Source organism: Cydia pomonella, chromosome 13 (genome assembly GCF_033807575.1).
Source record: "Cydia pomonella isolate Wapato2018A chromosome 13, ilCydPomo1, whole genome shotgun sequence".
NCBI classification, from domain to species: domain Eukaryota; kingdom Metazoa; phylum Arthropoda; class Insecta; order Lepidoptera; family Tortricidae; genus Cydia; species Cydia pomonella.
Window position 1 is genome coordinate 6099165 of NC_084715.1, and position 144179 is coordinate 6243343.

Below are 144179 nucleotides of genomic sequence, written 5' to 3' on the forward strand. Positions count from 1 at the left end.
CGTTAACACAGGCTTAACTTGTACTGCTAACTCTGGGTTTAACCGGTTAACCTCGAGTTAGTGGCTAACCCTATATGGCACAAGTGGCCCTAAGTAAGGTAAATTATCCCAATGCTAGACTGTGTCTAGGTAGTTGACATCTTTATACACACTTACATATTATACGGCAAAAATGACCATAACGTCATCTTTTTGTTTTTTCATATGCAGAATTTTTAGAACTTTAAAGAAACAACGCGGCTTAAATTGTATATTTTTTAAATCTGGTTTGGTTTAACCAGTTCAACCTGGAGTTACCATGGACACCATCAGTGTCATATTGTACTGGTAACCATGGTAACTGCAGGCTTAATCGGTTAACCCTGGGTTGGTGGAATGGTGCAAGTGGGCTTTAGAGGGTTAAACTGTATTCATTGGGATAGAATTGACAAACAGAGTGTCTTTTATTTGCATTTGAGTATCAATTATTAAGATGTTTTACCTTACCGCCAAAAATATTCAGTTACATTAAAAAAAGGTATACATTTCTTTTCTTATAGTAGCACCACACGACTAATGATTTGCGTCCAACGCACTAAGAGATCTTACACACGAGCACAGATATGAAGAGAAAGAGATAAGACACTACTCTACTGGAAACGTTGAAAGAGGATAGCTTATATAGTTTTAAGTTTAATTGGTACTTTGATCATACAGATAATATATAATTATGTTACTTAGAGGGTTATATTAGAATAACCAAAATAAGTATACGTATTGCACATAACGTTACGTTACGAATAATTAAATTTAAATTTACAAAATATTTCAAACATAATTACAAAGAAATATTCACGTAATTAAATTATCATTATTTGATTTATTATTCTTTACATAAATAAAACAATATGGATCTATTCTGTATTTTAATTTCATCAATTTTGAGTTCATATTTATATAACCAATGTCTGATTTTGACACTTTGGAATTAAGTACATATATTATAAAATCACATTGAGCAATTTTTTATACAATATGAGGCTACACCCTATTATTGAGTCATATATGTACGCCAGCGGCTCACGGCAATGCGAGCGGCAAATCAAGGTCGTTCATATCATACATATGGCCAAACGCAACGTATTGAATGGCCTTGAGTTGCCGCTCGCCGCGCCGCGCACCGCTTGTGTCCAGTCCGCGGCTTTGGGGTTTATTAACTAAGTGTAGAAATATCAATAAATATATATAAATAACTATGATCTGAAAAAACACTATTCTGTTCGACGTTATTAAGTTTTACTTCGTATATTATCAGAATTTCTACTCATATTTCCATAATGGACCTGCTCATAACACAAATTTTAAACGAGTCGATCTTTGATCTGGATTTACTTTCATCAACATTTTGAATTATATCAGATGAAACGTCTCATCGAATAGCGAACGAATGCACGCTGGCAGAAAACAGACTTAAATTATTTTAAAGGTAGTGCACTATCACGCAATCGTAAGTTTATACAACAGTATATTTAAATGCAAGACCATCTTCAGCGGCATTTACATGAAATTTAAAACCATTGGTTTTCAGGGTTCGACTAGAACAAGTAAATTAATGAAAGGAATATACAAACAAAACTAAAAAGTTACTTAGTATATTTCTGGACCTAAAATATTTCCATCAAATATCATGGACATGGAGTTTGCGCGACTTCTACTTTGAAGCACGACTTCAAATATGGAGTCGCATGTGAAAACGCAAGTAGGTAATGTTAGTTTGGGACGAGCAATGTAGTGTCACGATAAAGAAGCTCAGAAAATAGCAGATGACATGGAGAAATATCCTTCAGGATCACTGTCTGTGGAATGAGTTCTTTCTCGGAGTAGTCTCGAGTTATGGTCGAGTTATTCTCCAAAAATAATTCAACATAAGAAAACAATTTCTTCCCAAGAGGAAGTTTAAACTCTTGTTTGCTACCGACGTGGTAGGATAAAAACATGAGCCAGTCGAAGTGAAATATATATAATTTATAAATTTTCTTGGTAGACGACGGCTCTACAATCCGAGAGGTGGAAAAATGAAGGCATTTTGCAACATAATTATACCTTTTTTGATTGATTTCAGGAAATATATAAAATTCGTAACGACTAGTTGAATTCTATTTTATGTTTGAGGTTATTTAAAAAGAGTAGCTTCCATGGCAGTGACACCAATTATAGGCACACTGCGAAACCAGTCAAAAGAAACAAACTTCACTTCATGAACTAGTCAAACTGATATAGATTCCCTCTTAAATCAGTCCGGCCAGCTTAATACCTCTCAGACTGTAGAACAGGCGGATCTCACACATTAGTTATAGTCAACCTTCTTGGACTTCTCGGCTTATTCAGATTACCCCCAGACCCTCGAATATGTACTTGGACGGACCCCGGCATGTCTACTGAGGAATGTAGGCTCGCTGCCCTAGATGCCCGTGGGGAAGGTACGCAGATCCGGAGGTCTACGGCGCTGTGCAGACTGGCGGCACGTGAGGAGCGGGGGGTGGCGTGCGGGGGGTCAGAGGGCGGAACGAGGACGGGGAGGTCGGCGACGGAGCGCGAGCGCCGCGGAGGGCTTTCGGGGATTAGCGCCATGCCACCCATGCTGCCGACGAAGACGGAGTTCTGGAAAAGATGTTATCTAATGATCACCTTAGACAAAGATGAAAAATTTGAGTAGTAAAAATACTTATACACCGTGGGCTGGTAAAATCCGGCAGATTTTAACCACGCATTCCAGAGGTCATAGGGAGCAAAAAATTTTATATGAGTTTTGGTCAATACGGCAAAAAAAAATCTGTCCAAAACATTTTTTCTTGCGTTTTCTGCTCACGCCACGTTATTTTTTTTCATCTTGACAAAAAAAAACAACATTACAAGGAATAAGTCTTAAAGTTTTTTTTTGCGAGTTTGCTTTCAGACTTTAATGTCTGTCAGTAGGTATGTCTAAACCAAGTCACATAGGGGCAGCGTCGCAGCAAAAAAGGCGTTTTTCATTAAGTTATTTGAGCAACAAATTTTCTCAAGAATTGACATTATCTCTAAAACAAGACCGATTTTAGACAACTTTGCAAATATGACATTTTCGTTTCTAAATGCAGTCAAGAATAGTTTAAATTCTGTCGAGAATTAGCAGCCCACGGTGTATAATTGTAGTCGGGGCATGTTTATGTTAAACAAACGTAACCGTAAATATGCGTGTGTCCTAAGGGTCCACGGCTCTCGAAAAGTGCAATATTTGCTCTTTTGAATGAGTCTCTGGACGCTCCCCACTAAGGTTGTAACTTGTAAGCTACACAAGTCATCCTACCAACTGCGCCACCCAGTTAGGCCCACCTGCACCATTCCACTAGCCCGGGGTTAACCGGTTAAACCTAAAGTTACTAAAATTACCAGTACAATTTGACATTAGGTTAAAGGTTTAACCACTTAACCCTGGGTTAATGGGATGGTGCAAGTGGGCCTTAACATGCTAACCAAACCTGCAGTAAGTGACTGTTTTAGAATTATTCGAATCATTTTGAAACCTCTCCGTTTTTACTAATTTACGAGCGCCATTTCAATTTTTATTAAAGTACATTAAAGCTGATGAAAGTTGTTCTCCGATAAAAAGCTTTTAAAGTTACATTTATTAATTGTGTCTGAACTTTCTGGGATCAGTCTTCCAAATCTTTTCCTTAAAAATGTTCGTCCCATTTTTCTTCGAGACCTTTGTGAAATAAGTTGTAGATTACTTCTCGATTGATTTGTTTCTTGCTTTTATGTGAATGTTTTGTGTGTTACTAAAGTATACACAAGTTTTTTCATTACTTTTGCTGTTACGAAGTACTCACGTAGTACCTTAATGCATATGAACAAAAAACATACCTGCAACGTAAAATACTCCAAACGTTTTAAAATAAATTATGTATTTCGACTGTTACTCCTATATTTAATTCACTTATACTTTTGATCGACTTATTTTATAAGTTTCATATGTTATTTTTTGGCTAGTGAGTGCAAGTTACTTTAATTTGCATACATCTCAAAGTTATATTTATTAAAGGATTCATATATTTTTTTTTAATTAGTATTACCAACATAATGGCGGTGTAAAGTATTTAATAAGTTTAATAAGGCTTAAGTATGCACAAATATAAATTACTGTGCCGTTAAAGGGTTTGTGTTACTTTTATTAATATAAAGATTTAATTACGAGTTATATTCCACAGCGTTAATGCAAGTTAAAAAAATCTATTGGTATTACGATATATTATCGCGTAATATTTACCTGTCTAAGACGATGAGGAAGGTATCCACATGGCTGGTAGGCTGGGAAGCCCACACCGCAGTCGTAGGACACGCAACCACGCGATAGAGATGCGCGGTGCTGCAAAAATGGCTTCATTTTAGACTCACCAATCCTCCGTAGAAAAGAATCTTCCATAAAATCGAAGTTACGGGCGTCATTTTAAAACGACAAGCTGTAATAACATGAAACTTGGCATGAACATTTAAGTTGTACATATACAGGTTGGGCAAATAAGAGTGTTACACTTTGTTATTAAATTTTTATTGTGTGCATTGTGTTTAAGTGCAAATTTATTAAATATTTTCTCATAACTATATTATTCAGGGTTGGCAATTGTATACGGAAGATAATTTTTGCCAAATGTCGACCTCTAGCAGCAAGCATTTTTTTCTCATATGTTTGTGTTGTTTAAAATACGTTGTTTGCTCGATTAATTTCCAGAAAAAGTGACGGTGATTGGCACCCAAATTCCCCAAATATTGCTGCTCCTGTGTTATTTCTTTACGCGTTTATGCTAACAAGCTGATGAAATTTAAACAATTAAAACCTAAAATTAATAACGCCGAAAATGTGCATTATATATGCTGAAAATTGCAATGGTAAGGGTTTTTGCCTGCTGTTAGAGGTGGAAATATGTCACACATTATGTTCCGTATGTATTTGCCAACCCTGAATAATATATTATTAAAACCATGCTTAAAAATCTTTTTTAACTTAATATAGTTAAAATATATAAAACAAAATATGTATACTTCTTATTTGCCCACTCTGAATCTATATCTGATTCTAGTTTTTGTTGCTAGGAAACGTGTAGAGTTGTATGTATGTATTAAAACGTTTACTCGCACTATTTTCTTTTTATTACAATTCCTAGTAACTAAAACTACCATACCACAACAAAGTATAGATATATATCATTTAAATGTCCATGCCAAGTTTCATGTCATTCCAGCTTATCGTAATGAGAGCGTAACTTCGATTTTATGGAGGCGGCTAAGGTTTCTGTGACTCTTAAGGGCTAATCACATTATATAATAAAAAACCGGCCAAGACCATGTCGGGCCACGCTCAGTGTAGGGTTCCGTAGTTACTCTTCCGTCACAATAAGCTAAACTGGAGCTTAAAGTATAGTAAATTGTTAACCAAGGGATGACTTTCACCCAAGTTAAACAAAATAGGCAAATTTGCATAATCAGTACCTAATTAAAGTAAGTAAGTCTTTTTACTATGAAGGGGAAACTTTTTGCGATAACTCAAAAACAGCTAAACTGATCATGTCCGCTATAGTTTTCATTTAATGTATTTCTTAAGCTCTACTTCCACGATTTTCTTCCTATTTTTTGGACCTATGGTTCAAAAGTTAGAGGGGGAGGGACACATTTATTTTTTCTTTCGGATCGATTATCTCCGAATATATTCACTTTATCACAAAATGTTTGTTGAAGATCCCTATTAGTTTTAAAAGACCTTTCCAACGATACTCCACAGTGTAGGGTTAAAGCAAAAAAAAATTTCACCCCCAATTTACGTGTAGGGGAGGTACCCTAAAAAAAAAAAAATTTTTAGATTTTATTGTACGACTTTGTCGGCTTTATTGATTTATATATCCATGCCAAATTTCAGCTTTCTAGCACTGACGACCACGGAGCAAAGCCACGGACAGACAGACAGACAGACAGACAGACGTTCCTAATTGACTACGGAACCCTAAAAATGGTTATAGCAAAGCTCCGGGTCCTTTCATATCAATTCATATGAAAAAATGTCGTGTCTTATCAAATGACCTATCATTTTGCCTCGTCTATTTTCAATTGTCCTCAGTACATTCTTCTTCTCTCCAACAATTCGGAATACTTTCTCGTTCTTCTTTCTCTCCGTCCAACTTATTCTCGCCGTTCTTCTCCGCATATCAAAAGCCTCCAATCACTTCCCATCTTTCTGGCTCATTTCCCAGCAGTGTTATTGGATTGTCTTTGTGATAAGGTTTACGAATGGTAAGTTAACAGTATAATGATACTTACATGTGGGGGCACGGACACTGAGCTTTCCGCCAGCGCGCAGCTCTGCCGATGCTGTTGTTGGAACTTGGGCTGATACGGCTCCAGCATCCTGTGGAATGTCATTCCGTATCATTGAACTTGAAGTTATGGTTTCATTTTTGCATGTAAACAATAGTAGAATGTCCAAGTACGCTGATGTACCTTCGGCGCACGACCGAGGATGCTACGGACTATGATACGGACGTTCAGACAGTGTAAGCTAAGTATATCAACAAATATTTAAAACCGTTTCTAAAATAAGTATACGGACGTATTTATGGCGAAAGTGGCAACGTAATCTATCTGGATTACGCGTATTATCTGCGTTGAGGCAAATCTTGCCTCTCTGGATATTAACTTTGTAGCAAATGCGTTTTACACAATATAAATTAACCACAGCTATGCCCTTAAGTTTGGTATAAGTATAGGTATAGTAATAATTATTATGTCTTTCCCATCACGAAACAATGGTGTTCCGGACCTTTGAAAGGCGTGCGTGGAGCCGAAACCAACACGTAGAGGCCTTTTTGACACTGTAATGAAATATGCGCTTGTCCTACCCTTGCCTGTGTCATGGGACGCACGCAGAGGCAGCACCTGCCAAGGTGTAAGGACTATTTGAGAGTTGATGGAATCTAAAATGAAATTATAAGTGCCTAATTAATAATTTGTATGGGAAATGTTTCCCTAGTAATTCTTATAGTAATCATAACGTGACAAAAAGTCAAAAGAAGGGTCATAGGTCAATTTTATATATGAAATTGTGTAAAATTATTTTCTATAATGTTAATATCCAGATAAAATAATCTAAACTACGCTACATTTGTACGGAGAGGCGGTTGTTTACTATCCTCTTAATTAAGAAAATATTGTTTTTGCCAGTTTCATTCAACAAGAATCGTAAAAAGAACGCTCCGTTCATAAATAGGCATTTCTTGGCAGATTTTGTAGTCTACGAATCTGAAGACTGTAATCAGTGCACTCCAAGATACACACTCGGTGGATTATGTGGTTTATATTTTTAAATAGTGTACAAAGTTATGAGGCTTATTACATTTCTTTATCACAGCGTAAATAACTAAAATATGAACTAGGATATCTTTCATATCGGAATACTTACATTTTAAAGCGACATTTGCCTGCTATAATTCATATTTCAAATCTCTTAAATTCACCGAGGCTATATAAATAGTGTACAAAAATTCTCTACGAAACACATAATGATAAGATTTGACAAAAGTAACTAAAATTGTTATCGTCAATGTAATTGACGTCTCTGTTTTGCCATATCATTATTATATGCATTTTTCCCGGTAGTTGTAGTACTGCAACCACAGACCACGGATCAAGACACCGCATCCACCGAGTGTGCTCAAATCTACAGGTGCTCATAAAAAGGAGGAAGTCCACGTACAGTTTATAGACGCACCTTATCTTGCCCCAACGGTTGAAGAAGAGCGCTATGGCCGCCACCCACAGCAAGAGGACGAAGGCTACTATGAGGGCTTCCTCTGCTCGGACGACTACACCGCTGCCATCTGTTGAGAGAAAATAACATTTCACTTTCAGTTTATGCAAAGAATAAGACATTTGCCCGAGGTGTAACTCAGGGAAGTTTAATAGTGAGGCAAGAACTAAATATACGGTTATTTCATTAATCAATAGAAAGGATTCTAGTGCTGGCTAATGACCTTTACTAAGGGGTAAGGGTAAGGGTGCTACACGTGGGTTGCGTCATTACCAACCTAAAATGGAGTTGGGCGGGACATGTTGCTAGGCAGAGTGATGGCAAGTGGACTAAAATGTTAACGGAATGGTGGCCGCTTTCGGATGAAAGAAGCCCCTGGCGTTCGTTGGCTCGTTGGGTAGACGACATTCGGAAGATTGCGGGTCACTTCTGGATGAGATTAGCTCAGGACCGGGACAAGTGGCGTACTGGAAGAGAGGCTTATCTCAGCAGTGGGCGATAAAGGCCTGATATGATGATGATGAAGAGTTAATGTCCAGTCTGACCGTATTTTACTCAAATTGTCATTGTAAACGCATTGAAGTTGAGTCAATAATCGGGCAGAATATCCCTCTTTCCATAAGACAGCATTTTTAGATTACAAATTGGACAGACTTACTGGTAGTGTCACTGGAGTTGGACATGGAGGAGATGTTGCTTGTGAGGGTGGTCTGTGGGGGGTGCAGTCGCAGAACCACCTCTGCCGGAGGCCCACCGGTCGCGCCACTCCACTCTGCAAACAACAGAAAACTTGAAAATCAAAAGATTATGATTTTGAAAATCATCAACATAATCGCAGTAAGGAGATGCCCTCCTTAACCGTCTATAAAGTATAAAACATTCGCACAAAATAATAAATATTTTAAATTTCATAAGGAACTTCTGTTTCCGCCAATAGAGTCTGTAAGTGACAAACAACTTTTATTACAAAAATGACGGAATCACTAAAAAACTTATAGTTATTTTCTTCTTTCGTGCGTCTATATTGTTTGTATCTGTTAATTTTTTGGCCTTAATTAAGATTAATTTTGCGTTTTTGCATTAAAAACAGTTGGTTTCCGTTTTTATAGTAGTTTTGTGTTCACCAGTTAGTTTTGTCAATCTGTACCCCTAGTGTAAATTTGATCGACATCATAACGTGACGAACGCGTTTGCGTTAAGTCTCATTTTGTATAGGATTTTGAGTTTCCAAAACGTCCCGCTTGGCGCGCTCTTTCTAAATCCAATACAAAATGAGACTAAACGCAAACGCGTACGTCACGTTTCGAAATCCAATTTATTTACACTAGGGGTACTGAAACCAATAAGTTATTCAGTATTTCCAATATTTTAACAATGATTTTAAATAATTAGGTAGGCAATACTAAAAATAAATTCGAGCCTCAAAATATTTCATGGCAAATTTTAACTGATTGTGTTTATTGTCTGATTCTGAGCATACAGAACAGAACAGTTAGATTTCAATCCGACTAAAGGATTATTACACAGTGGGTACCATATGCAGTACATTGCCTTGACCAAGTAATGAAAGCGCCGGCACCATTAGCATAGTTCAGTAGGTATGCAATATAAGATAATGCAGTCAACTCAAAGTTTTGGTTTCATTGCATCTAAATTTCATAATGTCATTATCAAATGGTTTATTTCTTAAAATGGTCATTAGTAGGCATAATGAGATTCAGGCATTTTGACAGTATTCCGTTTTGAGATCTAGGAATTTTGGTAAATAGGTAAAACGAAATTAAGATGCAATGAAGCTAAAGCATCTTAAAGGTAAAAGTGCGTCATGGAGGACCTTAGCGCTATTGAAAACAATATAACAACAGTTATAAAGAGCAGTCAGTGTATTTAATTTATTAGCAAGTGTAACGTTGATTTTTAATTGTTTGGTTACACAAGCAGCATACAAAAACGACAAAATACCTAAAAAACAAAGAAAAAAGCCAATACTAATTTTCGGTCCTGGTGGTCTAGCGATAACAGCGTGCGACGACAGCGGAGGTCGCGAGCTCAAACCCCGGCTCATATCACTTGACATTTACCAGTCGCTTTTCGGTGAAGGAAAACATCGCGAGGAAATCGGACTAATCCTAATAAGGCCTAGTTTACCCTTTGGGTTAGAGGTCAGCTGGCAGTCACTTTCGTAAAACCTAGTGACTACGCCAATTCTTGGGATTAGTTGCCAAGTAGACCCCAGGCTTCCATGAGCTGTGGCAAAATGCCGGGAAAACGCGAGGAAGATGATGAATAATTTCCCGCTTACTACTTATAATAAATAAATAAATAAAAAATAAAAATGTTATTTATTCAGGTATTAACCCATTAAATTACAATAACGCAACAATACAACAAAATAAAATATACAATTAAAATTAAGGCTAATTATATAGGTGCAGCGGGGAAACCTTGCTCATACAGTAGCAGGTTGTATACACTACTTTAACAATACTGTTCGCCGATTCGCTCACTCTCCCGACAAACGACCAGTGCCTTTTACGCATTATAGCGTAAAAGTCATCTACTCTGTTCTCGGCGAACATACTAGACGCACTACACCGCCACGGTAGCCGTAACATTGCACGAAACGCGTTGTTGTACTGTACTCGAAGTCTATTGAACGATCGTTTCGTGAAATGGTACCACAGCTGGCTAGTGTAGAACGCCTGACAGTACGCCTTGAACAAAGTTATTTTGGCTTGGTCGGAACAGTGAGCAAACCGACGTGCCAGCATGTTGCTTCTCATCGCTATGGCCCGCCGCTGTCTTTCGAGAATAATAGTTACAGTTACTTATATAACTGCTTATAATAGTAACACTGTGGGTTTATGTGAAACTAAAATGTAAATGCTAGCCGTTAGCAATGATGTATGTTACGTGCAGGCCTGTATTCAGGCAAACATTAGAGCACATGATGGAAAGCCTTCATACAGCTGAGCACAGCTGCTTGCTGTGCGGTGAGTTATGTTATGCATTATGTAGATATGATTGACTTATGAAGACGGTGGAACAGGTGTTTTTTTTTATAGCTCACTGCTGTCAGATGTTTTTAAATCGTTGTATAACTCCAATAAAAGAAGGATTATGTTCTTGTGTGTTTATTTGCTCCTTTGCGTTTTCGACAAGTATTTAATTATCCTAATAGCCAGTGTTAAGTAAGTATTGATTCCTATAATTCTGAAACCTATCTAGCAAACAATCAAGTTTTAAATTTAAACAAATTCATTAAAAAAGAACTCGTCATTCGGATTATGGAATTAGATCTACTCACAAAAGAAGGTAAAATCATTAAGCTTATAGAGTTAGACCAAGCTAAATTTGCAGCGATTTTGATAGCCTAGACTGTGCAAGTGTTATTTTAAACGTCAAACTTCTATGAAATGATGACGTGTAAATAACACTTGCACAGTCTGGGCTATAATCATAATCGTTTATTTATTTACGGTCAATAATGGTCCACAAAACACAATACACATCACTGCCAACCCAGCTTGATCTAACCTAAGTAGGATTACGAAGCAACTCAAGTGCCTGAGCAAATATGCTAGTGGCATATCAAAATCTGTACTATAAAGCGTGGCTGAAATAACGAAAAAAAACTAGATTGTTCCTTTACCAGACGTCAGAACGTCTGGTATTGGCAGTCCTTCAAAGGGCTTAAAGCTGCCAAAACACAGTTTAAAACTTTGACTGCAACCATTTTTTTAACTTTTTGTTCGACTTTTAATCCGACAAGTAAAATTTTGTGGCATAAACTATCGGGTTAGCACGCTAAAGTGGACGTAAGTTGCCCATATTAGGGAAGTACTGGTCGATAAGCATAACGGTGCACACAGCTGCAACAGTGCTTACTCACTTTATGAATAAAATTCATTCATAAAGTTGGTATGCACTTTAGCAGATCGCTGTACCTAAACGTATTCTCGAGCAAAAACTTCTTCATTGGCGATACCTACATATAGAGTGGTCGTGATTTTTAAGCCAAAATGGCATATCTTACAAGACAGTGGCGCTCAACTCAACTTCTCAAGGGGCCTAGCCAAGATGACACCTGTACGGGATGACAGATGCTACGAAAAGTCGTGACTGAAAACTGCCGGTAGATAACTTAATGAAACCAGGAACCCCAATATATAAAGTTATTTTATTTAACAATATATTAATTACAATTATGCTTTTTAAATCACGTGATACAATAGTAATTCCAGTATAGACGATGTTCTCGTGTCGAGTGCCAACCCCGCAAGAAGTCGCGCACCGCCGAGCAGGCCGGTTTTATTCGACGAAGTGGCGCCCTCTGTCGGCCGGAACCACCGCTTACGCGCCATAGCGCCACCGGAAGCTGCAGTCAGTGACGTTTCTTCATTGTTGCCAACACGGCCATGCTGCACGGTGTCAGCGCCTGACACCACACATGCCAAGAATATGATTCTGAAACATATTATGGCATGTTAAAAACGACATTAGTTATCTGAAATAAAGAGTGATGTATGGTTGTTACCTGTGTAATATTTTGTTTTGCGTATGAGCCAACTAGCGGTATATCGAACACCGAACCCTCGCACCCAAAGAGCAAATGCTTCACTTGAGAGACCGAGTTGATCCAGTAGCACGACCATAGCTGCTTAATCTCGAATATACATGTTTAGAGTGTCATACACACCTAAAGAGCGGACCGCTTCACTTAAGTGTTATCATGGACACTCCAAACTTAAATATAGCATAACTGTCTCATACGCAAAGCAAACATTCTCAAAATAATACCTATTAATGTAGAAAATAAAATAATTACATAGTTAACTTGAATTTTATATTCAATAATTATTTAGTAACAACAAATAATAAATGACATTAATATTGAATTTTTATTTTTATTTTTATTTTTATTGGACTTGTTAATTTAAATGTTTATGTAAGCGGATATAATTAATATCTATTATTTGCCAACACGAAATACTCACAAATCTCCAAATACTTATTCAGAAGCCCAATCATCGATTTTAATCCATGGCTTCATATTTTCGGCTGCTGCCGTGCCCTTATAGTTTTTATTAATTCGCTCAGACCCTCGCAGATCCGTCACCTCGTATCGATCATTGCCTAGTATGCTTTTTATTTGAAATGGCCCTTTAAAAATTGGCATCAATTTTGTACTTTGCCCGTCGTTATTCTTACTCTGAATCTTGATAAGTACAAGGTCACCAATTGAATATCTTCTTGCTTTTATTCGCGAATTGTCAAACCTCTTTTTCTGACTAATTGCACTGGCTTTTAGGTGTTCATCCACATTCTTACGCAAACTGGTCACATCCGTTAAGTCCGTGTTATCAAGCTCTGATCCTATAATACTATCTGCATTGGTTCTCAAGCGATACCCAAAGAACACTTCGCTTGGAACAGCTTTCGTAGTTTTATGAACTGTACTATTTAAGCCCTGTTGTAACGCCGTAACGTACTGATCCCAACAATCCTCGTCGTTATTGGCACCTAAGGTTCTCATGGCATCCAGAATAGTTTTATTGAATCTTTCAACCTGACCATTGGAACGAGGCATACCGGTTGCGACTGTATGCAGACGAATATTTTTTGACGTACAATATTGCGTAAAATCTTTAGAAGTGAAAGCCGTTCCAGCGTCACTTATAATTCGCCTAGGATTTCCAAAATGCTTATAAATTTGATCTAACTCCGTTATTACTTCAGCTGAATTCGTTGTTTTTACTGCAGATATAAAAACGAATTTGGTAAAAGAATCTACCATGACTAATAAATACTTGTTACCGCGTTTTGATTTTACAAAGGGGCCTAAATGGTCTACGTGGAGCGTATGGAATGGTTGAGCATATTTTGGTAAAGGATACAACTCTCCTTCTTTGGGACCGCCTTTTATTTTAAAATAAATGCAATTGATACAGTTTTTAATGTATTTTTTTACTGTATGTCGTACTCTTGGAAACCAGTATAAATATTCGATACGCTCCACCGTTTTATCCACCGAAAAATGGCCCAAATCGTCGTGGTTACTTTTTATAATCTGCCAGATACATTTTTTTGGTACCACCCAACGACGACCTCGGGTTGTTCTTCGGTAAACTTTATTACCTAGCAATTCATATTTACTAAAAATGTCCCTATTTTCCTCGGCTTCTCCTGATTCTAATATCGCTTTGATTCTAACTAACTCCGGATCCTGTAATTGCACAGACATTAACCAATCGGCCTCCGTAGTAGATAGCACTACTTCCGATTCGTCTCTCTCGCCGGATGGTACCGGATTTCGACTTAGCGCGTCAACATGCTGCATACGCGAGCCCTCCCTATGGTGTATTTCAAAAGCAAATTCTTGAGTTAACAATACCCATCGCGCGATACGAGGAATTATATCTTTTTTTGTTAGCGCATATCGAACAGCATTGCAGTCCGTTATAATTTTGAATGGAGAGTCCAGTAAGTAAAGCCTAAACTTCTGTAATGACGAAATAATTGCAAGCAGTTCAAGTTCAAAAGAATGATAACGTTTTTCATCCTCGGAAGTTTGCCTACTATAATAGTGGATGGGTTTTTCGCCTTCATCGGTCACTTGCATAAGAATGCCAGCTACGCCCTCTCGACTAGCATCCGTATACAAAATTTTCTCTTTTGACGGATCAAAAATGGACAAAACATTGCCAGAGATTAATTTCTCTTTTAAAGTGAGAAATGCTTGATCATGAATGTTTTCCCAATCCCAAACAGCATCTTTTTTCAGCAACTTCGTCAATGGTGACGATATCATTGCAAAATTCTTAATAAATTTTCGGAAATAACTTGTTAATCCCAAAAATGAACGAAGTTGGTGAATATTTTTGGGTGTTGGAAAGCATTTCACCGCTTCTAATTTGACATCACTAGGCATAACTACGTTTGGCTTAATTTTGTAACCCAGAAACTCAATTTGTGTTTTAAAAAAATGGCATTTTTTTAAATTAAGCGTTAATCCGTTTTTACGAAAAATCTCTAGAACTTCCTCAAGTAATTTAAGATTCTCTTCGACAGTTTTGGTAACTAAATATACATCGTCCAGGTAAACAATCACATTTCCAAATCTTAAATTTCCTAACACCTTATTCATCATTTCTTGAAAACAAGCCGGCCCATTGACCAAACCGAACGGGAGCCTTAAAAATTCGAAGTGGCCGTCTTCTGTAATAATAGCGCTTTTAGGTATAGATTCTGAACTCATTAGTATTTGGTAGTATCCACTTTTTAAATCGAGACTGGTAAAACACTCATTTCCTTGTAACCTATCTACTAAATCTTCAATCCGAGGCATAGGATACTTGTTTTTTACTGTAACCTTATTTAGAGCACGATAATCTATGCAAAGTCGCTTTTCTCCATTTTTCTTATTAACTAACAGTGCGGGACTTGCATATGGAGAATTACTATGTCGCACTATATCGTTAGCTAATAATTCATCGACCATATCGCGAATAATCTGCCTATCTGATGGGGACGATCTAAAAGGCCTACATTGAATTGGACGCGGATCTGTTACATTGATTACCATTTCGTGATTATTGGCTTTGCCTAATTCCTTCACATTCCTAGCGATACAATCACTATATTTTCGGAACAATGTCATTAATTCAGCATGGTTCGAATCGGCATCAAGTTCAGTCTCACCAATACTATTGCAAAATTCATTCAACGTTTTAACATAATCAAATTTTAAAACTTCACCTATCCGAGAATACATCAAGTCGGGCCGTTCCGTCACATTCCGTCCAATCAAAATGTCACAACCTACCAGATCATCCATTATGTAAAACTCTACATTGTTTACTTCGACTGAGTCAAGTTTTAAATTTGCCTTCAAAATGGTGGTAACAATTTTTGACGAATGTTTTTTATATCCATTTAAAGTCACTGGCGAGGGCAACTCGGCCGTCTGTAAACAATGTTTCGTTGCTAATGATTGTGAAATAATCGAACAGCTACTTCCCGGATCTATGAATGCATCGTGAACCAAAACATTGTTAAGAACTACCTTCTTGACAAACTTGTTTCGAGAATTTGAAGATGACACAAACTTCACCTCTGGTTTTTCCGACTTCTGTTCCGTTTTAACATTTTTCTTTCGATTACATGTCGATTCAATGTGTCCTCTTATCCCACAAAATTCACACTTTATGTTTTACAATGCATTCGCTTATGATTTCCGCCGCACAAGAAACATTTAATTGTTTTACGCGCCTGTGAATTAATGTCATTTGAACCGGAACCGGCAGAACCTGACGAAACAGCTCGCCCTGTCGTTACAGCTAAGCCTGCATTACTAGTCGTGTTAACGGCGGGTAACTGAACGTGATTTGCCTTTGGAAGAGAAACGCTTGTTTGTTTCTTTGCTTTGTATATCCGACTATGTAAATAACTTGCGAAGTGATCACACGAACTAAACGTATTAGATTCTATATTTCCATCGCCTATATTTCCGAGCACTATTGAAATGACGTCTTGGTCCGAAAAGTTTAAACGTAACCGGTCGATCTTACATTTCTGATCGAAATAGAATTCATACAGAGATTGATTTTCGGCTGGTTTTCGTTCTATTATTTCCTTCAAAAGTTCAAACATGTTCCTTTGAATCTGAAAGCTAACAGATAACCTAGTATGCCAATCAGACCATTTCCATGACGGCCATTGGTGATCAGTGCGTAACAACGAGTCATACCATAATTTAGCTGAGCCTTTAAGTTTATTCAGAGCTTGATAGCGAGTTATCTCGTCAGACCAAGAGAATGTGCTTGCGTAAGATTGAATCACTCTAAGCCATGCATTAATGTCATCTTTCAGAGGGTCAAATTCGGGTATAATGTTGTACAAAGTAATCGAATTGTTGTGACTTACAGTTTCGGGTCCATTTATGCGTAAAGTCTTACTTGACCGGTCTCGTTTCCTGCTCTTCTTGCGTTTCGGATGCAGAGGTGACGGGGTTCGGGCACTCTCACTGTCAGAACTTATGACGGTACTAGAACTACTGACTGATCGAGCGCGTTTATGTTTACGACTTTTCTTCTTATGCTTCCCCATGACGCGTGGATAAACACTTCTGATGAAAACTGCCGGTAGATAACTTAATGAAACCAGGAACCCCAATATATAAAGTTATTTTATTTAACAATATATTAATTACAATTATGCTTTTTAAATCACGTGATACAATAGTAATTCCAGTATAGACGATGTTCTCGTGTCGAGTGCCAACCCCGCAAGAAGTCGCGCACCGCCGAGCAGGCCGGTTTTATTCGACGAAGTGGCGCCCTCTGTCGGCCGGAACCACCGCTTACGCGCCATAGCGCCACCGGAAGCTGCAGTCAGTGACGTTTCTTCATTGTTGCCAACATGACTATTTCCATACATTATTAAAGTTCTGATTTTCGTTTTCTACTAACGATTGTCATGTTGGCTAGGCCTACTGGTGCATTGGTGTAAAGATACATCAAAGGCCTTCTTTATTTGACCCATCCACCTCATTGGTGTGGCGATTTGTACTGTGATTTGGTCCGTTCGACTTTGCACTATTACTGACTCCCGCTAGACCGGGCCGGGGCCGGGCCGGAACTTTCAGCGCTTCATTTTCTATGGGTAGCACGTGATCACCGATCAGCCGTCATACAAAATGACGTGTAGGAAGCTCCAGCCCGGCCCTGGTCTAGCGTGAGTCATCCTTTAGGCGCTGCAATTAATTTGTTTGCAAATACATTAGAATAAAAACCGGACCAGTGCGAATCGGACTTGCCCACCGAGTAACTTTTTAGTATTTGTTGTTATAGCGGCAACAGAAATACACCATCTGTGAAAGTTTCAACCGTCTAGCCGTCACGGTTCATGAGATACAGTTGTGACAGACGGACAGACAGACAGACGGATGGACAGCGGAGTCTTAGTAATAGGCTCCCGTTTTACCCTTTGGGTACGGAACCCTAAAAACGAATTTATCGTTACAAAAACGCAGTGTGTGATGGTTTTAATTCGTGCTAATCTAGAAAATTACAACATCGTGTATGTGAGCAGCTACCTAAAGTACCGCTCTCACCGGCGGAGATGCGCGACGGCTGCGCCAGTGCGGAGTCTGTGACGTCCGCGTCTGTGGCGGACGAGATGGGTTCTGTCAACAAAAAATGCAGGTTATTAGCTTATATTAAAGGCCAGAGCACACGGGCTGCGTGCGCGCTAATACCTGTAATTGACATTCGTGAAAATAAGCAAGCCTTTAATTTACATACGTACCAAATTTCAGGACTGTCCCAGAGATTTCGAGGTTTGTTCTATCTGCTACGAGCTCCGATTGTGCTACGATCCATCTAGGTTTTATTGTTGGTAAGATTCGCTTTGAATATTTTCAAATACCCAATCCCCATTGTGCTAACGTAGCTTGTGCTAACTTCTCACGAGGGCGCCTGATCCTCGTGGTCCCTAAAGCCCAAATTTTAAGGAACATTAACATTAACAGATTGTATGTGTCAAATTTGATTACTGCCACTATTGTTTGAACCCCATTTAAGACTTAAAATCTATTTTTGCAATCACAATATTTAGCCCTAAACATTTTTTCTCTTAGTAAATTTGTATTGCATAGCACTTGTGTACTAATTATGGATCTACTGATGTCTCTTTTATTCAAATCCGCTCAATAATTTAGGCGTTAGAAGAAAAATACGATTTAATATTCGGTGTCCTCTCAAGGCGGCTGTACTATTTTTCTTTAATAACACAAGTGTAAACAGGTTGTGAAAGGCAAGAGGAATCTACCAATATGTCATTTAAAAAAAACCGGGCATTATCCTAAGCTACAGAGTGTTCTGAATCATCAGTACTTAAGCCCATAACCCTACTTTCTGGTGAAGGTGCAGTCGAATAAAATGTTGATATCGGGGTAGATCATGATCAAATGTATATACATAAGTGGAATTCATATCCCTCCGAGTTTCCTATTAAGAGAATGTCCCCTGGAAGTGTATAAGCGCTAAACCTAGATTCAGCAAGTATTTTCTATAAAAAGATGTATTTTCCGCAAAAATATCTAGGACTTTATTTGTGTAGAATTTAATAAGCTTTAATGTTGTCTTACACCATTTTTCCTTGATAACGTAAATTTAGAGTAAAATGCGAATTTCGCCAGGATGGTACACATTCGCCAAGATGGCTGCGATTCGTCGAAGTCCCCAAATGTCAAATGGTGTGGACATGAAAAAGGGGCCTTTAATTTACATACCTGCCAAATTTCAGGACTGTTCCAGAAATTTCGAGGTTTGTTCTATTCCGATCGGAGTTTCGCCATTATTTTTAAAATGTACCTATCCTATGTTTCATACGTCTCTATATTGTAAATTTCATCGTAATCTTTACAGCCATTTTTGGGAAATTACCAAAAACATGAAAATGTATCTGAATAATTTTGACAGATTATTTGCCGCTACTGTATATTTTACGATATAAACACCCACCGTTTTATCTAAATGCAGCTTTTCGTATTTTCTAGTCCGCTAACTTTGCGTGTTGTACAGTCAGCATCAATATTAGCGCATGAAACGCGCCAAAAGTATCTGATATTCCGAATAACTTTTCCAAATATAGATAAATCTCTCAAATTTACGTTCAAAAGTATATCCTATACACTATACAGTGTTAATTGTTCTACATATATAACCATCACATTTTGTTAAGCTGTTACAGAATGGTACATACTTTTAAAACCTTGTTTGATCCGGTACTTTTGCTGCCGACTGTACATTCAAGCCGGCCGCTTATTAAGCTCGAAAGTGGTCATGTATTTTCATTAGTAGTCTGCCTCTTTCGCACTCACGAAATGTTCATATCCCTTCCTTCCCACCCTCCCTTCACACTTAAATTAACTTTAAGCGTAAGCATAATTCTAGACTTGTGTTCTTGAGATACGAGTATACCTGATATTGCAGTTTCTTACCTTGTTCCGAGACAGTGTTTGTAACTAACTGAAAGTCAAATTTCACCTCCGAGCTCAGAGGCTAATATTAATTAGATTAAGCTTGAGTACATAGATTACTCCTACGAGATAGAGCATGTGATGCAAGCTGCGCTTACCATTTATTGTCGCGCTTATGCTAATCGGCTGTGAGGATGAAAGTGACGCCCGTCAGGGGTCTACGGAAAGCATTAGTTAGGTATTTGACAGTGAGTATTTCTCGTATCACTAATGATAGCATGGGGTTTTATAACTAAAAAGAAGAGAGTCATATAAAAAAGGAAAATACGGCTGTTTTATCGCTTTTACGCCCCCTATTAGCAGCCTATGTAGACTAATTACGACTATTAAACCTGCGGATGCTACTCACGTCATTTACTTGATATACCTGCTTAAACTTTATTGGCTATAAAAACTGTATCTACAAATAGAAAAAGTTATGAGAAGTGGGGAAGGATTATATTCAATGATATTTATCTACAGACAATGTATCATAAACCCTCTATGAGTCGTTTAGAAAATAGAAATGACGCCCAGCATAAATATAAAAAAACTATAGACGCTAGAATTATATTAAAAAAAAAAATGGCTTATATTCCATTCAAACCAACTTATCGTACACAGTTTAGACCTCTGATGAGCAGTGGTTATCATTCTGATGAGCAGTGGTAACCAGATTTACAGTGGTTAGAGACTAAATATTACTAAAAGATTTTTCAACGTATTTTCTTTATCAGTTTTGGCATTTTTTTTAATATGTTTGGATTGCATTCTAGTAGTGCTATTTATCATATATTTGGACTTATCAACGTTTTTAAGTCCATGTTTTGTACATTAAATGTGCAAAGAAGTGTAAAATAGAAGAGTGAGGTAAGTTGAAACATCCTATTGCAACTCACCTTGTCTATTTTTTGTTTGAGTTTGTAAGAGTCTGTTCATACTAGACTGTTGAAATCATATTTTTCAATTTTATTTTAGCACTTTCATTATCATACCAATTTGAAGTTTATTGAAGAATATGTGTATTTCGTAATGCTTCAGGCACTAATGTGGGTTGGCCCAGATACCGCTGGAGCGACAGTGTACTAGGCAGATCTGTGCCAACTTAAAGCCGATAACTGGCAGGAAGTGGCACAGGTTCGGGACAGCATATTTTTAGGTTGCGCTGCCGCAATCTATATTTTAAAAATTATAATCAGCTAAATGATGAAATATTGTAAATTGAGCAGCGGTTACCGGTGAAAATGTTTCAATGACATTAGTTTGCTATTTATTGTTTAAATTAGTTAATTATAGATGTTTGTCAACTTACCTCAGTACCTGTTTCGAGTTGTCTCGGTATTAGGAGAGTTGCACAAAACAAATGTCTTTAAAGAGTTCTCAGTACATTATGGTGTTTCTGTTCTAAATGGTAAATGGTTATGAAATTTGCTATCAGATGATACAGATTTCTTAAATCTGGCTTCTAATACAACAGAGTTGTTACTGAAAAAGTATAATTTGTTTCAATCTCCTTGGTCTCCCCTAATTGATGATGGCTTCCCTTTTGCACACTCCAATCATCATTAAGCTTAAGCCACCTAAGTGCCATTGTAGGTTTGTGTTTTATGCTCTATCTTATATGCGGTAATCTACGCCAGAGTGTTAAACCATAGCAGGTTTGGAAACGGGTTGATTTTGTAACAATATAACCTCGTTAGTTATGCTCGGAAAGGTTTGGATTTTATATTAATTAGTAGCTGGATTTTGTGCTCTCGTTTTGGTAATCTAATATTTATTTATGAATTTCATATAATGTTGAAAATCCATACTAGTTCGCAGCACGCCTTTAGCAAATTAAGTTTTATTTATTTCTAATAAAATTACCCGGCCAGTGAAAATCACAGCGTATTATATCTCGGTATCGTATTCTGATCAGAAAGAAGAAGATTTTTTATACTTACCCCCTTATACATAAAACTTTACGGGCTTGATTTAGTTAAATTATGTTTTATCCCTTTCTTACAAATACATAAGTCAAAATGACAGATAAAGACAAACAATTCATAGTTAATTCATACCAGTAACGCGTTTAAAAATAACGTCATTAGGTAATAGTATTTTGCAGTGGCATAATTCCATATTATATATTTTATGTGCGAATATCAATTTTCAATCGATAATTACTTATTCCTCTTCTCCCGTATATTGTATATTTTGTTATTACGCTTTGCAGCAAATCTCGGTCTCCCAGATATTGGATTCATTAAATGCGAATATATAAATTACATGATGTGACTATCGACCATATAGAGCAAGATCCCAGAGCCGCCAGACCTTACTTATTTTCTCATGAATAAAATGTATGGGATAATGTAGTGTTAGTATGTACTTTTAATGTCTGCATACTTGCTATATTGGCCCGATGGCCATTTGTCCGGTACAAGGTGCTAAAGATTTTTATACATTATACACAGGGAACTAGTACAAAACAATTTGTAAGTAGCCAGACCAATAGGAGGTATAGAGAGTGTAAAACTGCTACTTGTATTTCTAATTACTGATTTTCCTTAACCTATATGTTAGGTTAGGTTAGAGAATGCGTTGCCTTTCGGCATTCAGTCCGCCATTTGTACGATAAGTTTTCTTTACGATAAGTTATTTAATCAATCAGGGTTAAAGAGAAATTATTTTTTGTCAGCTTCCTACTAGAAATCTACTTTACCTTTTACTAACAAATGCGCCTGGTTAGATAAAACATATATAATAAAAATACAAGTGCCTGATTATATAATTGTTGTACCTTATACTTTTTTCGTAGGCTGGGCTAAAGATTGTGAACTTTTACTTAGTACAAGTTTTAAACGACGCCGTTTAAGAAATTAAATCACTTAAGAGAGAGTTGCCAGATGTCTGTTGCGACGAAAATTAAAATAACGTTCATTTTTATAATAACTTCAAAGTAAAGTTGACTAGGTATGAAAATCTATTTTACGCGCTCTTAGTCCATAATTCAATTTACTAATGATGATCGGTGACATCATTTAACTTCTGCTAACTAGCGAAAAGTTATAATTAAAATAAAATATGTGTGAGTGTGTGTGTCAGCTTCGACGCACGACTGGAGTTTACTCCTTTCGAAAGATTATAAAATCAAAGAGGAATTTGAAATAGAGGTGAATTGTCTAAATAAACATTGTATATTATTTCTCGGTACTATTTCATTTATTTATTTAATTTAGAAACAATTATCACTTTTAAAATCTGATCATATTTAGTATTTTATTACCACTTCATCCACACTTTTACATCACACTCACCACGTGATCTGGGTTCCGACAGAATACCAGTGCTTTGCTCGAAAGAGTGAAGCGTATAGCTGAGTCGGCACCCTTTTGTTGTTGCTGCAATGCACACTTTGTAACTATTACTATTCCACTATTCCTGTTTGTTTATAATATTTATAAGATTCTGTATTTTGTTTTAATTGATTGTGTACTTTGTTAATTATGTATTTCTCTGTTTGCCTATGTGTTTTTAAATTGTGTGTATTTGCAGCAAACAAATAAACGCTTTATATATCTATCTATCTATCCACAGTAAATTTACTGCCATCTTTCGACACAAGATTAAAACGTTCAGATCGCCATTTGACTTTGATCCTCATTTTTTCACTGATACGTGTTACATTTATTAAATATCAAAAAGTAGTGCCATCTACTAGAGCATAGGCCAAAGGTTAGGCGGCATCTTTTCGAGCGATGGCGTCATAGAAAAGCGACTGGTAAATATCAAATGATATTTCGTACATAAGTTCCGAAAAACTCGAACCGGGGTTTGAATCCGCGACCTCCAAATTGAAAGTCGCATGCTCTTACTGCTAGGCCACTATCAGATTCCTTTACCTCACATATGGATGAAATGCAACTTTCTTATCCATTTATGAAATACAAAGACAGCCTGAGCCTTTCTGAGCTGGTGTGGTGAACATTTAGTTGAAATTTTCCTAATTCTTAACTATAGCCTCCTTTATTAAACTAAATAAACGTAGCAAATGCAAGCTCGTTATTTGCAAAGAGGCCCAAAAAGCCCCCAATACCGTGGAAAGCCCGAGGCAAAAACCGGTTTGGCACGAGCTATGGCATCGTTAAGATTAACCTTCTGCGAAAAGGGTACAGCGCTTAGCAACTTGTACTGAAATGGTGGCTCGGGCCAAAGGATGGTTGCGCCAATATTCTATTTAGACAAATACTAAGTATACACTTAAGCATTTAGGTGTTCGCTGGTACGTCGTTATTTGTTAAGTAGTGTTTTATTCTAATTTACAAATAATAGAAATATGGATGTGTTATGATTAAACTGCAGGGTGGGCAAAAAAGAAGTATACATTTTCTATTTCAATTTTAACTATATTAAGTTCAAAGAGCTGACGGCTTCCTCGCACAACGTATCAGTATTGCGATACAACGAGAAAATGCCGCCAGCTTCCTTGGTACAATGGCTCAAGGGCCTTTTTTAGATATAAGCTATTTATAGTAATCATCTGTATATATCCATTATGTATATTGTTATTGTAAATAAAGACTTTATAAAAAAAAAAAGTTCAAAGATTATTGAGTATTGTTTTTTAAATATATTATTGGGGTTGGCAAATATATGCGGAACATAATGTCTGCTGTTAGTGGTGGATATTATGTCCCACTGACTGTATGTAATTTCAGTTCAGTACAGCAGGGAAGCGCAAAGTGAATGAAAAGATAACAAACAGGAGGAAAAGTGAAAGGGTTACTTTTGCTTTTATAATATTAGAATGAAAGTACAGATTTAGGAACAATGACAGACAATTTGTTCGTTTTACATTCGAAAAAAGATACCTGTAAACAAAGAGAATTTGAAATAGAGGTATATCGTCAAAGAAAACTATAAATATGCCGCGTAAATGTACTGCCATTTTTCGACACATGATTTAAACTTTTAGAACGCCATTTGACTTTGATCCTTGTTCTTTCACTAGTATGTGTTAAATTTGTTAAATATAAAAAAGAAGTGGCGGCATCTTACCGGGCATCGGCTAAAGCTTATGGCGCCATCGCTCGAAACGATACCGCCATACATTTGGCCTTTGATCTATTAGATGGCGCCACTTTTTGATATTTAACACATACCAGTGAAAGAATAAGGATCAATGTGAAATGGCGTTCTAAAAGTTTTAATCATGTGTTGAAAGCTAGCAGTAAATTTACTGTACCTACAAAATTCTCTTTGAAAATCCACCCCTATTTCTAATTCTCGTTGCTGTAAATTAACAATTCAAGTGCCGATCAATCGCAGAAACTACCGCGCTAGATGAATGTTTTACTGAAATCAGTTAAACAAACCGCTTTGAAGTAGATCAGCTGCATTGTAGTTAGTAGTAGAAGTAGACCAGCTGCATTATAGTTTTTAGGCCAATGCAATTGGTAAAATCAATAAATGCATAGCGTAGACATACAAAGAAAATATCTAAGTATTGCGGACGAGTACGTATAGGTACTAAAATAGTTATTTGTTTTACAAGGGGGCAAAGTTGTTGTTTAAACCCTAGGGCCAATACTGATATTCGAGTAAGCGAAAGATTTCAAAATTGAACCACCAGCGTAGCGAGTGGTTTGAAAATGGAATCTTGAAGGTTGCAAGGATTTCAAGGCACGGGGGTTAAACAAACTTTGCCACCGAGTGGAACACAAAAATTTTCACCACACCAACTTACGGAAATACATACTAACTGTAAAATATCAAACAAAATTAAACCAAATCAATTCAAAATTAATGGTATTAAATACTTATCATTCAAAATCATCATTTAAAAGTCAAGTCTACTAGCCAACACAAGGAAACAGCTCAAAATTTGCTATTATTACTTTGCTACACATGTGCATAAAATGCAACTTTCTCATCAGTTTTTGAAGTACCAAGAGAGCCTTTACCAGTGGGTGTGGTGAAAAATCCATTATGTCACTCGTTATTCGGAAATAAGTACCTATGGGTAAGTATGATCAGTTATTTATATATTATATTGCTGTTTGTAAATACATAATCATAATTATTAATATTAATAAGTACCTTAGGTAGTCATGCAGTATTAATAAGTACCTTAGGTATGTCAATGTTAAAGTAAATAACCGGCCAAGAGCATGTCGGGCCACGCTCAGTGTAGGGTTCCGTAGTTACTCTTCCGTCACAATAAGCTAAACTGGAGCTTAAAGTATAGTAAATTGTTAACCAAGGGATGAAACGGTACCTTTCACCCGAGTTAAACAAATAGGCAAATTTGCATAATCAGTACCTAATTAAAGTAAGTCTTTTTACTATGAAGGGAAAACTTTTTGCGATAACTCAAAAACAGCTAAACTGATCATGTCCGCTATAGTTTTCATTTAATGTCTTTCTTAAGCTCTACTTCCACGATTTTTTTCATATTTTTTGGACCTATGGTTCAAAAGTTAGAGGGGGGGGGACACATTTTTTTTTTCTTCCGGAGCGATTATCTCCGAATATATTCACTTTATCAAAAAATGTTTCTTGAAAACCCCTATTAGTTTTGAAAGACCTTTCCAACGATACCCCACACTCTAGGGTTGAAGCGAAAAAAAAAATTCACCCCCACTTTACGTGTAGGGGAGGTACCCTAAAAAAAATTAAATTTTTAGATTTTATTGTACGACTTTGTCGGCTTTATTGATTTATATATCCATGCCAAATTTCAGCTTTCTAGCACTAACGACCACGGAGCAAAGCCTCGGACAGACAGACAGACAGACAGACAGACAGACAGACAGACAGACAGACAGACGGACATGGCGAAACTATAAGGGTTCCGTTTTATGCCATTTGGCTACGGAACCCTAAAAACACTAAGAAACAATTTACACTTAAAAATGTTAAATGCAATTACAAATGTCGATTAAATTAAATATTAGAAGAAGAGTAGAAAAAAGGAATCGACAGCTTCAGAAAAAATATAATCTATAAAGATCGATAATAAGTACTTTTACTATATTTTTCGTGTACCTACAGATTACCTTAGGACGATAAATTTGCTACCTATTCGTATACATGTTTGTTCTTTGATCGTAAAACAATGTTTAAATAAATAAATAAAGGGTCATATGATGTCACCAGTTAATAAAACTTTTGGTATCATGGGAAAACCGAGCTGACGTTATTTTGTTTAAAGGTTTTTCCATTCATGAAATTGAATTAGATTTCCCTTGGGTACTAAGTTGACCGAATTGTTAAAGTGTTGTTTCACGGCAATACTATAATAACGTTCACAAAGTGAAACATCACGTGGCGCCGGAGCGTATTTAACGAATTGTTAACATGTTTTACGGCAATACTATAAAAACGTTAACAAAGTGAAACATCACGTGGAGCCAGAGTGTATGTTACTAAGAATTATACTCCTTCTGTACAGTAATTTTAGGTACCTATACCTACTTAATTTATACTTAAATGGTTGCAATTCGCATCTGCGAAGTCCAATTGAACGTGAGGGGCTAGTTATATAAATACCATTAAAAACGTTGTTTTGATGAGTTTATTGTGTGTGGACCGGGGTTTTTTTTACAGTGATTGTTTTGAAAAAACTTGTTTTTATTGCAGTTTGAAGCCCTACTGTGTATTTGTGCATTTCTTGCTTGACACATGGCCAAACTAATTGATAGTGGTCCACTGGGACATGACAAATTTGTCCATCCATGGCCTAATTATAATAATTAGGCCATCGGCAAATTTGTCTTTGGACATTGTAATGTAAAGAGCTAGAGAAAAAACTACTGCCGGCATTATACCGGGTGTGGCTTGTAACAGGATCAATAAATTTAACTGTAGGCTGTACTCCTCGAAATAACCAACAATTAAAATACATTTTTTTCTGATAGAAGTTTTAGAAGACGGGTTAAGATCGAAAATGATCGAGTAGATGACGGTAATATCATCAGTGCCAATTTGCCCGTAGCACACGACTTTGCATTTTAAGTGGGGATTGACTAAAAGGCAACGGGACACAACTACCTACTTTCGGTGCAATAAAATCATGTTCTCTCACTCTCATTGAGCATAAGGGTGAACGAAATGGAGTGGGTTTTCCAATTTAAACCATGTTTTTAAATTTTATTGTACGTTTAGATAAATAAATATTGCCAATTTTCAGAACTTTCTTTTTTTAACTTTTGTACATAATTTATTAAAAAACTTTCAGGGCATTTTAAGCGTATGTTCGTCATTTTTTTTCTATAGAGCGAAAGTCAAAAACTCAGGATTCGAATTGATACAGGCCATCATCAAAGACCTCAATATTCCTAATTAAATTTAAGGCAGCCGTATTGTGGTCCAAAAAAGCGCTACAACTTTTTTTAATCCGTTTTCTGAACCTGTGACAACTGGAACAATGTCGCTAGCAGTAAAAATATTACACGCAATTCGGAATTATTGAGGCATTTTTCAACTTACCCCTGTTTTTAACTTTCAACGCATCTTACTATATTTGTGCATTTTTTTAATGATTTATTTTAGGTTTATTTAATTAGGATATTTTGTGGGCGTAACAAAGTTTAAACATTAAAGTAAAGACAAAAACTCAAACAATTTGCTTTTTATCTCGGACGGTGAGATGGATGAACTGTTCAGAAAATGGCACGTTCCTAATTTAAAAAAACCTTTTTGCGACCAGAATCGCGAAGTAATAGATATAGATTGATTTCTGTCACAGTGTTTATATGGTCATAGATTAAATAATGGAACAGATATCGCGCCAGCTATTTTGTTTCCTGAGTATTGTCGATGTACCTGGGCAAACATCGCAAATATTTACGTACTTCGTTCATAAGTTGCTCATTCGTATGCGAGCTATAAGGTATATATAGGCAAATACTTAATTGATTGCAATTATGTAGATGTGTTACGTTACGTGTGACGTCTAGGACGTAATTGGAATTTAACAGTCTAAGCACCTAGATGGTGCTGTACGGCTCCGGACAGTACTCCGGCAGTACAACGCCATCTGTTTTGGATGTCAAACTAAGGGGCGCATTTTTTTCCTAGACTTTACTTCTCTATTGCAATCAATTCTCTTTGCTATTAGTGAATTTGCATGTAAAATTAATAAAAGTATAAGCTTGTATTTTATTATGCCATTCGGCACTGGGCTTGCAAAAAATATTAAAAACAAAATCAGAAAATAAAGCTTAATCAATAATTTCCACGAAAATTGTTTTGAATATCAGTTGAGCCATTAATGTTTTTTTTAATAATCTTTGTTTTCTTATTAAGTGTTTGTTTTCTTATTTTTGTATTGTATGAAGGTACGGAACCCTCGATTACGCGTCGCCCATTATGATTTTTCTGATATTCTTTTCACATCACACAATAACATCTGTGGTGCGGGTAGACATTAATTATAGCCCTGCCAACAGTCACTGTCAGTCTGGGTTCGAGGTTTAGGCGGAAACGTACGATTTTTATAGATTATATTTTTTCTGAAGCTGTCGATTCCTATTTTTCTACTATTCTTGTAATATTTAATTTAATCGACATTTGCAATTTCATTTAACATTTTTAAAATGTAAATTGATATGTTAAAGAACTCAAACATGTATTCAGTAAATGCCACAAGGGCACATTTACTGAATACATGTTTGAGTTCTTTTAGTTTTTGAGTTTTGAGCCAACCTATATATTTACATGTCAAATTTTTCCCTGTCGTTTTTGTTTTATTAGCAAAAGCGGAAACCATCTAAAATGAAAAAGGTTTATCATGACCATATTTTTTTTAGAGAACCTATAACAAATACTGGAGTGTAATTTAGGAACATCATATAATCTCTTACATCACAAAATATATAGAGGGGGTTTTAATTTATCGGTACTGCGATATTTCCCAATTTGTAACGTATACGCGCATTAGGCCGTAGACTGGACATAAGCGGCGCGCAGCGCAGTTATAGCGGCAAATCAAGGCCATTAATACATTGCGCTCGACCAAATGTATCGACGGTCTTGATTTGACGCGCGCCGCTTGCGTCCAGTCCGCGGCCTGATACATTGTGAAAGGAGTAATCAACTTTCGGCCCGATTCGAAGAATGATTAAGACACGTTTAAGATTTTAGAAAGATCTTTAAAAGATCGATAATTAAACGACATCTCAAAATTGACGTTTATTTCGATTCCTCTGTGATCCCAATAAGATCTATCTACGATAATTCTAACGTCAAAGTGACATTGGTTGCCCGAATCGAGCTGCGTCTGTCAATTATACGATATACAAATGATATCTTAATGAGAACTTATCTAAACCAGAACATATCGTTATCGTATCTTATTCTTCGAATCGGGCCGTTAATATTAGTACATTTACTTTACACTCGTAAGAGATGTAATTCCAAATCAATGACTTTGCAAAAATATCGTAGGTATTTTACATAAAGAATCTGGTTTGAAATAATATAATTTTTGAATTACATTCTTAAAAAGTAAGTAAATCTTAGTCCCAAATGAAAATATTAAAATTCTTTGTAACTTCTGCATTCCCTGAAAAGTGAAATTTAAAGCCGAAAACTTTCAGCATTCCTAAGCACGTGCGCTGAAAAATGTGCTAAGTTTTGGCAGCTTAACAATGAAAGCTGCTGCTGAAGAGTTTGTGCTTGAAATAAAATATTGAAGTGATGCGGGTACAGTCGAGTATACAAAGCCTATGTTCTAAAGCTTACTAGAGATGCCACGATTATTCGGAAACTATTCAGTATTCGGCCTATTCGGCCACTATTCCGAATATACGGTATGCGGCCGAATGGAGGCTACTATTTGGCCGAATACCGAATATCTGTTTTACCTACCTAAAATAAAAATAACCGAAAACCACTATATTTAACATTTAATATGTATTCTTGGACAGTTGTTAAATACGAATATCCTTTGTTTTAAGCATTTGTTGATTGCCAATAATTTTATTTTTGTCATGGGTCTGACTTGATTGACTCATATTATTTGTTTCTGAGCAACAGAATTGAATTCGTAAGAGTTGTGCTTTATTGGCCAACAGTTTTCATAATTAATACGACTGAAAATGTTCGCATGTTATCGCGGCCGAGACAGAGGCCGAATATTCGGTATTCGACCGAAACCACTATCATATTTCCACGCCTCTTTTGACATTGTCAATAAGGTCGCGCAAACATATATTTGCAACGTTGGCCTGTAACGATGTTTGTGAGCTTGACCGTACAATTATGAAGGATTTCTTCGATCTTTTTGAGTAACATATTTTTTTGGTTTTTCTTTAAACCAATAAATAAGAGCTTGTGCACAAATCACGCGAGGCTTTTTCGGCAAATTTTTTGACCAAATATCACAAAGTAGGGGGGGGGGGGGGCTTTGTGATATTTGGTGAGGTTCCTGGCTAACCTCGCGTTGTGCACAAGCCCTAATTAGGTACATACACCTACTGATTTACCAATGTACCATTTCAATTTGGGCAGTTGTTATGGCCTGTATTATCAGTTGGGCGTGTATTTGAAGTACAGTCACGGACTTTAAATGTTGAGCCATTTAGGGATTACTTTACATTGAATATTTCATACCATTAGTATTGCCAACCATTAGTTTGAACCCGAAATGGATCATTAATTGTAGTCTGCGACTGTACTTATTCAATCCAATAGGTACGCTTATAGGTTATCTTTCTCATAATTATTTTTATGTAGGTAGACATTACTTTGCAAAGTTTACATTATTCCTAATTTGTCAATAACTTCTTTCTTCCTCGCGTTGTCCCGCGTTTTGCCACGGCTTAACCTGCCTAGCGTCTGGTGGCGGGCCTGGGCTCTGCTTGACAACTAATCCCCAGAATTGGCGTAGGCATTAGTTTTTACGAAAGCGACTGCCATCTGACCTTTCAACCCAGAGGGTAAACTAAGCCTTATTGGGATTAGTCCGGTTTCCTTACGATGTTTTCCTTCACCGAAAAGCGACTGGTAAATATCGAATGATATTTCGTACATAAGTTCCGAAAAACTCATTGATACGAGCCGGGGTTTGAACCCACGACCTTCGGATTGAAAGTCGTACACTCTTACTGCTAGGCCACCAGCGCGGCCAGCAACTAATTTGTCAATAACTGCTTAAGTAAAAACATATTTAATATCAAAGGAGAGGGCTTGACAACCAAGGTGTACGGGGCTGTACACGTATAGATTGTGTCATTCACGAAGACGTGTGCCTTGACTTGTATTGTCATATTATTAACGGTTAGATTTGACTAATCTGCGCGTCATCGTGGATGACCGAACTACACAGTGCCATCGACTTCAGTAGAAAAAATGTGGCATAGAATAAGTCGTCTCACACACACACACATGCACACACACACACACACACACACATACACGTACTCTTACTACTCTTCCTCAAATAAGTACTCATACTCACTCCTTTAGTACCTCCATATTCCATGCCTTAGTTATCTGTAATTGATTTGCACTTATTTTTAATTTTAATTTTATTTTTTATTGTTAATAATAGAAGACAAAAAAATGTCGTATACTTTGTAGTAAACTGTAGTGTAGCATGCAATTTGTTATTTTTTGCCATCCTGCGAGACAGGCATAGCCTAGTGCAGGTGTCACGGGCAATTTCTATAGGTATAACTTGAAACATTAACATTTAGCGGTGTTTAACTAGAATAAGTTTACTTAACCTTGTTTTAATTATAAGTTTCACTGTATTAATAAACTATTTTGATAAGTAATACAGGCACATTGTTTTGCTAAATTTCCACCGTAGTGTTCCTTTGTCTATGAAGAAATATTAATGTATACACCTTATAAAACAAAGTCCCCCGCCGCGTCTTTCCGTATTTGCGATAATCTCAAAAACGAATATTGGACGGATTTCATGCGGTTTTCACATATTACGAGTAATAGAGTGATTCTAGAAAAAGGAAATCTTTAGGTATGTAATAGGGCTGGTCGCTAGTATTTGATTTATACTCGCGAGTTCTCCATTCTTGTGCATGGTCTGAAACTTGCAATGCAGCATTCATGCTGCTTGTTCAAGTTACCTTCAACTTAACCCAACTTCGTTACGGACCCACATAGCGTTCAATGTTGTCCAACTGTAAATGCCAAGTTAATTTGAACCCTGATGGCATATGCGCTAAGGGTGGTTTCGTTTCGGAAATCCATATCGAAGTTGTCCCGTGCGTGATTATTCTGAATGGTTTAAATTATTCTTTTGTGTATATCTAGACCGTAAAATACATCGGTCTATATGTAACGTCGAACCAATTTGGATTTCCTATCGAGCGAAAGGGGCGGTTGCCCAACAGTAGCACACTACAGAATCATGGAAAATTTCATTTGGAGCGATCTGATAATTATTTTGCACGTACTGGGAGAGGTATTAATATTTTACAAGTTATTCGTTTTGCTATTGTTATGAAACGACCTTGATAAGACTCGCAAAGATTAGGCTACGGTCTACCTTGAACCCCACCCGCATCGGAAAGCGTGTTGTGACATAAAGACAGGCCGCTGATACGCAGCCCGCTGCGTGCGCCTGGTCTGCTTGACCACACGCCGTCCGCGACGATGACTGCTGCGTATCATACAAACAGTATTCGATTGCACTAGACTCACAAGTACCTACCTCATCTTTGGTATATAACAAACTAAACTAACTAACTATTTTGGCTCACTGACCCAAAAAGAATCTTGGCCTCCGAAACGAGAGCGTGCCACCTGTCCCGATCCTGCGCAACTTCCAGTTCTAGCTTGCGTCTTCTTCAGCTTCGCGTCAGTAACTGGCAAGTTACTGACGCGAAGCTGAAGCAGATCCGCCGCCACACTGTCTTCCCAGCGATACCTGGGCCGACCCACCGGACGGCTACCAGTCGGTCGTCCCAAGAACGCCCTCTTGACAGCCCGATCCTCTCCTATTCTGAGCAGGTGACCGAACCAGTGAACAGACTTTCGTTTCGCCGATGATATAGCTCCATTATTTTAAATAGACGCCGCGGCGTCCACCCGCCGCCTGCTATATTTGAATGCCGGTCGCTATCCGCGGCGGGTGGTAACTTCGTCCGACTCAAGTGGACGTCGCGTGTGGCGGGTAAGCCAGATCACACACTACACTACGTTGTTGGTAGCAGACGGCTAGCTGTCGGCTGCCGTCGCTGGCAGCTTCGAACGGCGTCTGGTCAAGCTGACTGCAGGTGCAGCCTTACCAATAAGCGCGGGCAATGCGCTATCGCATGGGCAGAAATCCGTAACTGATATTAAAATGTAATACCTTTGCGGCATTCATCTACGTAAATGTTTTATTTTTGGGTAAGCTCCTTAAAAGCAATATAACGTAACGTTTTTGAGTAAGTGCTCACATTAGAAATATTTTAACTTTGTCGTTTTCTAATAAAAGCCCTGGAAATAATGACTTTGATGTTGGGAACTCCAAATTTTCAAAAAGCTTGTCCAGTTAGCGTCAAATACTTTGTAGCAACCAAAGTAGCCAAATAGTTCGATACACCATATATTTAGTATGGTGTACCGAATTATTTGGCCACATTGACTGCTACTAAGTATTTGACGCTGACTGTCGCATGAAAAAATCTTATGACAAAGGACAAAGTGAAGTCTCTCATCTACTCAAAGGTTAACTGGAAGAGATCCCTTAAAGTCATAAGTCCGCCTTTGTACATAACTTTTCCTAATTTTAAGTTACTTTTATTATGTGTTTTTGTACAATAAAGACAACTACTATAGTGAAATATGGGAATAGTGTTGTGTTCCTGCCGGTGAGTAAGGTTGCCAGAGCTCAACGAGGGGGGGTTAAGGGTCGGCAACGCGCATGTAACTCCTCTGGACTTGCAGGCGTATACAGGCTACGGACGCTGCTTACCATCAGGCGGGCCGTATGCTTGTTTGCCACCGACGTAGTATAAAAAAAAAATAGTATTTACTAACCGATTTGTCTCCGTCTTCTAGCTTTGTGCTGTCCATGTCGCCTCGTCCGTAAAGCTGATTTTCTTCGTTCCCAATGATTATCATCTGCAATGAAATAATAATCCATTACTACAAAGGCCTGGGCATCGGGAATTGCTGGCTTCCTATCCCGATCGAACTTTTCTCAAAAATGCGTGGACATAAAACCTAAACGTTCAATGTACGGCGCGGCGACGCGTGTTTTACGCTCAAGGTAGGAAATGCTTGTACTAAGGTGTATTATTTGTAATTACGTCTTGTTTAGACGTGCGCAACAAGATATTTTGCGGGATCACGAATGTAATGTAATACTCTTACGCATATTTGAGAAAATAATGCTTAACGTTTTTTTAGCCTAGTTTGTAGAGGTATACTCGTAGGTATAGGCCAAAGAGTTGACGGATGACAACACGATGACAGTAATTAATTAATGTCATTTTTTTTGTACCGATAAGTTGAACAGGCAAATTAACATTTTACAAAAGGTACCTCGTTTAATACGAGCAAATTCACTCATTCATTCATTCACTGCCTTTTTTGCAATTATTATTTTATGTAATAATTCATCTTAATTCTTCTTACTTACTACTTACGTAAGTGATGACACAAAATGAGTCTTGGTCTCCAACAGTCCGCCATTTTGTTCAATCATTAGCGAATTCACGCCAGCTTTCATTATTCAGCTTGCATTCTTTATTCTTCTGCTGATACCTTATTTATTTAACATTCATTAGCATGTTTAGATTCAAAGTTACATGTGGTATAGTTTTATAAAGGAAGGACCTATTAAAAACAAGAATCTTGTTTCCTTTCTTTGAAAAGCTCCTAAGTAAGTAATACTCTTGCAAATTTACTCAGACATAAATGAATTTATATACTCCGATATAATAAAAATGCCTTGAAGTTAATTTTGCTTTGAAAAACCACGAAATTAGGAGAATCGGCAATTCAATTTGGTAGCTTAAAGTTAGTGATTAAATTACATATTGGCCATGAATCTTTTATGGTAGCGGTAACTTCTTCAATATCTGCGCCTCGGTATCCAGCTTTAGTTTAATGACTGGAATCAATGCTAATAATATTATATTCCAATATATAAAAAGTCTTTTTTGTAAGTACACAGATTATAAGCTCTCTATGATGTATTCAGGAATCCTATTGTTAGGACCGGCATTGTGGCATCGTTGCTCTCTCGCGGATATCAGGTGGCGCCTCCGAAATATATTGATCGCTTTTTTAACACGAAAGTAGTTCTTTTTTTTTATAGCATATTAAGAACAATCCCAACTAATTTAAAGGAAATGAACGTCAAATGTCAGTTACATGAAAATTGTTTCAATCTTGCCAAACTACCCCATATGGATGGTATGTAAATCCCGTATAATAGGTTTCTACCCTTGTTGAAAATGTAAATAAGGGTGTGATTTTAACTCTTAATTAACTGTATTACTTTCAAGTCTTTCAACCCGCTTCTTAAATAAACAGTGACCTACTTTAACACAGTGAGAAATGAAAATTCATTTACTCGTTGGGTCCAATTGCTCAGTTGAGAGTTGCCACAAGTAAGTTCGAATACCAACGCACGCCACACGAGAAATATGTCAAGGCTAATCTTACATTGTTGGTTATATTGAAGTTTCCTCTGGCACCCACATAACTAGAACGACATTTGAACTTTTTGATTGACCTCATTGAGGAAGGCGGCCAAAGAAAGCTATTTATTAGGCTTAGGACTTTTGGTGGTGGTTCTAGAATCCATGGAGTCGCAAAATTTAATTTTTTCAAAGTCTAAGTAAATATTACATGTATATTTATATGTAAAAATTACGTAAATGCTAGTAAATAGAATAAACTATTGGAGTATGGGTTAGGAAGGTCGTTTTTCGAACATAACATTTTTTCTATTTTTTTTAAAAACTTAAACAATGTATGGAAATAATCACTTGTCGCATTCTGTCATTCCGATACACTTTTAGTTTTCTTTTGGCGTTTGTCGATGTACGATTGTCATCTTGGCTAGGCCCTCTGGGTGCGTAGCCAACGAACCAAACGTTTACGCTCCGTGTAACGAAACGCAACTGTCACTGTCACACTAATATGGTAGAGTGAGATGACTACGCTACGGAGCGTTAACGATTGGTATCTTGTCCACGCACCCTCGTCTCTGTAGCTTTATTTAGATATTATCTCTGTGGTGGCACCGTCATGTTTCTAGGGAAAGTTTGACATGTCAAGTCAAATTTCTGTTTTTCTCTGTTAATTTATAAAGTTAAGATTATTGTTGCTGTTTCAAAGCTAAATGAAAACCCAAAGTAATTTGTTCATTTATGTTGCTCGTGGGACCAAAGAATAGAATGTTTCCAAATTCTGTACAAAACTTCCCTGAATTACCGCGTAATTTTCTTACATGAACTACAGAACTAAGAAACAAAGATACTTATATAAAGCCAAGTTAGCAAGCTCACTTCACCATCTACTTCAAGTGAGCTACTTTCAGTAGCATGCATATGACGTATAAAAATGATATCGGATTAGTTCGAGCTAACGTAAGCCTCTCTGTTTCAAGAGGGACCATATTCGGAATACGACGTACCAAATTATATTGAAATAAAAAATTTACAGACTACGCGCTTCTTGCAACTACCGGAGGACATTGAATTAGCAAAATTAGCGAATTTATGTTTACATACAAAACTTGTTTTTGCTCTATTTCTTTTGTTTGCTGGAGCTATATAACTAATTACAGGCATAGATATACCTCATCTCATTGTATTTGCAAAGGCTGTAGCCGTGTTTCTATGCAAAATTAGCCAAAGTTTCAGACAATATTTTTTGTGGCGATGAGTTTTAATATGTAGTAGTCTACCAAAAAATCAAATAAATCGCAAAAACCAAATTCAAGAAAATAATTAAAAAGTGAAAAAAAAAAACAAACCGCCATATTACGAAAACTGGCAAGTACATGGTTCTTCTTTTGCGAACAAAGCTTTGCCTACAAGGAGTATCTGAAAATGAACTAACTAGAACATTTGATAGAAACACGGCTACAGCCTTTTCAATTCAACACTTAGTAAAACGAGAACGAAACTCCGTTTGTATGGTAAGGTAACATTCGGCCGAGCATGCTGCGGAATCAAGAATCTCATGGAACCGCCGCGCTGCCAAAGAACCGTTAAGTTACGCTCACATTTAAAACGGCATGGTTAAATGATTATTTTCGTAGTACAATTTCTAGCAACGAAAACTAACAGCAGACATATATGTATGTTACTTGAATGTTCATGTTAAATTCCATATTATTTATGAATGTCATTTTAAAATGATAGCGTAAATTCTTTTGTATAGCGGCGGCCGGGTTCGTGTGACTCGTAACATACAACAACAACATGGTACAAGCTTTTATCGCTGACTGTACTTTTCTTTTCACAGGCAACTAATACTCATCGACACAATTCTAAAAACCCCAAACACAATTAGGTTGCGTTGTTTTATCAAAGAGTTCCTATGGCCACCTCCTGTCTCCATTATCAGATCAGCTCGATGGTACGATAATATTGCATTATCACTTGACTTAGATATGTATGCAAATTTTCAACTTCATCGGAAACCAGGAAGTGGGTCAAATTTAACTTGCAAGATTTGACCCGCACAAACATACAACAACATTTATTGCAAGTTAAATAAAAGGTTGTAAAAACAGTAAGTACGAGTATGTAAATTGTTTTCTAAGAATTTTTTGAGTCTCGTAAACTCTTATGCCAGCTGTACACACTCGTCGAGAGCCTCTCGCAGAGTCTCGGCAACGCTCCGATCCAATCGGAGAAGCGCGAGATGAGACGAGAAAGAGTGTCACGAGTAGGGTGCGGCAGGTACATACTCATTCTCGGCTGTCTCTGGACTCTCTGGGTGTCTCGACGAGTGTGTACACCCCGCATTACACATGAAACCTCCATAATTCGCTTTTCGTAGAAAACGGTAGAAAATTCTATAGAATCTTGAAAACTTATACTAAATTAGTATTGTATACCTATATCAGTTAGAACATTAGTTTCTGAATGCTTTCCAAGTCCTCGAAGAAACTTGAGCTGTGATACTTAGAATGCTTGTCAACTTTGCGGTGACGAAGAGTGAGTTTAATTTATCGTGTTTTGAGTTAGTATAGTTATTAGTATTAAATAAGTTAGATCAGTTACATATTATATTAGAATATAATAGAAATAGTTGGAAACTTGCGCTGTGATAATGCTTATCAACTTGTGTGAAGTTGTGTGACAGAGTGCGTGAGATCCATTTATCTTGTTTTGAATTAAGGAGTTTCATCCGAGTAGAAAGAATACCTATGTATAAGTTTTACTGCAAGAATTGAATATAGAAATCAGGACTCGGAACCAGTTTTTTTGAAAAACCCAAAATAGTCCAATATTTTTATTTATTTTATGTTCTTCACGTAGGACTGAATCATGTATTTAGGTTCAACAACAACTTTGTATTATTAGATTGTCCCATTCAAATGAAATAATAAACCAAAGAACGTATTAATACCGGTATTTTTTGTATGCAGAAAAAATCGCTTCCAAGCCTGGTAATAGAAATGTCAAATAAGATACCAATTTGATTTCAATATTATTTCATTGTGTAAAAGATATAATAAAAAGTATTTGCATTGAAAACCGGAAATGTACAAAAAAAATATTAACACGTTTTCTTGATAATGTTTTCGGGTATTTTCTAATTTAAATCGTTAGGTTATGTACCTATATCAGTCCAAACAGGAAACATGTGGGCTAATTTTGTGTATGGAAAATACGGTTTCTGGTACGCAATAAAGAAAATCAATACGATTCGTGGGTATGGTATTGAACAATAGGATGTACCCAAAGGGTAAAAAACATACTTGCTCGAAAAAGATTCTTATTTCATGCAGTGCAGTGCATGCTTAGTTCACCCGGGAGTTATGGATTGTGAACAAAAGCTAAACCTTCTTAGGGAGTTATAGGTTTATTTTTCATTCATTCACTAATTCATAAGAACCATGTTGGTTTACTTTTAAAATACTGATGTTTCTAATTTAAGGCGCTCTTATAGACGGATTTTAGGTTTTTGAGGGAGTGAAGCAGACGAAGTGGTAAAGCAGGCAGGCGGGCGCCACGCGCGCCGTAGCACGCCTACGTCCTTATTCTGACGCCATCCGTGTTCTGGTCTGTTAGTTCTGGGATCTTTTCCGGAAATTTATATTGATTATGAATTACACTTAATGAAATTAAAAATTTCATAATTATATATAATACTAGAGTATACCGCGGCAAATTGAGAACCTAGTAAAATGATACCAAATCGTTTTGTGACGAAATAATATTACTTACTAATTCAGAAAAAAGTTACAACTGTCTGCTTTAAATCAGATATAGATACCTATTCAAAAATTAGTTGACCTTAAAAATGCAATAGAAGTCAATTTCGGGCAAGTAGTGAAAAAAGGAAGAATACTAGCAAAGCTAAGTAATTTGTGGAAGTGAACGTAAAAAAGGTAGCATTTTTTTGCAGGTATTGAGATAACTCAAAACATAAGCATAAGGTATGCACAAGCATATTATGTAGCTCCAAAAAGTTGATAAAATTTGCTATCTTCTCAAAACCATGACTCTAACTGTAACGACTATTTCTTTATTATTTTTTGAATTGACGACAATGACGACGATTATAAATTTTCAATGCAAAAGTCGAGAAAACTACTGTTATTATTTATTATTTAGAGTTTATAATGGCAAAAATACACTTCTACTTCGAAGTTATATAGTAATGAGTATAATTGACTGACTTTAATTAATGTCTAATACAGAAGCAGTCTGTTATCTGTCTACACTGTCTCTAATCAAATATTACAAGTATATTTGATCCACTGAGGTTTCAGATGAAGTTGAAAATCTGCATACATATGTAAGTAGGGTGACAATGAAATATTATGATCTGATGCATGAGAGAGGAGGTGGCCATAGGAACTCTGTATCAAAATATCGCAACCTAATTGCATTTGAGGTTGTTAGAATTGTCTCGATGAGTATTATTTTCCTTTGGAAAGAAGTACAATTAAGACCTGTTCCGTAAAGTTAATTAATATACAAAACTTTCCGATGAACAAAATTATTTTATCTTTAACTATGTTATTCATCCCTTCAAGTGGTGGCCCACCACTCACGGGTCGATGCGATAGCCAGTAAGCTGTCGGCCAACAGAGGGTGGTTACTGAGGTGTTGCCATATTTAGTGGCAAAATTGAAGGCTTTGAAGTATATTTACGCTCTTCTAGCACCCAAAAGTAGCTAGCAAGTTAGACAAGGAAAACATACATACACACGCTTGTTAACGCTTGGTTGCTAAGGACCGTTCATCCGGGAGCGAACGCCTAGGTCGACTTCTGTCTTGATTTTTAAAGAGGTTATTTTGTAAATACACGGTGCCCGCGAAGGAACGGAAAGATTTTAACAGTATAGTCCGGATCGTATTTAGAGGCAAAAATGTCATATAAACTTTTTTATTCGCCTAGTTTCAGAGTTAATACCAATTAAAAAAGATATTTTTTATTGTGTTTCAGTGCATAACGCCTTTTTGATGGCTATGTCGTGTCCAATAGTTAACTTACCCCCCTCGTTCCACAATGTATTAATACAACTAGATAATAATTATAAGATAGATAATTCAAACAAGAAAATGAGTCACTTAAAACTTACAGTAAAATAGCCGCTTTGTTCTGAAGGGTACAAAATGTTTTTCCGAGCAAAAAGGGCAAAAATGAGAACGTTTTACTAATAAATGGCATTCTAAATTGAGCGGGGCTTTACTAAGACTAGGATATATTGCAATGGCAGACGTGTTTTGGTCGTACTAATGAAATTATAGCGGAAACTGCCGGTCTGAGATTATTTGAGCAAATAGTAATGTACCGACTCATTTATTTAGTTTGTTACTGATAAGTTATGTTAGTTATAGTTTTATTTATATTGCGATACAACGAGGAAATGCCGCCAGCATCCTTGGTACAATGCCTCAAGGGCCTATTTTAGATAAACTTAAGCTAGTTATAGTAATCATCTGTATATATCCGTTAAAGTTATGTTTTAAGTAAATATAACTATGAATTAACTTAAATTAAATTATATTAACTTATATTAAATTAACTCATCAATTACTTTTTTCATTAAAAATAACTGACATAAGTAGAATTAAACGATAACTATACAACTTAGCGAATTTAGTAGGTACATATGAAGTCGATACCTTCCTAAACAAGCGGTAAGATCGTGCGAATTTCAATGAGTTTTCGGGACTTATGTGCCTACGAAATATCATTACCAGTCGCTTTTCGGTGAAGGAAAACATCGTGAGGAAACCAGACTAATCCCAATAAGGTCTAGTTACCCTCTGGGTTGGAAGGTTAGATAGCAGTCGCTTTCGTAAAAACTAGAGCCTACGTCAATTCTTGGGATTGGCTGCCAAGCGGACTCCAGGTTTTAATGAGCCGTGACAAAAAGCCGGAACAACGCGAGGAAGATGATGATGAAGTCGATACCTAATCAAATATACCTTCTACACCCGAGAGCAATGAGATGGGTCACTTTTTATATAAATATCTTCTATAATGATTAATTACTCATTTTCATTGCTTTCTTAGTATACATGGTGAGCAAAACAGGAAAATAAACAGAAATCAGTGCAAATTATCGTCGTTTTTACGCGCGGCCGCGGAGCCAAACGGGTTTTTATTTGTATATACAGTAGACAGAATTTGAAATTAAGTCAGAATTTTGTGCTTCGCGCATAATATTATTTGTGAAAGTAGATACGTATTTTGTTGAACAAAAATTCAATATAAGAAAAAACATTAACAAGTGATTAAGCAAAAAGCTCTCTGCAGTGCCGCTAAATTAATTGTGGATAGCAATCACGTTCACGTTAAAAAAAACTGCCAACTGTGTAATCAACTTGAGTAATTTTAAATAATCCATCACTTAAATATTACCTGCTAGAAGCGCTGGCGACTTCCAATCCGGAAGGCGCAGGTTCAAACCCCGGCTTGTGCCGATGACTTTTTCGGAACTTATGTACGAAATATCATTTGATATTTACCAGTCGCTTTTCGGTGAAAGCAAACATCGTGAGGAAACTGGACTAATCACAATAATTCCTAGTTTACCCTCTGGGTTGGAAGGTCAGATAGCAGTCGCTTTGGTAAAAACTAGTGCCTACGATAATTCTTGGGATTAGTTGCCTAGCAGACCCCAGGCTCCCTTGAGCCGTAGCAAAATGCCAGGACAACGTGAAGAAGACAACGATGACTAAAATATTACCTTTTGAAGACACCGAAAAATAGTAGGATTAATCACAGGATATAAAACAGACATCTCTTTAATATGGGTAAAACAGCTCCATGTCCAGAGCGTGCATGGGAACAGAGGAAATAACAAAGCACAGTACTGCAAGCAGGTAGAAGTATACAGAAGGTCTCCCTGCACACTTAAGGAGGCAGTTAGCAACCTGAAAACCTTGCTAGGTTTCGTGGAGGAGCTGGGATGGTTCAAGCAGGTAGCGCTGCCTCGTTTAAACGCATCATAATTGAATGATATTCGATATGCGGAAAATGACCAGTAAAACTAACACACTCCAACTCAGAGGTAAGTGATATTAATATATGGTTGGAGGCCTCGCTGAGCGACGATATGGGCTGCTCAGCAGCTACCTGGCGCGTAAATATTAGTTTTGTACTCGAACGGGAATCTCCATAACTGTTTAGTCTTTACAAGTATGGAGTTTACCTAAGATATAAGTATTCTCATAGGTATGTTTTGTCTTTGTACCTTTTTCCAATGAGTCTGTCGTTCCGTATTTATATATGTCGGTGGCCGATCGTAAGATCAGGCATATTGTGAACCGTGAAAATCTTTGTCTCGTTCCCTGAGTCACATACATCTGTTCTGGACAGTTTGGCCATCGGGCATGAGAAGCAACCTTACGAAGCTATACTGCTATTGGTTTAATGTGACCGTCAAAGCATTACAAAGGAACATTACGATCGGCCGCCAACATACATAATATAAGAAACAGCTTCCCACGTCTAAAACGTAGCGTGTAACATTAAAAATCACACGAAACCGCCGAAAAATCACATACAATCGGTGCGCATACAATCGATGATTCACTCCTATTTAAATTGCATGCTGAAATAATATTAATATTGGCACGAACATTTAAATCTAATCCTAGTAAGGACATTTATTCCTGTGATGAGCATGGATATTTGTTCCTGAGTCTGTGTGGGTGGGTGTTTTCTATGTATTTAAGTATTTATAAATATTTATATATTATATATATATATATATATATATATATATATATATATATATATATATATATATATATATATATATATATATATAGTTGTTTAAGTACCCTCAACACAAGCCTTATTGAGCTTACTGTGGGACTTAGTCAATTTGTGTAATAATGTCCTATAATATGTATATTATATTATATTTTTTAAGCAACAGAGGGTCACGTCCGCCGCATGCATCCGGATAGGAGGGCTAGTACGAGTATAGCCGCCAAGTGGATGCCGCAAGTTTTTTCATTAAGGTTATTTTTCATTGTGACATTTTTTATCTTTTTCAGTTTATTAAACCTTCCCAGCAACCTACTGTTCCTTTTAATATAGCTGATCATTAATCAAGTTAAGTAAGTATAATGGATTGTAATTATAATGGATTATTACTTTTCAGACTCAAATTAAAATAAGTTTCGATACTTTAATCATAACTTTAGCAGTAAAAATTCAACAGTTGTGTTTTCTTCTAGTTATTATTAATGAACTGGATTGAATCTTGTACTTAAGTTTCTGCACAATTAATAATGAAAGTAAAGCAATATTAATAACAATAATTTTAAACAAGCAAACTCCACGTTATCCCAATCAGAGAAATAACTAAGCAAGAAAACTGAGCTATGCTTACTTATTTCTATATGTACCAATAACAACATAAGTTTTTGGCAAAAAATACATTTTTGGTACAAGCTTTTATCGCTGATTGTACTTTTCTTTCCACAGGCAACTAATACTCATCGAGACAGTTTTGAAAACCCCAAAAACCATTAGGTTGCGTTGTTTTACACAGAGTTCCTATGGCCACCTCCTGTCTCCATCATCAGATCAGCTCGATGGTACCATAATATTGCATTGTCACCCGACTTACAAATTATCAGCTTACAAACAGGGCAAATTAAATAAAAGCTTGTAAAAATGTTGTCGAATGTATGTAACATACATTTGCGTAATAACTACTAATGTTTACTAATGTTTTTATTACGTAAATGTGTGTTTAATATGCTACCCACAGAACTCAAAGCTGTTTCGAACCCATTCACATTTAAAAATAAATTGAGGTCATTTTTGCTAGCAAAATGTTTTTATTCAGTTGCAGAGTTTTTCCAATACAATAATGAATCTATTTATTTCTGACATGTGCGTTGTAAATTATTAAATGAATTAAGTTATATTTGTTTTTTAGTTAAGTATTTGTTTTTGTATGGATTGAGATGTTATCAAATATTTATTTAATTGTAATTACTACAAATTATGAATTTTTAACTTTTTATTTTATGTTGACATTATTTTATTTCATTTGTACATTTCACTTATGAATTAATTGTTTAATTTAATCATAGAAAATTTATTTATTTGCTGACATGTCCACTCACTACTTAGTTTAATTAAATTATAAGTATGTTAGTTCGTAAGGTTTCTAACACAATATATTATTGTTAAAGAAATAAATAAATGAATGAATGAATAATTCTAAATAAATTAATGTGCTTAATTCCCAAAAAATGTCTACAAATATGTATGTTCAAATGAACTGTCACAGGAATCATAACTTGACGCATGAGGTATAAATGACATGGAATTCTACAAAATAGAATGAAATTTACATAGTTTACACATTGTTTAAAAAAAGAATGTTTTGCTTGGTATCACCTCACTTTTAATCATTAAATCCACGCTCTTTTCCACAATAGGTACCATACAAACATAAAAATAGAAAGAATGTAAAGATTACAAAATATTCTTTATTAAATAAATAAATAAATATTATAGGACATTATAACACAGATTGACTAAGTCCCACAGTAATTGTTGTGTCAATAATAATACATTTTACATGATATGGGTCCTCTACATGATGGCCCAGCGCTGGACCAGCGAGATGACCATGTGATGGTTGAGAGCTCGCACTATGGAATGGGCCACATGTGGATACGTACGCACTACCTTTGATGTGCGGACGAAATACCGACACCGTGGCCATCCCATCGCCATCCCGCCGCGCACTAAGCCATCCGATACCACTGGCCTATCTACACGCTGGCCCATCTTAGTGGGTCAGTATGATGGCTCATCGTGTAGAGGAGCCATAAAACTACAAAGAAATTTTAAAGGAAAATAGAACTAGGTAACAACGGGCGGTCTTATCGTTAAAAAGCGATCTCTCTCAGACAACCTTTTGGTAGCGGGAAATGTAGAACTCATACAAAAGTCAACAGGTAGTGCAATGAGCTAAATATTAGAACTGATTTGGTTACTGGTTTCCTCGACCGAAAAAATCTGTCTTATCTCATTTTTCGTCTGGAAATAATCTCCGCTGACTTATTAGGCTTCAAAACTCTGTGACATTCATTATGCCTCAGTATCCCTAATTATCTCATAAAAATGTTAATGTAATTCTTGAATATTATTTTGAAAGGTACACAATATGTTTCTTTATAAAATAAATGACGGACAACCTACATAATGTTTTTGCTTAATTAATTCGTGGCATTCATGAATTCATTAATCAAAAACTCATACGACATTTTAGGCTGAATCTTAAATATTTATTTTTTCTACAGAAAAAGTTGTTAAAATGAAATACTAAGGGGCTCCAGTGTCAAGGGCAGGGATCGTCCCAGCGCAGCGCCTTCTGCATTCGCGGCAAATATGTTTCCTGCAGCATGTTATTATTGCATTTCATATAGTGCGATATATGTACAGTAAGCCAGTTTGGCTATGTACACATTATGCACGAATTCATACATAAAGTAATTTTGTGGCTGGAAGGAATACAGTCGACGTCAAAGATATGTTTACATTTTTGCGCCTTCTACTTTGTAATAAAGCTAAAAATGTAAACATATTTTTTACGTCAATTTTAGATGTAATGAACTACTCGTATGTCTTTAATTCTATTTTATTGCTTGGTCGAAAAAACATAAACAGGCCAGAAATTGTACAGATGCGCCTTACCCGAGCTATGCGAGAATATTAGAGTGGGTGATGGTCAATTTAATAAATATAAACAACATAGACAGGACGCCACGTTTGCTTTTCGTTGGACTTTCCGCCAGTAATCGGTCTGTCCACAAAAGCTGACATTCCCGCGTCCACATTCGTAAGTGACACACTAGGTTTGCCGCTTTTGTCCCGACGGATTGTCCACTGGAATCCGCAATAAACCTACACCCTGCACACACTTGCAGGACGTGTGTTTTTATTTATACCACGACGGTGGCAAACAAGCATACTGTGTGAATACTGTCAAAGATTACATTTCATAGATACACGTTTTGAAAATGCATGTTTCATTACAAGATGGCAGACATGTACATTTGCATAAATGATGTCATGGATATCGTTTTCTTGTTTCTCGGGAGAATGGAATGCGAAAATTATGTCATTCATTGACTTGCGTTTTTACTATTACACTCCATATAGTACGATATATGCACAGAAGCTACAAAATTCATCCATAAAGTAGATAATTTATGGCCAATAATGGGCTTGTCCACAAAAGCTCACATTCCTGCATCTACATTCGTAAGTGACTCACAATGTTTGCTGGTTTTGTCCCGACGGACTCTCCGCTGGAATCCGAACACTTTACACACACTTACAGGACGGGCGTGAGTTCTGTCATAGATTATGTTTCATAGACAAATAATAAGTATCTGTAAAATTTTAACATAATAAATCCGAACATAATCAATTTATTAATCCTCCTTAACTAATTAATTATTTCATATGTTGCTACATACACATGTATATACATATATTTTGATTTATTTATTTAGAGCACAAACAGTCACATATACAAATGGATTTGAAGAGCAATGTAGTGTACTTAACATACTTAAGAAGCTTAGACCTGGAGGTTCATGATTAAGTACATAATCTTAACATACATACTAACAGCAGAAAGAAAATGAAGTCATGAGCCATACTTAAATTCTATTTACTTGTCTTCAAAGCGAAATCAGTATCTAATTATCACATATACTCTTACGTTTAAAGTAATAGGGCAAAAAAAAGTGAATGTGTGGAATTATATGGATGGTAAGTAGAAGATTGGTAAATAGGTTTAACATTCATGTCTTTCATTATCATCGGATAACTTGTAATCATTTTTTAGGGTATCGTACCTCGAAACGCGTGGAGGTATTAAGCTGGAATTTATATAAAATACTCAAGTCTACTGTCCTTTGAAGCTGTGAAAAAAACCAACTTCTAAGCCAATGCAATCAAAAGATACAGCCGTATATGCCGCAAATTTCCGCAAATTTTCGACACTCGCAAGGAAATCAAAACCTACAGAGTACTTCCCGTAAACTCAGAATCTTAAAATTTGGTACGAAGCAACGTCTTATAGCCCAGATAAAGGAAAAATTGCGAAAACCGTAAATTTTTAGTTACATCATATAATAAAAATATTTTTAATAATTGATATGACTCGATTGTCGTGATGGGTGAACTTTTACTTATACACTACTTTAACTTTTACGTGTACCTACAGGTTTGTACGGAATCCTCGGTGCGCGAGTCCGACTCGCACTTGGCCAGTTGTTTTATTTTTATAATGTATTCATGTTATACTTTAAATGTAAAATTATGGATCTGGTTTGAAATAAAGAATATATTGTATTATATAATATATATAATATGTTTAAGCAAGGATTTCACCCATAAAGGTTTTTGAGCAAAATAAGACATCTATTTAAAAAAATATAGGTGTAGAAATTGCTAAAGTTTAAATGAAATAATTACATTACATAACGTACATAACGTATGTATTTTTTTATAACATTGTTTTAAGAATATATGCTCCATCTACAGGGTAAATAATCTGTACTTTCCGCGTGAGATAAGTCCTTTTATCCACAGTAAAATAGATAGCAGTAAATGAGAGGCAGTTAAACGGGCATCCTCACAAATTTGCCCACTTGATGAAAAAGTTAATATCCGCGTTTACTGTTCCGTATTTATTATGGCCCTCGTTAAAGCGAGTGGGATGTTTATTGTTTGGATAGATTTTTAGTGTTTTGTCGTGAAGAGACAGTGTATTTTTATTTATTTTTAAAGTATCGTGTAAGCGAGACGGCGCTATATAGCGATGTCCGCACACTGGAGTGACATTCAATCAGAAATTATATAACTACATTGATACAGTATAGAGATATTACAAAACATTATGTTTCATGTAGGTATCTAGATACTACATATGTATCAATATGAAAATTGCCCTACCATTTGGATCCTGTAGCCCTGGTAACCCAGGGCTCGAACTTTTAGTGCCAATGACGTCATACGACACATAGATGATTAACCTATGTACACCGTTTGTGACACTTTAATTAAACAATACCTATCGCCACTTGAAATTAGTATAGTACAAAATATGGAAGGTAGAGGCAAGGAACAGAATCTCCTTAGGCAGAACTGTTGCAAAAGTGTCCAGCTGTCAGCTATAAATAGTAGTTCCAAATCTCTCCAGAGTCGCGCTAGAGTAGCTAAGAACCTAGGCGTTATTGACGGAGTGAAGTGCGCTGTCTATGATTAGATTTTTTCCTTAAGTATTCTAGGTATTATAGCGCCACCTATTTATGGTTTATTATCGGACACTTTTTGGTATATGGAGATTCTGTTCCTTGCCTCTACCTTCCAAAGTACAAAACGTCTTTGACTGACATTGAAATTCAAATTACAATAAATTGACATATCATCCTGTGTGCAAAACGACGTCATTTTCAAGTCATCATCGTCGTAGTCTATCTCTTTAGCACTCATGAAATGTTCATATACTTGTGATGTCTTCCCTTTTGCACACTTCAATTAACAACATTTCATATTTATGACACCTGAAATTTTACATATGATTTCGAAGAATTTTTCTTCCTGAACACTGCAATATATTTATATAAATTTAATAACGTTTATTACAAGAAATACAAAAGATTAAAAATAAAGTTGTAATTTTACCAATTCTACGGCACAATAGATGAAACGCCATTGCCATTCGCCACAAGAAAAAAATAGCTGTCATAATATTGGATTTGACACTGTCAATTAATTGCGACGTATTGATTTAAATTCAAAACAAAGAGAAATTTATTGACATAATTAAGTCCAAAAATCGTTATTAAAATGGAGAAAGTCGCGTATGAAAAGGTACGATGAGGTATTCCTCCAAAATATACCAAATATGGTCTCGTCCGTTACCTACTGCAAAAATAATTCGTCGAAGATATCGGACTAATATTTAATTACATTACTTACATTCGTTAGTGTTTATCATCGGTCCGTTGTATCCGTATGAAAGCCAGGTGTCGTATTCACGTATCCTTTATTATATGAAAAATCGTCGTAGAAACCTGATATTTTATCAAAATTCTTTTAAAACAACAACGGACCAGTTTAAAACATTGACAATGACAACGTTTTGTCAATGAGTTTTTTTTTTCAATCGAGACAAGACTAGCTTCTAGCGTAGAACTGGAGTTACGCCATTTAAGAATAAGTACACATTAAATAATTAATAATAAATTAAATACAAGTCCTATTGAAACAAAATAACTATCAGCGTATTCCTCGTTGCAATTAAAATGTAGAGAAGCAATAAAATTACAGGGTCGGAAATATGAAATGTTGTCAATTATCTTTAAGCGTAAGCGTCATTGTAGATAATTATGTGGTGTAAATAACATCTGCTCAAATGAATGTTAGGGCTACCACACACCAGCGTCTTCTGAGCGACGGCGTCTAGTCAGCGCTATGGAAAATGGCGTCGCTGCGCAGTTGTGCCAACGTTGCGTCGAGCAGCAGCCGTAGAGTTGACTAGACGCTGACGCTCTGGAAACGCTAGTGTGGGGTGATCCTTATATGTAGTGACTAGATATGGTCTGGTTAACTAGCGGTCGTTACCCACACGACCTAATATCACTAACGCCAATGATAAGTAGATAATAGACTGTCAGTTATTAATTTTTTTATAAAGTCGCGTTTTTATATGCATAATCAATACTGTCATTTAGTGAACCTTTGCACGTCTAAACTACTCTGATTTACATATGTGCAAAATGTGGAAAGATTCCAGAAAGTTGGAAATGTTCGAAGGAATTTCAGGCTTATTTCACATGATTATTCAGAAGAATTTTCAGAGCCTGTGTATGAGTGTGTGTTTAACCTGAAAACCAAATGTGGACCACATTAAATTGATGATAAACGCTATATTTATTTATTACTTATACAGGGTGTTTATTTCCGTCCAAATTAGACATAGACATAGACATAGACATAGAATTTTTTTATTTAACACCACATTGAAACATGTTTACAGGCAATACTACAAAACATTACAAGCCTTAAAATGAAACTTAATTAGGCACAAATTTATGTTTACATGTAGATATAAAAACTTTTAAAATTATGATGCTAAAAAGGAGCGAACCTCAGCATGTGTTGCAGCAGGCTTACCTACTACAACGCTGGTTTTCAGGCCGACCCTTCGTACAATACGAATTTACTTGCTGCTTGTCGGAAACTGTATGGCTAAGACTGTTTAAGTTTGTGTAGAAAATAATATAGGTATGCAAATATATGTTTATGTTTATGGATATATTTATAAGATTATACTGTATGATACTATGACATATGTGATAGAAGGTTTAATGTTTAGGCTAAATAAATACGTTGGGTAATAAAGTATATATTGAGGAAATAAATAACATGAATGTAATAATTTTACTATAAGTAAGTACCGAGATTAACAAAGTTGAACGGCGCATAAGAACGATTTCGACCACTACAGATACGACGGTTTCACTCTAGTACCAGGAGGTAGCATGCTTTGAAATTCTAGAAGTTGAAATTAATTTGCAGAGAGATAACCAGTCTTTATAATTTACATGTATCTGTCACCTTATTGTCCAGCCTGTATGTAGTGTATTAAGTCCATTAAAACCGTCCTTGGTTGTAATTAACAGTGGCGATGGGATCGATTGGCTGATAGTAGGTTACGTGGCCATCCATTAATGGTCAAATAGTCAAGGCGTGTTAGGGTAAGTAAATTAAATATCTATCTACTATCTATTTTTAGAGTCCGTGGAAGCTAACTCTTCATCGACTTGAACAAAGTGTGGCTGTGTCATGATGAACGTCATATCAACATAGTTTTTATACTACGTCGGTGGCAAATAAGCATACGGCCCGAATGATGGTAAGCTGTCTCTATAGCCTATGGACGCCTAAATACAGGTATTTAGTGTATTAAGTCCAACCGTCCTTGGTTGCAATTAAAAGTGGTGATGGCATCGATTGGCTGATAGTAGGTTACGTGGCCATCCATTAATGGTGAAATAGTCAAGGCGTGTTAAGGTAAATATCTAAATTAAATATCTATCTGGGAGTTTCAGAAAATAGTGTACCGTATTAGCGTGAGTTGTTAAGAAATGTTAATCAGTGTCAGTTTTGTAACGATAATTATGCATTAAGTTTGAATAAAAATTTGGTTTTGGTGTTCATTTCTCGTTCTTTCTCGTTCTCATAAACTATAAGCGATATTCCAATGTAAAAAAAGGCAAAAGGTTTATTCCCATAAGGATTTCATGCTTAATTGTCGTCACAAAACTGACAACGATTAACTTTTCTTAACAACTTACGCTAATTGGCTACACTATTTTCTGAAAACCCCCATCTAATATAGAGTCCGTTTAAGCTAACTTTTCATCGAATTGAACAAAGTGTGCCTGTGGCATAAACGTCATATTTTCATAGAAATTTGACATTAATAATGACATGGCCATACTTTGCCATTGCAAATGGCTTGCAGTGTTAGCTTGGTCTGTCTCTACGGTTTTACTTACGGTTAAGTACTATACCTGTCATTACCTTTTTTGAAAGTACATTACTCTTATTTTGCAAATTATCTAGCACTATCTTAATTTTTTAACATTATCTATTATTATAGATAATGTTAAAAAAATCGACACATAAATATATCTCTAGTTTATACCGCCCATCATCCAAAACATGTCCACATTCATCACCATCCTCATTCCATCATAATTTTTTTTTCTTAGTATATGACATTGCGTCATCACTCATCAGTCTATAATTTATCAGTCAGTAATCAGTTTCAGTTTATAATTTATATAGTAGTGTTTCTACTTGAAATAAAAAACAAATTATTATTTTTTTAAATAATTTAATTTGTTCTAATACTTCTAATAGTACCATCATCAATATTCGTTATGACGATTGACGGTTGTATTATGATACAGCATCATCCTAGTGGCGCATAATTGATGAGCTACAAAAACTCCCACAGACCCTGGACCCAAAATTTCATGCATGCTTAGAAACCTTATCATTATCGACCATAGGTCAAAAATAACTTACTTACTGCTGTGGCGTAACGGCCCGAAGTGGATCTTGGCCTCCGACACTAAAGACCGCCATGCTTCTCTGTCCAAAGCCGTTTCTGTCCAAAGCCAAGTTCGCTAAAGTCTTTTTGCAATTCATCTCTCCGGCGGTACCTAGGGCGTCCAGACGGTCTTCGGCCATTTGGAACTCCAGAGTACGCCCTCCAGACTGCACGATCCTCACCTATCCGGACTACGTGTCCGAACCATCGGAGTCTGGCAGCTTTCGTTAATAATAACTTGGTTCTTATTAATTTGATCATCGACCTATATCCCCAGGTCAGGTCAGGTGCTAGCTACTCGTATTCGTGCCGTTACGACAATGGTGACATTCAGACACCGATAGATAACCCGTCAATTTATTAATTAGAATACGTATAAAAAAACTAGACCTTGATGAAAAGACGCAGTAAGGGTTAAAGAGGTATTCCCCGTTGGATATATGGATATTACGTATCATTTTATGATTAATGTGTACCGTATCTGTAGTAAAGTTCCATAAGTCTCTTAAAATAGGTACTGAAGTAGAACTGTGTCAGTTCGTAATATTGAAAAATTAAAAAACAAATACTTACTAAATGAAATTATTTTCAAAATTGATTTCTTGGGGTTACAATATATGAGGATCCCGTTCCATTTGTGGTTTAACCACTCACTTGCTTTTCGTAACTGTGGTTACCAGCTGTCACCCTTATTTTATTATAATAATTAATAATAGAAGTCACTGAAAAATATGAAGCAAGTGAGTGGATATTGTATAAAAACAAAATCAGCCATATCGTATCTGACGGAGACGGTGCCCAAAATTGGCATGATTACCAAAAAATGTTCATTAAAATAAAATGTAATGATGTGGTATATTTTTAGAATTGCCTCAAAAAGCCCTTTTATACGATACCACACACGATAGGGGATCCCCTCCTAAGGGATTTTTTTTATTAACTTCCTTCGGATCAACAATTTTCTTTTAACCTCTAGTATGCGTGTGCCAAATGGCTAAACATGGGCTAAACTGTACTTCGATTTGCAGTTTTTCTTTGAAATTAGACTCGGCTTCCACTAGAAGCTCGAAAACTTCCTCACGCAATGGAGTACCACGTCAAATATTCCCTTGTTTCTGCCTTAATATACAGGCTCAATTATTGCCATATCTCAGCTTCGCTCAGCTTCTAGCTAAGCTCACTCTCAAATTAATTACATACATCACTTAAGAATATAAAGGTTCTAACCGACAAAAGTAGGTTATTGTGCCTTGGATCCTACACGACTTGAAATAGAGTCGTTATTCCTACAAGAAGCTAGCTCATGTAGATTGGCAGCTATCAATAGAGCCGTACTGTGCTTAGAGTTTGAATTCCCAAGTAAATTGGCTTTACATGGTAGCGGTAGTTTGACATGTCACAAAAGGAATAGCAATTTTGTCTATATACCTACGCATCAAATCTTAAACAAGATCTTAGCTGAGAAGATCTGGCCTCTATTCTGTACGATACATTATATTTACCTACTTAAAATGCTAACCTAACCCAACCATGAAAATTTGCCCCAAAATGGATATTTCTGCGTCAAATAGTATATAATGAATATGGAGAACGAGTTTTGTGCCAAATCGCAATCTGCAGTGCTTTTCACATTAGTCGAAACATGCCCGCTATTTGCAGTCTGCCATTCCAATCGTGTCCCGAACACGAGCGAGTCGAAAAGTGTTAGCCATCATTCGACCATCGAGTGTTTAGATTTCTCATGGTTAGCCTAATAAGTACCAATGTTCTTTTAAAAGGACATAGTGAAATCGAATTTTAATCTCTAATTGATATAACTGCAAAAACGCGGTTTCTTGTTTCTCCGTTCTGAAAAAAAATCATGTTGATAGTAAGATAGTAAAACTGAGTTCTTCTAATTTATATTCACAAATCAGTAAATAAATATTATAGAATAATTTTACAAAGACTGATTAGTCCCACAGTAACAGTATTCATAAGACTTGTGTTCTTACCAACTTTTAACTGAAGGCAGACGGCATTTCAAAACCAGCTGTATGAAGTAGGAAATATTGGAAAAATCCTGGACGCATACTGAGCATCGTTAAGAAGAAAAGAAAAAGAGAGAGAGAGACTACTGGTTCGTCTACGCATAAATGTAGATCTTGAAAAGCGAACTGAGCTCTAAAGCTACAGCTGCGGATAGTGTGGAGCTACAGGATGCAGATAGCAAGAGAAGAATAAGAGAAGGGTCTTAAGATGTTACATTGGTAGCTGAGAAGCGGACTCGCTCGCATCAAACCAATAGAAGCGCGGCGAGCTTTCTAAACGACTGTAGGCAAATGCATGTTCTGAGATCAGAGAGAGAGAGAGAGAGATAGAGGTTGGTCTCTGCCAAGTGAAGAAGAGAGAAAGCGAGTGAGACAAGGTCTCAAGGTCACGGATACACTGGCTCATAAAAAATTAATTCGCCCACACTAAACCAATAGGAGCGCGACGTGCTTTCAAAACGACTGTACTTATCTAGGCTAATACATGTTCTGAGAGGAGAGAGAGAGAGGGAGAAGGAGTAACAGACTGAGACAGACAGAGGCCGAGAGAGAAAGAGACAACGTGAGGTCACGGTTACATTGGCGGTTGAAAAATGGACTCGCCCGCACTAAACCAATAGCGCGGCGTGCTTTCAAAACGACTGTAGGCAAATGCATGTTTCCTAATTGACATGCGAGCGCCGAAATGGAATATTTGTTTACGGTCTTTGTGGGTGCCATTTTTATGGTGTATTCCAGAAAAATTTCGGGTACGTGACGCTATTTTTCTAACACGTCTGATAAAGCTAAGAAGCCAATATTGGGCATGATAACATTCTTCTTCTTCTTCTTCTTCTTCCTGCCCTTAATCCCAACTTCATTTGGGGTCGAGCCTTCTTGTGCGTTTGCGCCAGGCCGGTCTGTTCTGGGTTGTCAACAATGGGATATTCTGAGTTTTTAGGTCCCTTTCGACAGTGTACCACCAAATGGCGGGCCGTCTGCCTCTGCCTCTTGATTGCTGCGTGCTAATGTTCAGCACTGTTTTTACGGAGTAGTTGGCATGATAACAATCAACTGTATAAATTAGGTACTGTAAAAGTGATGCGTCTAACTGTGGCGGAATGGAAAAATTCGTTGCAGACTTCTTATTTTATATATATTTCTTATAACCTTCAGCTTGATTACAAAATCGACTACCCTTAATGACTGCTACCCCCGGAATGCTCGCCTGCAGATATTTTTTTCATCTAGCTGGGCGATAGTTCTGAATTCAAATGCATAATTGTTGCCAATTATCTTCAAAAACACTGAAAGTTTTTAACCATCACAGTACACATTTTCGCAGGTGCTCCCTTGCGTGTAATGTCGTCGACAAAGTAGACCTTAAACGAAATAAATGTCATATACAAAGGAAAAAAATACCAAAGCCTCCAGCGCTCAGGGCTGGAATCAAACCAGCGTCTTCCGTTTACGCAAGCTCGATGGCATAGGTCGAAATTTCCGAAGGCTTGTGGCGGCCCCTGGCCATCCCTGAGGTAGAACAGTATGGTTCGATCTCCTAAGAGAATCAAACTCAAGAGATTCCGGGCACGTGAAGAGAGATGGCGCTGGCATTAATACTCTAAGAACAAATTAAATTACGTTCTTAAAATTAAAAAAACTACAAAACACGTTATGGCTGCGATGCATTACGCGACCCCACAGTCTCAGGGCATTGTGTAGGGTCCAGATATCGAAGTTTTTGTGGCAAAATAAAGTGATTGACAAAATCAAATATCGACATGTCTATTTTCTATTTATATATGCAAGTACTAAATATATGTGTAATCAAGAAATTATGGAATTGATTTACATTCTTGAAACTTGGTAATTTACAGCAAGTAGAAATTACATCTTTTAATTATTAATCTATGACTGACTTATCGATAACATATTTGTCGATGTTTCATTTTCTCAAGCACTCGTTAAGTCGTTATTGCCACAAAAACTTCTATGTCTGGTAGGGTCACAGAGTTTAATTGTTAATCCGTCTAATATTCAAGCTAATTTGGTTTTTAGTCGAGGCATTGCAACATTTTTGCTTTTTTTTTCTTTTTTTAATACCACGTCGGTGGAAAACAAGCATTATGATAAACGGTCTCTGTAGAATACTACACATTCTCAGTAGCGGGTACGTAGGCATAGGATAGGGACGCCTGCAACTCCAGAGGTGTTACGTGCGCGTTGCCGATCTTAACACTCCGCACCCTCGTTGAGCTCAAAAAGACTGTCACTTAATTAGTTTTTTTATTTTTATTACCGCGTTTTTTGTGATATAACTCACTGGCCAGGGATTAGGTACTCAATCTATGCGCAAATACAGTGATGCAACGTTTTATTTCGAAGCTGTGTCGTTAAAATAGCCCTGGGCCCTGACTGGTCTAGTTAAAGACCAGTCGGTGGGAACTAATTTGAGAGACCTCGTACCGCTAATCAAAGGCCCGGCTGAGTGCACCGGGCTTAAGGTACCGTTTGGATGCAGACTACAATAGCAATACCGACCCAGTAAGAGTGAGGCCACACTGGTGCGTTGCGTTGCGTTGCGTCGCAAGCGTCGTCGCAGCGTCAACGCTGCGTCGCTTTACATATATAAATAAATATTAAAGGACACAGATTGGCTAAGTCCCACAGTAAGCTCATAAGGCTTGTGTTGTGGGAAATTATACAACGATTTATACCTATAATATTTATAAATACTTAAATACATAGAAAACACCCATGACTCAGGAACAGATATCCGTGTTCATCACACAAATAAATGCCCTTACGAGGATTTGAACCCGGGACCATCGGCTTCATAGGCAGGGTCATCCACTAGTCAAATAAAAATGTTTTTTATGACATGCCACATTGATGCGTTGCGACGACGTGACGCAAACGCAACGCAACGCACCAGTGTGGTCTCACTCTAATGCGGCCCACTGCATGACTGCAGGAATTTTTAGTTACAGGGCACTGCCACACTAAAAAAACATTTTTTATTATTTTAACTTCTGAACTAATCTCTAAAGTAGTTGCTTACAGAATACGTTCCAAATAATAAATAGCTTATATTTATCCAATAAAATTGGTCTGACATATGGACTGACAGGCGGCAGACATGACCTATTTTTACACGACTGTCCAAAAACGGGTAGTGTTGTCATTTTGGCTACGGAACCCTAACAAAAGGACTACTTATAAAAATTTGTATGATGTCACGGAACACTCAAACGCGAGAACGACTCCCACTTGACTATTTAGCACTTACAGTAGTACTTAGTAGGCACTTATTTAACACGTACTCTCAATTATCGTTTTTCAACCGTGCAGGCCAAAAAGAACTGCCGTACCAAAAATACGTAGCTTTAAATTTAGTACTGCAGAGAATTTTATAAAACTTTCAATTGAATTTCAGCTTTAAACTCTTTGACGTAAAGTTCATTTCAACTGTCAGTCTAGTTGGCACGGAATATTTAAAGTTTATCAGCGTCACAGATCGCTGTTTACTACTCGATGGATGATTTATACCTACATGCTCCTTCCGACAAAAAAATAAAAAGATTAAAATTTCGATACAATTCGAACAAATTAATTAATTGTTTTCACGCCATTATGTAACGTCAAGGTCAAAACATTATTTATTAATCACACACAGATCATAAACGTTGGACGTACCTAACTACTGATATTGCCATCAGAAAGTTACACATGGAATAATATTGGAAGCTTCTCATATTCCTCTATGGGAATCGAAATGTGAATTCCTGTGAATTTTTCCGGTAATTTGCGATAACTCTTCAAAATTTTTGGTAAGTTTGCGCAAGAAACACATTTATAGACATAACTGATTTAACCATCGCGTACTTTGTAGATAAGATTTGTACAGTGAACTGCAAAATTGCATGGACCCATTATGATCGCAAAAATTCATAAAGTGCGCATGCAATTGTGTAGCTACATATTATTTGTACAAACCATACTCTGGCAAGCCAACTTTGTAGAAATAGGCGGCATGAAAAATGTAGGCGAGGGATTGATCTCCCATACAAATTTTGAATTTCGTAATAATTGACACAAAAGAGCCAGATTACTAGAAAATTCGGATTACTGAAAGTTAGAGCAAATCTACTTATTATATTGATGTACTTTTTAGTATTTTGAAGCAATACACTATACTAATATACTTATTTCAAAGAAAATGGTACTGTTATCTGGATTTTAGGCATTTATAAAGATAATCAAGAGTGATATTGTAAGCGCACATAGTAATTTTGGATATAGAATAATAACTTGCACCTCTTTTAGTACCGGCTGGGTGTACCGGATCATCGAAATGCCGGATTATCGAGACTGCACTATACTTACTGACAAAGTTGACTTGACAGAGTATACATTCTCTCTAATGCGATATCTAATGGGAGGTAAACTGTGGTCAGCACAAACTCGTGACTACATATTCGGCATTTTCTAATTTCATTCCATTGCGGCATCCGAAATGGCTGCGATAGCCGTGATGCGTTCAATTGGAATTTATGTAGTCCGAATTCCACTAGCAACTATTTCACGCAAAAGGTATGTGTTTTATATGGAGATAATTACTTATTTATATACAAACGGGTCACTCAGATAATAAACCTGACATGATGATGTCCACGTCAAGCTCTATGGCAACCCCACATTGCGTTTTAGTACTTTTAATACCTTAAGGATTTAACTACTAGGTAATTATGTAAAGTTTGTCGAAGTGTACCAGTCGTGTACTAAATTCTCAGGTTATAAAAATGACAATACACAATATTGGGGTTGACAGAGAGCATGCCGTGAATTTCCGGTGTACCTACTTATTGAGATTTCAATAGGTACATGAGTTTGAAACGAAATTTAGGGTCACATAGAGGCAACACCAAATTTACAAAACTATGACACGCCCGAAAACTATGTCAGTATCGGGTTTTCGGTCGGAAATTAGGCTCCAGTATTATTAAATATCGGTATGAACAAAATTAAATATATTTTGTGATTTCTTCCTTTCTGCCTAGTTATTTTATTCATTTAAGGAAAAAATAATGTAGATGAATACCAGAATTTAATATTGAAAAGGTCACACTGAAAAATTGTTCATTTAAAAGTCTGATCACGAAACTATTTTATCACATAAGTACATACCTACTCGTATACATCTAGACAGATAATTGTCTCCCCTTAATTGGACACGTAAGAAGTTCAAAATTATAACGTGCAAGTTGTACTGAGAAGCTAACGCTAGTGCCCTGTGAATTTATATAAGCTTAAGGCTGCGGACCGGAAACACGCGGCGCGCGGCGCGGCGAGCAAGCCGCCGCGCTGTCGTCCAAAACATGTACATTCAAGTCATTTTGATCGTGCCGCGTGAGTCACCGCACCCGCCCGCCCGGTTCTGAGCGGCACGATAAAATGAACCCGTTTTGCGGTGGCAGTATGGTTGCATTTTTATCACTTGTCACTATGCCTGTCATTTTCGCACTTACATTTACGTGACAGGCATGGTGACAGGTGATAAAGATGCGAACGTTTTTGGCCCGCTGGACGACCGCGGCGGCCGCTTGCCGCGCCGCCCGCCGCCACGCTCGCCGCGTAGTGCGCCGCGTGCGTCAAGTCCGCAGCCTAACGCCTACATTGAACAGTACCCCTAGTGTAAATATTTTCGACAGCGAAACGTTACGTACGCGTTTGCGTTAAGTGTCATTTTGTATGAGATTTTTGACTTTCCAAAACGTCCCGCTTGGCGCGCTGTTCAAAAACCCATACAAAATGAGACTTAACGCAAACGCGTACGTCACGTTTCGCTATCGACTAAATTTACACTAGGGGCACTGATCATCAAAAGTAGCAGATGAAACAACGCGCCGATAGTACCTGCCAGCCTGCCTTTTTCAAATCCACCTGAAGACAGTCAACACGATATACTTAGTTTTTTTCTGTTTTTTGTTGCCATAAATTCTGTTTTTGTTTCTGTTGCCATCAGGAATTCATGTGTATTGGATTGCCAAAATTGCAACTGTACGTATTTTACCAAACCTACTCGTTGGGTGACAGTCAAAAATTTGTGTGTAACTGAAAAGTACACTAAGTTTGAAGGGTAATAGCTGAAGGTATAGATTAGTCGGAGAACTAAATGCTGGTGATAAAATAACGTTCTTATAAAGTAGATTCATACAAATAAACAATTGTACCCATTTTATTAATGAGCTACTGATTTGTACTCTTTTGTAAAGTATCATTTTTCACGATCCAGCCGCGTATTTGCGTCTAACGACAATCCCAAAGTAAACAAGTAGTAAATAAAGACGCGATGATGCGAATTTTAAAGTAATTATATTACGTTTTGATCAGTATAAAACAAGCCTTCAAATCATGGCAAACTTTTTTTATTAAAACGTTTGTATTACATTTTATCAGTAAAAACCTTTGTGACAGGATTTTTGACCTAACTAAGTTTTATGTCGTTTGCGCTGAAAGGTAGATACGAAAACAGTATCCTACCTTTTGCATCATTTGGATAAAATATGAAAAAAAATTGGCATCTTACATACCTTGATGCTTCATATAGCGATAAAATCACGATTTCCAAGGTTTCTCGTAGCGCTGCGCGATATAAATATCTCGGCTCGACATCGAATATTTAGGTACTACAACCTTCGGAAGTCTATTTTTACAAGACTAGTTTTACTTGTAACCGATTTTTCATCACACATTCTCATAAAAGGTGTTATTACCCGTAAGAGATGCGGTCCGTAAATCCTAAATTTCGACTTAGGACGATAATGCACTTATAAAGCCCGACCAGAAATATATGATCATTGTCAAGAGGGCGCTTTTTTCTCATGCATAGGGTGACAGTTCAGTTTAGTATGAAAAATTTAGTTCCAATGAATTCCGCAATATGGCGCATGATCATATATTACTGGTCAGGCTTTATAGAACATATGGTGCTAATACTTTACCGCACTAGTTAGTATAATTAGCACATTACGTAACTATGTCGAAAATTTAAAGGGCCATATCTACTGTAATGTAAAACGTTGTACGATACATGTGCGAATAGGTAATTCGCAACTTGTGTCGATTCAAAACACTCCCTTCGGATGTGTTTTATTTTTCGTCCCGTTTCAAATTCCTTATTTTTCGCACATTTCGTCACACTTGCTAGGCGATACGTTGCGTAAGTTAGGCAGAAGTTATTTTCCTTTTTTCCACACAAGTATGTTGAAAAAAACTTTATGTGCCACGGGCGGTACAGGAATTAAGGACTCGTATTAATTAAGCCCTCACCTTCGGCTTCGAGGTAAAATACACACTCGTTCCTAAATTCTTGTTTGCCGTCCTTAATACACAATATACTATTACATGAGGAAAGAATGAAAAGCGAACGACGTGTTCGAAATATAAATCGTGTCATCCACTATGACGCGCAGATTTGTCAAATTTAACCTTTAATAACATCACAATACGTGTCACGGCACGTCGTCGAGAATGACACAAATATATACACGCACTACGAGTATCTTTACCTACGAGTAAAATTGCTACATAATTTTGGTTCTTAAGAGGAGGCGTAAACCATGGAAATTAGAAGGGGACAAAAGATATGGCGCACCGCACGAAACTTGCGACGCAAGATATGGCAAGCGCGGGGGTTTGAATGTTTTACCTCAATAACTCTGAAAGTATACTTCTGTTTAAAATTTTGCTCGTCACGTATTTCCGGTATTATAGGTATTTTATACTAAAATTATACTGCTTTTGTATAAGGCTATACAAAACTAAACATGTTTTCGTGATTCTTATGTATCAAGCCAAATTGTACCCCGGCCGGCAAAACGTCCCACATTTTCGCTTACCATAAAGACGCCAAGACAGGTTATTTTATTTTATTTTAGTATATGGAAGACCAACAGCGCTATATATGTATATCTAGCACTTACAATAGAATTACAGAGCCAATTACAGGTTCGCACTTATAGAAATACACTTATTTTCACTTATTTTTATTCGTACAAAGATATAAGCAAATCTCGTCCTTATGGCAAGCGACAAAGTGAGACATTTTGTCGGCCGCGGTCACAGTTTTACCTAGTAAGGTTTTGGATTGGTTGCCCATGCAAATACCGGGTGTGGCCTGTAACACGAGCAAAAAATTAAACCGTAGGCTGTACTCCTCAAACTGACCAACATTTATACAGCTACTTTTAAAAATAACTTGTATTTTGATTTTTAGCATACTTTTAAGTTTATTCAAAGACGTAATGTATTGCGAATCTTGTTTAGTTTAAAGCGTGACAAGCTTGGAGGATTTAAAAACTGGAGACGCCTTGACACAGACTTGAATTTTCTGTACAAAACAGTCTGTCGATTTTTGCGGGGGAGGGGCACGTCAAATGTATGCCTATTTCTACGTAACGTACAAATAGCCATGTCAGATAAACGTCAGTCCATACAATACATATGGCCATTGGCCAAGCTTTTCGACAGAGGGGTAAACTCTTAAAGGCGTCTTCAGTTGTTAAATTCTCCAAGGTGACAAGCAACCTCAATTACACTGATTATTTATTTATTTATCGTATGGCAATTACTACTACACTCTACATTTCATTTATTTATATTTATATATTTATATTTATATATTGTTCGGAGAACCAACAGCTATAAATTGTACAATAGTTATATATATAGATAACAAAGAGCCAATTATAGGTTCCCACCGGTAGCAACAGGTTAACAGATAAATGGTGGTTAGCACTAGATTTTTTTTTACAACGTGTTACCACTAATATTTTTAAATATTAATACTTATTATATTATATACTGAACAAAGAAATCAAAACTTATTACTTAGTAAACTTACGTTAATCGATACAATAATATGCCAACACATACGACTCGCTCACTCAAGTAATTTGTCTGTTAGAATAATAACTATTAGTTTATGATCTATATCTACATTTCTCCAAGTAGGTAATGGCTGCACTCGTTATGTTTTTAAAATCTTCCACTGCGTCATCGTATTTTGTCAGTGGGCACTCCAAAACGATATGCCGAACAGTTTGCTTTGGGAATCCGCACTCGCAGCTTTCTTGGTCATTCCATCCCCATTTTTTCCACACTGATGACAGCGTACATTGAAGATGATATTTAATTTGTATGAAAAATAGGAAGTCTAAAATCTTCATCATTTTTTAAAGTCGCTGAACAAATGTTGGTCAGTTTGAGAAGTACAGTCTACAGTTAAATTTTTTGCTTATGTTACAGGTGACACCCGGTATAATCTTGATTCCGTGTGAATTGTTCGCGGCATTGGCCTATTAATTCAAGAAAATTAATAAAATCAGGAGAAATAATTCCTGTAGTTTTAAAATTGATATAGTAATACCTTAAGGTAGCTTAACAAAGAGATAAAATAGGCGATTTAAGAAAACTTCGTTTTTTCGTAACTGTTCATCATGATTGAAATTTTTAGTTTATAAATATCAAGCTTAGTTACCTGCTGACCAAATATAAAAAAAAAAACTGGCCAAAAGCATGTCAGGCCATGCTCAGTGGAGAGCAGGGATCGGAACCGGTTTTTTAGAAAAACTTTGAAATAAACATATATTTCGGTTTATTTTATACTCCAAATATAGGACTCGGTTGTGTTTTTAGATAACGACTTCGTATTATGAGATTGCCCAATTAGAAATGAAATAATTAACAAAGAACGAAAAAATACCGTTTTCGTTCCCATACAAAAAATACCGGTTTCCGATCCCTGGTGGAGAGTTCCGAAGTTACCCGTCCGTCAAGGTAGATTTTTTGCCAAAACTCAAAAACAGCTTAGCCGATCAGGTTCGCCCTAGTTTTCCTTGAAAGTCTTTACTAAGCTTTACTTTCACGATTTTTTTTTCATATTTTGGACCCATAGTTCAGAAGTTAGAGGTAATATTAGAGGGGGGAAACACATTTTTTTTCTTACAGAGCGATTATTTCTGAAAATATTACGTTTATCAAATCATGTTTTTTGCAGATCCAGTTTAGTTTCAAAAGACCTATCTAACGTCACCCCACACTAAAGGGTTGAACCGAAAAAAAAAACATCCCCACTTTCCGTGTAGGCGAGCGACCCTTAATTTTTTTTCCTTCTCCTTTTTATTTTACGACTTTGTCGGGATAACTGATTTATATATTCGTGCCTAATTTCAGGTCTCTAGCATTAACGATCACGGAGCTAAGCCGCTGACAGACAGACGGATATGGCGAAACTATAAGGGTTGCTAACTACGAAACCCTAAAACTCCATGTGGATCCATTGAAAATGGAAAAGATTTGCTTTGATTCCCTTTTATTTTATATAAAAAAATAAGTTGGCCATGTCAAATTAAGCCGAATATGGGCAATCAGGGGAAATAATTCGTGTAGTTTTTTAAATTGGTACGATTATATCTTGTGGTGTCCAGATAAACATACTAAGAGTCTGAGAGGACTCTCTATACTTACTTTCTTACTTATGAAGTAAGAAAACTGATGTATGAAGTGTCATTTCTTACCAAAACGCTTATTATTTTCGTAGTCGACATCTAGCGTCAAGTAGAGGATTTATCAGTACTGCTACTTGACAATAGATGTCGCGACGAACGAAAAGTCTGATGCTCAACAATTATCAGCTATATTCTGTATCTTCTATATTATAAAAGTAAACAAAATCTACCCTCAAATATTACATGATCAAATAATGTAGGCTAAAGTCAGGTCGTTCATTGACAGATCCAGGCGGTTTTGTATTTAGTTGGTTAACCAATAAATGTTATAACTACTCGAAAACGTACAAATTCTTTGTTTACTTTTATTTAAATACTTAAAGATACATAGTATATACATACATTATAACCGGATTAACCGGAACTCTATTTTCAACTCCTTCTGCTTGTAATATCAGTTGTAAATTATTGAGCAATACACTTTTCGTCAGGCGCGACACTTGTGACATCTAGTGTCAAGTAGCGGATTTATCCGTACCGCTGATGTCGACTACGAAAATAATAAGCGTTTTGGTAAGAAAAACTGATGTATGGAGTGAGCATTCTATGCTTAGTTATTTATCTATGCTTCAATCAATCTTTGTATATTTTAACGTAATCGTGGACTCGTGTGATGCAAATACTTAAATCGAATGGGTATCATACTTATAAGTTTCTGAATAAGCTCTCGATTGGTATTCATAGTGCAAATTGAAATAGATCGGTGAAAACCGATACTTCAATGTTTATTGTATTGTTATCACGCTACTGCAATGCTTACCGAGGTATCTCACTTACTGTTGTTACAGCAGCGGTGGTATCGGTCGCATTTTTATCAATTAACATGACATGCGTCACTTTCGCACTTACATATTTGTTAGAACGTGACAGGTATGATGACAGATGATAAAAAACCGGTCATCTTAGCCCGGCTAAAATTGCTTCTAGTTTAGTAAATATTTGTTATTTCCCTAAATTATGTCGTGTCCTAAGTTATCCCACTATACCTAGCTCAAGCAACATAAAACAATAGATGCTTCGCGTGAACAACTCCAACGGGCCATAAAACAGTTGAATACCTTTCGAAAACTTGTGGAAAGTTTCAGAAAGCGATTATTACGGTGATTTGCGACCACCTGTGCTAATGTAGGATGCGGTAATCTATTCTACAGAAGAAGATTTACTTGTTTTAGTGTTTGGGTTCTAGAGCGTGCAGAATGTCTATTTTTGGGGTAAAGGTACCGTTTGGATTTAGACTACACCAGCGTTACTGTTTATTTTTAAGGAGTGGGAATGCATTTTCGCACGGTGTGTGGGACTTGCCGCTCCTTTCCCATCTCCTGGCATGAGGGGGGGGAGGCGGAATTTGGCCCTACCCGCTATACCGACTAGACTTCGGCGTTTCACTCTCTTTGCCGTTTGTGAGGGCACACTGGGATCGATGACATTCCATCATGGCGCCCTCCGGCAGCTCCGGCTTATCTCTCCCACCCTCTTACTGGAGGGGGGGATAAGAAACGCTTGATTCCCGTCCGCCCGATGACATTTATGGAGCCGTGCAGTCCGGACCAGCGTTACTATTGCAGTGATGCAGCGTAACCAGAATATCGACTACATTGCTGCCGCAAATCCGCAATTGCGGCTGTCCACTCAGGGGGCCTAGCCACAGAATAAGTAATAGTACTACCGTACAGAAAAGAAACTAAAAACTGAAATTTGACAGCGATTCAGTGAAGATTCATGCTGTCCCTTTCTTATGTATGGTACTATCCCTTTCGGTTATCTAGGGTTGTCAAAATTCACGTCATTATCTTATCTGTGGTCGTACACGTAGACACGTCAAGTTGTGCCAACCCTAATAATTGCTCGGAGCAATGCTGAGCCGAACGGAGCCGGGAATGCCCGAAAAGAACACTTTCGCCCCCCCTGCTGGCCTAGTTGAGATGACAATCGTGGATAGAAAACGAAACGCTATTGTCTCTATCACTCCTCTAAATAGGGGCGATAGAGACTGACAGTGTAAAACCTCGAACCTACTCGTACTCATGGCAACGTTGTCATGTTATTCTTGCGACCGAATCAATCGTCCCTCGCTTATGGTATCGATCGGTTGAATAAAACATCCAAGTAATGCCTTGGAACCAATGCGAGCATTACAAATAATAGAACACAATCGTAACTATGGACGTTGGCAATATTATAGGTATTTTGTATTATAACACACATTTATTAATACAAATAACAATATTGGCTATTAGGTCAAGCAACAAAAAAGTACCTACATATCATAGAGAATTTGAAATAGACGTGGATTGTCAAAGAAACTTTCGAAAACCGGCTCGGAACGATGCCGCCATACCTTTGGCCTTTGATCTATTCGATTGCGCCACCTTTGATCTTTAATACATATAAGTGAAAAAATATCAAAGTCAAATGGTGTTCCTTAAGTTTTAATCATGTGTCGAAAGATGGCAGTAAATTTATTGTGGCTACAAAGTTTTCTTTGACAATCCATCTCTATTTCAAATTCTCTTTGGTACCTATACAGAGAAATACTCGGAACACAAGTTTTGACAGTAACTTTGTCTGGACTAGTTAGGAGGTGAACATATAAAAAATCCCGGGCCCTTGAGGTGGGAGGGAGGGGTGTAGCTTGTAAAAATTTAATCAACTTTAATTTTGTATATGTGCAGTGGCTATTTCTTTCCGAGATATAATCGAAAAATCGAAAAATTGGAAATTCATTCATTTTTAAACTTTGGCTACAGTTTGTTGCTCTCAGGCAACGTTACCAGTCACGGTGAGTTTGCTATTAAATATACCAATTCCATTACTTAGAAACCGACAGAAAATGCACAACCTAAAAGTTGAAGGATCTTCTAACTTGAGCATTAATGAAATGAATTTTATCGGCCAATACGAGCACCTACAAATAATAAAACACAATCGTTATGATGGACGTTGGTATATATATTATAAGAGTTCAGGTTATTACTCTCTGGCACCATTAACGGTCATGGTCTATTTGGTAAACCAAATATGTAAATAAAACAGCAGCCTAGACAAATGACAACCGTTTATAGAAAACGAAATCGAAACCTGTCACTAATTTATAGAAATTAGATTATTCCGTTTATCGACAGTGACGTGGCTAGGCGTGGGCAAAGTGGGCCTTCGCCCACAGCCTCGCGTCCCGAGGCCCCTTCGGGCACATTGAAAGAAAAGGGCCTCGCAGATGCGAAGACACGCTACGCCATTATTCCGATATTTTTTTTACTTTTCGATTGGCGTTTGTCGACCAAAGATTTTTTATCTTGGCTAAGAAAATAACGCACAGAATAAAAGGAGGATGACTGGTATTATAAGCACAATCCTCCATATACCTACTCGTATTATGTTTTACATCACTAAAAAGGATTAATTTCACCCCAATCGTGTATTTATAAGATAATGGGCAATAAAATTTTCCGACGCCATCCTGTATATTATTCGCAAGCATCTTATCTCGGTTCCTCAATCAATTTAATTTAATGCTGCTTTTAATATCCCAGATTAGATTAAATTCCTTGGAAAATACGGAGAAGATAATATTTCGATATGAGTATCATAAAGCTCAGAATTCTTTCGAAACGACCTATTTTATTGATGTTTCATATCAGAACTGAAATCAACGTATACATTTAAGAACTTATATTTTTTTGTATATCAGATAGCTCAAAAATACTTTATCATTTTTTTAAACTGGCGAATAGGTATTATTGAATCATAATATATAATAAATATATATTTATTATAATAAATATTTGGGAACAATATAAGAATTTTTCAATTACATTTTTTGCAAAAATAAAAATAAAAACATTTTTTATTTTCAACACTTATTATTCCGTCTGTATGTTGCCTTGGTATTATTGTTTGAAAGTTGAAATTTTAAACATTTAGAACAGTTGACGTATTTTGACGACTGTCGATTAAAAGGTTAATGCTGTCAGAAATGTCAAGGCTAAAAGCCAGTATACTATAGCAATGTAAACGTAATAATAATACCATCCCTTACATGTAGAAACATAAGTATGTTCAAGTACACTCTCTACCCTCAGCCCTCACAACGGTGTTCCCCTTTAGCCATCCTAGATGTCGCTTTTTGTGGTGGCGCATCTTGTGGGGGCGATTAACCGTCTGTCGGAAGTTAAATTGTATAAGTTTATAAGACAGGGTGTCCATTTATTTTTCGCGTAGCCCACTATTAAGTCCATCTCTTACACCCAAAAGCCTGTCAGACCAAGATAAGTAGAAGCTCAGCCTGAACTTGTATGAAATTATGACGTTTACTTAACACTTGCACAGACTGAGTCTTCAAAATAGCTGCCAACTTAGCTTGGTCTGACTCTAATTCATTTTAGACTCCATCAACTCTCAACAATAGTTCTTATACCCTGGCGGGTGCCACCTCTGCGTGTGTCCCATGGCCCATGACACGGGCAAGGGCAGTATCCGCTGAGGGTACTAAGGGGAGCTAAGGGGTACACCCTTAAATTTCATTAAAGTGTCAAAAAGGCATCTACATGTTGGCAGCTCGCCTTCCAAATGTCCGGAACACCATTGTTCCGTATTGGGAAAAGACATACCATCCCTAATATTTGATTTTCGAGCCAAGGCGAGTTCATTTGACATTTTGATGACCCATAGTCAAAACGCCGATAATAACAGTCGCAATCGATACGATACGTATCGTAGCCCATTAGAGTAATGAAAATGACGCATTGTAATTGTCTTCATTGATGCCAATTTAATAATTTTGTTGAAATAGCTTAAGTGTGGGCTATTATGCTTACTCAGGGCGTCCGCTACCTGGCGCGGTTGCACGGAGCGGATGAGCGAACTAATGAATGAAAAATAGTATGAGCAACGCAAACTGGTGCGGACGCCTGCGGCGGATTTTACCTACAATAGCACCCGCGTGCGTGCTCCGCTAAAAAATGCCCTCATACCCCAAACCTTCATACCTCGCCATATACTTTAGGCACGTATTTAACCGGTCAACTAAGTAATCAAAGCCGAATTATATTATTATATGGCCAATGAAAGTTCCCGTGTAATATTTTAGTTGTCCGGTTAATAATATGCCCGTAATTTTAAAGGTGAATAGATTAGATATAAGCTCGCAGTATTATACCCCGTTCTTCATCATCTTCCTGGCGTTGGACTGATTTTTTGGCACTGCTCATGGGAACCTAGGGTCCGCTTGGTAACTAATCACAAGAATTGGCGTAGATACTAGTTTTTACAAAAGCGACTCTCCGATCTGACCGTAACCTAGAGGGGAAATTAGGCTTGGTTGGGTTTAGACAGTCCGGTTTCCTCGGAAAAGAGACGGGTAAATATCAAATGGTTTATCGTACATAAGTTCCGAAATACTAATTGGTAGGTAGGTACGGTCGCGGAAATTGATTCTTTAGCAACTTGCGGTTCAAGTAAATTTGGCTGTACATACTTATGGTAAGAACTGTCCATTGTAACGTGACACGTTAACTGCTAAAGAATCAATTTCCTCGACTGTACCTAGGTGCGAGGCTAAGAGGTACCCTACGAGCCAGGATTTCAACTCGCGACCTCAGGATTAAAATTCGCATGCCCTTACCGGTAGGATACAAAATGAGACTTAACGCAAACGCGTACGTCACGTCAGACTATCGAATAAATTTACACTAGGGGTTCTGTTTATAACACCTACTGATCTGTTTCTGAAAACCTGTACAAAGCGTAATAGCAGCAGTCACATATTATTACAGTAAATATCAATTCCTTTTGTTGCCGTCAAATGTCATCACAACTATGAAATATTGATAGCGATATCGCCGAGCACACGATTTTAAACCTCCATAGAAATGTATACCTTAATTCGCGGTTTTAAGATCCAATTTACGTTGAATAACAAGCTAACGTTTTCTGATGTATAGTTTGAAATTTAGATTTCGACAGTTACAAGGAAATATACCGTAATTATTAGATCAGAAATATGAAAAAGATATGGATATAAAACTTGTTTTGAATCTTAATATAGCCATCATATCAGAATAAAGTCCTAAAATCATTTATGAGACATTTAGTGTTAGTGGCTAGTTTATTTTGAATGTTACCATTTGTACCTAAAACTACCATACAACGCGTACAATAAATAAATGTGACCAGGGCCGGCAAAACGTCCCACTTTGTCGCTTGCCATAAGGACGAGATTTGCTTGCATCTTTATACGGATAACCTGACAAGGCGTCCTTATGGCAAGCGACCAAGAGGGAAGTTTTCCGGCCGTGGCCACAAATATTATGAGTATGGAACAATCTTACCCAATTCTAATAGCATACTTGACGTAACATTAACTGTCAAAATAAGTGAGGAAGTGTCACCATAAACTACATTATACAGAATGTTTATTTAGACACCTGCAATAAATTACAGGTGAATATATAGGTCATACTGACCAACTTTTACTACGGGACCAACCCTGAAATCGCGAAATAAACACCCTTTATAGTATGATGTTACGACACTTTCACATTTTAGCACGGCAAAATAAACAGCCTGTATAATATGATGTTACGACACTTTCACATTTTGGCACGGCAAAATAAACATGCTGCATAGTATGATGTTACGATACTTTCACATTTTGGCACGGCAAAACCGCCTAACCTGTATAGTATGATGTTACTACACTTTCACTATTGGCGTTCACCCTTGGTTAATAATCTACTATAGAATGTAGGTATTATATTCTCTTGCTTAGAACTAGTTACATCTGTGACCAAAAACACTTCAGTTTCGATGACAGATTTGACGTGATGCGGTCTGCAGTGGCAGTAATACAGTCTGAATGCATTGCTACGCCAAATACGCTAAAATCACCATGCTACGTGCAGTCGGGATTGTCATTCATTTCACTATGGAAATTGACAATAACAACGACGCTTTCAGGCAGCTGCAGTAGTGTCGGAGCAGTAGTGCAGCTGCGGTCGGAAATGGACTGTCACCTTATCCTGCCATTGATAATCGTTTGTCATTGTCATTCTGACATCGGTGTTTGTTAGAAAGAGAAAGAGTTAACAAAGGCTTGCTAAGTTTTATGAATAAGGGTGTTAATGCATTAAAAGGAATTTTATGTGCTTTCGAGGATATCATAAGATTTTAACAAAATAAAATTAATAATCTAGGTAAATATTTGGTATCGTAAATCTTTGCGTTTCTGTATCAAAGTGAAAAGAGAATATTTTGAAGATAATACGTTTTTTCCAGTTAAATGATTGTAGTTTAAATTTTTAACATTTTGCAAAACACATGCAAGTCAGAAATAATTAAAAAAAATTGTTATGGTATTATTGGGCGTATCAAATTTTTTTTTTAAGTTTAATGTGCGGGGAAGTTAGTTTAGTTTATTTATCTCTCAATACAATGTTCATAGTTCATATAAAAGGATACATAAGCAATTACTTATCGTATAGTGATCATCGAATACAATGTAAAATCTAATAATTCAATTTAAAATGTAATATTATTACAATACAATTTAATGTTATAGATGTAGTTATATACAATGGTATATAAATTTATCATAAAATATTTGCCATGTCAAAGTATAATTAAATATATAAATCATAGAATGTCACAAATAATTAATAGTAATACGAGTAATAGCAATAAAAAACCATTGTACCATGGTAATACAGAGTATCTATCGATGAATAGGTTTGATATTCATACAATGTCAAGTAGAAAATAAAATAAAGAATGTTAACTGAAAACAAAAACCTTAAAAATAAATAACAATAACATAACAATATACATTAGAATTTACAATCTACATGTAGTTGGTCAGAGTCAGTCTATTTTGAAAGATATTCCTTAACTGAGTAGAGGGATTTTTTTAGTAAAAAGATTCTTAGTGTGCGCATGAATGTTGCATCACATGTCTAATTTTTATATGATTAGGCAGATGCTCGTAGAAAGTCGGACCCACTACTCGCGGGTATTTGCATGCACTTCTGTGAGACGCGGAACAGTCCGAAGTTTTCCCGTGCTCCGGAGGCTTTTTCCCATAACCTCCACTCGCTTAAATTGAGACAGGTGTTTACGCGTGAACATAATGTCCTCAAAAATGTACTCCGAATAGTGGGTCATAATCTAATGCTCAGCAAATAACGCTTTACAGGACTGAGACCTCATTATCTAAGAGGACGTAACTATATATATATATATATATAGCTAAGTACGCGTATAAGACCTTAATTGAAGGAAACCATGTCAAATGTATGTCATTACTAAAAAAATACTACCTAAGCCCAGAGTAATGTATATTAGATATAAGTACAGAGATAATGTTTAAAGATAAATTAAGTTTACTGATCACCTGTAAGAGCTGTCGTTGTAAATTGATTCTACTGTCTCGTACATAAGGCCGATATTTAAACGATAGATACAATAACAGCTTCGACAGGAAAATATAACTAAGTATGTAATAATGGTATTAAGCATACGCGGATCGGTCCGCGCGATCTCGCCAACTATTACATAAACCCTAGAGGTTTTCAATAGTGGCTTTTTGTGTTAAATCTTGTTTCAAAATTAATAGTTAATAATAAAAAAAAAAAAAAAAAAAAAAATTGCGTTCTACTCGTTGAAAAGAGAAAATAATAATTTCAAAATGCAATGTTTTGGAAATATACTTGTTTTAAAAGGTTTTAAGATAGCTTAAATTAAATATATGAAATATATTTCATTAATTGTGTTAATTAATGGCAAACCTGCATTGTAAGGATAAAATTGAGCTACATTTTCACATAATATTATAGTCAATGTTATTTTCGAAATTGGATTAAATACATTGTACACATCACACGATACAATCACATAATTAACTATATTAACAAAATTACGAGTATTTAAAACTTATTAAGTTAGAAGAAGATAGGTAAAAAATATTTAAAAACTTACTTTTTGTGTTTACTGTTTTTGTTTCATACTGCAATAAATGTAATAACTCTACAGTCATTTTCAATTCAATAACAAATTACATAAATCTAAATCATCACTTCTCCAAAATATACACAAGCACTTTTAACTTTTTATAGACTTTATTTACTCAAACTTAAAACCGACTTCTACTATTCCAAGTTTTTGCTATTATTATTTTTTATTATTACTATTTCCAACACTACGAATACTTTTCGCACTTTCGTAGCATCCGTAGCGCAGAGCGCCGTGCGGCTACATCGGGCTACGCCGTAGCACTGGCCCGTAGCAACGCGTAGCGTGTCGTGGCTTGGACTTTTCTTTTTTTATTTAAGGCTAGTGTTTGTTTTCGTGCAGGCTTGACAGGAATGATCGAATACAAATTGCACTTATGTTTTATTATATTTTTAGTTATGAGGGTGATTTTTAGTTTGGTAAGTGTATTTTAACCTAGCTTGGCGGTTTTTTGGCTCTTGGGACGATTTCAGGGACATACCGGCCAATACTATGTAGTTTTACAGGCCGATTCGAGTTTTAGTTATTAATTCTCTTTTCAACATATCTGTCAGTGTCAAAAGTCAGGTAGGTATATTTATGGAAGGTAGAGGCAAGGAACAGAATCTCCATATACCAAAAAGTGTCCGACAAAAAAACATAAATAGGTGGCGCTATTATACCTAGAATACTTGAGAAAAAAATCTAATCATAGACAGCGCACTTCACTCCGTCAATGACGCCTAGGTTCTTAGCTACTCTAGCGCTACTCTGGAGAGATTTGGAACTATTATTTATAGCTGACAGCTTTACACTTTTGCAACAGTTCTGCCTAAGGAGATTCCGTTCCTTGCCTCTACCTTCCATAGGTAAGTATATTATTGGAATTGGCCTGTTAGTTCTCATTCCAATATGATATTGATATGACACTGACAGATCAGTATCATATCGGATTGAGATCTAATAACTAAAACTAGAATTTTCCGAATAGAATTAAGATATAGTTTCAATTGAATGTTATTGCCGCATTGATATTCTTTTACTAAAATCGAAATAAAATTTATGTAACACAATAGCTTGAGATACTTGTAACTTCATTCTAATTTTCATAAATAATTTTTGGAACTCAATTTGTTCAAAACTCACTGTGATTGTGTCGATAAACATATAATCATTTGAGACAGCAAAAATAAACCGATTTTAAATTTAGTTGAGAATTAGAATGTCGAGTAATGGGTAAAGTTTATTTATTGTAAAACACTCTCCTTCGGTCGTTTAATAATAATTATTGAGTTTAATTTCGAATCACAAATTTTTTACACTTGTATCATGCATAACTATTACTTAAATATGCCCAATGATTGACTGTATTATTGTTTTAAATCTTTATGTCAGTTCAAGGTCATCTTAACTCTACCACCAAAATAATAACAAACTATAATAATACACAAAATAATAATTAACTACGTCGCTGATACCACACAAAAGGTATTTCGATTTTTTTTTTTTTGGTTTGGTGTTGTATTAGACTGGTAGTTACTGCATTGAGAATCCCCATATTATAAAATAAATATTTTTTTATTGTGCAATAAAAATAAATAAACAAAGGTTACCTACCACAAGAACCAAGTTTTTAAAACACTTCGCCTTAAACTCGAGTCCAAACGCGTTGACATCCCACCTCGCCCGTAACATAAAACGTCTTATCTTACTACTCAAAACCTGTCGCTTACGCCCTCTCGTTGCACAATATTGCATTGTTCGTCGCGTTATTTGCATCTCTATTTTGGTTTGTTCTTTGTCCAGATTTATTCGTTTTCTTTTTAGCCATTGTCTTGGCTTGATGTGAAAAATGCCCGGTTTTTGGGTTAAGAAATTTTAAACTTTTTGTTTACGAGTGCATGCACGAAAATTTTATTTCACTTCTCTTATGTAAAGTTTTTTATGAATTTATTATTTTATTTTATGCAGTTTGCACTATACGTTCCTTAATACAAATAATCTGGTGTGTATTTTCATTATAACTAAATAAGCATTTCTACACAAATTTACTAAGTCCCACGGTAAGCTCAAGAAGGCTTGTATTGTGGGTACTCAGATAACGATGTATATAATATACAAATACTTAAATACATAGAAAACATCCATGACTCTGGAACAAATATCTGTGCATATCACACAAATACATGCACATACCTGGATTCGAACCCGGGACCATCGACTTCATAGGCAGGGTCACTAGGCCAGACCGGTCTTTAATTCCATAAAATGATTAAGTATGACATGAGCATGGGGTTCTGTACAGTAAATTGAGTTTTATGGGTGTTAGTTACTAACTATGGAAATTCAATCAAACACTGAATAATATTACAAATAAATGGATTAATATCATAATTTAACTGAATTATGAATTCATGAATACATTCCATAATAGCATAAAAAACTCAAATTTAATAAAAAACTACACGTGAACACGCCAACAAATTATATAATTACGACAAAATTTCTTCAAGTCTTCTTCTTCTTAAAATTGATTTTTCAAATCATAAAAATGAAAAATCTGAAGTGCAAAAAATTTAGGATGATTCCTTTGATTCTGGAAATGAATATGACTCTATCAAATTAAATAGTCATTCTCTCTAACACGTTTAATTCCTTTAAATTTAAAGGCATCGTATGGAATTCATTTAATATTATGACTAACACTTAGGGCCACATGCATCAATCACTAACCCGAAGTTAACCGGTTAAACCTGGAGTTGCCATGGTTACCAGTACAATTTGACACTGGGTTAACGGTTTAACCGGTTAACCCCGGGTTAGTGGGATGGTGCAAGTGGCGCTTAGTCGATTAGCGCTATTAGCTCCGTACGACATACAGACAGTGTTGCCATGGTCACAAATGACAGTGACATGTGCGATAATATGCCTAACATATAATTTTGACGTATAATTTGCGTGTTTAAGGGTTTTTGGGGCGACAAATCGATCTAGCTAGGTCTTATCTCTGGGAAGACGATAATTTTTGAGTTTTTATACGTTTTCCGAGCAAAGCTCGGTCTCCCAGATATTTTTATAATAATGCAAGAACTCTAATGTGACTTTTAATTCAAGGAAACGTAACTCGACTCAAGAACCCTAGTAACACTGCATACGGACGTATCATCTATGACATCTACATCCACCCCATCTTTCTCAAACATAACTTATACATTATACAACTCACGTTTAAAATAAATTACAAAACTGTTTTACCACTCCAACTACTTGGCTGCAATTTAAAAAAGTTCGCTCCCATCTCAGTATTTCCGCGGAGACCAACCCACTCACTGCCGAGATAGTAAAACAACGAGTGATTGCTCAATACGGGTAAACTTCAAGTCGCACTAAAAGTATGAAATCAAGGACCACACCAAGAACAGAAGCAATTCACTTACATTTTGATAATGAATAGAATCAGGCGTAACTTTGCGGAAATCCATACTAATAAAAAATAAAAAACCACTCCCCCTTCCCTTCCTCTCCTTCTTCTTTTTTTTCTTTCCTTCTCCCTTTTTTCGCGGATTAGCAAAGTCATATTTATTTGTTTTAATTACATTTTGATGTTAAAATGGTGTCATTTTGTTATGAATGATGCCCGTTTTAGCGAATTTCTGTACGTTTCATTAGCGCCAAAACATATACGAACAAGTACGGGTGAAATTGACGCACGAATTATATTTAAGTAACATAATTTTGATTTAACGATTTGTTTGGAGAAGTAAAGTAAGTGATATAAATAGTATTTTATACAATCGTGATATAATACATATATACATTATATGTAATTAATGTTCCCATCCTCCCACCGCAAAAATAAATACGCAAATTAATATAACAACCCACCACCAAAAGTACAAAACTCGACACGTGTTCTGCCTCTCTACGAGGCATCCTCAGAAGATGCTGGATGATGTTGACGGTTTAACACCCGACAACTGAATGAGCTGTCTAGAATGGTCGGCCATATTTATACCTTAACCAGTCCCCCCTACTGTGCAAGTGTGAGTGAGATGGAAAAATTCTTAATAACGGAATAACCTAAATAAGTAATGAAATTTACGTATCTAAGTAGATAAAAATGCAGTTCAAAAGACATAGACGGCGAGCCCCCGGCCGCCCGTCCCCCGTTCTATGAGACCGCGGCGGCACGCGCGTACGCACTACAGCGTATCGAAAGAAATTTTATAGTTGAGTTGGGCGCCCATACATGAAAAGTACAAAATTATGGTATACGAAATCTTAATTCAACCGTTGCAGTCGACGAGTAGAAAAAACATTTTGATTTGCACTTTCTATTTGTTTTTCAACCTTAACTACATTAACATTTTGAGTATAATAACAATAATTTATCACGAATTTTTTTTCCCCCGTATCCAATCAATATTCAATATTGAGTTATAAATACCTTTTACAAGGATGTAACTCCTCGCGCTTTTATATTTAAAATGAAATTACGCGTGTTTAAAATAAGGTTCAATTTCCAATTACACAAAAGCGCAAGATACGGGTTACTGAAAATTATTCTACGATACGTGTCAGATCTCGACTCCAATACCATTGTTCTAACTTTCAATACAAAATGACGTAATTACATAGGAATAACTTGGCTGTTACGCCCTTTTGTAACAATATTGGTGTTCAAGAACAATAGCGAGCCCACATACGGACAGATACCAAATCTAACTATGGCAAACTCGTAACTTTAAAATATGTGACGTTTCAAATTCGACTGTAATGAGAGTGATATAGTGTTGAATTTTCAAGAGCTATTCACACATTGATATGACAAGTTTATTTTATCTACAGGACATTTGTCTTGTCTCCGAAGCATGTTGTGTATATATATGTGAACTAAACGCCGCACGCTATTTTTACCCGAATATGGTAAAGAGGAAGGGTTATATTTTTAGCAGGCCATGTATGTATAGGTAAAAAACTTAAGTAAGTCACCTGTTGTATGTAGTTGTGACGTGTTCGAATAGACAATACATGTTTAAAAGACACACACAAACAAAACAAATGTCTATTCGAACACGTCACAACTACATACAACAGGTGACTTACTTAAGTTTTTTACCTATATGTATGTTTGTATTATTAATGTATATATGTGCCAGTGCCACTATGAGAAGATTCTTGTGAATGAGGCTATACAGTCGTATTTTTATTCTTTTTTGTTTAAAGATACATATTCTACAGAATTTAGTATTTAATTTAATGTGTGTAAGCGGAAATACCGGATATGTTGTTATAGCTAGGTTAGGTTAGTAATTAGATATCTAGTTGGATTGGATTAGTAATTTACCTCCTTATTTATAAAACTTTACGCGCCTGATTTAGTTAAATTATGTTTTATCCCTTTCTTACAAATACATAAATGAAATGAAATGAAAACCTTTATTTCAGGCAACCAGAGGCCCAGATAATTACCTTAAAACTACGATACATATTATTACAACATATTTTAAAACGAAACACTATAAATCGCATTATGGTTAGTATGGCCGGTCGTGGCCTTGGTAACGACTTGGAACAGTATCTATAGCTATTATGTTATATCTATGGAGCAGATGCAACCCCTGTTTTGTTAGCCAGTCAGCTTGATCTAATTTACTCCGATAAGATTTCCGTCATATTGAGAGAAAGCTTGTGCCCGCGGCAGGTCTCGGTGGGTATAATATTTTCATACGGAGTCTATTCATGATTTGCTGATTGAGTTGAGATATATCTACAAAGAATGCGTACACACAAAAAGAAAAAGGTTTTTCCACTTCTAAATATTCTCCATTCTCCATGATTTTCCTTTTTTACATATTTGCAATAGATTCACACTTATAGACACATCAAAAACGTTTGTGGTTCAAACTTGGTCGAATTAAACTCTATCGCACGATGTGTTTTACTAAATACCCTATTACGTTAGAAAGCTATTCTTTCCTCTTAAGATGCCATTGTCGATATGTTTCGATTTTACTCAACTTTTTGATGTTACATTACAAAAACGGACTAAGTATAGTAAACACCCCTATAATGGAACAGGTACCAGTAATGGAATGGTATAGACAAATCCTGTAAAATAAGTATTTACCATCAGTTTTTAATCGCTTGCAACATTTTACCATAAACAAGAGCCAAAGAGCTGCTTTTAGTTTAATTTTTCATTGATATTTGTTATTTTTGAAAATGAATGGCGCCATACATTCCATGACTGGAGCAAATAAACACAGTTTTAATTGGTTAATAATATTGAAACCAATTGCAGTAAATATATACAAAACATAAAGGACAAATTGGACATTCAACTTTTAAAGCGTAAAGCGGTAGAAATTTTACAGGTGTCGGTGAAATATCAACAACACTTCAAATTTTCTCTTAAATGTTCCATTTCATGATTGGTGCCGTTAACATAGATTTTTATTAAGTTTTAGGCATTTTATTGCAGTTCACTTCAATTCTGGATACATAAATGAGCCACTTTGCTATTTTTGACGCTTGGAGAGCCTTTATATCTCCAAATCTCATTAGTGTTCTCTCTAATTTTAGAGACTTTTTACATCTCTAAATTTAATGTATATCTCTGTTAAATAATTATTTTAAGATAATTATACTGTAATTTTAAGTGTTGACCCAGGCTGTTGTTGCTAAGTATCTTCATGATCTCACTGTAAATGTTGTATTGACTTATGAAAGAGCCCTTGTTTTTTATTTAGATTTTCTTATCATTATTTTTAATATATTTGAACCTCAACCCAAATGGTCCAAAAGTTTAGGTACATCTTGTTCTATTACCGTATTTATTTTTGCGACAACCTGCCCGAGCTCTAGTTTACAAACATTGTAATGAAACTGAAACCTTAATGGCGCAGAGTTTGCTCCCAGTTGTGTTTGATGTTACCGACACCAGTTCTAAACTGGAGTGATTTATGAGATCCCTCCAAATCGAGGAAATTTCCAGGAAAATCTACAGTTTCATGCATTTGAAGTTATTACTTATTTTTAAAGCGTATGACGGCAATTAGCAGAAATACTATCAGTAATGTCCAATGTAATGAATAGAATCAGGCGTTACATTGCAGAATTAAATTATTGTTTTGCTAATCCGCGAAAAGATAACGTGCTGGTCAATCAGTCCAAACCCGTTTTACTAACTTGCGTATTTTTCACACGCAATTAATGTTTGCATATTTATTTCTGTCCCACCGCAATGTATTATTATAGTATCTCTTCTTCTTCAGTCGGTCCCTCAATGCTGAGGATCGTGACATCATGTCTTTCTATTGAAGGCCAGATTCCTCCATAGGCTTCTATTCCTCGCCAAGCGCATGGCCTCGTGCAGTTTTAATTGCATAGTGAGTGATTTGAGCACACCATCTAGTACGGGGAGGGCCCTGAGGTCTGGTGCCTTCAACTTTATATAGTAGATAATATATACAATATTATTGTAGTTATAACTCTTTAGTGTATAAGGTCGTCTTTCTTTTTCTTTTTTTTAAACTAATGTGGTGCGGTTTGTAGATGGTTTTGCAATAAACGTTTTTTTGTTCTATTCTATTCTTTCAAATAAATATAACAAACCACCATCAAAAGAACAATACTCAACACGTATTTCGCCTCTACGAGGCATCCTCAGGAGATGCTACTATGAAGTCTGTTCTTCGAAATAAATATATTTTATTTCTTTAGTGTGCCAGAAGTTTGTAACCAAAAGACCAAAGTAACCAAAAGATAAAAGTTGCAGTGAGTTTCGCCGTTAGTTTTTTGAAAAATTGTAACGATTTTTTGTATCATAATACGGTCGGCAAAAATATGAATACTCATCTTGAGGTATTTCACAAGAAACTTCATTAATTTGAAACCTAATTTAACAACTTTCGCTTGATACAAAAAAAATTACAAACATAGGTGCGTTTTAGCACCATTAAAAATTTGTGTGTGAAATGCTTCTTAAAATGCGCTATTTTTTGTTTGATCGACCGCATCTATTACTTTTTTTTTGTTATAAAATTGGTAATAAATAAAAATGTAATAATAAGTGTAAATTTATTCGATAGCAATACGTGACGTATACGCGTTTGCGTTAAGTATTATTTTGTATGGGATTTTGAGTTTCCAAAACGTTCCGCTTGACGCGCTGTTTCTAAATCCCATACTAAATGAGACTTAACGCCAACGCGTTCGTCACGTCACGAGATCGAATAAATTTACACTAGGGGCTCTGAACTCACAGCGCCTTAAGGGGTACCTAAGGTTTCTTGGTGGATATTATTATAATCTTTAAAATATACGCCTCCGAGGGCTCCGTGGCCGTAAAAAAGAAAACAATTTACAAGCACAAGTACCCACACTAAAATCTGAATTCGTAATGTAATCCTACAAGGTTGTATTTCTCGTTACACCCACAGTAAAGAGGGTAATCAGAGTCAACACATTTTACAATTCCTCCTTTATACTCGAAATATTGCATAAGCCTTAGAAAATTGCCAGATTTTCAATCATTACTTTAACAACCTCGTATATTAATTACTAGTCAATTTCTAAATATCACCTTCGTTTATACGCCGTAAGGTTCGTTATGAAATAATACTAGAAGTTAAGATAAGATGTTGATTTAAATATTTTTTGTAGGTAAGCAGTTTTTACGATTATGCATTCATAACATAACATAATAAAAAAATTGTTTAAGAATGTACGAGTCGTCCATAAACTTCTTGGAGTTCTTATAATTAATAATCAAACGAACTTACCTGTGAAGTTTGATTACAATTATGCGAGTATCCAAATCCAAGACAACAAATATAATTTACTGGCAGCAGTACACGTTATCGTGCAGTCCAAGTCACACATTTTAGAGATTATAGTATTTAAAAAACAAGTTCGCGCTGTCCCTCTCACTCGCTACGCTGCGTTCCTGCTTCGACATCGCTCCTCCAGTACTCATTATTTCAGAGTTATTTTTGTGTTATTAACAGAGACTATTTTATTTTCATTTTTGGGGATGGGGGGCGGGTCTTTGTTGTCTTGGATTTGGATACTCGCATAATTGTAATCAAACTTCACAGGTAAGTTCGTTTGATTATTAATTATACTTCGTATCCAAATCCAAGACAACAAATATAATTTACTAGCAGATGTTCAGAGCTTTGTATTTAAATTCAAATCCTGAATGCGAAAATAAAATAAAATATCGATATCAAATCAGTATGTTACGAACATACTGATATTATTGATTTTGACTAAAGAGAACAACGTACCACCTAGAAGTTATTAATTTATATCCAATTTAAATAATTATTTATGTATCCACATAGTATAAATTTAATGTAAAATGTATGTATAGCATAATAAAATTAAGGAGTGAAATTGCTCTTGGTATTTCATTTCGTTAATATTAAAAAAGTATAAAACTTTCTTTGATTTCACTGTAGTATATTGATAAAGTTGTATATATCTTAATATTCACAAGGTACAACTATTTTTATGTCATTTACAAGCCAGGACGCCATTAAGTGTAAATGTGTTTTCAAGCTTTAGTTGGTTCCAAATAAGTTTTAGATGGGCATTTTCTGTCTGTAACCATATAAACAAACCATTTTGTATAATTTAGAATTTACCAACCATTCTCTGGATGTAATTACAACGGAGACAAACAAGCATACGGCCTGCCTGATGGTAAACAATCACCGTAGCCTATGAATGCCCGCTACTGCAGAGGTATATTACATGCGCGTTACTGACCCTAAAATATAATCTAATTTTATGTTACGACACTTTAAAGTTAATTTTGAATACAGCAATCAATACTTTCCTCGGTAAATAGCCTTTGAGTGAGGTAGATAAAGGAGAATTTTCTTCATTGTAAAGCTACCATAAATATCAAGGCTATATGTAAGTACTTTAAAACTAAGTCTGGACAATTACTAGTAGAGTATCCTGTAGGTATTAAGTATTTGAAACTTATCACTTTGAAAATATAGATGGACTAATTTTAGTTATTACCACAGATCAAGAAATAGTAATATGATATTATTTATAACTAAATAGCTAATCTCATCTGCTTATGCGTATCTGAACGATGATGGCTACTACGCTAACAAGTGGCAAGGAACTTAGGTAGATTATGTGTTGAGTTATGATATATTTGTGAACAAAATATCTGGCATGACTTGTAACTTGTACTTCATTTTAAGGAGTATCATTTTATAACGTTACCTACAATAAAACTGTACAGATCGCATTGCGACGAAAAATGATAACTATTTAAGCTTTCTTTTACAGCAAGACAATATGACTACCCGAGCATTTAAATTTCAGACAATAATAATGTTATTGTTAAAGGATTTCAATCCTTTATTGCGATTATTAATCTAGCTACTTAGCGCAAGCGACTGCAACACGTGGCAGCATAACTCTGGTTGCATGGTTGCACAATTTACAGCACTTATTTCGCGTCGCGGGATAGTGCATCAACGGCGGTTCACCTCTTGTTTGATGCGGCGATGTTCCCCTGAAGTTTGGAGCTGAGAATCCGTAAGTAAATTGTACCGGATTTATTACATTAGGCTCGTTGATATGGTATATTCTTGACAGCATATCAAAGCTGACATTTGAAGTTATTAGGAGTATATAACAGCGTGATATGAGTACGAATCATAAATTTGGGTTAAAGGGTTTACAGATATATTTTTTCCTATATGTTGTTTACATACAGCATTTCTTTGTCTGTAAGGGCAATGACATTGCGTACATTTTGTTTAAGGTATTTTAGGCCGCATTAACACCTATTAAATTACCTCAGCGTAACAAGAACCTCCTTTATATTTCATTATTTTTACAAGTCCTGTAAACTTTAGCTCAACCTTAAATATTTATGCTCTTTAGTCCCTTATATTTACATGCGTAAAGCTACTTCCAATACTATTAAAGTCTTCAATCATTACATTGGCATCAACACTGTTATAGTAGAGCAACGTTATATATCTTTGACGATATCATTTTGAGATATGTATAATGACCGACTGTAGACCGAAGAGCGAAGTGACCGAAGAGCGTAGCGACCGAAGTGCGAAGCGACCGAAGAGCGAAGCGACCAAAAGGAGCAAAGCAACCGAAGAACCAAATGACCGAAGCATTATAACCTCGACACTTAAAATGAAGCACATATAGCCTCGACGCTGCGGAAATGGAGGCCTCGATACGATTATTGTGGAATTGTATAGTACATATAACTTAAAGTGCGGCATATATCTTCGTCACTGCGACAGCTGCGACAGGGGACCCCTTGACACAATTATTGTGGAGTAATGATAGCATCCTCACTATGACGTGGGGCAAACTTAGCCTCAACACTACGACAGCAGAGCCCTCGACATAATGATTGTGGAGTAATGATAGCCTCCTCACTATTAAAGTGGGGTACATATAGCCTCGACGCTGTCAAAGCGGAGCCCTCGACACAATATTGTGGAGTAATGATAGCCTCTTCACTATTAAAGTGGGGCAAATATGGCTTCAACGCTGTGAAAGCGGAGCCCTCGACACAATGACTGTGGAGTAATGACAGCCTCTTCACTATTAAAGTGGGGCACATATAGCTTCGACGCTGTGAAAGCGGAGCACTCGACACAATGGTTGTGGAGTAATGATAGCCTCATCACTATTAAAGTGGGGCAAATATAGCTTCAACGCTGTTAAAGCGGAGCCCTCGACACAATGGTTGTGGAGTAATGATAGCCTCATCACTATTAAAGTGGGGCAGCTTCAACGCTGTTAAAGCGGAGCCCTCGACACAATGATTGTGGAGAAATGATAGCCTCTTCACTATTAAAGTGGGGCAAACATAGCTTCGACGCTGTTAAAGCGGAGCCCTCGACACAATGGTTGTGGAGTAATGATAGCCTCATCACTATTAAAGTGGGGCAAATATAGCTTCGACGCTGTTAAAGCGGAGCCCTCGACACAATGATTGTGGAGTAATGATAGCCTCATCACTATTAAAGTGGGGCAAATATAGCTTCAACGCTGTTAAAGCGGAGCCCTCGACACAATGATTATGGAGTAATGATAGCCTCATCACTATTAAAGTGGGGCAAATATAGCTTCGACGCTGTGAAAGCGGAGCCCTCGACACAATGGTTGTGGAGTAATGATAGCCTCTTCACTATTAAAGTGGGGCAAATATAACCTCGACGCTGATCATTGTGTCGAGGGCTCCGCTTTCAGCCCTCGACACAATGATTGTGGAGTAATGATAGCCTCTTCACTATTAAAGTGGGGCATATAGTACCATGTCGACATCTCATTTATAAGAAAATATTTATTTAATATGTGTTTTAATTTTGAACTATTAATTAATGTGCATTATAAAATTACATTAAAACTTTAATCAACACAGTTAATACCGATTTTCTGTTTGATGAATATCTTGTTGCACAGTAAACCTAAGCTTCTAAGTACTCACGGAAAGGAGAATTATTATTAGACGGGGTCCACAATATTACACAAATCAAGTATATCTTTCCATAATATATTTCATTTTAAAATTATATTATATTATGTTAATCAAAGCTGTCTAATAATAACAAAGCGGGTAACTAACTGATGATCAAATTTAGGAGGCGACCACATCGATTGGACCCAAGACTCGACGATACCGCGATGTCCGATTAAAGCCTACTACCTAATCCGTCATGATCCATACGATAGATTCACTATGGCCCTCATATGGGGCATGGGGCGCACGGTATCGGAGCACGCATAGCACGTCCCGTTTGTATACGTCGATTAATGGCATTAAACACTTTAAACTGTCAGTCAGACTAAATAGTCTTCCAATGTCTTATAGATTATGTATTGATTGACATTACTCCTGTATATTTATACCTATAGGTATCCTCATAAGACACTCATTAAACTTGTTGGTACTGTGTATGTACATTTGCATAAAGACGCGTTTTGTTATCATTCATAGGCACTTATTACCAATCGGCAAGGATTACCATTGTTATCTGTTTTATTGTATGGTAGGGTAGATCGGACATGGTAAAAGCCGCTTTCGTGAAACGATTACCTAGTATATATTAACTTTATTCAGATATGGTTTGTATATTTAAATCTGTACGCGAAAGCATTTCGTAAAAAAAAAAAAATTGTGAGTGAACATTGCATTTTATGCAATCATAAAATGAAATCTAAATAATATTATATTAGTAAATAATACTATAATAGTACGTATTACAATTATTTAAAGTTCAAATTGTAATCTATTTGTAGCCCCATACTTATTTTTTCCCTAATTTATTTATTCAAAAAAGAAGGTAGTTGTAGTAAGTGATTTCGTATGAACGTAAAAATTACTTACTTGATTTCTTAGGTAATAAGTTTATTACGCTAAACGAATATACCTACAATTTTAAATTGAAAGTTTAACTGCCATGTAAGTATGGCAAACGAGACTAGACTTGCCGAGCTGAATAAACATCAATTTTTCGTTCGAGGGTACGGCGGTCGGCAGTTCAAATAATGTTTTGATTCTATACTTCTTATTCAGCGCACAATAAACATTAATCGAAACACAATTAGGTACACATATTTAGAGGAACACTATTTTGGCGAAAATACGTGTGACTCGGACTAACACAAAAACATGTAATGAGTACTGGAGGAGCGATGTCGAAGCAGGAACGCAGCGTAGCGAGTGAGAGGGACAGCGCGAACTTGTTTTTTAAATACTATAATCTCTAAAATGTGTGACTTGGACTGCACGATAACGTGTACTGCTGCCAGTAAATTATATTTGTTGTCTTGGATTTGGATACGAAGTATAATATTATAATGCTTTCATCATATCAGTATATAGTACATTACTACAGAGGTCGACAAACGCAGGGTTGCGGGCTAAGTACATATAGGAAAGGGATACGCAGCCGGCTTCTTGCCGAGATTTGTATAGTGCTTTTCTCAAACTTGCAATGAAATGTTACTGCTGGATAAATTTCACTTAAGGACCACAACCAATCGTACTGTACACATCGAAGGTTCTTATTCTTCTATTGAAAAAAGGCTACCATAAAATTTATGACGATTTCTCCAATATTAAAAGTGTGCTCCTAGAGCATGACGTTGTTCGATGGTTATTTAATTTTTATTTGTTGGTCGGTAATTGGGTGTGTTACCTTAATTTTGTTAAAGGTACCTAAAATAATTTATTTAGGACGCCGGGCTTAAATCAACTATAGATTCGATAAAAAGGTATTGCAATTGACTTTTAAAACGATACATTAAAATAAATTATTAAAATCACAATTATTACAATACTAAAAACTAATTTACAAAAAAAGTATAAAACAAATAAAAAAAAACCACAAGCACTAATCCAAAATAAAGCCGTCAGTCAAAAATCCCACCCCGCGTCATCCCAGGTGCAAAGGTGCCCAAAACGCTCGCCGCATTACCGCGTTGAATCGCGATGGATAACCTCTGCATCAAGAATGACCCGGAGCGGGGATCAAGGCCTCGATTTCGTAAACGGTTCCCAACCTCCTTGATGAACTCCGGTTCGATAGTTGCTTTTAGTACATTTATAGCTGGACTTTACAAATAGCTACCATGGATTGCCAGGTGACTAAAGAATGGTTCAACGTTCAATACATACCTCATTAGCTGCACACTACTAAGTTACTTCACTGCATACACTTTAAACAAAATTAATCAGCAAAAAACCAAAAATATTCTCGAGACGACTTCGCCATTTTTTTATGGCTAGAGGTAACCTCTTGCGAGTTTTGGCAGGAGGCATTTTGCCAATGACGACGTTTCAAGACGTACCACGCACGATAAGAATGTTTGGTGTTAAAAAAAAATGATTTGGTAAAAGGACTTTTGGTAGGAACCTAAAACAAAAAAACATTTATTGTTATGGACATCACATAGACAACAAAGGAAAAATGTACCATTTATTAGAAAAAGAGCAGGTAAGGCAACAGTTTCATGATCAACCGGAAATTCCAATGAGGGTCCTAATTTCAAAAATGTTACACCTGTCAACTGTCAAATAACTAATGTGCTGGGTTGGCACTTGGCACTGGCGTGTTACACGCAGAGCCAATACATTTTGAATTCATGAACTTAGACACATTAGATATAAGGAAATGGCGAAACTACGAAAGTTCATTATGGACTCCAGAACTCTAGAAAGCAGTTACATATTTGCAAACCCTACATTATGCTAAATTTAATAGATTCAACATTCAAGTTTTACATTTATGACCACTATCGTCAAGTTTCATTTTACTGCTGAAGACGCTATGCTATGGAAAATAAAAATGAATATGACAAATGTATTTTTATGACAATATTTTCAACTGACATAAAATCTGATTTTGATTTGATATAGCTCTAAGTGTACCTCGGTCGTACAGTAAGCATCAATATTAGCGGTTGAAACGCAACAAAAGTATATACCATACTGGAATACTTTTTAGAATATAATAGAATAGAATATAATAATTTTAATTGCAATTAGAAATATACCGGCCGGGGATATATTATGAAACCAGCCCTGATAGCAATGGATCAACTACGCGTCAAAAGTACATTCTATAATTCCAAAATAAAAAGAGATAATATCAGGTGTTTCCTATAACAGGAGCAATAAATTAAACTGTAGGCTGTACTCCTCAAAGTGACCAACATTTGTTCAGCGAATTTTAAAAATAACCCGTGTTTTGATTTTAGTACACTTCAAAGTTTATCAATATATTGCGCATTTTGTTATGTTTAAAGCGTGACAAGTACCGAACGTAAATCATAATGATGTTAGCGTTTTGATTGAAGACATTTTACAAGCTTTTATTTACTTTCACCTGACCGTTGTCTGTTTGTAATCAAATCTTGCAAGTTCCGATGAAGCTGAAAATTTGCATACATAATTATGTAAGTCGGGTGACAATGCAATATTATGGTACCATCGAGATGATCTGATGATGGAGACAGGTGGTCATAGGGACTCTGTGATAAAACACCGTAACGTAATTGTGTTTGGGGTTTTTAGAATTGTCTCGATGAGTATGAGTTACTTGTGGAAAGAAAAGTACAGTCAGCGATAAAAGCTTGTACCAAAAATGAAATTTTTGCCAAAAACTTATTTTGTATGAAAAAGAGGAAGACTAAAGAATTTATAATTTTTAAAAGTTGATTAACTAAAGTTTTATCGTTTGAGGAGTACAATATATGTTTTAATTATTGGCTCGTGTTACAGGCCACACCAAATATTATCTCTTTTTTTTTCCACTACGTTTAAGGACTGTTTTACAATGTCCAAATACTCGTAAAGTCCTGAATAAGCTAGTTGCCACTTATCTAACGAGTAAAGTTATCTTTGGTGTTTCACTATCTTCAAATACGCTTAACTGATAGATAAACCTATGCTACTTGAGTTAGTTTGAAGATTGTGAAACGCCAACGATGACTTTATTTGTCAGATAAGTAGCAAGTAGCTTATTCATGACTTAACTTGGACATTGTAAAACAGGCCCCTAATGCTGACAAAATACCTAGAGGTAAGTTTTACAGTGCTTAGGTATTCTTTAATTAACTGCATTTTACTTCATAATCGTGTCAAACTCACAAAATATATCAATATAAGCCACATGATTCCACCATTTTTCGCAATATCACATCACGCAAATCGCGAGCAGAACCAATAAACACGCGCCATCTATTTTATCATGACAAATCGGAAGTTAACTATAAAATTATACCAACAAATAGGCACCAAGATAACTTTGCAGTTGGCTGCGCCATTTTTTTGGTTGCGTTATAGAGTTTGTTGTTTTTCGGCAAGCGCAAAAACAAATTGGCAGTCGCAGATCATGACTTACGACTAGATGGAGTATGTGAAATGATTTTCTACTCATATGAACATAATAGAAATATGCACTTCACCGCCCACAGCTGAGTTCAGTTACATTTTTTTAAACAAATTGATTATTATTCGTAGGAGTACAAGTAGTGCTGTGCCTGTATTACTGTATATTGCCTGTATTTTACGTATATTGAAATAAAATAATACAATTTAATAATATTTGTATTACTTCAAAACGGGAATGCAAACGTACAATTATCATAAATTATTATTTGTTTGTCCTTTTCATATCTCGGGACCATGGAGTCCCGGACCGGATTGGGAGGCGTGCGTGGATCCAAAGCCAACAGCGCAGAGTCCCTTTAAGACAATTTAATCTAAAAGTAAGGGATACACGTGGCGGATACCATCCCAGACTACACAATATGAAACATCTGGAGATGGTCCTCATCCTAAAGACTTATTATTGATTCATAAACAGTGATGAAAATAGCTTGGTGGCGTATTCTGTTTATAATAAAAATCCATTTAATCCTAGAACAAATTTTTTATCAACCAGAAACATCACTTTTGACACGGACAGATCATATTCATAACAAATTCAGATCAAATTTATAGCCTATTATTACAATCAGAATACGCCCCTTGAGCGTTAAATATGTAATTTTAATTATGTCATACTGAAAGTTCCTAAAATCTTTAAAATAAAATCCTGAAAAAATCCCTGACATCATACTTTCAAACAGCATTCGTTAAATGCCGCTCACCGAACACCGAACAATTTTTTTCTAAAAATAGACAATAAGTAAGTTATATTTTCAACAAATAAAGTTTCCAGAAACTTATTCACATAAACAAGGCTTATTCCAGAAACTTTCAGTTTTACCCACGTAATGCAGTATCTAGTGGAAGGCAAAATGGCAATGCTAGGGGTGAGACCACATGTGTTGTGGCTGTTTGTCAATTTTATAGGGCTGTCAAATAAAAAGCCGCGCGTACCTTGCTTATGGATAAAACGTGAGACGTATATTTATGTGCAAACGCAAGTGAGATGTTTGACATTTGATAAACGTATTACGACTCGTTTTTATAGGGATATTGACACCAATAAAAATACTGATTTATTTTGTGCTAACCAATGAGTTAAATCTGTATCTTTACTGGCGTCAATGCCACTATAAAAAGTGCTCTGGGTAGAAGTCTTCAATCGTATACTATCATAAGTGTTACTTAAAACCGCAGCCCAATAACACTAGACCCTACTCATAGTGTTGTGTTCCTGTCGGTGAGTAAGGTAGCCAGAGCTCAACGAAGGTGCGGAGTGGGGGTCAAAAAGTAGCCGAAAAAACCTCGCCTGATTTGTGCAAAAGCCCTTACGTAAGTACTATGCATGTCATGAGTGCTCATGACACTTCAATAGCTTATTCGATTTACGGCTAAATAATGGTTTTAAAACGAATTTTCTTGGAAATTCAATAAATACTTCTATTACTTCAATTTGCCATCGAGTTTATATGAAGAGATTTTTAACTTAATTCTTTGAAATTCGTTGAAATATAACAAGGGAATGTTTGGTAACGGAGAATTTTAAACAAGTTAATATATTGTTTCGGTACATGGACAGAGTAAATAATATAAAGAGATGCGATTAAAAATTATGTTTTACCTAAAATTAAAAAGTGTTGTAGACTTAAATTGTGTTTTTTTTATAAAACGTTAAGGAATAATAAAGCTCTTAAACAATCTATATGAGTTCATATAGATTGTTTAACAGCTTCATTATTTTTCTAGGTTTAACTTTAGTTTTACTGAGTAGGTATTTAGAAGTACATAGGTTGAAGTTGAAACGTACATAATAAATACATCAACCTGTAAGTCCAATCCCGTATGGCATAAATCGTTTGACTTCAAAAGTCCCTCTTAATAATTCAATTTTAAAAATTCCTGCCTTACCCACTTTTACTTCAGCGCCGATGGCAATCTCGTTAGCGCTGCATGGATTCATAAAATTTACATATAGACAAAACGCTAGGGTTTATGCTTCAATCTCTACAACACCCTCCGTGGCAAAGTGACGTAAGTTGATTTTTTTTATATTTAAGTTTGCCGTTTTGATTAAAGGACGGTACAGTGCATTAGATGGTCGCATTTATTTTACTTAACTGAATGGCAGATAAGCCCTGGATTGTCTTTGTACTCCAATGAACGTAGGCGGTAAGCTACATAGTGAGTAGTTCAGCTTTTAGGTCCGTGAACACGAAGGTCACAATCCAAAGTAAGTTTCAAGTTGATTTTATCGTATCATAGGGACTCTAGTCTTACGAGTAAAAATTTTCAGAATACAACAAAGCAATTTTACTCCCTACAAGAATATTTGTCGTGTAAAGATTTGTAGTAGCATGTTTTTAATACCAATACCAATGAGTTTTTCGGAACTTATGTACGAAATGTCATTTGATATTTACCACTAGCTTTTCGGTGAAGGAAAACATCGTGAGGAAACCTGCATACATCTGCGAAGAAATTCAAAGGTGTATGTGAAGTCCCCAATCCGCATTGCGCTAGCGTGGGGACTATAGCCCGAGCCCTCTCGCGCATGAGAGGAGGCCTGTGCCCAGCAGTGGGACGTATATAGGCTGAATTATTATTATTGTTTTTAATAATTTCATTACGAGATCTAGCTAAATTAGTTTAGTTCGTAGCTTTAGATACATAAAGGTACTGGTACAATAAGATATATATTGCGTGCTGGATCTCAGCAGATTGTGATGAACTTTTGTAAATACTCACCTTTTGTACTCACTTTCATACAATAAAAAAAATGAATTATGAATTGAAAAAAGTGGTGATAGACCGGACCAGACATTTGTATTTAGCTTTTACAGTGCCGTGAAACCACCCAATTGTAGTCAGTACTCTAGTACTACATAGTCAAACAATCAATCTCAGAAACAACACAACTATACAACTATTATCTACACAACTATTTATGGTCCACGAGCTAATAAGTAATAAAGTATCAATACTAACGTTCAGTTTTATTTTATGTGAGTTTTTTCGTCCATTTATATAAATATATTAACCTTAGTTCTACGATGTTTAAATAATAGTCACGCCTGAACGAAGATATTCGAATTCATTTTAGACAATAATGTGAGTCTTTGGGACTGCATATATTTGGATGGCTTTCGATACTGTAAATTTTTAAAAATGTCAGAAATTAGAGGAGCTTCGTGAAATAGCAAATATAGACACCTAATATCTAAGACAACCAAAATAAGCCTTCTTTGATTTCAGTGAAGCACAGAATACCGAGAATTACTACGGTTGCTTTGATCTATTGTATGAAATCATATTTCATTAACATTATATCTTTAATAATTTCTACGATTTTGTGCCTAATTCATTCATTTCTAAGACACAAGCTTTCAGCAATTAGCTATGTATGTACGCGTGACGTTGAATAAATATAAAAATAGCAAAGATACTGCTTTCATCCGGAGCAAAATTCAGATTTAAAAACTCGTTACAGTTTTGATCTTATTTTAAGATGACCTTGAAGTTCACTCACGCTTGTTGGGTCATGCGAAATTAAATGAAACGTGCGTGAGATGCGCGTCTAATTCAAGATGATCGTCAAGGTCGTGTCAAAACCGGTTTAAAACCGTAATACAATGTTAAGTCTGAGTTTGGCTCTAGGTACCTTATCATAAATAATTGTTACACGCAATCGAAGAATACATTTTCTTCCTCCTTGTCCTTGCCATTACCCCGCTATACGGCGTCGGCTTTCTTAACCATGCCACCGCCATTAATATTTTGCGGTCATATGACCAATAATAATGAATATTTTGTTGCATCAATGACGTATAGCGCACATTCCCTATACGAACATACCATTCTCGAGCTTGGGTAATTCAAATTGGCATTTTTTAGCCTCTTATACTCCCTATGTATATGTCATTGATGCATTCAAGTCCCTTTGGACATGCCATTGCTTTGCCATGCTTTGGCCATGTGCCTAGCGGTCTACCGCTTCCCCTTTTGCATGACACGACATGACATAATCGCCTGGTCTACGCATCTCATGGCCATACAGCACGAGTGCGAGCACTGCGAGGTCTGCGAGTTTATCAGCAATCGGGGCCACCTTTAGACTTCCTCGAATATATTCATTGCGAACTTTGTCTTTCAACGAGACACCACTCGACCGTCGCAGCATTCGCATTTCAGCGGTATGGAGCTTCTGTGTGTGTATGTATTTAGCAGCCCATGTTTCAGTGCCATATAGTATTGCTGGTCTTATTGCAGCCTTATACACTTTGCCCTTGGTTCTTACTAGCATCTTTGTATCACACATAACTCCAGTAAGTTGGCGCCTTTTGTTCCACCCTGCTGTGACTCTGTGCGTAACATCCGCGTCTATCGCACCGTCGTTTGATATCAACGATTCACTTCACTTCTTTAAAAAAAAATGGCTTCAGTCCAGTGGGACTATATCGCCAGTATCAAGGTATTAGGAGCTTTGTACGGTTAATACAAGTGTACAGTGATTTTATTATCTTCTTCTTTTTCTTCTATTATAATTCGCCAGTATCAAGGTATGAGCTTCAGATAGGACTAAAGTTGTACGGTTAGTAAAAGAACTGTCTTGGTACGGTGTCCGGTACGGTGATTTCATCAGCGCTTGTAAAGCGATAGCTGGACTTTACAAGTAGCACGAGGACTACCGGCCGTTGACTCCAAAATGATGGTTAAACGTGTTTCAATTCTTCATTCACTGCACACTGCCACATTAGTTTACTGTATGATAAGCTATCGATATTACACTTAAAATAATATTAACGAGCAAAAAACAAAGTAATGAATCACGAAGCGTGACTATCAAGATGGAGCTCAAACCGGAAGTCATATCACCGATTCAAAAATTTTGAATTTGTTTACTTGTGGCAGCTTGACATTTGTGATAGCAGTATCGGCCGCATGTACGTGTTAAAGTGGCAAACCATGTATTGTGATACTTATTTTTGATACATTATTTGCCAGAGCTTTCCTTCATTGTTTCCAAATTTTGTTGAATGCTGTGCTTACTATCAAATATCAACACAACAACATCAGCGTATAATAAGTTTCAGGGTAGGGTCTTTTGTATCGAAGAATATAATATCAACGAAAAAAAAAACTATTTCGAAGCTCGTTTGTCGCTATCGGCTCTCATAGCAAAAATACTTTCACCCGGGCGAGCATAAGCGCGGGCCGCAGGGCAGTCATGACAGATATAATTTCTTTCGGGCCGCGATAAAAAGCGGACCCTCGTCATTAGTGGCTGTCAAGGTTGGGAAACGAAACTATGGAGCTGGAATTGTGTTAACTAGAAACTTGTGTTATTGTTGAGCACTGCATGTTGCATTTATTTGTATCTCCTTGGATTTCACGAGACTATAAATCCCGGTCTTTTAGGTTTAGGTTAGGTTAGGTGGGGATATAAATCCAACACCACCACACCAAAATAAATCTAGCCCCTTGGAGAACTTTAATGTCATGTATATATATATATATATATTGTCATGTATAATTATATATATAATTATATGTAATGCCGTTCGGCTGCTGGGAGCCGTTCATAGGCGCAACAATAGACACCCATGAACCGGTCGCAACAGGCATTGGGACTATTGTAGAAAAAGTGAACAGTATATGGACAACAGTAATAATAATAATTTTTGTTTAATGTTTATTGGCTACGGCACGACACGACACGCAACACTAACAATATCCGCACACTGGTCTGAAGATAGATCCCTTTGTTTCAACATTTGAATCACTCGTCCCCAAGTTGACGATAATTCATACCCGTCTTCCCGGTTGAAATTCCCTGGCATTCAACGTCGGATAAAAGGTAAAGTAATGAAATTTAATCGCGTTAGATCGGTTAATGACATTAAATATCTACATTTTCACAAATTAGGACGAATTTAGAATTCGTTTTCCCTTCTTTATTCCTTTCATAGCTCTGTTCTGATGGCTGCAGGCGACAGCTAAAGGACCCCGCACACCCGCTTTTACGTCAAATTTTACGATACAAAGCAGGGATTGTATCAGTTCGCGATGTCCTCGTTATGTGTGAAAGCTTCGTAAACTTTATTGCCACTTTCTTTAACTGTGTCACAGCAAACTGTGTCAATCGGGGCGTTTCAGAAACATTTCTTGGGAAATGTACCCGCACTTCAATTCGTACTAATTTTAGTTTACATTCAAATTAAGAGGGGGTGAAAAGCCAGGAAGTTAGAAAGAAACAAAAGATTAGGCGCGCCGGGCAATACTTGCGACGGAAAATTACGACATTCACTCGGATTTTAACGTTTTACGGTCGAGACAAATTTCACGACATCTCACCAAAGAGGGAGGGGGGTCAAAGTATCCTCAAAAATGTATCACGTAATTAATGGACGCCCCCTAGTCAAATCCCTTGGCTATATCATTAGCTATTTTATACTTAAATTATACTGGGTAGTGGTATACAATTGCAAATAAATGAAAATTGTTTAATGTTTTCGTGGCTTTTTTATCGAGCCAATTTTAACTTTTTAAGGTTTTGCTGAGAGTTATCGCAAATATAGTCTAGTTTTTGGGTGATTTATATTAATGGCTTTTGCCATTGTTTAAACCGTGTAACAATTAAAATAAAAACTGCAATTTTGCGTTAAGAGCTCACTACCGTTACTGCTTTTTTGTTTTTTTTTTCTATGATATAAGAACGAATCGCTTGATATACTGCTGTTTTTGTGCGATGGCTGCAGGAAATTACCCATTACCAATGGATAAAAAAAGGTTTTGTCAATAATGTAGCAAGTTGTAGGTCACTACCCACGAGTGCAAATAACGTACCAAATCAAGCTCAAAATTGCAAAATAATGTTTTCACGTCAGCAGCTAGAGCAAGGCTAATTTGCTGCTTAATAATAGTGAGCAAAATCGCATTTTTCTCACCGAGTGAGACAAAATAAAATTCAAGTGACCTTTAGATTCGAATGTCATTTCAACGTGCGGGGCCTAATACAAGTTCGAAATATTTGGATTCTATTATCTTTATCCCTTTCACGTCATTAGCAAAAAGAAAGAGACAAAAAAGTGCATACGTAATTCAACGGTAGGTATATTGACGGTTTATAATAGACCCCCGAAATAAGTCAGACCGCATCGTTCCAAAACACCCTACGAGTCTTCATTCGTAATAATTAATTAATGAAAGTTTTTTGGAGAAATCGCGAAACGTCTGGTTGACGTAACTGGTGACCGAAGAGCTGGCGGCTTCCTCGCACAACGTATCAGTATTGCGATACAACGAGGAAATGCCGCCAGCATCCTTGGTACAATGCCTCAAGGGCCTATTTTAGATATAAGCTAGTTATAGTATTCATCTGTATATATCCATTATGTATATTGTTATTGTCAATTAATGAAATAAAAGTTTAAAATTTAATAAAAACACCATATTTTACGTATTTTATTATACAATCAAAACAATGAACTTATACAAATTTACGCAATTGTTACGCAGTAAATAATTCTACTTAACTACTTTTAACGATCTCTACTATAGTTGACAAATAGTAGTATCCGCAATTCGGACCGGATCTTACAGTGTCTTTTTTTTACAAAAAAAAGTTGTCGATTGAACTGTCAATTGATGTTCGTTAATTCATTATTTTCGTATTATTTTATTGAAATTTCTTTCGTTTTGTTGTATTACGGTAATTAAAGTTAATTGTTAGAATACCTTCAGAAAACATGAGTGAAATAGTGATCCGTCCGTCTGGATTACATTTTTTCAGGTTGTATTTTTTGATGGCTGACTGACGTGAAAATTTTTGTGTACTACACGAGATCAAAGTTATTTACATCTCGTGCGATTTTGTGCAAAACAAGCACTCGAAGAAATATCAAACTTTGCTCTCTTGTTGTACAAATAACTATTGCCCACGCACTCGTATGAACAAAGCCCTGAAATTCAAATATAATACAACACAAACATTGTCAAATGCGCAAAATGTGAGCGTAAAAATCGCAAAATTTAAGGGTCGCATTTACGAGGGTATTTTATTGTCCGCGCAAGTCTGAAAAATATCTTAATGGGAATCTGGTTGCGTGTGTAGAATTAAAATGAAACACTCACTTTGAAAAGAGAGTAAGTTACTTCTGTGTACTATATAGATGCATCCTTGTCAAACTGAGGATGAAATGCAGTCAAGTTTGAAATAAGGTTTTAAAATTATGTAGCACTGAAAATTAGCACGGTAAAGTTTTTGTTGCATGTGCAATGGCGCCGGAAGTAATGAAATATACCTAAAACAAGTTCAAAGATTACTTTAACATTTGAATTTAAGGCGCTAAGTTTAATAACTACCTCTACCACTTTAGATCTTGAATTAGGCAGCTAAACTGAGGAAAAAACTTTCGCTCGCGGTATTTCAGGACTGATACGACCTTCAATAAAAGAGCGTACTCCCATCTAATAAGTCGGCAACGCACTTGCAACCCTGTAGCATGTGTCCATGGGCACCTGTAATTGCTTATCATCATGCGAGTCATCTGCATGTTTTCGTCCTAAATCATGAAAAAGTTGCTTAATATAACACATTTGCCAGAATAAGCTTTTGTATGTATACCTACATATAGTCATAAGTATTTTTTGAAAAAAAAAAGAGAACAATGACAAAGAAGAAGAATATAGGAGATGTATAACAGTGGGTAGGGAGTTAGGTAGGTATACTGAAGTACATACAAGCCAGTGCAGCCTATGGCCTGTTTACACATTGATTAGTGTTACATGCGAGTTCATACATTTTCTATTAGAGCAAATGGCAAATGTAGATATGCTCTCGCACTAAAAAACCTTCCTTTACGTTTTGTGCAAGTATGCTCGATCGATAGAGTTGGTGCGCCACTATTAAGGGGCCCACTGATTACCAGTTCGCCGGACGAATTCGGCCTATCAGTTATTCGCAAAAGCTGACAATCGCGAATAACCCACTGGCGGATATCGTCCGGCGAACTGGTTATCAGAGGGCCCCTTTAGTGCGGTAATTAGCACTTTACGTGCCTATGTCGAAAATTTAAAGGGCCGTATATTATGAGGTACTGTCAAAGTTTTACAGTAGGTATAACTGTAATCCGCAACTCGTGTCGATTTAAAACACTCCCTTCAGTCTCGTATAGTAATGTACTATGTATGGTAAAATCGTAATATACTTACAATAACGCTGCGCTATTCGTAGGATTAGGATTTCTGTAATAGCAAATAGTATTTTTATTGTCATTTTTACTGTCGCTTAAAATTAGACCTTAAAAAAAAACGATAAAAACTTTATGAAGCATTCTCGTAATATCAAATGGTTCGAGTAATTAGCCTTGTGGACTAGAAAGTGGATTAAGCTCCGATTTATAACAAGGAATAAAACTTTTATAGACTTTTATACGACAGCGGTTTACCATGACTTTATAACCATGGGTTACCCTTGATTTGGCAATGTTCGTCCTGAGGCACAAAACCTTTCTCATCTTTTTGTATTCTTTGTCTAATCAGAACCATTAAGTATATTAAGGGTTAATTCATGCATTTTTTTTTAAATTATGGCTTCAATCCAGTGGGAATAAAATAAATAAATAAATAGACTATTTCGCATGTATCAAGGTATTAGGAGCTACTTCTATTAAACAATGAGCAAAAAATAAAGGAATTAATCACGAGGCCAACCATCAAGATGACGCTTGAACCATAATTATTAAGGAGGCTTGAACTACGTTGACCTTTTTTGTGTCAAATCAAGCCAAGATGTCGTCTCATAATTGGGTCCCATTGTTTTTTTGGCCATGAGGAATATAATTTCATGATTGTTCGGTATTCAAATCTACTTTCATGCGATTTTGCATTCACCAATTGACATGCGCTTTAATTTACTATGATTTGAACATGACATAATATTACTTCTTCTTTAGATTGCACTGAAAAAGCCACTTATTATTACACAAATTGACTAAATCCCACAGTACCTAAACTCAATAAGGCTTGAGTTGCTGGTACTTAGACAACGATATATATAATGTTTATAAATACTTAAATACATAGAAAACACCCATGGCCCAGGAATATATATTCATGCTCATCACACAAATAAATGCCCTTACCAGGATTTAAGAGCCCTTAATCCTTGGCCGATTTCACGAAATAACGCTCGATAGATGGCGTTGGCGCTCGGTACGCGAGCGCCGGCAACGCGACGCGCGTTTCAATGCAGACTAGAATAATCTTGATAGTTTTCAATATAATTTCAAGCAACATTAATTTTAGTGTCATATGATATCATATGGGCACTCTTTATTTTATTGTATATGCACAGTAGTATTTTTTTTTTAATGTACACTACTACTAAGTGTACAGACTACAGAGTGTACTATAACCCTTGCTCTTTATTCTGTCTCTTTCACACCAATGGAAAATGAAGAAGTTACTAAATGACTGCAGGTATAAATAAAGTATATTAGTGCGATAGAGAGACAGATAGTGTTTCGTTGTCGTATCGTAAACGATTGGCATGTTGGCCACACACTTGCTTAGTGCCTAGCCAAAATACCAATCGTTTGCGTATATTAGTGCGATAGAGAGAGAGTAGTGTTTCGTTGTCGTATCGTAAACGATTGGCATGTTGGCTACGCACCCATGATACCTAGCCAAGAAGCCAATCGATTGCGCATATTAGTGCGATAGAGAGACAGATAGTGTTTCCTTGTCGTATCGTAAACGTTTGGCATGTTGGCTACGCACCCATGCTGCCCAGCCAAGATGCCCATCGTTTGTGCATATTAGTACGAGAGAGAGACAGATAGTGTTTCGTTGTCGTATCGATTGGCATGGTGGCTACGCACCCATGCTGCGTAGTCAAGATGCCAATCGTTTGCGCACATTAGTGCTATAGAGTTTCAGTGTTATTTGAAATCACGTTAGGGTTTGTATTATTATTTTTGACCCGAATGAAGTCCATCCAGGTTCTTATGATGGAGTCAGGAGTTGGTCACCAGAACTCCTAATCTACTCATTATAATTCCATCGTGCTTGGGCTCAAAAGATTTGCCCTGACGAACACCATCGATCTAGATGAGGTCCAGGGTCTCATGACGGAGTCAGGAGTTGGTCACCAGAACTCCCCAGAACTCCTAATCTACTCATCATAACTCCATCGAGTTTGGGCTCAATAGATTTACCCTGATGAGCACCATCAATCTAGATGAAGTCCAGGGTCTCATGATGGAGTCAGGAGTAGGTCACTAGAACTCCTAATCACTCATTATAATTCCATCGTATTCGAGCTCAATAAATTTGCCCTGACGAGTACCATCGATCTAAATGAAGTCCAGGGTCTCATGATGGAGTCAGGAGTTGGTCACCAGAACTCCTAATCTACTCATTATAATTCCATCGTGTTTGGGCTCAAAAGATTTGCCCTGACGAGTACCATCGATCTAGATGAAGTCCAGGGTCTCATGATGGAGTCAGGAGTTGGTCACCATAATTCCTAATCTACTCATCATAACTCCATCGTGTTTGGGCTCAATAGATTTGCCCTCACGAGCACCATCAATCTAGATGATGTTCAGGGTCTCATGATGGAGTCAGGAGTTGGTCACTAGAACTCCTAATCTACTCATTATAATTCCATCGTGTTTGGGCTCAAAAGATTTGCCCTGACGAGTATCATCGATCTAGATGAAGTCCAGGGTCTCATGATGGAGTCAGGAGTTGGTCACCAGAACTCCTAATCTACTCATTATAATTCCATCGTGTTTGGGCTCAAAAGATTTGCCCTGACGAGTACCATCGATCTAGATGAAGTCCAGGGTCTTATGATGGAGTCAGGAGTTGGTCACCATAATTCTTAATCTACTCATCATAACTCCATCGTGTTTGGGCTCAATAGATTTGCCCTCACGAGCACCATCAATCTAGATGATGTTCAGGGTCTCATGATAGAGTCAGGAGTTGGTCACTAGAACTCCTAATCTACTCATTATAATTCCATCGTGTTTGGGCTCAAAAGATTTGCCCTGACGAGTACCATCGATCTAGATGAAGTCCAGGGTCGCATGATGGAGTCAGGAGTTGGTCACCATAATTCCTAATCTACTCATCATAACTCCATCGTGTTTGGGCTCAATAGATTTGCCCTCACGAGCACCATCAATCTAGATGATGTTCAGGGTCTCATGATGGAGTCAGGAGTTGGTCACTAGAACTCCTAATCTACTCATTATAATTCCATCGTGTTTGGGCTCAAAAGATTTGCCCTGACGAGTACCATCGATCTAGATGAAGTCCAGGGTCTCATGATGGAGTCAGGAGTTGGTCACCAGAACTCGTATTCTATTTATCATAACTCCATCGTGTTTGGGCTCAATAGATTTACTCCGACAAGCACCATCAAATTACCATTATGATGAATAGATTAGGAGTTCTGGTGACCAACTACTGAGTCCATCATGAGACCCTCGACTTAATCTAGATCGATGGTGCTCGTCAGGGCAAATCTTTTGAGCCCAAACACGTTGGAATTATAATGAGTAGATTAGGAGTTCTAGTGACCAACTCCTGACTCCATCATGAGACCCTGGACTTTATCTAGATTGATGATGCTCGTCAGGGCAAATCTATTGAGCCCAAACACGATGAGGTTATGATGAGTAGTTTAGGAGTTCTGGTGACCAACTTCTGACTCCATCATGAGACCCTGGACCTCATCTAGATCGATGGTGTTCATCAGGGCAAATTTATTGAGCCCAAACACGATGGAGTTATGATGAGTAGATTAGGAGTTCTGGTGACCAACTCCTGACTCCATCATGAGACCCTGGACCTCATCTAGATCGATGGTGCTCATCAGGGCAAATCTTTTGAGCCCAAACACGTTGGAATTATAATGAGTAGAGTAGAGTTCTGGTGACCAACTCCTGACTCCATCATGAGACCCTGGGCCTCATCTAGATCGATGGTGTTCATCAGGGCAAATCTATTGAGCCCAAACACGATGGAGTTATGATGAGTAGATTAGGAGTTCTGGTAACCAACTCCTGACTCCATCATGAGACCCTGGACCTCATCTAGATTGATGGTGCTCGTCAGGGCAACTCTATTGAACCCAAACACGATGGAGTTATGATGAGTAGATTAGGAGTTCTGGTGACCAGCTCCTGTCTCCATCATGAGACCCTGGACTTCATCTAGATTGAAGGTGCTCGTCAGAGCAACTCTATTGAGCCCAAACACGATGGAGTTATGATGAGTAGAGTAGGAGTTCTGGTGACCAACTCCTGACTCCATCATGAGACCCTGGACCTCATCTAGATCGATGGTGCTCATCAGGGCAAATCTTTTGAGCCCAAACACGTTGGAATTATAATGAGTAGATTAGGAGTTCTAGTGACCAACTCCTGACTCCATCATGAGACCCTGGACTTTATCTAGATTGATGATGCTCGTCAGGGCAAATCTATTGAGCCCGAACACGATGAGGTTATGATGAGTAGTTTAGGAGTTCTGGTGACCAACTCCTGACTCCATCATGAGACCCTGGGCCTCATCTAGATCGATGGTGTTCATCAGGGCAAATCTATTGAGCCCAAACACGATGGAGTTATGATGAGTAGATTAGGAGTTCTGTGTTAGGTAGGTAGGCGCGTCAATGAAACAAGACGATCCGGTATAGACTGACGTTTAATGCACAGATAGTAAACCCATATACATAACACTTTTCCCCCCTTAAATGTTTTACTAAATTTAATGATTTATATTTAGTAACTACAACAAAAGTAAGTAGGTGGGTAGGTACTATACTGACTAAACATATAGTTTAGTGTCACTCAAGGTACATACTAATAGGTATACATATACAGGTTACAGTCTTAAATGGCAGCATTTAGGAAAGACATTAATAATACAAATGCTTTCTAAGTAATACTTAAAAACATGAGAAAAAGAAAACTTATGTTCTAATTAAAACGTAAGCAACATGTAGGGATAGACAATAAAACTATTAGCGTAAGGCGAGTACATTAACATGCATGCAAATATCTGCCTTATTCCTAGTACATTAAGGTTCAAACATCAAAATCATATTTTACATAAGAAAATATCAGTTATTCCTAAGATAACACCACAAACTAGAATTATTCAAAACTGAACCTTAAGTCTCTTATTTAAAGTCGAGAGAATATATTTTTGTATCACATGCATTTTCGTGTTGATGTTCTTATCTAAGTAGGTATTTACAATGAAGATTGCATTTCATCTTTTGTATGCCACTCAAGTACTTAAGGTTTTTACTATAAATATATTTAATGAAGGTTAATTCTCTAAACTTTAGGAACAAATTTAGTATTTACTGACGAGGTAATAGTTAGGTACACTATTGGGAACATTATTATGACATATGTAAGTATAATAATAGGGCAATGACTACAACTAAGCATTAATAGGGCAATGACTGCAACATTTCTAGGCATTTTAAAGCCGCTTTGCGCTTTATACGAGGACTACGATCGGGTGCGGACCCAGACGGTACCTGTGCGGGCGAGCCAGGGGGCGCACCTGGTGATACTGACTCAGCTGAATGTGCCGTTACACTGTCATAAAACTCCTCTGTATCTGTATCTCCCGCGGACCTGTGGGACGTTGTCTTAGGAGTTACAGATGACTCATCAGGTACCTGACTGAGCGAATGGCGTGATTTCCTTAGACCCTTTGTTTTACTGCTTGTCAAAATTTGGTCAACATGACGCTTATGCATACGCCCATCACTCGTTTTTACTTCATATGACACAGGACTTGATCTTTTTGTCACGACCCCTTCCTGCCACTTACGCCCCGCCTTGGAATAATCTCTAACTAATACCTTATCTCCGGGGTCAGCGACCCGCAGTGCGCCCTCGCGGCGCTGCTCGTGCGTTAACTGCGCGGCGCGCACGGCCTCCTCGGTGTCCGGACGCAGCAGATCGAGCCGCCCACGCAGCCGCCGGCCCATCATCAGGACCGCGGGCTCTCGCCCGGTTGTAGTTTGCTCTGAATTCCTATAGGTGAAGAGAAATCTACTAAGTGCGACGTGTGGGTCTTCACTTTCAAATTGCGCCTTTTTTAGTACGCGTTTTATGGAACGTACTGCATTTTCTGCGGCCCCGTTGCTAGCCGGATGATATGGAGCTATCAACGTATGCTTTATGCCGTTACGCAGCAAATATGTAGCAAATTCCGAAGAGGAAAAAGGAGGCCCATTATCGCTGACAATTCTTTTTGGCAAACCAAATCTAGCAAATATTTCCCTTAGATGCCCTATTACCACCGACGCTGAAGTGGTTTTTACTTTCTCAACTTCAATCCATTTCGAGTGCGCATCTATAACTACTAAATAATAGTCACTACAAAATGGTCCTAAAAAATCTATATGAAGACGAGACCATACCTGGGTCGGCCACGACCACGAGTGCAGCGGCGCCACCGGCGCCACGGACCTCTGCGAGCGGCACGCCAAGCATTCGTGCGCCACGCGCTCGATGTCGGCATCCAGGTTCTCCCACCACACGTAATTACGGGCGATTTGCTTCATTTTCACGATACCCGGGTGTCCGTCGTGTATTTCTCTTAAAATCTTTTCCCGTAAAGATTTAGGAATCACAATCCTGTATCCCCACACGAGACACCCCTGGTCGACGTGCAAGCTGTCTTTCCGACTAAAGTATTGTTCTTCAATTTCATTTAGAGCGGTATATGGCCAACCAAACATTACATACCCATATATTTTACACAACAAAGGATCTTTCGACGTCTCAGTTTTCACATCTTTGAAACTAAGTGGAAAGTTGTCTTCTATGAAATGCAGGTAACTAAGCTCTTCACTACCCTTCGTTCTGGATCGAGCATCAGTCGATCCTAGAGGAAGGCGAGACAGAGCATCAGCGAAACAATTTTGAGTGGACCTTACAAACTGTATCTCAAAATCATAGGCAGCTAATTTGACGGCATAACGTTGTAAACGGCTAGCGGCCGTCACCGGTATACCCTTATGTTTACCAAATATATAACTTAACGGGTGATGGTCGCTACGCAATATGAAACGCTTACCGTATAAATAGTGGTGGTGTCTAGTCACTCCGAACACAATAGCAAGCGCCTCTTTATCCAGCTGAGAGTAGTTAAGCTCGGCGGCGCTGAGCGTGCGCGACGCGCAGCACACCGGGCGCTCGCAGCCGTCCGCTCCGCATTGTGTCAAGGCCGCCCCCAGGCCATACGAACTACTGTCAACTGACAAAATCAGTGGACGCGACGGATCGTAGTGTGCCAGTACAGGAGCGCTACTTAAGACTTTTTTAATTTTTATAAATGCCCTTTCGCAGTCGTTACCCCATTCCCACTTTACATTTTTCTGTAATAGACTATATAGTGGTCTCAATATATCACTCATATTTACACAAAACTTAGCATAGAAATTTATGAGTCCAATAAAACTCCTCAATTGAGTTACATTAGTTGGAGTGGGAGCTGCTACAATGGCCTCAATTTTTTTTTCGTCAGTATGCAGACCAAATTTGTCAATTTTATAGCCCAGATATGTAACGCTGTCTTTGAAAAACGCGCATTTACTAAAATTTATACGCAAACCGTTATCTTTGAGCCTTTGTAGCACCGCCCTTAAATTTGCCAGATGAGTGGGCCTGTCTTTGCCTGTAACACAAATATCGTCTGCAAAAACAGCCGTTGATGGCAAACCACTCAGCGTTTCTTCCATTATTTTCTGAAAATTTTCTGGAATGCATTTTATGCCAAATGGTACCCGCTTATAAATAAAAGTGCCTATATGAGTGGTTATCGCTGTCATCGGCTGCGACTGCTCATCCAATAAACATTGTTGAAACGCATTAGATAAATCTAATTTTGTGAACTGCTCGCCGCCTCCCAGTGCAGCGAACAAGTCCTCGATCCGCGGCAGCGGATAGTGGTAATCTTTCAATAATGGATTTATAGTGATTTTATAATCACCGCATAGTCTAATGCCTCCATTCGATTTAACAACTGGCACGATCGGCGTGCCATAGTCAGATCGCTCAACCTTATAGATTACCCCCTCCCGCTGCAACCGATCGAGCTCGCGCTCCACGGGCTCGCGCAGCGCAATCGGCAGCGCGCGCGCCTTCACGAACACAGGCGTTTTATCTTTTAAGTGCAAACGTAATTCTGACTTAAATGTCCCTAACCCATCTGCAAAAACCTCTGGGAACTCATCTTTCAAGGATCTCGCCATTGAGTCGTCATCTGCAATATTATGACAATCGAATAACATTTTTAACTTCCTGATCCATGTTCGACCCATCAATGGCGGTCCCCCGTTTTTAATCACATACAATTTAAGAGCCCTTAATCCTTGGAGCGTTCTCCGATTTCACGAAATAACGCTCGATAGATGGCGTTGGCGCTCGGTACGCGAGCGCCGGCAACGCGACGCGCGTTTCAATGCAGACTAGAATAATCTTGATAGTTTTCAATATAATTTCAAGCAACATTAATTTTAGTGTCATATGATATCATATGGGCACTCTTTATTTTATTGTATATGCACAGTAGTTTTTTTTTTTATGTACACTACTACTAAGTGTACAGACTACAGAGTGTACTATAACCCTTGCTCTTTATTCTGTCTCTTTCACACCAATGGAAAATGAAGAAGTTACTAAATGACTGCAGGTATAAATAAAGTATATTAGTGCGATAGAGAGACAGATAGTGTTTCGTTGTCGTATCGTAAACGATTGGCATGTTGGCCACACACTTGCTTAGTGCCTAGCCAAAATACCAATCGTTTGCGTATATTAGTGCGATAGAGAGAGAGTAGTGTTTCGTTGTCGTATCGTAAACGATTGGCATGTTGGCTACGCACCCATGATACCTAGCCAAGAAGCCAATCGATCGCGCATATTAGTGCGATAGAGAGACAGATAGTGTTTCCTTGTCGTATCGTAAACGTTTGGCATGTTGGCTACGCACCCATGCTGCCCAGCCAAGATGCCAATCGTTTGTGCATATTAGTACGAGAGAGAGACAGATAGTGTTTCGTTGTCGTATCGATTGGCATGGTGGCTACGCACCCATGCTGCGTAGTCAAGATGCCAGTCGTTTGCGCACATTAGTGCTATAGAGTTTCAGTGTTATTTGAAATCACGTTAGGGTTTGTATTATTATTTTTGACCCGAATGAAGTCCATCCAGGTTCTTATGATGGAGTCAGGAGTTGGTCACCAGAACTCCTAATCTACTCATTATAATTCCATCGTGCTTGGGCTCAAAAGATTTGCCCTGACGAACACCATCGATCTAGATGAGGTCCAGGGTCTCATGACGGAGTCAGGAGTTGGTCACCAGAACTCCCCAGAACTCCTAATCTACTCATCATAACTCCATCGAGTTTGGGCTCAATAGATTTACCCTGATGAGCACCATCAATCTAGATGAAGTCCAGGGTCTCATGATGGAGTCAGGAGTAGGTCACTAGAACTCCTAATCTACTCATTATAATTCCATCGTATTCGAGCTCAATAGATTTGCCCTGATGAGTACCATCGATCTAAATGAAGTCCAGGGTCTCATGATGGAGTCAGGAGTTGGTCACCAGAACTCCTAATCTACTCATTATAATTCCATCGTGTTTGGGCTCAAAAGATTTGCCCTGACGAGTACCATCGATCTAGATGAAGTGCAGGGTCTCATGATGGAGTCAGGAGTTGGTCACCATAATTCCTAATCTACTCATCATAACTCCATCGTGTTTGGGCTCAATAGATTTGCCCTCACGAGCACCATCAATCTAGATGATGTTCAGGGTCTCATGATGGAGTCAGGAGTTGGTCACTAGAACTCCTAATCTACTCATTATAATTCCATCGTGTTTGGGCTCAAAAGATTTGCCCTGACGAGTACCATCGATCTAGATGAAGTCCAGGGTCTCATGATGGAGTCAGGAGTTGGTCACCAGAACTCGTAATCTATTTATCATAACTCCATCGTGTTTGGGCTCAATAGATTTACTCCGACGAGCACCATCAAATTACCATTATGATGAATAGATTAGGAGTTCTGGTGACCAACTACTGAGTCCATCATGAGACCCTCGACTTAATCTAGATCGATGGTACTCGTCAGGGCAAATCTTTTGAGCCCAAACACGATGGAGTTATGATGAATAGACTAGGAGTTCTGGTGATCAACTCCTGAGTCCATCATGAGACCCTGGACCTGATCTAGATTGATGGTGCTCGTCAGGGCAACTCTATTGAGCCCATACACGATGGAGTTATGATGAGTAGATTAGGAGTTCTGGTGACCAACTCCTGACTCCATCATGAGACCCTGGACCTCATCTAGGTCGATGGTGCTCGTCAGGGCAAATCTTTTGAGCCCAAACACGTTGGAATTATAATGAGTAGATTAGGAGTTCTAGTGACCAACTCCTGACTCCATCATGAGACCCTGGACTTTATCTAGATTGATGATGCTCGTCAGGGCAAATCTATTAAGCCCAAACACGATGAGGTTATGATGAGTAGTTTAGGAGTTCTGATGACCAACTCCTGACTCCATCATGAGACCCTGGACCTCATCTAGATCGATGTTGTTCATCAGGGCAAATCTATTGAGCCCAAACACGATGGAGTTATGATGAGTAGATTAGGAGTTCTGGTGACCAACTCCTGACTCCATCATGAGACCCTGGACCTCATCTATATCGATGGTGCTCATCAGGGCAAATCTTTTGAGCCCAAACAAGTTGGAATTATAATGAGTAGATTAGGAGTTCTAGTGACCAACTCCTGACTCCATCATGAGACCCTGGACTTTATCTAGATTGATGATGCTCGTCAGGGCAAATCTATTGAGCCCGAACACGATGAGGTTATGATGAGTAGATTAGGAGTTCTGGTGACCAACTCCTGACTCCATCATGAGACCCTGGGCCTCATCTAGATCGATGGTGTTCATCAGGGCAAATCTATTGAGCCCAAACACGATGGAGTTATGATGAGTAGATTATGAGTTCTGGTAACCAGCTCCTGACTCCATCATGAGACCCTGGACCTCATCTAGATTGATGGTGCTCGTCAGGGCAACTCTATTGAACCCAAACACGATGGAGTTATGATGAGTAGATTAGGAGTTCTGGTGACCAGCTCCTGACTCCATCATGAGACCCTGGACCTCATCTAGATTGAAGGTGCTCGTCAGGGCAACTCTATTGAGCCCAAACACGATGGAGTTATGATGAGTAGAGTAGGAGTTCTGGTGACCAACTCCTGACTCCATCATGAGACCCTGGACCTCATCTAGATCGATGGTGCTCATCAGGGCAAATCTTTTGAGCCCAAACACGTTGGAATTATAATGAGTAGATTAGGAGTTCTAGTGACCAACTCCTGACTCCATCATGAGACCCTGGACTTTATCTAGATTGATGATGCTCGTCAGGGCAAATCTATTGAGCCCGAACACGATGAGGTTATGATGAGTAGTTTAGGAGTTCTGGTGACCAACTCCTGACTCCATCATGAGACCCTGGGCCTCATCTAGATCGATGGTGTTCATCAGGGCAAATCTATTGAGCCCAAACACGATGGAGTTATGATGAGTAGATTAGGAGTTCTGGTGACCAGCTCCTGACTCCATCATGAAACCCTGGACCTCATCTAGATTGATGGTGTTCGTCAGGGCAACTCTATTGAACCCAAACACGATGGAGTTATGATGAGTAGATTAGGAGTTCTGGTGACCAGCTCCTGACTCCATCATGAGACCCTGGACCTCATCTAGATTAAAGGTGCTCATCAGGGCAACTCTGTTGAGCCCAAACACGATGGAATTATAATGAGTAGATTAGGAGTTCTAGTGACCAACTCCTGACTCCATCATGAGACCCTGGACCTCATCTAGATCGATGGTGTTCGTCAGGGCAAATCTTTTGAGCCCAAACACGATGGGATTATAATTAGTAGATTAGGAGTTCTGGTGACCAACTCCTGACTCCATCATGAGAACTTGGACTTCATCCGGGTCAAAAATAATAATGCAAACCCTAACGTAATTTCAAGTGAAAATGCGTTTTTCAGAAAATCGCAGCCAAATAACACTAGACCTTACTCATAGTGTTGTGTTCCTGTCGGTGAGTAAGGTTGCCAGAGCTCAACGAGGGGCGGGAGGGGGTTAGGGTCGGCAACGCGCATGTATCTCCTCTGGAGTTGCAGGCGTACATATGCGGGCCGTATGCTTGTTTGCCACCGACTTAGTATTAAAAAAAAAGTAACACTGAAAATCCATCAATAAGCGAGTCTAAAAAATGAACTTTTATTAAGATTTTCTAATCGCAGTATATAGCACTTCTCGGAATTCCGTAGCTGATTACGATCGCAACGAATGCCTGACAATCGAGCACAGGTCCGTCCTCTAAGCGCGCTCCGCGCGGACTGAGAGCGGGGCGTCGCTGCTGCGTGATTTATACGTGTTTTAAAAAAATATAAATTTACGGCAATGTAGGTCCCATAGTTACGATTTTTTTTTTATAGGTTAACATAAAGTTACAGTTTGCTATAATATTATTTTTAAAGCAAAATATGCGTACAATTTGCGGAAATAAAATATAATAAAACCCTGTTTTCGCCAAAAAAATGAAGAAAACTCGGAAGGTATTTTATCAGTTTTTTCAAATGAATCTTCGATTGTTAATCAAACCAGCCCCTCGTACGAGATATGTTGAATCAAATTGTAGTCATTCATGTACCAAATGATTCTTGTTTATAGCAAAATTGAGAACCGAAACGCCACATCTCACTGCAAAATTTGGAAAAGACTCCCAAAAAACCTCATTAAAAAAGAGGTTTAAAAGAGAAAATGAAAATTTGAACTGTTGGAGCCCCTAGTTTAGGAAACGATTATTTAAGTACGTTATCAGTTTTTGAATAAATACTAATAGTTACGTCGTAATCTTGAATGAAAAAGGAAGCATTTTACAAAATACGCTCGTCTGTAGGAATAAGGACTCTTAAGTGTTTCCATATTATCGCCACAAACGACATCGACAATCATATAGCCTATTGGTCGAATGGGGTGACCAACATATGAACGAAACGTTGACTGTTTATTTTGAATCGGTATATTCGAAAAGTGTTTTTTATAAAAATGTTCGGAAATGGCCGAAATTCTACTTCCCGTGTCTACTTCAAAGTTACATGTCAAGTTTGCCACTTTTAAAGACACGTAAAACGGGTCGTCACCCTCATTGCTAGCTACTAAATTATAGAAAGGACAATCGTCGCTGGCGTCGCTATCGCTGTCTACGGGGTCGTTAAAATGTAACTGACCTCTTTTTTTTCCGCTCCAACTACCGACTGCACTTTTAACTTTGCACATTACCTTTAAGTGACCCTTTTGTCCACAACTGTCACACGAATAATGCTTGAATCGACACCTGCCATCGATGTGCCCCGCCTTGCCGCAGCGGCCGCAGACGCGTTGCTTGGTTTTGGCGCGCGCGGCGGCAGCGCCGGCGCCCTGGCCCGAGCTGAATCGATGCAAGCCGTCGTCCCCTTGTGCAGGTTGTGTAGCCGGGAGCGCTGCGCCCTCGGCGCTCGGCGCGCACGCGGTCGCCGCGTGCCGCTCCGCCGCCTCCAGCGCCAGCGCCAACTCCACGGCGCGTTTGTAGTCTATATTCTGTTCGGCAAATATCCTAGACCTCATATCTTCATTAAACAGCCCCGACACGAACTGATCACGAAGGCAAACCTCAAGGCAGCCGCTAAAATTGCACGTTTTTGCTAAATGTTTTAATGCTTGAAGGTAGTCTCGAACACTTTCACCTTGCCGCTGTGTTCTCTGTCGAAACAAATGCCTTTCCGCTATCTCGGACCTTTGAGGCTCGAGGTGTTCTTTTACTAATCTTACAAGCTCTTCAAATGTTCTAGTTTCGGGGTTAACCGGTGCACACAGGTCGCACATTAACTCGTAACATTCTGGTCCGACAACCGTCACTAACGTGGCTACTTTCAAGGTACAAGAAATTGAATTAACTTGTATATACTGTTCAACACGTCTCACATATGCGTCCCAATTACCGCTAGTGATATTAAAACACTCAATATGTCCAAAAGGCATATTTAAAGAGAAAAATCACGCACGCGTCGATCAATATTTAATATGCTCGTTCGCCAGTGTTAGGTAGGTAGGCGCGTCAATGAAACAAGACGATCCGGTATAGACTGACGTTTAATGCACAGATAGTAAACCCATATACATAACATTCTGGTGACCAGCTCCTGACTCCATCATGAGACCCTGGACCTCATCTAGATTGATGGTGCTCGTCAGGGCAACTCTATTGAACCCAAACACGATGGAGTTATGATGAGTAGATTAGGAGTTCTGGTGACCAGCTCCTGACTCCATCATGAGACCCTGGACCTCATCTAGATTGAAGGTGCTCATCAGGGCAACTCTGTTGAGCCCAAAAACGATGGAATTATAATGAGTAGATTAGGAGTTCTAGTGACCAACTCCTGACTCCATCATGAGACCCTGGACCTCATCTAGATCGATGGTGTTCGTCAGGGCAAATCTTTTGAGCCCAAACATGATGGGATTATAATTAGTAGATAAGGAGTTCTGGTGACCAACTCCTGACTCCATCATGAGAACTTGGACTTCATCCGGGTCAAAAATAATAATGCAAACCCTAACGTAATTTCAAGTGAAAATGCGTTTTTCAGAAAATCGCAGCCAAATAACACTAGACCTTACTCATAGTGTTGTGTTCCTGCCGGTGAGTAAGGTTGCCAGAGCTCAACGAGGGGCGGGAGGGGGTTAGGGTCGGCAACGCGCATGTAACTCCTCTGGAGTTGCAGGCGTACATATGCGGGCCGTATGCTTGTTTGCCACCGACTTAGTATTAAAAAAAAAGTAACACTGAAAATCCATCAATAAGCGAGTCTGTTAGGCATACTGTACAAAATGAACTTTTATTAAGATTTTCTAATCGCAGTATATAGCACTTCTCGGAACTCCGTAGCTGATTACGATCGCAACGAATGCCTGACAATCGAGCACAGGTCCGTCCTCTAAGCGCGCTCCGCGCGGACTGAGAGCGGGGCGTCGCTGCTGCGTGATTTATACGTGTTTTAAAAAAATATAAATTTACGGCAATGTAGGTCCCATAGTTACGATTTTTTTTTTTATAGGTTAACATAAAGTTACAGTTTGCTATAATATTATTTTTAAAGCAAAATATGCGTACAATTTGCGGTAATAAAATATAATAAAACCCTGTTTTCGCCAAAAAAATGAAGAAAACTCGGAAGGTATTTTATCAGTTTTTTCAAATGAATCTTCGATTGTTAATCATTCCAGCCCCTCGTACGAGATATGTTGAATCAAATTGTAGTCATGCATGTACCAAATGATTCTTGTTTATAGCAAAATTGAGAACCGAAACGCCACATCTCACTGCAAAATTTGGAAAAGACTCCCAAAAAACCTCATTAAAAAAGAGGTTTAAAAGAGAAAATGAAAATTTGAACTGTTGGAGCCCCTAGTTTAGGAAACGATTATTTAAGTACGTTATCAGTTTTTGAATAAATACTAATAGTTACGTCGTAATCTTGAATGAAAAAGGAAGCATTTTACAAAATACGCTCGTCTGTAGGAATAAGGACTCTTAACCCGGAACCATCGGCTACATAGACAATAATTTAGTGTATGTATGTTTTGACTGACAAGGAAGGGTACCCAACTGTCCGACTCCGATTTGATTCATTTTGATATATGTTATAGAGTAGTCTAAAATAACGGACACGTATGTTTTGTAGCTGCCCAAACTCAACCTGTTAGGAGAAAATGGCCTTCGAAGTACTAAAAAGTTACTAAATCTTCTAACTCCTATAGAAAGTGATGCTCAAGCAACTTGCTAGTTAATGGCTGGTTTGAGTATATGTTTGAAAGCAGCAAAAAATAATGAGCACGTGTTTTGTTATATCGGCTAAAACTCATTTTTTCCTAAAAAAATCAACATTCGAAGTTTTATAATATCTTATCGCTAAAGTTACACATAAAGACAGGTATTTTTTTAGGAAAACTTATTACTAACAACTGGAAGAGCGGGGTCTCCCGACACAAGTATTGTTATACTTAATGGGAGATTCCAGCCCTTTATGTTATGTGTATTATAAGTTAAGCCAAATAAACTATTTTGTATTTTGTATTTTTTTGTATTACAAATTGGATCAGACATACCATTACGCCCCAATAAGTTTACGAATTATAGGTATGGGCGCGAGAGTTGAAGTCACGCATAAACAAAAAAATTAGGTATGTAATGTACTTAATCATTCACCTCAACTCTCCAGCGGTGGCAGCATGGTTCCATTTTTATCACCTGTCACTATACCCGTCACTTTCGCGTTTACATACTTGTTAGAACGTGACAGGCATGATGACAAATGATAAAGTCGGCTGACCATCTTAGCCCTACTGCGATACCTATAATTTATAGCTTGTGGTAATATTTTTATATCTTTTTAATTTGGTAACTAAGTACATAACTATATATACCTAATATGTAGTATAGGTACTAAAATATTTTAGTTTACAAAGCATCGAGTGGTAAACCGCCCGATATATTTCTATTCCTTCTCACGCGTCATAAACCGCGTAGCGTCGTCTGGTCCCGTAAGTGCTTCGTCTGACTATCACACCGTACAAAAATTCATTAGGTATCAAATAAATTATTTTTCACCAAATTTTTTTTTTATAAGTTCTCTTTATTCGTTTAAAACTGATGAGAAAGTTGCATTTTAAGTACTTTAACACGAGTGGTAAAGTACGTAATTAGATGTAGTACGTAATTTTTGAGTTGTTTCCTCATGCTGAATGGTGTACTTTATTTTTAAGTGATGATTTCGAATGATAAATATTTAAATGCATTCATTTGGATTTGGTTTGTGTTGTTATACAGTTAGTATTCTCCTCGCCTTGGTGTGATGAAGATGGCGCCTGCTTATGCTCGTGCCTTGAAACCCTCGCAACGTTCAAGTGGGATCTTGGACTCGAACTCGCTACCCTCGTGGTTCAATTTAGACATATATGATACGGTAGATACCGTAAAACTATCCAACTAAAGTCCCAAAGCTCCGACTATACATAGAATACAAGAATATAATTTGAATGTCGCAGTTCTGAGGCAAAATATTTCCATAAAAGAAAGAAAAAACTCTGGTTAAACCAAAATGAAGATTGGTATTGATACTTAGTTAGGTGTTGAACTTGTGGACCATAGTTGTGTTAACGCTCCATCCATGTGTGCGTGCGCACACATATACACACTCCATCAACGCGAAACCGAGGCCAGCGACATTCTTCGATCTGTTACGACGCCGAAACCAAATCATGTAAATTAATCGCTCCATACAGTAGAGTTCATAAATATGTATACATATCTTCACCTTAATCCATTGCAATAAAGAGAAAAATACATATTTATGAACTCGACTGTACAATAAAACATTGTTAAAAATCCAAATCGTGTCGACTACATCATTTCTCAAGAACCTGCGCCAACAGTTGTATGTACAGTATATAGTACTAAACTATTGTTGGGTGTGGGTACGTTATAAATATGTCGGTGTGACAAACAGTCAGATAGCGTGCAAAATATATATTAATTCCAGCCGAGTTAGCTGCATCTGCAGTACTAACAGGCCGTACATTTATATTGCTTAACTAGCCCAAAATACAAATTCACCGACAAACCAGTCTCATTGTGACTTCTAGATCTATATGAACTGTGCGTAAACGGAGATCGCACTTATAATGGTTATACAGTGAGAGAAGCGATTGAATAACGCTTCATGCTGCGTGACGATGGCACACGCCACTGTAATACGCTAGTTATGCCACTGCACGCAAGTAAGTGTAAGTATTTACAATGTAGTACATCTACTATGTTGTATTTAAGAGCAATTCCTAACTGAGCAACTTTTCAAATCTCGAATTTTTGATGCGTGCGTGCGATAATGACAACTGCAACTCGGACTAAAATTCCCACGCAAAAAACTCAAAAATCGAGGTTCCGCTCTCGACTGTTTCCTTCTCCAAAACGCAGCAAATCATTATAAAATTTTGGAAACTGCAATAGTAAGAAATAATCTATGCCGCTACGTTTTGATATTGCACAGATATTGATGATATTGATCTTATTTGAAAAGAATCATTGCTCTAGGTTAAAAATCCAGGTAGGAAACAGTCGAAAGCGTTTGTATGGAAAAATCGCAACTAGGAATTCCTCTTAATGGTACAATGGTAGTTAACTTAATGCGCCTTGAGAAAAAAGCAATCAGTTCAATCGTTTGAAATGCCACTTATATTATTTACAACCATAGTGCATCTATAACAATTTTAGCCTCAAGACACTTGAAATCAACTTCATTAGAAGCGCTGCGGTTGGTACTTGTCTTTAGGATCCTAACAGCACAGTTATAGATCGTGTCATTCACGAAGACGCGTGCCTTGACTCGTAATGTCATGTAATTAAAGGTTAGATTTGACAAATCAGCGCGTCATCGTGGATGACACGAACTTTTTTTTTTTTTAGGCAACTAGTGGCCCATATATACATATACCTTAACACTAGTATACACATTATAAGATAGATTTTAAAACTTAATACTACAAATCACATTATTTTACTACAGTATAAATTATTTGTCATACGACACACACCCTTTGAGACTGTATATCCATTGTTAGGGTTCCGTAGCCAAATGGCATAAAACGGAACCCTTATAGTTTCGCCATGTCCGTCTGTCTGTCTGTCTGTCCGAGGCTTTGCTCCGTGGTCGTTAGTGCTAGAAAGCTGAAATTTGGCATGGATATATAAATCAATAAAGCCGACAAAGTCGTACAATAAAATCTAAAAATTTAATTTTTTTCAGGGTACCTCCCCTACACGTAAAGTGGAGGTGAATTTTTTTTTTCGCTTCAACCCTAGAGTGTGGGGTATCGTTGGAAAGGTCTTTCAAAACTAATAGGGGTTTTCAAGAAACATTTTTTGGTAAAGTGAATATATTCGGAGATAATCGCTCCGAAAGAAAAAAAATGTGTCCCCCCCCTCTAACTTTTGAACCATAGGTCCAAAAAATATGAAAAAAATCGTGAAAGTAGAGCTTAAGAAAGACATTAAATGAAAACTATAGCGGACATGATCAGTTCAGCTGTTTTTGAGTTATCGCAAAAAGTTTTCCCTTCATAGTAAAAAGACTTATTTTAATTAGGTACTGATTATGCAAATTTGCCTATTTGTTTAACTCAGGTGAAAGGTACCGTTTCATCCCTTGGTTAACAATTTACTATACTTTAAGCTCCAGTTTAGCTTATTGTGACGGAAGAGTAACTACGGAACCCTACACTGAGCGTGGCCCGACATGCTCTTGGCCGGTTTTTTTTGTATATGACAGCTACACATCCTTTCAGCAATGACTTTTAAAATGTTATTGAGACTATCCCTCAATCAATATCTTTGCCGATAAGTGATAGTATAAAGAGAATTTGATAGTATATTATGTATTCATTACTATCTGTGGTCTGACTACTTCTGAAAGGGCTTCGCTAAATATTTACACGGGATGGTCCACTTGAAATTATTTAACATAGCCAAATCGTCCCCGAATAATCCACTCAAATAACAACTTTACTGTCTAAGCTGGAAGATTCAAGTTGTAATAACAGTACTTATAAGTTACCGAACTCTTGAATAATTTAGTGACGTTTTGAGGGAATCGATACTTATAATGGCCGTGGCCAATACAAGGACTTTGACATTTCATTCAGCAGTAATTTGAAACCCTGCATTTGTCAACGATTTCTCTCTCAGGATCCGACCGACCCCCATCGGCCCGATTCGAAGAATGATTAGGACACGTTTAAGATCTTGGAAAGATCTTTAAAAGATCAATAACTAAGCGACGTCAAAATTGACGTTTATTTCGATTCCGCTGTGATCCCAATAAGATCTATCTACGATATTTCTAACGTCAAAGTTGGTTGGTTGGCAACATTGGTTGCCCGAATCGAGGTTCTTCTGTCAATTATACGACATACAAACGATATCTAAATGAGAACTCATCTAAACCAGGACTAATTGTTATCATATGTCATTCTTCGGGCACATATCTTCATATGTCTGTCAATCGGGCCGCATGTCTGAAGATCAGTAGTCTTACTAAGTTACCACGACTTCCTTAGCAGTGTCTTACTGGCATATTCGCTGTTAGCCGTACAGGAGGCCAATTCAGATTTAACAATTTGTTACGGTTTTTATCTTATTTTTGATATGACCTTGATAATCACTCACGCTGGTTGGTGCATGTGAAACGAAGTGAAAGTCATGAGTGAGATGCACGCACGCTAATGACCAAGACACCAATTGCCATTTACCAAAGTTGTAGAGGTTTTAGGAATTTAGTAAGCTAGATTTATTAGGTTTATTAGAGCGTTTTTTTTGCCATTTTTTATGTGACCTTTTTTGCCACTTGTGTTATTTCTAGTCAGGATCCCGAGCCCTTTTCATCCCTAAAGGAGAAAAAAAGCGTTCCTTTTTGTTACCGCCTTAAAAAGTATTTCGGGAAATGGTAACACAATAGAAAAATAAATCTTGGATATTTTTTATTTATTTTATTTCATTAGATCGAACGAGCTAGTGATTTTGTGTAGAACTAAAACAAATTTATAAATAAATACAAAATGAATGAAAGTGGTATTTTTTAAAGAAGTGCTCATCAATACTCGTTTTAATTAATTAACCACGATCGTAGCCCTTTGCAAAGCAAACCTTTGCTTACAAGTTAGCAAAATGTTAAGTAAAATAAACTGCCTTAAGAGGGAAGAGTAGCTTTGCGATCCTACCGAAATATCGGTATTTTTTCTATGAAATACTGATATTTCGCTAGGGTGAAAATGTATATGAATGTAAATGAATATATATAACATGAAATACCGATATTTTCATTGCGGCAGAAAACGTTTTCCACTAACTAAATCTGAATAAACCACTTTGATTTTGATGTCGATCGCTTCAGCATAATATATTTTAGATATCGCAACTTTTTGGTTTCGCAGATTTTGTAAATCAAGAAAAACCTATAAACCTAGTTTTTCATTGTGTAAACAACATCCTAAAAAATCATGGAGAATGGAAAATATTTAGAAGTGGAAAAAAAGTTTTCTATTTTATGGACGATCACGTGGTATTCTTCCCTCTTAACAGTAACAAGTTGACTGTAGACAGATATTATGAAAGTTAACTAAGTTTTGGTAACTGCGGTGTAGTTTCAATATTAGTTAGTTATTACTATACATGAAATAGCATACATTTTAGCATGCATATTTTTTAAGGCGCTAGTGCACTTCAAATATTCGCAAAAACGGCCTAAGCTCTCGGCAGCAAAGAGGTAAATATTTGAGTGCTCGTCACTATCATTTTAAATCTAAAATTACTGTCAAATGGATGACAGTAAAGTGTCCGATGTTGGACATTACCACGTCGAAGACTAGAAAGTTTACCTTACCTATTTTGCATAAAGGGACTATAGACAATTGGGTCACATTTTAGATAAATGGCACTTCTGTGAATATTTTGGTAAAAATTAACGACTCGGGTACAAATACATCATGTTTCGTATTTGAACCTCAAGTGCTGAATTTAGGATCACGGTAGTGCCTCCGCGGAGACGAGCCAAGCAAAATTTATGGTGGTATAAATGTTTCCCGCCTGCAAAGGTGCTGCGTAAAAATTAGCTTTGGATTCTCTTAACTTTGTGATGTCTCCAAGAAAGCCGCAAACGAGCTAGTCATACTATAAAATGTGTATGGTTCAACTAAACCAGAAGCCTAAATTATGTTAGAATGATTTCACGAGTTGTTTTCTGAGGCAAAACCAACATTAGCTTAGGTCTTGTTTATTGTTACAACCTTACGGCTCAAATGGAATTCATGTACCTGGAGTGTGGTTCCAATTGGAGAGCTGAGTCGATCAGTCGTACTGACTTGTGCACTCTCCTTACAAATAGTAGTACCTTGAGGTACGGTACCGTAAACAGTAACAGAGGGTTCACGGGTTATTTTGTAATGACAAATTTTCAATATGGTACATTCTAATTAACGTTCGGCCAACACTGTTATGTACCTATCAAACCCTGTTATCAAGTAGAAAATAATGTTGCTAAAAATACATACCCTAAGTTTGCCTTTAGTCCATAACTTCGCCTTAACTAGCGTGAAAGCATAATTCCACTATATTTGAATCGTGGAACACATGACAGTATTCAACATTTAGGATTTGTAATAAGTTTTATCGATAATTGAGTTAATCGATATAGGAACTCCTTACCTGTTTAAACTTTGCTCCCTAAAATTTGATGTTTGCTTATCATTGAGACTAAGATCTCAGTATGACACCACTCGCAGTGCAACCCGCTCGTAATACAATCGATATATGCAGCGATTGATATGAAAATGAGATCAATTTATTAAGTTCTAATAAGTACTTATTACATCTACACGGTTGCCGGGCACTTTTTGTAGGGAAGCCGACCGGCTTTCATAAAAAAAGTTCCCGGCGACCGTGTAGATGTAACAAGTACTTTACTAGGATGGTAGCACCCGTTGACCGGGCTCCACGTTAAAAATGCCCAGCGGCCGTGTAGATGTAATAAGCGCTATAGACTTGAAGAAGATCTAAGTATGAGTCGGCCGTTGTCGCCCTAATGAGAACGTGGCAGTTACGGCCTAATACGGTAAAAATAACGGTGTAATTTCACAGTAACAAAGTTTTATGTATATGTGTGGGCGGTGAATTAGTCTTGATGAGATTATTTTGGGGCTGAATGGCCCGAGGATACATATATTACATAGGTTTATTTAGATATATTAAGGTCCGAATATTATTAGGAGAGATAATAGAGATATAATATGGATCATACACAAATAATTGGTGGCAGTCTGGGCCTGGAAGTTAATAAATCAACAGCTGTGTTGTTGTAAGAGATCCACCTAAATGATTTGATCAAAATAATATCGTATTCTTAATAACGAGTTTTAAATAACAGCTCGTAACTAATATTACGATCTTAGAGGGCTGGCCTGTACTTCGCCCAGCGGATAAGCATTGCTATCCAGAGGGGCAATGCAGCCAGCCTTCTGGGCACCCTGCCAAGCGGTCTCGATCTGGGACAATTTTTTTATTTATAAGTTTTTAACCCTCTGCAACTGTGGTGACTTTTTTAGAGAGATTCTACTGATGTGGAGTCTATCAGACGTCATTTTCGATAATTCATTAAAAATAAACTAATGACAAAATGGTAGCTATTGTTTTATAAAACATTAATTTCATTAACTAATTCATAAATTAAATTGTAAAATGTGTTTTAAAATAAAACACATAAGAAATATATCATAAACTTTATTGAGACCACACTTTCTTGTAATTTGTACTTAGGCTCACAAAAAAATATTTTTTTTTTTAACTATCAATAACTTCTAGTAAATTAAATAATTTTCCGTCTTTTTAACATTGTATTTATACCTAGAACAAAAATTGAGAAAATCTAAAGACAGAATAAGAGACAAATCAATGTTGAAGTCTGCACTTATTTCATAGATTCATTTTACAATCAACGTATATGTGGTCCAAACATTGAAAACATATTGCTTTGTTGCACACACAACAGGCGAATCATGTCTGCATCTTAAGTCTGGCAGGGCATATGGTGCGTCCAGATGGATCTGGTGCTGGTCGAGGGGGAGGATTAGGCAAATAATTTCCGAAAACTCTTTTGTTAAGCGCAGTTCTCTCGGTAGTTTGTTGTTTTAAGCTCGGGAGCACTGATAATCTTGCTAACGACAACAAAAATTCACCTCTCCGTAATTTAGAGCACCTAAGCATCCCTTTTACAGCACATAAGCGTTAGTACCAGCCAGATCTAAAACCTTATAAAATATGGTCATGGGCCAGCGACTTGTCTTTCGGCTGCTCGTATAAGTATATCGATAATCTATTTTTTATCGATTTCGTCCACACCACCCTTATGTGATTGTAGTCCATGGTCATAGTGGGTGTTTGGGTTACCTAGTCAGTACTTTGTGCGTGATAGTAAGAAGAAATCAAAATCACAGCCTTATGTTTTTCGGCACATATGACCGTAAGCTGAAGTCTTTAGTAAACTCATACAAAGAGCTCCCCGGTTCTCTGTTCTTATTTGGCTGAAACTCGGGTGGAATTTGTTGATCACTAGCGATAACTGGCGACTCATTGTGGTTTCGTTTGAATGGTCTTCCTCGATCAGCCATCTTGAAATATAATCATTTATGTGGTTAGGTATCTCAGACACTATAGAAACATTAATATTTTTCTGAGGTGACGTCTGACAGACACTACAGGGTGACTTCGAATTGGTAATACAAAACACTTGATTGTGGCTCAGTTAATACCAAACATTATAATACATTCACTCCGTTGTTAAAATCCCCTTAGGTCGCGTGGTCCGATCGACTAGTCCGATCAATCGGAATACGAAGTTTTTTTTTTCCTGTTGGCTCGATTGATCGGACTATAAAGACTTAGAAAATCCTGTCAGTCCTACTATCGGTGTAATGGGATTTTAAAAGTTCGTCTAGTTCGATCGATCGAACCACGAGACCTTGAAAAATCCTCTTAATCCGATCACACAATTTTTATTTTTCCTGTTTGTCCGACCGGTACTTTCATGGTTACTTTTGTAATCTACCAACATCTCAAAAGTGTTTTCTCACTTTAATTAGCCATACACGAACGGTTTTGCCCGTCGGATCGGGCACATCCGTGGCTATATCTCACCACACACCGACGGATTTGCCTGCGGACGGGTGCCCGGCGGGCAGATCCGTATCTATATTTCTCGACACACACGCACGGATGTGCCCGCTGGCGGTACATCTGGCTGGCTGATCCGACGGGCAAAACCGTCCGTGTATGGCTAGCTTTTCGACGCGGAATTATCTACGGTTATTATTAGTCTACGGTTACGTCCGATCAGTCGATGCAACAGGAAAAAAAACGTCCTCGTGGTTCGATCGATCGAACTAGACGAACTTTTAAAATCCCATTACACCGATAGTAGGACTGACAGGATTTTCTAAGTCTTTATAGTCCGATCAATCGAGCCAACAGGAAAAAAAAAACATCGTATTCCGATTGATCGGACTAGTCGATCGGACCACGCGACCTAAGGGTTAAAATCAGCTGCATTTAATTCTCGCTAGTTTTCTAACAAAACTAATAATTAAAGTCCCAAAGTGTGGTTACTCTACATTAAATATCTAACTGTCATACCTACTTGTCACTCGATGTTATCGTCAATGTACGTTATCATTGATATCACTACAAGTGACACTCGTGTAACTAAATTGTTTTGATGAGGTTTAAACCTTTTCAACGCTTTCTCCCTCGCATCAAAATGTGGCATACACGCCAATATGTCAACTATTGAGAAACGAATTTAAACCTTATCTGTCAACAGTAAAATTGCTTTCTCAGCGTCTGCCATGACCTCTTTAGTGGTCGTTGGCGTGGTAGGCACGACAGCACACGACCACTTTAGTGGCTCTTGGCGTTCAAAAGGTTAAGTACCCTGATAAATTTATGGTAATAATAAGCCGAATTATTTTTTTAAATCATTTATTATTGTACCTAATCTACCGATCAATACAAACTCGAAATTTTCTCTTCTTTACCGCAATAATTATTAATAACAATGAAACACTTTAAAACGCATAAATCACGTTTATTAACACCATGACCCTTTAAAAGTTTAAGTGTGAACCTACCTAAGCGTATTTTAAGATGTGTTCAAAATGACCACCGCCTTCCCTGACACATAAGTCGGCCCGCCGTCTATGGTTGATTTTGAGTCTGTCTAAAATAAATTCATTGGCTTTTACAGAATTAAATGCCTCAATTATCTTTTGGCGAAGTTCATCGATAGTATTTGATTCCCGTGCGTACACTTTCCTTTTAATTTCGCCCCACAAAAAGAAGTCGAGTGGCGTCAGATCGGCGGCGGCCATGCGACTGGGCCGTTGCGTCCAATCCATCTGCCAGGGAATATTCTATCCAAATAATTTCGCACACTTAGAGCAAAATGTGCTGGTGCACCGTCTTGCTGGAAATAGAGATTCTCTAAATTTTGTTCCGGCACCTCTTGTAGCAAAATCGGTAACACGTTTCTCAGGAAATCTTCATATTTCGGTCCATTTAAGTTGCCGTTAATAAAATACGGTCCAATCACACAATTATTCAGAATGCCTGCCCAAACGTTTACAGAAAAACGAGTTTGGTAAGAGTCTCGCTGAGTTACGTGAGGATTTGCATCACGATCAGCCCACCAGTGTTCATTGTGCACGTTAAAGAGGCCGACTCTTGTAAAAGTTGCCTCGTCAGTCCATAGGATATTTAAGTGTAAGTTTTGCTGCAGCCAACGCCCAAAAATAACTCTTCTAGGGTAATCAGCCAATACAATATCCTGTACCCTTTGAAATTTAAAGGGATGTTTTGCTTCAGCTTTCATTAGCCGCCAAATAAACAATTGGCTCGTGCCGAATCTCGCAGCAGCATCCCTTGTGCTGGCTTCTGGGTTGCGGTTAAAAAACTCGAGCACTCTTCTCCGAAAAGCTTGTGAATACCGCGGCCGCCGGCCTTGTGCTTGAGCATGTACTGGAACCGTAAACTGACCATGATCTCGTAAATTTTGGATGGTACTGTTTATTAATACACGTATAGGTGTTGGGCAATCAGGGTATCGTTCGTGAAATAATGCCTGAGTTCGCACAGTACTCCGTGAAGTAAAATAAAATTCAAGAATATCCATTTTTTGAACATTAGTATACGGATAACGTCGAGGCATTTTAATTTAATTGTGAAATTAAAATCTCACGGAAAATATTATTTTCTTTGACAAGTGACAATTACTAATCAAAACACGTTTTCTTCATAAATACCGTGACAGGTGATTGATAACCAAAGAGGAAAGTGTTCATTTTAAATTCTCTAAACTTCTTTGTTAATTATTATGGTAGGATAACCATGTGAAGTCTAAACAAAAGGGATAAATTAAAAATTAAGAAAAAAATACTTTTGCTTAATTTAATAGCATGAGACTTAATTAAGGGGATTAGTTAAGGGAAAATGTGTGTAAAACATTAATTTTGTATTACCAATTTGAAGTCGCCCTGTATACTAACATTAATATTTTTATGTGGTGACGTCTGATAGACACTATGAACAAGTACATCATTTTATGAAGTGAGGTATGTCAGACCCAGGACTTATTGCTGTACTCACGTCTGTGGGACACCCGTAGCTCGTATCTCCCGGTGTGTGCACCGTGACGCCGCTCAGGCGTCACTGTCCGATGCCGCGAGTCATTTAAGGAAGGTAATGAGCGAGACAGAATTATATCGCGCCGTAGGCGAACATAGCAACAAGAAGTTTATTTGGTGGTGTCTGATATACCGCACATCAGTCGCAGAGGGTTTTAAGTTTTTAATTGTTTTTCCACCCATTTGTGTTTATTATAATTAAACATATAGTAAAATAGAGTGTAAGTACTTACCTCGGACTGACAACAAAAGCTGTCAATAAGCAAAGCCCTTCCCCCTCGTTATTAAAATGGCGTACCTAATTAGGTCACCTGTTATTTAATACAAGATCAAACGAAGAAAGCATTTAAGATATACTGACCCATTTTCTAGTCGGGTTCACAAAAGCTGTATATACCAAACTGTGATAAGCGCTATGTTTGAAACCCAAATACATTAAACAAACATGACTTTAGGTCTGCGTTTTAAGACGACAAAGCCTCAGAACGCCTTAATTCTAAAAAAAACAAGCCCGGGTAGTGGGCTAACCGGTGATATATTTATTGTACGATGGTAGTCTGTGTCTTCCATTTCTTTTATAATCATCATAGTGCTCACTTTATGCATGGATAAATCAATGTAATATGTTAGATATTCTCAAAAAACTGTACCATTTAGATACTTTTTTTCAAAAAACTAAAAACTTTTGGGTTATTTGGGTTAAAAATCACGAGGATAAATATATATTAGTAGCTTTTTATTTACAATAACAATATACACAATTGATATATACCTTAAATCTAAAATAGGCCCTTGAGGCATTGTACCAAGGATGCTAGCGGCATTTCCTCGTTGTATTGCAATACTTATACGTTGTGCGAGGAAGCCGCCAGCTCTTTGGTTACCAGTTAAGTCAACCAGACGCTTCGCGATTTCTGCAAAAAACTTGTACGCACTGTGACCGCATGGACCTAGAATTTCAATTTATACCAACACAATAGGTATTTAATCATATTTTTTTCTTATTTGTTAATTTGTTTTAGCTTACCTCCCGTAAATTCAACTTATAACTAACCCACATAAATTAACATATAAAATATTTGGAATGAGTACTTTAAGCATACCCACTTATTTCTTCATACTAATAATAAACCTTAGAATAATAAATTGGTACACAATTTCCAAACAAATATTTGGAATGATTACTTTAAGCATACCAACTTTTTTCTTCATACTTATAATAAACCTCAGAATAATAAATTCGTACACAATTTCCCAACATTATCAGCTAATTCCCAGCACGTGGCCGGTGGGGATATAAATCATCTTTATCTGGAGTTTGAGCTCTGCTTAGAGATTTCACGTGTCAGATGCAGCGACGGCACTTTTAGAGATATGCCCCAATGGGGCCACGAAACTCGGAACTTTAAAAATGTCCTTAATATTTATACACTCCGAATCTCAAGCCAATTCGAATGTACACTGACATCAAAATGATATCTAAATTATGCAATTTAGTTATCGCGCGCTCGTACTTGTCCGTACATGTATTGGCGCGAGTGAGACGCACGATAACTAAATGTCATATTTAGATATCATTTTGATGTCAGCGTTCGTTGGAATTGATCTGTAGGTAGGGGGTAATCAAACCGATGATTCCGTTTTAATTAATTTTGGGCCTCTTTTAGATATAAGCTAGTTATAGTATTCATCTGTATATATCCATTATGTATATTGTTATTGTCAATAAATAGATTAATATTTAAAAAAAATAATTTTGGTAAATCAATATAAAATTCAAGATTTTTATAACCCACTCGGTAGGCAAACAAGCATACTGCTGCAACCCCAGAGGTGTCACATGCGCGTTAGTGTCACTTTACAGACCTGTATATTTATTTTTTAAGAATCCCTCGAGAAAACCTCGTCAAGGAGTTCATTCTACAGAAGCTGGAGCATTCGCAGAAGAAATTCCTTTAAAGTAGTGCGCGATCATTTAGGTACCTAAGTAATAAAGCCAAGGCGATCAATTCCAATTTTATATATTTTTAAACTGGTTTTGATATGACCTTGACGATCGTCTTAGTGATTGGCACACATCTCACGCACAATTTTGACTTCATTTTGACGCAACAATCGTGCGTCTGCGATCTTCAAGGTCGTACAAAATGAAATCAAAACCATACAAAAGTGTTAATCCGATTATGAGCCTAGTGGGTAGTGACCCTGTCTATGAAACAAAATGGTCCCGGGTTTAAATCCTGATAAGGGCATTCACTTGTGCGATGAGCACGGATATTTCTTCCTAAGTCATGGCTGTATTCTATATTTATTTAAGTATTTATATTTTATATATATCGTTGTTTAAGCACCTACAACACAAGCCTTAATTAAGCTTACTGTGGGACTTAGTCAATTTGTGTAATAATGTCCTTTAATATTTACTATCCGAATCGGACCCAAGATTAATCTCGTCTAACCACGTTTCATGATCGTTGCTGAACCCCAGTCCCCGCCCCAAAAAATAAAATAATGCCATCCTTACCACGCTGATTTCGTGGCCACCTTCTCACTTTCACGCCCCCCGGATTTGATAAATGTGCCTGCAACTGCGACGCACGCACCGTCTAATGTCTTCTAAAAGACCCGCAGAACCCGATTCTGATTTTTTTAAATACGGTTTTGATCTCATTTTAGTTTTATTGTTGTGTTTTCACTTCTTCTGAAGTACCTAAGTTCACAAAACAACCTGTTCCAATTTCTCCGGAGGAATCACTGAATCCTGAGTCACAGGCTTTGTCCTAGTTTAGGAAACAGAGGCTCAATCCTAATGGAACTGTTACAAACCTAAAATAAGTTTTATTTTGTAATTTAATGTAAGGCTCACATTCTGTATTAGGTTTCAAGTAAATAGAGAGATTTATTATTACTATTATTATTATTTTGACATGACCTTGAATCACTTTCGCTGATTGGTGCATGCGAAATGATATGCGTGAAGAAAATAGTTATTACAAAATGTTGGCACCTGGGCGGATGTCGGAGGATTTTGAGGGAGTCGGAGACAAATACTATACTGTGCTTCTTATGGAATGAATTGAAATAATAAGTTTTTGGCAAAAAAAAAACATTTTTGGTACAAGCTTTTATCGCTGACTGTACTTATCTTTCCACAGGCAACTAATACTCATCGAGCCAATTCTAAAAACCCCAAACACGATTAGGTTGCGTTGTTTTATCACAGAGTTCCTCTTGTCTCCATCATCAGATCAGCCCCATGGTGGACACCTTTTAATGTCGTACACCACCCACCCATTTAATGTCGTAATAGCATTTTATACAATCGTGCTAGGTGATATAATAAACAGCTTTTCAGTCGAGTACCGTGTTTAGGCAACGAAACTTGCTGAGTTGCCTAAGCAAAGTAAAAGATTGAAAAGCTTGATTATATAACTATTGTCCACAATACTTTTTCTACGAGTCATCTAAAATAATTCTTTTTTTTACTATAAACCTAAATAATTAATGAAAATTGGTAAGAATCACAACAATAAACCCGCGACTCCCGCCCCGCGCCCGTTTAGTCTTTTCTATGGAAGCGCGGCGGCACATGATTGGTCATTTTTAGGGTCCCGTAGCCAAATGGCAAAAAACGGAACCCTTATGCATTCGTCATGACTGTGTGTCTGTCCGTCCGTATGTCACAGCCACTTTTTTCCGAAACTATAAGAACTAAACTGTTGAAACTTGGTAAGTAAATGTATTCTGTGAACCGCATTAAGATTTTCACACAAAAATAGAAAAAAAAACAGTTAATTTTGGGAGTTCCCCATACTTAGAACTGAAACTCAAAAAATTTATATATAGGTCGGACCGATAGGTCTTCAAAAGTGATATTGAGGTTTCTAATATAATTTTTTTCTCTGAATAGTTTGCGCGAGAGACACTTCCAAAGTGGTAAAATGTGTTCCCCAAACCCCCCCCCCCCCCCTCCCTCCCTGTAACTTATAAAATAAGAGAATGATAAAACTAAAAAAAATATATGATGCAAATTACTATGCAAACTTCTACCGAAAATTTGTTTGATATAGTTATAGACTACAGCGTATCAAAAGGAATCTTGTAATAGTTGAGTGGGCCCATACATGAAAACTACGCAATTTCGTAATTTGGTACATGAAATCTTAATTTTACAATTACAGTTGACAAGTAGAAGAAAACGTTTATAAAACGGCAAATCATAATCTGAAAATTATAAGTCTTAACATAGTACTTCTTAAGACAATATTGTAGACAATTTTATCGAGAATATACTTCTCCTAGACATTTTTATTGTAGCTTTCAAAAATTTTCCGAAAAATTATAAAAACTAAGAATGAGGATATAAATGTGGGTGGCGGGGGGAAAAAGGTAACTATCTTTTTGGCGTGTTTCTACTTCAATATATTCTTATAAACGTAAAAGCTATATAAATGCCAAGTTTCATGCTTTCTGCCGGATGGGACCATACAGATACTAAATTGACTATGTAAACCGCACACAAACTGGGGGCCTACCGCAAAAACCGAAATTCTCAAACTGCAGGGATCTTTCTCTTTTACTCTCACTAAGTCCTAATTAGAGTGACAAAGAAAAATCCCCGCAATTGACGAACTTCGATTTTCGCGGTTATAGCCCTGGTCCCTTACGCTTTTGTCCAACGAAACTCGTGTTACCTAACTAATAAAATGTCGGGACAAGTGTCACCTCATTAGTAGTCAGAAGGTTTACTCAGGACGACGGACCAATTATCTCCTTTTCGCCATAGAGTGGCGATTGAGAAGGGACACTAGGGACAGCTAAGTTTGAGCTCAGTTTTAATGGCGCTTTGACCAGAATGGCGCAATAAGATAAAGTGTAACTACTTTTTCATCACGCTTGCTGGAAAAAGATCTTATTTCATGCAGCTGTACTGAAGGACAAAGGCCTATTTTGTTCCCCCGCGAGTTATGGATTGCAAAAAAAAGTTATATATTTTGTTTGTTTAAAATTATTTAATTTGATTAATTTAACAGCCGTTTAAAATATTTTGACATAATTTTCAATCGTGGCTGAATGCCGAATAGGTCTGTGCCTTCGATGCCTAACCTGTCAAGAAATTACAAAATGGCGGACGAATGTTTGATATGTCACCGTATTTAAGAATTATTTTGTTTAAAATTTAGTTTTTTCTTCGCAAGTGTGATGTAAAACATTGTGTGTAACTCCAGGGGTAAGAATATTGCAAACTCGGGTCTTTAATTCCGTCCAGCCTGCGGCTGTCGGGAATTACCACCCTCGTATCCAAAATTTCAGTTACCCCTCCTCGTTGCACAATGCACTATTGAAGAAGCTCGATTTGAACGCGCAGTCTCGACCTAAACCGTCCTAGGCACACGCATATAACGACCAGGGGCAGCTTTTTGTGCACAGTGCGATCGGACATTTAAAACTACCTTCGCTTTTGCGAGCCATATACGAGGTCATCCGAAACAATTGCAGAGGTCGCCGTTGTCGGATACGACATAAAGGACTATAAACTTAATGCTGCTTGTACTGCGTACCTACTATTTTCCTGCACTAACTTAAAAGGCTTTCAATACCGAAACCACGGCGCATTAGCGCATACTGTCTATTTGTATCGGAGTAAATGAGACAGCACTGTCACTGTTCCTGGGCCTTAAAAGGGAATAATAAGAAAACTATTGAAATAAAAAAAGTTAGTATCGTGAAACACTCGGTTGGAACCAAGTTTCGAATTATTGATAAACGTAGTATATTATATTATTGATTACCAAATACAAAAAAAAACTTAATCGACAAAATAATAATTACCGAAGCTGCTCACAAAATTTCACACATCAGTTCACAAACGTGGCTTACAGGCAGGGAGAACAACTAAACATAACAAAACATTTTTGTACAAGCTGGAACTGATACGCTTAGCTCGATTTGATTTTGGCTCGCTTAATCAATCAAAAATATGAAATTCAAGTGCAAAAAAAACATAAAGTAATATCTGCAAACACATCTGGGGATCGAACCCGGATTGTCGCTCACGTCGCTGTTACGACCTATTTCTAAGAGACTGTTTGCCACTTGCACGTAAGTCGGTGAAATTAACCTACTTACTCTCGTGAAAGAACTTAAACAAAAGAGAGCCGTGAGCCTGTCTGTATTTTACCTTAGTTTATTCTTTGCTCCTACCGCATTTCGTATGCTCCGGGCCAACTCTGATAATAACTCCGAGTTTTATAAGAAAATGCCGCGTTTTTGTCGCAGGCGTTAATAACAGATTGTCAAGCTTTTTTAACAGTGCGTGGCAAAACTCAAAACTTAAACATTTAATCAGCGAATAGGGGCACTTTTGCATGTAAAATTTTTACAAAAAAAAAATAGCCCAAAATTATAAATTAATACAATTACAAATATAAAATCAATGAAATATTACATATTTTATTAGTCTCTAAATGTTGAATTACACAAGAAAACCTATAATAAAAAAAGCGGCCAAGTGCGAGTCGGACTCGCCCATGAAGGGTTCCTTTATGACGTATTAAAAAAAACTACTTAAACTACTAGATCTCGTTCAACATTTTACCACTTTGGACACACATTTTACCACTTTGGTAGTGTCTCTCGCGCAAACTATTCACTTATATAAAAATTATATTAGGAACCTAAATATCATTTTTAAAGACCTATCCATAGATACCCCACACGTATGGGTTTGACGAAAAAAAAAATTTTTTAAATTTTATGACGTATAAAAAAAAACTACTCACTAGATCTCGTTCAAACCAATTTTCGTTAGAAGTTTTCATCGTAATGTATATCATATATTTTTTTTAGATTTTTCATTCTGTTATTTTAGAAGTTACAGGGGGGGGGACACACTTTTTTTTACTTTGGGAGGTTCTCTCGCGCAAACTATTCAGTTTAGAAAAAAATGATATTAGAAACCTTAATATCATTTTTGAAGACCTATCCATAGATACCCCACATGTATGGGTATGTTGAAAAAAAAATTTTTTTTTTAATTTCATGACGTATTAAAAAAAAACTACTTACTAGATCTCGTTCAAACCAATTTTCGGTGGAAGTTTACATGGCAATGTATATCATATATTTTTTTTAGATTTTTCATTCTGTTATTTTAGAAGTTACAGGGGGGGGGACACACTTTTTTTTACTTTGGGAGGTTCTCTCGCGCAAACTATTCAGTTTAGAAAAAAATGATATTAGAAACCTTAATATCATTTTTGAAGACCTATCCATAGATACCCCACATGTATGGGTATGTTGAAAAAAAAAATTTTTTTTTAATTTCATGACGTATTAAAAAAAAACTACTTACTAGATCTCGTTCAAACCAATTTTCGGTGGAAGTTTACATGGCAATGTATATCATATATTTTTTTTAGATTTTTCATTCTGTTATTTTAGAAGTTACGGGGGGGGGGACACACATTTTACCACTTTGGAAGTGTCTCTCGCGCAAACTATTCATTTTAGAAACAAGTGCGAGTCGGACTCGCGCATGAAGGGTTCCGTACCATTTAAGACGTATTAAAAAAAAATCTACTTGCTAGATCTTGTTCAACATTTTACCACTTTGGACACACATTTTACCACTTTGGAACTGTCTCTCGCGCAAACTATTCAGTTTAGAAAAAAATGATGTTAGGAACCTAAATATCATTTTTGAAGACCTATCCATAGATACCCCACACGTATGGGTTTGATGAAAAAAAATTTTTTTTAATTTATTGACGTATTAAAAAAAAAACTATTCACTAGATCTCGTTCAAACCAATTTTCGGTGGAAGTTTGCATGGTAATGTATATCATATATTTTTTTTAGATTTTTCATTCTGTTATTTTAGAAGTTACAGGGGGGGGGACACACATTTTTTCACTTTGGAAGTGTCTCTCGCGCAAACTATTCAGTTTAGAAAAAAATTATATAAGAAACCTAAATATCATTTTTGAAGACCTATCCATAGATACCCCACACGTATGGGTTTGATGAAAAAAATTTTTTTTTAAATTTTTTATGACGTATTAAAAAAAAACTACTTACTAGATCTCGTTCGAACCAATTTTCGGTGGAAGTTTGCATGGCAATGTATATCATATTTTTTTTTGATTTTTCATTCTGTTATTTTAGAAGTTACAGGGGGGGGGGGACACACATTTTTTCACTTTGGAAGTGTCTCTCGCGCAAACTATTCAGTTTAGAAAAAAATGATATTAGAAACCTAAATATCATTTTTGAAGACCTATCCATAGATACCCCACACGTATGGGTTTGATGAAAAAAATTTTTTTTTTAAATTTTTATGACGTATTAAAAAAAAACTACTTACTAGATCTCGTTCGAACCAATTTTCGGTGGAAGTTTGCATGGCAATGTATATCATATATTTTTTTTAGATTTTTCATTCTGTTATTTTAGAAGTTACGGGGGGGGGGGGGACACACTTTTTACCACTTTGGAAGTGTCTCTCGCGCAAACTTTTCAGTTTAGAAAAAAATGATATTAGAAACCTCAATATCATTTTTAAAGACCTATCCATAGATACCCCACACGTATGAGTTTGATGAAAAAATATTTTTTGAGTTTCAGTTCTAAGTATGGGGAACCCCCAAAATTTATTGTTTTTTTTCTATTTTTGTGTGAACATCATAATGCGGTTCATAGAATACATCTACTTACCAAGTTTGAACAGTATAGCTTTTATAGTTTCGGAAAAAAGTGGCTGTGACAGAATCGGACAGACAGACGGACATGACGAATCTATAAGGGTTCCGTTTTTTGCCATTTGGCTACGGAACCCTAAAAAATGATATTAGAAACCTCAATATCATTTTTGAAGACCTATCCATAGATACCCCACACGTATGGGTTTGATGAAAAAAGATTTTTTGAGTTTCAGTTCTAAGTATGGGGAACCCCCAAAATTTATTGTTTTTTTTCTATTTTTGTGTGAAAATCTTAATGCGGTTCATAGAATACATCCACTTACTAAGTTTGAACAGTACAGCTCTTATAGTTTCGGAAAAAAGTGGCTGTGACAGAATCGGACAGACAGACGGACATGACGAATCTATAAGGGTTCCGTTTTTTGCCATTTGGCTACGGAACCCTAAAAACACTAACAACAGACAAATATTAAAACATCTAACATTTTTTAGAGATGTCAAAGTCTTGGCGGAGGTCAAAAGTAAGTCTATTTTTTTTAATTATCGCTGATTATATTTACCAAGGTGTCACAAAGTGTTGTTAAACAATCTTTGATTTAAATCTACTTAAAATGACGGTAACCACTTTTAGATATGTTCAATTCGACTAGTTTTGACTTTGGCACTGATTTTGATTTATTAATTAATTAAACTTATAAAAGAAAGTTACCTACCGAGCGAGCAGAGCCAGAAACAAAGCTAGTGTAAAATATTAGCAGTATTCGAAATTAAACTGTCTTGAATAATTATTTTTAATAATTATAGAAGGCAAACGAGCAGACGGATCGCCTGTAAGCGATTACTGCCGCCCACGGACACCTGCAACACCAGAGGGGTTGTGAGTGTGTTGCCGGCCTTTAAGATGGGAGTACGCTCTTTTCTTAAATGTTTGAAGGTCGTATCGGTCCGGAAATACCGCAGGCGACAGATGAGTCCACAGTTTAGCTGTGGAACACATACACACACTAACATACAACGTGTCTCTACTCTCTGGGCATTGACTGAAATTCCGAGTATCGTTCTTCCTCAGGAATGCTCTAATATGGTAAGTTAACTAGTTAGATAAACATAAAAAAATACATAAATATATTTTAAAAGTTAAATTAATTCTAATAAATCATAAATAAAACGGAGCATACTGACTAGTCGTTTACAATGACGATCAGATTAAAGTGACACTACAGGCTGTCCCGAAGTATTAAATCGTAAATCATTAATTTATCCGTTAATACTTTATACATAGGTTAGAAATACTCTAATCGACACGTCCTATTCATCTATGTCCAGAGGGTGGTATAAGTAGCTAATTTTAAATTCTCGCGTATTACTGCGCATGTACTGTTAGTGCTTAAATATCGCGCGACATGAGTTAAACCGTAAAAATAGCAAAATATTAGTCCTGAAAAACATGTCGAGATATGATCCAGATTACCAAAATGGCCGCTCCATTGAGCATAAAGGATGACTCACGCTACACAGTGCCAGGACCGGGCCGGGGCGGACCGGAGCGAGCCGTCACACGGACTTTCAGGACCGCCACCGTCGCCGGACCGTTCCGGGGCCGGGGCGACCGGGCCATCATCTCTATATTATAGTATCTCTATGCGTTGACACTATCGTTGAGTCTCCGAGCGCGAGACAGGCCGGGCCGGGCTGTCCGAGCTCACCGAGCCGTCCAAATAACGGACTGTTCATGACAAATGTCACAAATGTTATAATGAAACCACCATGTCGTGTGCAGAATAGCAAAAGCAATATATTGAAGTATTCCATATTCAAAAAAGACATCAGTCACACAGCTACAATAGAATCCAAAGAGTCTATTAACTTAATAGTTTATATATCAATATAGGTGGCGCTGCTATCTATTATTAGGATATCAAAACACAACACCCCTACTATAACTAATAATAGTAAAACAAATTAAATTTTAACCATACCTAAGGCATTTATAAAAGTATAATGCTTCTTTGCACATAAACTCTTAGTGAGCAAATCAGCGGGCATGTCAGCTGTGGACAAATAATGCAACTTAACTATTTTGTCAGAAACACACTCTCTAGTGAAGTGATATCTCACATCAATGTGTTTCGACCTTTTATGAAATACAGGATTTGACGACAACTTTAATGCACTCTGATTGTCATTATACAGGTTCAAAGTATACATCTTATTAGTAATGTCAAACTGCAAGTTCCTTAAATACACTGCTTCTTTACAGGCTTCAGAAATACTCATATACTCTGCCTGACATGTTGACAAAGCTACTGTTTTTTGCTTTTTACACTCCCATGAAATGACACCATTTGACATTAAAAAGCAAAACCCAGTATATGACCGCCTGTCCCGAGTGTCACTAGCCCAATCGGCATCAACAAAACCTATTATCTCAGAATTTCCACTCTTAGAATACTTAATACCAAGATTCTTAGTTTTCTTTAAGTATTTTAAGATTCGTTTAGCATAGCACCAATGCTCTTCAGTGTGACAGTTGTTAAATTGACTTAAATAACTTACAGAATAAGTTATATCAGGTCTAGTCAAAACCGATAAGTACATTAAGCTGCCTATGAGCTGTTGATATGGTACTTGATTGTTTACATTTTGACCTGGATCCACATGCAACTTATTCTCCATTGGAGTATCAAAAGATTTACAATCTGTCATTTGAAATTTATTCAACAAACTGTCAATATATTTTTCCTGACTTAAAGTGACAGATCCCTCTAATTTATTAAATAGAACATTCATTCCTAGACATTGCTTTACCTGTCCTAAGTCTTTAATTTGAAAGTGACTTGACAACATGTCTTTGACTTGTTTACACTCTTTGTCATCATTTGAAAAAATAAAGAAGTCATTGACATATACTGTGACAATGGTTTTGCGGTCACCATCGAGCTTTGTATACAGACAAGGCTCTATTTTGGACTTGGCATAACCATTTTTAACTAAACAAGTGTCTACTTTCTTATTCCAGGCCCTAGAAGCCTGCTTTAGACCATAAATAGCTTTTTTAAGTTTTAAGACCTTTTTAGAACTCTCAGGGGAATCAAAGCAATCAGGTATCTGCATATATATAGTTTCCTCCAGCTCACCATTTAAAAAAGCTGTTTTCACATCTAAATGGGTAACGTCTAGTCCTAACTGTACTGCTAAAGAGAACAATAGCCGTAAAGTTGTATGCCTGACAACAGGTGAGTAAGTCTTGGTGTAGTCAACACCAACTTTTTGTGTGAAACCTTTTGCAACAAGTCTAGCACGAAACCTAACTGAATTGTCACTGTCATACTTTTTACGTAATACCCACTTGCATTTTACAATGGTGCTGTCCTGGGGTGCATCGGCGAGTTCCCATGCCTTGTTGTCATCGAAGGATTGCAATTCATCATGCACCGCTTCCAACCATTGAGCTTTCTCTGGACCTTCCAGCGCTTCTTCAAGTGAAAGCTCACAGGTATCTTCACCACTCTCTGTACCTATACAAGTATTTGAAAAACCATACCTGTCTGGTGGGTGCCTTTGCCTCTGGGAACACCTTCTGACCTCAGTGACCTCTAGAACACTATCCATACTGCTGGCTGAAGAGTCTGAAGATTCCTCTTCTTCTGGTTGATATGTGTCATCACCATCAAAATACTCTTTGCTACCTGAAATGTTGGAAACCTCCCCTACTGAATCTGATGACATTCTATCAGTAACCTTCTCCGAGATGGGCTTTCCTTCAATTTCAACTGTAGTAGTCGCTGGAACAGGGTTCTCCATCACCACCACATCTCGGCTGGTTGTGATATCATTCGTTCTAGGAAGATAAATTCTATAGCCTTTTATATTATCTGGATATCCCACAAATATCCCTTTTTCGGCCTTCTTCTGCCACTTAAGCCGCTTCTCCTTAGGTATGTGCATCATAACAACACTCCCAAAAATCCTGAGATGGCTTACATCTGGCTTTCTGCCTGTCCAGATCTCAAAAGGTGTTTTACCATTCAGAGCTGACGCTACTGTCCTGTTAAGCAAGTATGCTGCAGTATTAGTTGCTTCTGCCCAAAACTTGTCTTCCAGTTTTGCATCAAATAAGAGACATCTGGCTTTTTCAACTAAGCTGCGATTAAAGCGTTCTGCTAATGAGTTCTGCTCTGGTGTGTATGCATTTGTCTTCTGATGTATGATCCCTTCTTTGTTCAAAAAACGATCAAATTCTTTGTTACAGAATTCCTTACCTTGATCACTACGAAGGATTTTAATCTTCTTATTAAGCTGATTTTCTGTCAAAGCTTTGTATTTTTTAAAACAATCAAAGGCTTCACTTTTATTCTTCACAAAGTAAACATACACCATGCGACTGTAGTCATCCACAAAGACTATGAAGTATCTGGAACCTCCCAGGGATACATTCTGAAATGGGCCACAGACATCCGTGTGTACTATCTGGAGAAGCTCTGTAGATCTGTTGCTACTCTGCGGAAAAGGTAAACGTGTCAATTTTCCCTCACAACACACTATACATGACGACTTAGAAATATCTGCCTTACTGTCAAGTGTGAGCCCTTCCACGGCGTCCTGCATCTTGTTCAAATAGTTACTGTTACAATGTCCAAAACGACGATGCCACGTCTCTCCTGACCCCATTGCAGCAGCTCCCAACACTTGAGTGACGTTTAACTTGTATACTCCATTTATTAAGTAATATAATATTGTATTCTCCAATTTTATTGTAAACATTGCAACCAATTTTAGTAAACTCAACTTCGTTGCCGTTTTTAATCAACTCGCTGACAGATAACAGATTTGTCGTCAAACTTGGAACACACAAAACATTTTCAACAACGATTTCATATTCGCATTTATCTGTCAAAGTCGTAATCATTACGTTGCCGCAGCACTTCACGGGTAATTTTTCTTTGTTCGCAACTACAATTTCTGTCGTCAAAAGCTCGCTAGACATGTTTCTGATCCAATTTTCGTTCGCAGTAAGATGGAAACTACTGCCCGAGTCTATATACCACTCGTCCTTCCCGAAATCGCAACTCATGAAAACGGCACTGAACGCGTTTGTTTGTTTGCGTTCTCGCAACTTTGTATCTGTCGAACTTTTATCAGTTTTTCTTTCCGTGCACTGATTACGAAAATGACCCGGCATTTTGCATTTATAACAAAAAATCGTCTTTTGTTTTGAGTTTGACTTTGACGTTGACGTATGAGCATTGTTGTCTCTGGTCCTGCTAGTGTTGTGACCAAACTTATTTTTACGAAACATCGCAAATGCTCCACTCACGTCACTACTGTCTTCTTCCAAATCCATCAGTTTGGTTTTGATCGCATCAGCTGATATAGAAATACCTGAATGCTCAATCGCCATTATCATCGGCGAATATTTGTCGGATAATCCTGCTAAAAGTAGCGATCCGACCCATTCATCATTAATCTTAAAGCCCGTTCCACTTAATTTTTGACTGGTTTCTATGACTTGCGTGACATAGGACGTCATCGACGAACAATTTTCTAAACGAATGGAAATTAGATTTCTCAGCAAACTGATTCTTCTTGTGAATCCTGAGTCATCGAACAACTGCTTTAGTTTTCCCCAAAGCTCCTTCGTATTTTGTACGTCTTTGATATGCACGTAAAGCGATGGGTCAATCGTTAAGATTAATTTAGCTTTGGTTTTCGCGTCAACTGCGGCTTCTTCTGACTTCGTGCTTTTGATGCACTCTGAAGTCCCTTCCAGAACAAGAAAATTCTCCGCGGCAAAAGCCCATTCTGCATAATTCTCACGACCTTTAAGTTTTGGCACACTCACAACATAATTTGTGTTTGACGTCGACATTTTCACTAATTTATTAGCGCAGCATATTCTCAAACTGCAAAAAACTTATCCAGCACTAAAATGCAAGTTTATTGCGAGAATAAATAAGATTTTACTGGGGACATAACCTATAATGAAACCACCATGTCGTGTGCAGAATAGCAAAAGCAATATATTGAAGTATTCCATATTCAAAAAAGACATCAGTCACACAGCTACAATAGAATCCAAAGAGTCTATTAACTTAATAGTTTATATATCAATATAGGTGGCGCTGCTATCTATTATTAGGATATCAAAACACAACAAATGTCAATCATATTGAAAAAATTGGTTCGATGGGAAGCAAGTCGATATAGAAATAAATAATAAAATCAAAATATTGGCCCTGGCTGCCATAATAGCTGATGAAGAGAATACTGCATACTCTGGGCAATTGTGCATTTGGACATTTCGCGGACACTTTCGGAAAAAGGAGAATTACACAACATTATGTGAAGAGCTTTATTTCCACATGACCCGAGACTCTTTCGAAGCCACCGTGTTCTCTGCTTAAGGTAATGGAAATACAATGCGTGTATATTGTCTCAAATAATCATGTGCCGAAGCATATTAAACTATTAAAAGGAAAAGGGATGACCGGTTCTCCATACAAACATAGTCCCCATTTTCCTCTCTGGATATTGATATTCCCTTCGTTCTACATCCAATTTTGTAATAGTACATTACGATACAAGTGCGAAAAATAGGAAATTCGAAACAAGTGGCGATAAATTAAAACACGACCGAAGGGAGTGTTTTAAATCGACACGAGTTGCGAATTACTTATTCGCACATGTATCGTACAACGTTTTACAGTACATGGCTCTTTAAATGTTCGACACAGTAACGTAATATGCTAATTTTCGCACTAGTGCGGTAAAGTAGCAACATATGTACTGTAAAAATATTATCCGTAATGGGGACTACGTTTGTATGGAAAAGCGGTCTCGTTTTGAGGTAGGTAACTAGGCAGATTACTTAGAGACAAGA

General features: G+C 37.2%; 1 protein-coding gene across 3 annotated transcripts; it reads right to left on the minus strand.

Moving 5' to 3' along the window:
- Positions 1 to 877: 877 nt before the first annotated feature.
- On the minus strand, positions 878 to 75489 carry LOC133524039 (uncharacterized). Of its 3 annotated transcripts, none has more exons than XM_061859815.1 (8): positions 75152 to 75489; positions 34812 to 34895; positions 17928 to 17999; positions 8472 to 8585; positions 7760 to 7883; positions 6328 to 6415; positions 4286 to 4384; positions 878 to 2640 (listed from the first exon to the last, which is right to left on the minus strand). In XM_061859815.1, the coding sequence occupies exons 1-8, from the start codon at positions 75207 to 75209 to the stop codon at positions 2320 to 2322; spliced, it is 960 nt and encodes a 319-aa protein (XP_061715799.1). In that variant the 5' UTR covers positions 75210 to 75489; the 3' UTR covers positions 878 to 2319. The 3 variants fall into 3 exon arrangements, with proteins under 3 accessions (XP_061715799.1, XP_061715797.1, XP_061715798.1); XM_061859813.1 differs by having other exon boundaries at positions 879 to 2640; positions 17910 to 17999; positions 75152 to 75488; XM_061859814.1 differs by having other exon boundaries at positions 879 to 2640; positions 7775 to 7883; positions 17910 to 17999; positions 75152 to 75487.
- Positions 75490 to 144179: the final 68690 nt, after the last annotated feature.

Excerpts from the sequence above, each read along its gene's own strand:
- LOC133524039 (XM_061859813.1), bottom strand. The coding sequence starts at position 75,209 with ATGACTGTAGAGTTATTACATTTATTGCAGTATGAAACAAAAACAGTA. Across the intron at positions 34,896-75,151 it reads AAAAACAGTAAACACAAAAA|ATGATAATCATTGGGAACGA; the intron begins GTAAGTTTTTAA and ends ATTTCATTGCAG. Across the intron at positions 7,884-8,471 it reads CAACTCCAGTGACACTACCA|ATGGCAGCGGTGTAGTCGTC; the intron begins GTAAGTCTGTCC and ends TTCTCTCAACAG.